The following is a 121,896-nucleotide window of genomic DNA, read 5'->3' on the forward strand; positions in this document are numbered from 1 at the left end:
CCTAAGTGATTTTTTTTCTTTATGTCATATATGATCTCTCCGATTAATTACACAATGATGAAGAATTCAAATTTAAATAGCAAAAACATCAAATACTAAACAGTGTGACAGTGCTTGATAATATAAAAATTATCGGTTGGTTTTATTTTTTTTATTTTTTTTTTTACAGATTGCATTTTGTAAATTCATAAATAGATACAAATGAGTTACAAATTATATAATTTCTAATAAAGAACCAAGGAGTCTATTTATTGTTGGGGTAAAAAGCTCCACAGATGTGTCCTCACTCGTCTTTGCTGCAGTCGTGACAAACAGCACCTCTTGGCACACCTGGTCCCATGATACTCTGCTGGCATGGGCGTCCATTTTGCACCCAAAATGCGTCTAAGTCGCTATGCGATGTGCCTGGATGCACCAGGAGACTGTGTTGATTAATTTAATATGCGACACTTGTATATCTGTGTGTGACAATCTCTGAATCAGCGTGCAAAGTGCTACAATGCAACAGCCACAGATATTTTTTCCATACCAGGTACAGTATCAGTTGCACACAGATATATTAGTGTCACATATCAAATTAATCAGCACAGTCTTCTGGTGTGTCCTAACTGTTGCATTGCATTGCGACTTAGAAGCATTTTCGGCAAAAAATATATGCCCAGTGCTAGCAGAGTTTTACGTGATCTGATGGCTCACTCACGCCCGGCATATCGCGCTGCATGGTGTATTGTGAGCAAGGACACATCTGTAAATATGGTGATAATGGGTGTATTGGCCAGAGATATGGCTTCTCCCTAATCAATCAGTCCACAGCCAGCTCCACATTGGGGCAGCCTATATTACAAGGACAGCAGCAGTGTAAGTACTACCAGCTCTTGTTCTATTACGAGCGCCATTCTACAATAGCAAAAGCAGAGAACCGCTACCAGGAAAAAATTTGTTGCAATTAAAATTAAAAGCCAAAAAGGAATATTAAAATCATTTTTCCACTTTTCTTTATATTTATTTACTGGTGTTGGTACTGGAAGCCCAAGCCAGGAAAGATCAGTCACCCTTGTGTAAAGGGGCTGGCTGGCAAAGTGGGTAGTGTCCTATTAATGTTCCATTCAGTATTGCCAGGCAACTGAGCAGTGAACTTTTATTGGTAAATTGCAGTGATATAAGATTTTTTATATAATTACAATAATCAGCTATAGAAAATTTTTATTATTGCAACATATTGATAAATAAAAGTCAAAAAGTATATTTTAGGATAACATACACACGGACATTCACAAAAGACAGAACATTAGAAAATATTATCCAAATTAAACAAATTCTTTCAGTGCTAACACATAACAGCACAAACACATTTGTCATGTTTCTGCAATATTTAATATTTGTAGTTTCTTTTCGGCTTCAATTATGTTACATTTTGCGGTCAATTGTATGTTTTGAAATGTTATTATCATTTTTATATATATTAATTCTGCAATTTATTTTTTTATTTTTAAATATATATATTTTTTAAGAAATAACACTCATTAAACTTCATAATTATTTATGGAAAATGTCCATTTGTTGGTCAGTCTTCTCAGATTTATTGGTAGACCCCATAATATAAATTAATATAATTATTTTTGAAAATGTGTTGCAAATTATGGTACTGTATAACTACCAACCAGTTATGTAAAATCATATTTATTTTATTACAATTACATTTCCAGACTAATAAAATCATTTAAAAAACACGATAGACTGTACTATTTAATTCATATATTGGTATACATTTTATGTAACCTGGGTGGAATGGTTGTATACTGTAACTATAGAAAACACACACAGTGACAACATACCAATGGTTATGTTTATGTTGTAAATTGTTAGGTAAGAAGTTTGTGAATGAGAGATGCCTGAAGCAACTGTTATCTAACTAACTGGTTTTAGTCTCTACCCATTAACATGGTGCTTTATAATGGGATAGCACTAAGGGGATGTATTTTGTAGTTGAGTAAAGCTATTCAGGGTGTTGAAGCTATTGAGTAAGACATTTACCATTTGTTATTTTAATGCTGTGATCTATTAGGTAAGAGGTTTGTAAATGAGATATGCCTGACACATACTGTTATATAACTAGCTGGTTTTAGGCTCCACCCTTTAACATGCTGCTATATAATGGGATATCAGTGCAGTATTGTATCTTATACTGAAGTGAGTTGTTCAGCTATTGGAGTTGAAGCTATTGGGTAAGTATTTTTTGTTGTGCTTGACCTGGTCTCTCTCTATGTAATAGTCATGCAATTTGGTCAAATTCAATTTCATCAAATTATTTTTAACAAAAAATGCAGATAATATTGTTTAAAAGTTACAGTATTAATGGAAGATTCATTATAATTTAATCGCTTTTAAATGTATGAAAATGTTTTAAAAAATATTTTATTTTATAGGGTGCTAGAAAAGTTTCAAAATCTAAATTTGTCCAAATCTTTTCTTAAACATCAAAACATTTCCTTGAATTTGACTGCACAGAGATAAAAATATGCCTAAAATACATAAAATCATATAATAAGCATATGCTATTAATATTACTATTTGTCTTCAGGTATGTAAAAATGACAAACACCAATATATACAGCTGTGTGTTACTGTTAAGTCTATATTGGCTTCAAGTTATGTCACAGGTAAGTAAATAATTTTTTTGACTTTTTAATTGGATGATAATTAAGACATAATTATATCTCTATGTTATATGGATGCAGTGTATTAACCATTGTTTATTGTTTTTTCATTTTCATCAATTCTATTTGTATTTTCTAACCAGAACAAATCAAGATGGACCAATAACAACAAAGCCTATGGCTATTATTTTCTTTGCTAGTATTTATTAAATATACTAAATAAAAGACATCTAACAGTTTAGTAGTAGCAAAATAATAGAAATCAATGTAAAATGATATAAATCAATGTAAAAAGGTATGATCAGTTTTAATCTGCATATAAAAATATGTTTATACTGGCTAGACAGATATGGTAGATGTGTAACTAGAATAATAATAATATATATCTGTTTTTCAATCGACAGACTCAGGGAAGACATAAGGCACTAGGTAATGTAAACAGTTTAATAATTATCTCTATTTATATATGTCTTTTAAATTTATCTTTAAATCTTTTTATCAATCTGTGCATCTATATTTCTGTTAATGTACATGAAGAAGGTGGAGCACACTTTAATTTTGAGTGGATAATTGTAGATGTTGTTGTATGAGATGACCAAATGAATACTGGGTGTTCGTGAAATTGCTTTGTGGTAAAACCATTGGATATAAAATAATTGTTTTTTAGGTTGTCTTGGATTATTAAAATTTGGATCTACAATAGGTAGTAGGCTTATTAAATATTGAGACTCAATAACATCCAGACCCTGAGGAAATTATGGTTTTACTGACAGTGGCTGAGATTTGAAGAGAGGTGGTATCTCTGCTAAGAGGGAAGATTAGCTCAGTTTTGGACATGTTGAGTTTTTGGTAACATTGGGACCTCCATGTAGAGATAGCAGAGAGATATGCAGTAGCTACGTACACAAGATTATAAAAAAAGGGGAGAAAGAGTAAGTTAGTCTGTATAGAGTTCCTACTAGAGACCAAGTGAATGAATGAGAAGATGTTGTACTAAGAAAAGCAGGAGGGCCAAGAACATAGGCTTGTGAGACTCCAATAGATAGTGGTAGTGAAGGAGAGGATGAGTCATGTGTAGAGACCCTAAAGTATTAGTTGTATAGGCTGGAAGTGAGCAGGAAACAACTGTGACATGGGAGACTAATGAAGCTAAGGTTGTGTAGGAGGGTGGTGAACCGTGTCCAAAGCAGCAGAGAGGTCCAGGAGGAGGATTATTTAATGATCTATCATTGCTATCAAAGCTATTCATCTCAGATGGTTTTATTTAAATCTAGCTGTGTTTAGCATGAATCTCCTTGAACAATTTTATTAGGAAGAATAGACTCAAATTCCAGTGTCTATGTACCAGAACTGATAGATACTGGCATAATGGACTATGAACAATAATTTTTGCTAAGGATGGTTCTACTAAGTAATAACGTGAACTTATTTTCTATTTCATTGTTTTTGACAAATGGTTGGAATATTTTATTTCAACATAAAGTACTCTGTGTTGTTTAGAGGGAATACAGTTCAATAACATTAATCATGGTTCCATGTTGTAACATAGCAAAATGTAAAAAGCTTAAGGTGGGGGGTAGCTTTTATAGCCACTGTATCTATTTCTTTAAAGATTTACATTTCGAGTGGTTGTCACTGTGACATTCTCAAATCTATCACTCTATGAAGCTATTATCTATGTATCAAACTATCTAATATCTATGTATCTATCTATGACTATATTTATTTATCTATAATTTAAATACACATGTATTTCCAAAACATATCGATAGATACAGCTATGACCCTGTACACGTCTAGAATAAAACCATACTGTTACCTTGTTCTGTAGGCTACGACTGTTCAGATATCTGGAAAAGAAACACAACCTCAACCAGCGGAATCTACACAATAAAACCAAAAGGATATAATGCCTCTTTTCAGGTCAGACAATCCGCAAAACCTGTGCGAGGACCATGACTGAGAAATACATGGACATTGTTACACTAAATGGTTAAAAATAATCTATGCATTTACACATATCTATAGGATCAACTTATTTTCTATCATTTGGAGCACCATGCCTAAATATATTCTATTGACATTTAAATGCTGTGCCTGTATTTTATTACACTGCCCCAAGAATCCCCCCTCATTTAGAAGTTCGGTGGTGGTCCTGTCATTGACATTACTTTCGTGTCTTTCACTGAGGGGGGCTATCTTAGCTTGGTAGCAGCTCCTGATGTGAAGTTATATCTCGGTGGACATGCTCCATTTTTTTCATCAAAGGGGTTATGGATGACTGTCATAATTAGAAAAATATTATCCTGAAAGGAAAAAAAAAAAAGCTTCTTCTGAAGGGGCTGGATTTAGGTTTTAAAGATTATTATTGAAGAATATCTTTCTCTGTTCATGACGTTGCGTTCTCATCTATGGTGCCTGACTGTACACTTAGTTCAGTACCTTGTTAAGACAATGTATTGGTGGTCTGTTCATAAGCATTGCAAAGTCATTGCATCATCCCATTGAGGATTATCACCATGTCTGTTCTTGGATCTAGAAATCTGTACCCTTTGGAGCCTTCACTGTAGCCAACAGGAATCCCTTCTATTGCCAGTTTTGTAATGTGCTATGATTTTATTCAGCAATATAATCAAATGCTGTGCACCCAATAACTGATGTTCTAAACTAATTTTCTTGCCAAGCCACGGTTCATATGGTGTTTTCTCCACTATTCTGGAGAATAATCAGTTTTGTAAGTAAGTAGCTGTATCTGTATGGCAGCTTCACTCCAGTAATATACAGGAATACATCTGAACATTTCAGTCTGGGTCCTATTTTTCCTTTCAGCTGCCTGGGTCACATATTCTATTGCAGAATATGCTTTTCTATTAATTTTTTAATATGCTAGAAAAACTGTGGGATAAAACGTGACCTGTTCCGATTACAGTAAAGCTTCTCTTCCACAATATTCCTTGTGTGTTAATGCTTGAGCAGAGAAGCCAATTCTGCAACAGTTTGTAGGACATTATCTATCTACCTATCTATCTGTGAATTAAAATAGAGGGAGTTGCAAAGAAAATAAAAAATATTCTGCTCCCCCTGCAGGTGTTTTGTGAAATGACAGCGACCGGTGGTTGGACTCTTATACAGAAACACAATGGAGAGGATGGGTTATCCTTCGACCAAATGTGGGCTGACTATGAAGTTGGATTTGGAAACCTGGGGGGTAAATGGCTTGTAACGTCACCTTTATATGACATTATTGCATTGGCTGTAACATGTTATCCATGCAACAACTTCTGATTGCCTTAGTGACACAAGAGTACAGAGTATTATACGTGACAGTTCAATCGATTTATGCACCTGAAGGATAGTTCTGATCATTGGTTAAAGGTGTTGACCTGTCAATAAGACTGTTATTTGCATCTGTAGAACAGCTTTCATATATTTTCTCCATAGTGTTTGATTGCACCCTTTATTTATTTATGTGTTGTTCCTGAAGGTGAACACTGGCTGGGACTCAAATACATTTATCGCCTGACACACCAGCAAAACAGACCCTGCACATTGCGCATTAACATTGGGGGTTTTGCAGACAAGGAAGCTTATGCAAAGTACAGTCCCTTCAGTGTTGGGGGTGCGAGGAACTTCTACCGGCTCTCAGCAGGAAAATACTCCGGCACAGCCGGTAAGTGGCCAGAAAGTAACTATAATTCCTGTTGCTACAATATAGCAATATGAGGGACAGTAGGATAATTCCCATAATAAATTAGGATTCACTCACAAATGTGATGTTATATTCCTCTCATTACAGGAGATGGTTTCCGTGGGAATATTGGGAATAAAGCGACCAATCAACACGGCAGCTATTTCAGCACTCAGGACCGTCCTCACGACAAATGCAATCCAATGTGCCATGTCGGTGACATCTTGTATCTGAGCTGCAGTCACCAGAAGAATTCCGGCTGGTGGTTTAATGCCTGTGGGTCAGCAAATCTGAATGGTGAATGGCGCAGTCCACCAAGGAACAAGTACTGGGCGTCTTCAGTGTCTTGGCCGACATGGAAGCCCAATGAGTCCCTGAAATTCAGCAAAATGTATCTCATTTACAATTAGGGGGAAGATGTATAGGTAAAATTATCACTATGCATATCATTATATATATACACCCTGATGACAAGACCGCACAGGTCTTGAAACGTTGGCAAATAAAGTCACTTTTCTTCATCAACAAAGTCCGTGGAGTGCCGCCTGTTGCTGTTTTTTAACAGACATCGCATTTCTATATATATATATATATATATATATATATATATATATATATATATATATATATATATATATATATATATATATATATATATATATATATATATAGATGTAAACTCTCATTTAATTTTAACTTGTGTTTTTTTGTGGATTAAAGTAACGGTTTTGGAAATACGCAATAAAGTCATTCTTTACAAAGCAGAGTTGTTTCTTCTTTTTAACAATACCATGATTATTGTATGGAAAGAAGTGTGTGGGGGGGGGGGGGAGGGTAAAGCGTAATAAATTAACTTAATATATGAATTGCTACTTGTTAAAATTAAGACTATTTATTTTCAATGTTATATCAGCTATATATATTTGTAAAGGTGCGTACACATGTAACGATTTTTTGAATGATTTAACTAGAACGACGTCGTTATCGTTCAAAAAAATCGTTCAGTTTCTGAGTTATAACAATGAACGAAAATCGTTCAAGCGCGCTCCCGTTTGTAATTCATTTCAGTCTGTACAACATAACGATTTCCATTGAGGGAAGGAACATTTTTCGTTCATCGTTGTAAAAATCTTTCATTACACTTCAAAAATCGTTCACTATTCAAGGAATAATTAACAGATAATCGTTGGTTACAAAATCGTTACATGTGTAGGCACCATTAGTTATACATGCGATTATTCTGCTCACAGTATACAATGATATCACAGAATAAATCCAAAGGCAAGAACCTAAATTAATAATCTGGGTTCTGCACAGAAAAGAGCCAGATAATTATTTTAGTAGTGCGAGTTTAGCCATTAATAACGATAAAGCAATAGTTTATGTAGGATTGAATACATTAGGGAAAGGTGTGTGGAATATAAATTGTAGACATGGAGCTATCGGTTATTCCCCACTTCTTCCTAAAGGCTCATACGCACTTAGCGATCTGCTCCATGAGCGATATAGTTAAGCGTTTCCCCTGCACTGCCGGGCTCAATGTCGCTAACGATATCATTCAGTGACAGCACCCTCCCACATCCCTGTCATTGCAGAACCTGACGATATCATCAGGTTGCCCTGCAAGTACGGGCGATGAAACACATCATTACCGATCCACTGGAGCGTGCATCGTTAACGATATCTTGCATACACACTGGACGATATTGAATGCGATGAACGATATCTTTCAATTTATCGTCCAGTGTGTACGCAGCTTAACATGATGGTGATCACGTTTCTGACTCCCACTTTTGATGTCTTTGGGAGGGAAAGTTTATGACAATTAGTAGGTCATACAGTGATCATATCACCCCCTATGCAGGGACAGATGGGGAATTTAAAGTGGTCCTGGGAAATACTCATGCTACAAAGTATACCTAATAGTTAGCAAAGTCCCACTCTATATGTAAAAGAAAATCAAACTATTATTGAATAAAAACACACATTAATTTAAACCCTACTGTATACACATACACTATACTACACATACACTATACTACACATTCACCAACAATTCAGAAAAAACGGTGATCACCTGATGTTGGTAAAATAAATTGTAAATTAACGTTCCCAATATTTTTGTGTGTTATACAAATCAAACCCCACGCTCCCCTCTCCTGATTAATCATACCGCAGATCCATTTAAAACTAAAATCCCAGATCAGAACCTACTTTAACAGTTCAAAATCAGAGCCAAGATTAGAGCCGCCTTAGGTTAGGCACCACTAGGGGGAGGTTAGGGCTAGGCAGCCCTCCCCAAAGGGTTAGCTTAGGGTGCAGGAAGGGGGTTTTAGGTTTAGGCACCCCCAGGGTGACTTAAGGTTAGGTACCACTAGGGGGATGTTAGGGCTAGGCACCCGCCAGGAGGGTTAGGTTTACGGTGCAGGAAGGGGAGGGTTAGGTTTAGGCACCACCCCGGTAGTTTTAGGGTTAGGCACCACCAAGGGAGGGTTAGAGGAGGGAGAGGGTTAGGATACTTACCAGCCCCAGTCGGGATCCCCTCCTGTCGGGCTTCCGCAATCTGGATTTGAATCGGCTGAAGAGCCGCCGGTATTTCAATCCCATTCCAGGTGCAAAGACCCAAATATGTACCAGGTCAGGGAAAATGCCACTCTGCCCCCCAGTCCAGCCCACCCTTGCCTTGCACAGTAGAGAAATTATCTACAATAAAGGAGCCATCAATACCGGTTTTTAGAGCCATGAGTGCAATATCATATTCTCATATACCTATATACAGGTAAGAGGTGTAAAAATACATTCTAAACTTATCCTATACGTTTCATTCATTTAAATCATGTAGACAGTAATGGGCATTTTTATTCCTATACATGGAATAAACAATATTTTATTAGTCTTAAGGGCCTATTCATCAAGGTGAATAGGTCCATTATACATCCAGAAACAGTAGTTTCCACATGTATTTAGTAACAGACCCATATGAATTGCTACAACGCAGGAGATATCACTGATTATGTTTTTATTATTTTGTATCGAATTAAAATTCTCCTAACCTGTAAGGATGGATGAAGAAAACAGACCTAACAAGCAGAAAAACAATGACACTTTTCACACAATATACTGTGCAATAAGTTTCCATAACATCTCCCCAAGTTCTGTGGAATCATTAGCACGGGCTCACCCCAATGGCAGGTGTATGAAGTTATAGCACATACACTAATAGGACCATCTTCTGTGGCAAATCACAGTATCAAAAGTTATGCACGATATATGAAGGAGACCCTGAAATGAACGACTGTTCTCCAGATATCTGGAGAGCAATGTAAAAAATAAAAACCTCTGCAAATAAATAAATAAATAAATGACTAAAATAAGTCTAAAGTAATATTAGTGTTTGATTTTAAATTATTTAAAAATAAAAGTAGTCTTTTACTTTCAACGTCCTTTAATCTAGAACTGAGCGGTTCAGATTCGGAGAAATCAGACGGAACCAAATTTGGGGTACCAAGTCATGGCTCGGATCCTCCCACCAAATGTGGGTCTCAAAACGGGACAATACATAATTTTCCTGGAAATGTTGGACCTTGTGTGCTTTGGATTGCATACAGTTTAACAGTCCCTCGGGATGTCAGCTGTCATTTTGCACAGGAGACTGTAGGGAGGGGGTCGTTGACTGTAGATGTGCTGTAATAGTGGTGACTGGACAGTTGTAGGGGGTTGAAGGTGAAAAAGAAGACATCTAAGTGTACTGAGGGTCAGACACTAGAGCAAGCCATCTGCAATATAAGCTCCTCCTGTGTATGTTTGAAAGAGTATCGATCTACAGTATATATTGTGTATGAGAGCAGAGACAGTATTATGACTAAGCTTAGCTGACCAAAGCTCTAGTTTGCTCAGTGTTGTGTCTCAGTGGACAAAAAGCAGAGACTTATAAACTGTACATGTCAAGGCGAGATAAAGGGACAATAGAGCTAGCAATCTGCACAGGCTCCTCCTGTTACATGCATTACTTACCATGTACACATTTGAAGGGTATGTCTTGTGCATTAGGGACACAGGGCCCGATTCAGCAAGGAACGCAATTGCTTATACGTATGTTGCAGGGGTGTGCATAAATTATCCACTTCGTTACCAGATGCCGCCTGAGGACTCAAAGCGTTCACAGAAGTTAGCAAATCCTGAGTAAGGTCTGGAATTGTCTAACTGTCCGATGTAACCGATTGTTTCACTATGTTGGTCAAGTATACGGATGTAAGGGGAAGTGGGCGTCCTTATGTCAGGATGCGTTCGCAATGCGAATGCAAATATTAAAATATCACCGCTGATATTAGCAACGCACTTGCGTGCATATAAGCAGAACAGCGATCCGTACTAATTCAGGCCCAGAGACAGTACTGTGATTGCAAGCTTAGATGACACCCCAAAATAATAAGAGCTGAAAGAAAACATTTTTTCTGGTTTAAAAAAAAAATCGGAATTCAAATGATATTTCAAGGGAAGATTGTGTTTGAGAGGCAGCATATATTACTGTACTTAGTGGGTAGTTGTGGCCCCTTCAGTACCCCAAAATAATTAAAGTTTACATTTTTGTAATAAGAGCTGAAAGATTAAAAAAAGTATTCCAATTTAAATACAATTTTCAAGTCTTTTAAATTCAAATTTAGATATTTCAAGGGAAGATTGTGTGTTTGAGAGGCAATGTATATCTGCCGGGAAAGGGTCAAATACTGTACATACTGGGTGTTGTGGATCCATCAGCCACAGCCAATATAATAAGAGCCGAAAGACATCTTTCTCTGATTAAAAAAAAACCCTAAACCTTTAATAAAAAACAGAATGATAAAAGGAAACAGTCCCTCATTTCCCTATCTCATTGTACATTGACTAGCTGTGGTGGTAGTTACAAGTACAGTAGCTTTAAGGTTCGTATCCACTAGCAGATATTACTGTGCGATTGCACAATTACGACATCATAATCATGCAGTCACTCAGTAATTGTGCACTTTTATGTCATAAACGACCAGCGATGCGCACTCCAGTTGGTCATTACCAACATCAATCATCTGCTGAACATGCTGGTCAATCTGTCGATAAAGACAGATTGACCATATTCAGAGATGATTGAGGGTGCCTGCACTGAATGACTGATCGTTCAGTGTAGGCACAGCAGACTGCGAAACGACTGCACGATTACAATGTCGTAATCGTGCAGTCGTTTTATAATCTGCTAGTGGATACGCGACATAACTTCTGTCGAGCTCATTCATAGGCAGGCTAATCTCTGTATCACTGGCATCACTAGGAATACCAGGGTCAATCTGTTAGAAAAACTCAGGGATGGGCTAGCAAAATGGCTTACCCCGCTAAGACTCTCCTCAGGATTTATTATCTCCGATAATGGAACATTGTATGAGCATTACAACTGGGTGAATTTCAACACATACCATGATTTGTGCACACAATAAACTTTGTGGTTCAGAATTTCTTAACAAATGACAGGTCTGTGCAGATGCTGGCTGTGGCCCGTAAAATTTCTGGGCATTTTTGGCATTCAGCAACCGCATGTAGAACATTGCAGCAGCTGCAAGAAAATTTAAATTTGCCATTCCACAAACTGGAACAAAAGTTAGTAAGATGAAATTACCACCCTTTATATGTTTCAGCAACTGGAGGAACAGCAATAAGCCATCAAGATCTACACATCAAGCCATGAGATAGGGAGAGGAGGGATGTTACCTTAGTACAACACACTGGAAAATGCTTTTTTATCCAAGCTACCGAAACCATTTAAAGTGAGTTCAGAAACTACTGGCCTGAGTCAGGTCATACATTTTATTAAGATACTGTAAAAGCAGCTAAAGCTGAAAGAGATGTACAGTAACTAAGCAATTCTGCTAAGTATGCTTGGACTTGTAGATTGTTCTTTATTCGCTTAAGCAGGACCAAAAGGTTTGCAACATCTTACAATTGGATGAATACATTTTGGCAACCATTCCAACGGACACAGATCTTAAGAGTTGGAAAGAGCTCCTTGTGAACAATTTGTCAGCTTAAGTGGCACATGATATGACAACTCCTGCCTCAGTTTCTCCTGCAAATGCTACCGCCAGGAAAAAAATGACCTTTTCCAAGAGACCCACTGATGAGTCAATTCAGCGTACCAGTGAAACATTATGACATCTGGAACAAAAGGGTGGGTGACAATTCCATCGTACACCACTTTTCATTATAGGCATTGCCCACCTTGCTGTATTGGTGTAAAGACTACTAGCATGTTAATCCATCTTCATTTACCTGTAATGGCCTGATTTTGCAGTATGTAGAAGCGTGTTGGTAATAAATTATGTCAAATCCAAAGTGGGAAGTGGATCCGGACTGGGTGCAGGTAATTCCTTGTGAGCAGTTTCCTGATATTGGAACGAGGCTGGACACAGGGGGTACTTGTTCATGAATGTCTCTGCCTTTGCTGGATGCGGAGGACGGAGATCACAGGGAAAAGGGAACTAAATCCCACCGGGTATGCAGAGCGCAGCACCGGAGACGCTGAGGCATGGGAATCTGGTACCGGTGCTGACTGGGAATGCTGGTGAAGGCTCTGTAATGTATCGCAGGTAGCAGCAGATTACCGGAGCAGAGCACTGGCACTATGAACTGGAGCTGGCAGCAAACAAATTCACCAACTGAGTACTACAACTGGGACACTGGAGATAAAAGAGACAAGGAGCACAGAGAACTAGCTGTGTAAGACATTGTACTGGCAACCTGAGAACTCCCAGGAAACCCTTAAGTACACGAGGCTGGAGCTGGATTGGCTGTTAGAGCCCATGTGAATCATTCAGACTGGATTGGCTCCTTCCTGACATGTGACCAAATCCAACATGGCGACGCCCAGCACCCGGCAGTGTTTGCACAGACTCCTAGCCACCGCAGCTACAACATGCCAGAGACCCAGTGCTGCTTCTCAGGGACCTGTCCGCACACTGCACTAACCGCCAGAGCGCCCGGACAGGTAAGTCCCGGACCCCTCAAGTTCCTCCAGGGCTGCCCTTGACATTATATTTTCTACTAGGTTTTTACTTTTAGACTATTAGTGCTTGATTAATGATAACATTCTATAACAGGCCTGGCCAGCTTGTGGCTCTCCAGCTGTTGTGAAACTACAAGTCCCAGCATACCCTCCCACTGATCAGCGTGTAAATCATGCTGGGACTTGTAGTTTCACAACATTTCGAGAGCCACAGGTTGGCCAGGCGTATTCTATAGGATATGATTTATTAAACTGCCATTCTGCCTGCCACTGTTTCATAGATGTGCTATATTCTTTTAAACTGTGTTTGTGCCGCTGCTGTTACTTAGTTTAGCCAGCCAGCCAGCTCGCTGCAGCCTTTGGCCAATATTGTTGAAAACAATATTGTGAGCTGGTCAAAATTGACTGGAAGTGAATATTATTGATCTTAATACCATAGGAACAAAAACAGGTCTAAAATAACAAGATTTTAGCTGGTTTTTGTATCACGTTTTAAAGAAAACCAAAACACGATGCTATAAGAACCAAAACACAGGGTGATCTCTAACCTACACAAGACCTTTGCCATAATTTGAAAATTCTGTGTGTACTCTTGTTTACACTTAGTTGACACTCAATGTGGCATCCCTTTGTAGCGTTAACTGGGTGGTCATTCATGACAGTGGTCATCCAATTTTCTTGTTAGTGGGTGTAGACTTACCTTGTCAGGCTGCCTGGTGTCTCAGTAGATGTTTGTCAGTAGATTTGTGTGGGATGAGTTGCAATTAGCAATGAAGAAAAACATGCATCAGTTATTCTTATGGGGGAAGATCCTATTTTTGTTTATAGAAGTGGTTCCCAAACTAGATCCCCAAGGCACCCCAAACAGTCCTGGCTTTGGGTGGTGGCAGACCCCTAGGATAGCCATCTGCCACTATTCAGCTGTGTTTGGGAAGGCGCCCTCTAATTTCCTTACTGGCCTTAAGGATATTCATGTTTGAGCACATGTTAAATTAAATTGAGGTACTAATTAACCACAGATATCCTTAAAACCTGGACTGTTCGGGTGCCTTGAAGATGGTGTTTAAAGTTTTTTTATTTTGATGGTTTACAGCTCTTTTGACACGAGTATCTTTGCTCTGTACTGTAGGTCTATAGCAGAGGATCCCAGACTTTGCCTTTACCGTCCAGGGTAGGGATATTATCAGCGTGTAGAAACGTTGGGTGCTGAAATGCAGTTTCTCAGTTTAAAAAAAAAAAGTGGTTGTGTCCGACTTTAGGGTCAGTTGGGTATTTTTTAAAGTAGTTGAATAGGTCGTTTTTCACCTACTTTTGTAGCAAAGACATATCAGGGCCATTCATTACATATAGTGCAAGAGATATCACTTACATGTTCTGCTTACCTGTACCCTCATTGAGTACAATTTCCCCATACACTATATGGGGACGTTTTATCATCAAACTCTGAAAGGGTTTTGGAGTTTTTGCTGTGGGAACCTTCTCCATCTTCAGGTTTCGTTGGATCTTTCAGCTTCCAGCTGGAGGGCTGACAAAGTGCATCTGTTTGAATGTTTTTATAAGGGATGTATATGCCTTACGTCTGGTTGTTGGTCTCCATTTATGGTACAGGTGAAACACAGCATTCTACCATGGCAATTTAAGGAAAATTTAGGGGGCAAATAAAATGAGGCCCTCAGATGGTCTAGTGACAGGAGGCCAAGTGCGATATATACTCAATGTGTTTCACCCTGGGGTGCGGTCAGCGAATATGTTATCGGCGGTGATTGTATGAGTTGTAATGTAAGGGGAGGAGGGCAGGGGTTGAGTTATGTGATATGACCATATAGTGAACTGCACAAGTATGGGAAACTGGACAGGATGGTATGGGTGTTAGAAGTGGGTAAGCGTGGAGTAATGTGGTGTATGAAGGGTAGCCTATAAATATATGGCACTGATTAAACATTTAATACAATCATGAAGTAAATATTTTATGTTTCATGTAATGTCAGTTGTGGTTAGGAAAGCTAGAATTGAACATAGCAATATCACTGGGGAGATTTTGGGGTGTCATTGTTAATGCCACTGGTGTGGGGGGGTTAGGATAGTTAGGGCCAAAGTTCGAGGGTTTAGTAAGTGGGATTAAAAGAGAAATGCAGTGGTGGGAGGCATGAGAAAATCACAGGAAGGTCCTAAAATCAACATCCTTGTTGCGATGTTTTGCAATGAGGGTGTTGAGATCTCTACATCTTGCTACTTTCTATTGATATTTGGGAGATTAAGTCCCACCCACTTCATGAGATCAATGAAAGTTCTCTCTAAAGGGTCGTGGATGGTCCTCAAGTGTTGTGAAAAGCTGTATATATACACTGCTTCTGATACGGTGTTCTGAAATTGTAGCTTTGGGATATCCAATAGTTTTTCCTCTGTTCTGCAAGACAGGAGCCCTGGATAAGGTATCTTGAGCCATAACATTCTTCCTTTGATTCTGTATGTGTGGTTTGCAGCGTTAGATATAAATTTCATGATGGATATTCTGGTGGTTTTCTTCTTTGCAGGTTACTGTTCCGATTTGTGGACTGAAGCTGGAAGTGAATGTTCCTCAGGTTTGGTACTGACTAGTAGGTGATTTGGGCTTTTTCAAGAATCGATAGTCACAATGCATTTCGCCGGTGGTAGGCTTCTTTGCAAAACACATTGTAACTACCTACCTCTACCTACTTACCTCCATCTAGGAAATGGGACTTTTTGGACTGAACTTTTGTTTCTTTTTTATTAAACGTACATACCACCCTACATCGATATCTTTTATTTATATGATGCTGCATGCAGACATCTGAGGAAGCAGAGACTTTCCTATTCATAAGTGACGACGTATTCTTTTCTGGGAAGAGTGCCATACCTGAAGTTAAACTCCTGCAGACACACTTTTGAACAAGTGTACATTTGGTACGCATATCAAATATTTGTCAACCATTTAATTATTACTGTGACATATTACACTATCGGGTTCTTGTTGTCTTTGATTCTAGAGACTCTGCCGACCCACCCATCGGGTTACTGAAGAACTGAGCTGCCACCCACCTAAACAAGTGGGAAAGTGTGACAGAACCCTCACAAATTCCTGGGGTTCTATACAAAAATATTTTTTTTATAAAATCACAGATAATAAACCGTTAATATAGGACAAGTATCACAAAATGTAAAATATCTGATTTGATAAAAATGTTTTATGTCATATAGTGCAGGAGTGGCCAACCCATGGCTCTCAAGCCGCAAGCGCCTGTTTTGTTTCTAAGAGGCGGCTCCCCCCACTGTAACTGGGAACGCTGGTCTCTGAAGCGATCAGACGAAAGAAGCCTCTGATCGCTTCAGAGGCCAGCATTCCCAGTGATGCAGTGCGCGGGTGACATCATGATGTCACCCAGGATGTGAGAAGCCTGCCCTAGTTAGATCCAGTCAGCATCAGCAGGAGACAGCGGGAGCCAGCGTGTTCAGGTAAGTACTGGGCTGGGGGCACTGCTTAAGGTGCACTACTTTAGGGAGGCACTGCCTAAGGGACTCTACTTTAGGGGCACAGTATAAGGGCCAAAACTACAGGGGGCACTGCATAAGGGCCACAAATACATTGGGCACAAATAGGTCATGCTCCTGCAAAAGTCATACTAAAGGCGTGCATACAAAAATGGGGCATGGCCTTGTGACAGCTAGGCCACGCCCCATTTTAGCCCAGGCGCCAAAGGTGCGCACATCCTGTCAGCTCTTGAGCTTAGATACAGGTATTTTTTGTCTCTTTGCCTATGACTGGCTGGCCACCCCTGATCTAGTGCATCACAAAATGTATGTTTTATAGTTCTTATGTCTTTCATGTAACTTTGCTGCCACCTTGTGGTCCTTTTTATTGTGGTGAAGGGAGATTTTCTTTCACGAGCAGCCACTGGGAGGCATGGGGGTGTCAGCAGCACACATCACCCTTTGGTGACGTCATGGCAACCCACCGGGTGGCACACGGAGGCTGCGTCCTCACACGCTGGGTGATGTCTATAAAAAGGAATGTTCGGGTGCCTTGAAGATCATGTTTGGACTCCACTGGTTTAAAGATTTTTTTTTTATGGTTTACAGCTCTTTTAACACGAGTTGCTTTGCTCTGTAGGTCTATAGCAGAGGATCCCAGAACTTTGTTATATTGCTTTATCCTGAAGAAAGTTGTTACACTATTTGGAACGCTGACAAGCAGCAGGGCATCCTGCGTTTTCAATAGACCTGTACAAGACCCTCTGAGTGCCGCAGCCATCTACACCAGTGTGTGTGTGTGTATATATATATATATATATATATATACACACACACACATATATGACCATATATATGTGTGTATCCTCGCCAATGAAGTGCCAAAAGTCATGGTAAAGGTGCCTAATATCGTGTAGGACCCCTCTAGCCCAGCATAGTGCAGCAAATCATTTGGCATCGGTTCCACAATTGGACGGTAGACCTCTGGAGAGCTGCTAACCCATGCCATCTGGATAGCTTCCCACAGCGCCCTGATATTTCTAAGTGTAGGCTCTTGGGTGAAAATTAACCTCTCCACCACATCCCATAATGCTTGATTGGGTTCATGTTGGACGGATGTGTTGACCGGAACTCTCCAAAATGCTCCTCAAACCAATTATGGACAACTTGGGAAGTACGACGCAGTGCATATTCATAGTGGAATATTTCATCATTGTGGGGGTACATGAAGGACTACAAATGGTCATCAGGCAATGCAATGTAGCAGTTATTGGTCAATGGCATGTTCAGGTGCACGATGCCTTGTGGACCTTCACGGGTCTGTGCCACACCCAAACTCTTCCGCCAGCCCGAAACAACTGGAACAGTGACTCATTGGACCACGCCACGTGTTGCCAGTTTTCCTGGGTCCAATTAGCTACATCACAAGTCAAGGTAAGGTGCTGTGTCCAGTGTCGTGTTAACAGGGACACTCTGGTGGGTCTTCTGCTCCCATGTCCCCTGGAAACTAAAGAATGCTGCACTACCCTGCTGGATATGCTTCTAGTACCTCCTGCATTGAATGTGGATGCAATTTGAGCCAGGGCTCCTTGTCTATTACCATGGACAATTTCTGTTCAGAAGCCGCTGGTCATGGTCATTAAGCATTCGTGGTTGGCCACTGCGCTGTCCACGGTGGGTGGCCATGTCTTCCGTGAGCAGACTAGTCAGTATTCATACTGCCTGACGAGATGTCAGATTACAACTGATGCAGGTCCTGCTATTTCCAAGACATCAGTTCGGTGACGCCACCTACCATTACATACTGCTATCCCATAACTTTTGCACTTCAGTGTAGTTGTGGTAAAACAAGTAGAAGTAGTGATATTAACCCATACTATGTAGTTTAGACGCACCAAACATCGCTACACAACCACCACAGCCTCATACCGTAATACCATCCACCAACCTGCAGTGTTCACCATACTATTTCCAACAGGTTTACCCAATACCCTAAATTACCCATTTCTTCCAAAGTCCAGCATAAATAGGAAGACGAATACCCTTATTATAATTTATAGAGTGACACCATATTAAGTAGCACCAATAATCATTCACGTCTCTACCCCCATGGAAGCGCAGTTAAAATTCTCTAGTATACCCACTACTCTAGGATCCATAGTTAGCAGCAACCAATGAACCTACCAGTTGGCTTTTGGACAGTGGGAGAAAACAGGGCTAACCAAGCGAACACAAGAACATACAAACCCCACAGATACAGTAGAACCCTGATTAATGCTAACTGCTGTGCCACCTTTGTAATACTGTATTTAGCATTGTTTTTTCTCATAATAAATCTACAAATAAAATCAATCCCACTACAGCGTACAGTAATGTGTATGTAATGGACAGCATTGTCTGGTGTTCTCACTCACACAAAGGGCATGGTTAGTTTGCCTCCTGATTGATGCAATTCCACGGGCATACTGACTTTGGTGAAAAGGATTTCGATCATTACCTCTCCCCGAGCCATCATTTATAACTCAGGCTGTTTTCCCCTCCTTTTAATTGCTGCTGGTCCTCTTACGGAGTGCTCTTTCCATTATTCATTGCAGTTTTCTGTGTCACTCCAACAGTTCCACCAACCATTCTTCTCAAGCTGAAGACCAAGATCCTGAAGGCCTCAAATATTATCTCATGCAAACCCACGGTGGGAGGGACGTCGCAGGACTGGCGCACATGTCAGCCGCGGGTGCCCCATGTGAATGCAACTGTTATAGCCCATACTGTATTCCTTAGCTCCTGTAAACCTCCAATAATTATTTTGCCCAAGAGAAAGGGATGAACAATAGCCTCTGTATTACTTTCTAGATGCAGTATTTCAAACCATCATTACAAGCTACTAATAATGACAGCTGTGCAATATTCAGAAACCTTTAAGTACAGGTGTGAGGGTGTAATAATTATTATTGTTACACCTTCTTTTAATGGGGCCTTCCTGTGGCAGGAGTAATGAAGGAGAGGGTGTTATTTTTATGTTGCTCTGCTTTACAATTTGGTAACTTTATAGGACATTTAAAAATAATCACCCAGTCCTATCAAGTTGCACTTTACATGTAGCGGGCAGTCAGCCATGTTGGCCTATGAAGGCACAGGCTTCTGTATGTGGTCGTCAGCTGGCAGGAATATTGTGCTTCTTGCAATCTGCTTGTTCACCCACTGATGGGCACAGGACAGTCTGAACACCCAGGTGATAACTCAGTACGTGTCCATGTATCCCAGCAAACGGTGTTTGCAATATTCTGCTGCACAGAGTTTGTATTCATATATTACCACCATTATTATATGAATCACACTGATTTTTTTTCCTTTATTTATCTTTTTTACACATATCACACTATAAATAAATAATTAATAATACATAAACATACAAATGATAAATTTGTAAAAATATGAAGATGTGAATATATCATTACAGTAACCCCAAATAGAAAAATAAATGTATTAACGCAAAAGTATTAATCAAGCTGCAGCGTCCCAATCGGAACATCGTATTTAGAATCCTGTGCAATATTGTTTTCATTTCTGCAATAAGCTCCTCTCTCACTATAACTGCAGCTGGTGTCCCACCATTGGTGTCAATCCCAAACATCATGAGGTGAGTTCCTGGGGATCCCAAAAAGTTTTGCCAGTTGTGGGCAAGAGAGTTTTCAATGCTGTTCTTCAAATCTCTTAAATCAGGGAAATGAAAACAGTGCAGCTATATTTACCCTCTCTCTATCACAGGTACAACCTAAGTTTGGATCTTCCATCTAAATAATTCTAAAGTATGAAATATACAAACACACAGTAGTGACAAGTGCTTATAGAGATAGCTCTCTCTCTCTCTCTCTCTCTCTCGATAGCTCGCTCTCTCTCTCGATAGCTCGCTCTCTCTCTCGATAGCTCGCTCTCTCTCTCGATAGCTCGCTCTCTCTCTCGATAGCTCGCTCTCTCTCTCGATAGCTCGCTCTCTCTCTCGATAGCTCGCTCTCTCTCTCGATAGCTCGCTCTCTCTCTCGATAGCTCGCTCTCTCTCTCGATAGCTCGCTCTCTCTCTCGATAGCTCGCTCTCTCTCTCGATAGCTCGCTCTCTCTCTCGATAGCTCGCTCTCTCTCTCGATAGCTCGCTCTCTCTCTCGATAGCTCGCTCTCTCTCTCGATAGCTCGCTCTCTCTCTCGATAGCTCGCTCTCTCTCTCGATAGCTCGCTCTCTCTCTCGATAGCTCGCTCTCTCTCTCGATAGCTCGCTCTCTCTCTCGATAGCTCGCTCTCTCTCTCGATAGCTCGCTCTCTCTCTCGATAGCTCGCTCTCTCTCTCGATAGCTCGCTCTCTCTCTCGATAGCTCGCTCTCTCTCTCGATAGCTCGCTCTCTCTCTCGATAGCTCGCTCTCTCTCTCGATAGCTCGCTCTCTCTCTCGATAGCTCGCTCTCTCTCTCGATAGCTCGCTCTCTCTCTCGATAGCTCGCTCTCTCTCTCGATAGCTCGCTCTCTCTCTCGATAGCTCGCTCTCTCTCTCGATAGCTCGCTCTCTCTCTCGATAGCTCGCTCTCTCTCTCGATAGCTCGCTCTCTCTCTCGATAGCTCGCTCTCTCTCTCGATAGCTCGCTCTCTCTCTCGATAGCTCGCTCTCTCTCTCGATAGCTCGCTCTCTCTCTCGATAGCTCGCTCTCTCTCTCGATAGCTCGCTCTCTCTCTCGATAGCTCGCTCTCTCTCTCGATAGCTCGCTCTCTCTCTCGATAGCTCGCTCTCTCTCTCGATAGCTCGCTCTCTCTCTCGATAGCTCGCTCTCTCTCTCGATAGCTCGCTCTCTCTCTCGATAGCTCGCTCTCTCTCTCGATAGCTCGCTCTCTCTCGATAGCTCGCTCTCTCTCGATAGCTCTCTCTCTCTCTCGATAGCTCTCTCTCGATAGCTCTCTCTCGATAGCTCTCTCTCGATAGCTCTCTCTCTCTCTCGATAGCTCTCTCTCTCTCTCGATAGCCCTCTCTCTCTCGATAGCTCGCTCTCTCTCTCGATAGCTCGCTCTCTCTCTCGATAGCTCGCTCTCTCTCGATAGCTCTCTCTCTCTCTCTCGATAGCTCTCTCTCTCGATAGCTCTCTCTCTCGATAGCTCTCTCTCTCTGAACAACAAGTGCTGCCATCTCACACACACGCACACTCTGAGAACAACAAGTGCTGCCATCACACACACACGCACACTCTGAGAACAACAAGTGCTGCCATCACACACACACACACTGAGAACAACAAGTGCTGCCATCACACACACACACACACACACTCTGAGAACAACAAGTGCTGCAATCTCTCACACACACACACTCTGAGAACAACAAGTGCTGCCATCACACACACACAGAGAATCAGACTGAACTCCCATCGGAATCTTCAGCTCAGCTTGGAATAATGAGAATTTGCGCAAGGTGGGCCCTTATTCATTTAGGTCTTTACGGTAGAGTTTATTATAGCCAATAGGTAAAGAGGGATAAATGCAGCATTTTTCTGACCCCCGGCTTCCTGTAAAGCTCCCTAGACAAAATAACTTTTCCACAGCATTTGACACCACCGTTATAGCAGAGAAGTTGCCATCTGCATGGAGACCTTTTGTCAGGCGTATTATTCATGTAGGATTGGAACATTGCGAGATACAGTTCAGCTGGAGCATTTATGGACACCGCTGCATTAGATATAATAATTAAAATGTATGCATCTATTCTATAATCTCCTATGGGGTCAGTCTAGGACGTGTGAATGCAGCATAAGGCACTGCTGCTCCATCTGCTGATGGCTCTCTTAAACCGGCGATAGTGAAGAACGAACACCGGAAAGGAAGGACCTCTCGAACCCCTCCGCCCCCGCCTTAATGCCGACTCAGGCTAGTCGGCAGCAGGTTCTGAATCCCTCTGTGTGAACACCGCTGCGGAAAGGCAGCTCCTACATTCTGGTTATACCATGTCTCCCATTCACTGGAAGCCATGCACACTCATTGTGTGTGTGTAATGGATCGTCATATAACCCCACACTTGCATAAGTCACCAATACCTCTACTTTAAAATACCATGGGAATGGCAGACTGCACAGGAAACCTGTTGGATCAGATAGAAGCAGTTGCAGGAGGAACATACACATGACCCAAAGCTACGAAGAATTACAACTATTTGTGTAGTACAGAAAAAATCTCCACGTTTTCTTCTCAAACAAAACCTTTCAGGCTGTTGCATTCAATCTGATGGCCGCGTCACATGTTCCTCCTATGGTCACGTGACGCACCCTGCATCTAGTATTTGAATGGAGGTATCGGCCTAAAAGAGAGAAAAATATAATGATACTATGTAAAACGGAACATTTGTAACGGCAACCATCTATGGAGAGAGATAAAGTGGATGGTGATAAAGTATCAGCCAATAAGCTCCTACTATGTCACAAGCAGTGTTTAAGTTAGGAGCAGATTGGTTGGTACTTTAGGGTCTATGTACTAAGCCTTGGATGGCGATAAAGTCCCAGACAATCAGCTCCTAACTGCCACGTCACAGGCTGTTTTTGAAAAATCTAAAAAAGTACTTTCTGCAAGAAACAGAGGAAAAGGAGAAATATGCCTTTGTAGGGGCACTCTTATGACAGAAAATTGTTTATATATGGATGATGATGGAATGATTAGTGTGAATAAAACTTAACGTTTAATATACACCTTTAAAAAGGAAGTTCTCCCCAGAGAGTGATGTGTAGATATAACATAGAAATCTACTAAGGACAAAAAAAGAACAATATAAATGTCCTTTGACGTGTAAATGAGTATTATTATTTATTATTGATAAAAATTAAATGAGTAATCGGTTGTTCCTGTTAAGGGTAATGAATATTCTAATTAACCCTAATTCAATCTACAGGGAGGCACATATGATTACTTCATACAGTACATATCTGGCGAACTATAGGAGTCTTTAATTAGATCTCTGTTGTGATCGACATATACATAAATGATAGTCGGTCAGAAATAATTATATACTGTAAGAAACCACACTATGATAACTAAGAAAGATGACTTATTAGGATAATCCAGCAGCTTTGAAATCTGTGTCCCCTGTAGATGAGTGAGGGATATATATTGTAATTAAATATCAGTACACATATATTGACATTGCTGATAGTTATATGGGGACACAGACGTTATCACTAAGAGGATTGTGCTTGGGAGGACTTTTATCCCAAGTATGTTAACTCATATTGGTTTTAGCAGATATGCTAGGTAAAGAATAGTACACCTTGGATAAATGCATATATTAAATTGCCATATAATATCAGCAGAGTTTGCACTATGAGAAACAAAGTGATATCCCAAACAGAAAATATATATGAAAAAGAAAAAAAATCCAAACAATAATGGTAAGTACACAATGACAGTGTTACATGTACTGAACAATGACACTGTCTTCAGTGCAATAAAGAAAAATAATAACAGAAAAAAATTATACTGAATATCAACCTAAACCATGGACATATGCAACATATTTGTGTACATATGTAATAAGGATGTGCCCTGAAAAAAACAGGGTTATGTGTCACAACACAAGGGTAAGTCAATGCATTTTTTGATAAATAACAGGTAGGAGCCGATTGGTTGGTACTTTATCTCTAGAGTTTAGTTTCTCCATAGTGAAGAACCCAGAGGGACGCTGGACTAGAATGACAGAACCGTTAACACACATTGTAGTAAACAGCCTTTTGCATAGATAACGCCCTCTTAGTACTGTAGGCTGTGTATATACACACTACAAACATTTATGATATGTGAGGAAAATGTAGAATGATGCCCAGTGCAGGAAATTATGTAAAATTCTGCCTGCCTCTACACATACATACACACACACACACACACACACACACACACACACACACACACACACACACACACACACACACACACACACACACACACACACACACACACACAAATAAATGAATAATCACATACATAAATAGCATAATGAAGGGTACAAGCAAAACAGGCAGAAGAGCTTATTTACTAAAAATTGAATTTAGATGCAAAAAGTGCGCTGTATGGTAGCAACAAATCAGACATTTGCTTTCATTATCTGACTTGCACTAGACAGATATAATCTAATTCGTGGTTGGTTTGCGGTTTTTCGGCAGAAATTTTGCACCTAATGTTAATGTTAGTAAATGATGCTCAATGGATGGAAATACGCACAGGACAATACAGAGTTACATATTAAGTCAGCTTCGCAGACAGATCCTGCTTGTCCTTTAGCACTGATCATGCTCTGTAGCCGAGCACATGCAGCTACGGGCAACTCTGACATGTATGCATCTCATTCTAATCTACAGCGCACAATGGGAGGAACTGGGTGGTGATGGGTCCAGTTTTAGTGAGGGCGCATCGGAGGCGTATAGACGGAATAGCGAGCTATGCCAAGCCGTGCTTATGCAGAGATCAGTCTGATTTTATAGGCATCTCTTGCGCTAAGGATATGGCTGGTGCAAGTGCGTGGGCAGGGGAGGTGCAGTCACATAGATGTGTAACAGCCGGCATAGGGAAGGACATTCGTTTCGTGCGTTTAATAGAAGTGTAACTGCACCTGACTTGCATCTAGCCCTGCACAGGCCCCATAAAGCACACGCTCACACTCAGTCACTTATGATCATTTCTGGAAATACACTGGTCAGTTATTATATATCCTCTGTGCACGATCATGTTCCCCATCAGGGTTGCCGGCAGCATTCCAAAAAGAGCTTATGGCCTATGAGGAACTGTACTGTATGTAGATTTTGTATGCTGTGCGTATGACAATGGCTTGTATGTGACACGTCTGACATCACAGAGCCGGTGCCTTCCCCTCTGCCTGAATGTGCACCGGGTCTCTCTCCTTACATTGTGGGAGCGTGCAGACACTGAACCACAATAACTACAAGGTGAAACATTTACAGATGTGTCCACATACATCTTACATCCTTGCGCGTTAAACTGGTCGTCTAGTTGTGCCAAGCTGTGGCGTGACTTGAAAAAGTTTCACGAAAAGAAGCTCGGCGCTTCCAAGTCACAAGGCGCTCGCGTGTTATGTTTAACGCGACTAGTAGCGCATGGAGGTAAGATGTATGTGGACACATCTGTACTTTTGTTCCAGCAGCGAATGTCCTTAATGAATGTGCATATAAATATACCCAGGACGTACTTTACATGGGCAGCCCAGGCCATAGGATAAGGGATAGAGGAATTCAATGAAAGAAGAAAATCTCACTTGCCTACAATCTTCTTATGGCTTGCCGTCCAAGTACTTAACCACACATGGCAGAAATTGATCTTTGGACTTTTATAAAACGCCCATTGGGAAAACATATTAAATATTGTGGCTGCAAATGTTTATGAATATACGTGTGAACGGTTCACTTTGAGGAGTGCTCGTTAATGCCCAAAAAACAATTAAAATTTGGACCAGCTCTGAGTTGGCGGAGTTCAGACCTCATCTTATACATCTAACGGGACATAATTTGTGTCTTCCCGTCCACGTTGATGGCAAAGGGCTTTTCTAGGTGCATTTTGCCAAAAGATAACAAAAATAATTTTTTTTTTCAAACACACAAAAACAGGTGACTGCTCACTCACACTCATGATTAATGTAACCCAGAAATGAGAGTAAACCAAGCAGTATTGTAGGAGAGAAATGTATACTAGTGCACAGAGTGGATGAATGAGGAGCTCCTAACTTGGGAAGATGAGTGTGCGCTCGCAGCCTGGTGTGTGCTGTGTGCGCCATTCCAATGGACTTATATAGAGCACATCTCCTAAAGGAGGTCCAGCGTTTACACAATTATACACCCCTTGTGTATTATATCATTATTATTACAGCTCAAGTGCACAACAAGATAAAAAAAAATTAAAAAAACACACTGAAATAAAAGAAAAAGAAAGTATTCACCTTGATATTGATACATACTGTACTTCAGTAACAGTACAGCCACCAACAAGACTGTCACCAACATAACCACCGGGAGAATTATATGGACTCTATTGCGGTCTGTAATAAGAGAATGAAGAACATATATGGTTACTAACAAACCAAGAGGGGAACATCAAGTAAAAATGACAAAGTATGTGTGAAAAAAATATATATCTCATCTCCATACCAAGTGTAATAAATATGTCACATGTGCCTTACAGTACACGAGGTCCATCTTGATTTGTGGTGGGAAGCCGCATCCAGCATGCAGTTCAAGCCGTCACCTGCTGTACCCCCACCTGTCTGCAATACTGTTAAGACTCACTATCTTTCTTGCTATAAAGCAGAGAATAAGTGAGCAGGAAGGAGCAGCCAGGTTCTGCGTCATGTGACCTCCTCTGCACAAGGCAGGGTGTTCACGCAAAAAATACAGCATTGTAAGGATATAAGCGCGGGCAGATTGCAATACTCCTACTTACATCAGAGATTTAGTCGTCCTTCCCCCCCTTAATCCTCTCTCAGGTGTTGCTTCCACCCAGAAACATAGATCCTATTCAAGTCACGAGTCCCGATTATCTCTCCAATGCTTTGTGAGCGCTCTGACAGATGATCATTTAGTCTGTGTGCGGTAGCAGTAACTGTTCAATGCTGAGTCAGCCCAGGATCCGCCAATACAAGGATGAGCATTCCCTCCAGCTACTGATCTCATACACACCTCTCAGAGCAGTCAGGCCTGCGCCTCCTCGCTGCAGGGGCACTAACAGGCCGGCGTAATTCTGGCTTTCTGCCTCACAGACAGCAATCTAAGAAATCTTAGGGTACCACACCCCATCTGTCGGGATGGCCCCTTGACGAGTTTCCTTCCCACACATTAAAGAATGGAGGATAGGATATAGAAAACAGTGAGACCTGGAATATCAGTAACACAATATAGCTCGCACCATTAGTAGAGGGTGGCTGTGTCTCTCCCCCTCAACAAGATTTCACTAGATTTACAGAAGATATACAGCAATCATTATGTAATGACTCCAGCCCCAGAATGACCTGTATGAGATTACAGATGTAACATGCTGCTCCATGCACTAAGCCGTCTGTTCCAATGCAGCCGATAAACATGGCAGCCTGCGTCTGAGTTGGAAGGTTTGGCGGCTTTTATCCTCAGAGCATGGGCTCAGGGGGAAATGCTGTGCAGGGATGGCTCCACCGCCTAGGGCTTGCATGAAGAGAGACCGCCGTTCCATACAGACCGCTCCCTGTGTCACCCTTCTGCACCAATAATGGGGGCTAACCTTTTGGAAGCTGCCGTTGGCCCCATCCCCTCTGGTCCATTTTCTTTGACTGAACTCGGGTTTCCATCAGAGATGGGAAACTACTAACCCATTACGTTGGTCTCCGAAGCATGGTAGGAGCTCTGCTGCCTGAGAGTGGGCGGAGCTCGGGGATCCAGGACATCTAACCAGCGACGGCTGTGGTGGGTCCCATGGTGGAGACAGACTTCCGTAGCTGGGCATGCCTAAGCAGCACCTTTACTGGCTCCCCATAGGAATGGATTCAAAAGAGAAAGAACATGAAAACAAAACAGAAAGAAAATCCAGTCAGGCTAGCCGCACTCTGAGACACAGCACCAGCTCCTTCAGGCACTTAGATAATGACTGAAGCTTCCAGGCAGCTGGGGTATAGAAGGAAAGGTCCCAATTTAACTGAAGCTTCCAGGCAGCTGGGGTATAGAAGGAAAGGTTCCAGGCAGCTGGGGTATAGAAGGGAAAGGTTCTAAGTTGAAATGGTTTCAGTTGTTCAGTGCCAGGCTCCCACCCCGCTAGCTATACCCCAGTGTACCCCATTGGATGGAGAAGCAAAAATGCATCATTACTTTCAAGTGCAGATTTTGTTGTGAAACCCTACATGTAGAATCCTGCTTGTAGTTGTCTTGGAAAGGTGGACTAATGCTGCAGGAAGTATTTTTCTTTGTGGCAATTTATTCTTTTAAAACCACATTTGTTTTTACTTTACTTTATTAAAATTTCAGTTAAAAAAAATAAAAATTTTTTTTTTGAAATTCTATTCAATGTGTTAGAATAAGGTGAGAGAGTAATAGTACTTCAATGTTTTCAATGTACTAACCCTGACACAGGTATGAATATTACCTCCGGGATAGCGCCCCTTTATATCCCTGTTTGGGAGGATTCCCCTGGGATACACTGGCTGCAGCCTGTATACGGTGTAACACTGGACACAGAATCAGTTATCCAGGAACCATATAAATTTAAACAAATTCGATCCCGCACCAGAGAACGTGGAATATTATGTGAGCTCTATCATATATTTTTAACAATCGTTCTTTATTATTTGACTACCCGCTCCCAAGAATTAACCAGTATACTCGCTTGTTGTTTATATTCAAACAATTGTAAATTCTTAAGCTGCATACACACACGATTTTTTTAATGAACGATTTTAGTAAACGATTTTTTCCCTTGAAAAAATTTACTAAAATCGTTTACTAAAGTTGTTCATTTACTAAATGTCATGAACGATTTTTATGAACTACAAACGATTTTTGCATATTCCCTTAGTGGAAATCGTTGAGTTGACAAGTCTGACTGAACTACAAACTACAAACGTGAACGCGCATGAACGATAAACGTTCATCGTTTGACTCAGAAAGTGAACGATTTTTGCAAACAATTATCGTTAAACGATATCGTTTAACGATAATCATTAAAAAAATCGTTGTGTGTGTATGCAGCTTAAGGATTCTTGTGCTTGGGTGGTGCGACCAATAACTCTATATGTTACATGAACTTACTAAACAGAAAAAGAAAGAAGAGATTTTCAATATGGTCACTCATATGTTCCACGGAATGTTATAATATATAGCTGTTAAAAGTAATGAAATCTTTATTTATATCATACTAAAACATATTTGATAGGGACACCAATAAGGCAAAATATCAATAAAAACAATAGAAAGATTCTTAAACAAGAATATAGACCATACTTATTATAATATACATTTATATTATAACATAAGACAGCGGAATTTGGAAAACATTTGTAATTCACTTCATTCTATTCTTTGATATCATTCACATTAGTATGGTCTATATTCTTGTTTAAGAATCTTTCGATTGTTTTTATTGATATTTAGCCGTATTGGTGTCCCTATCAAACATTTTAGAATGATATAAATAAACATTTCATTACTTTAAACCGTTAGATATTATAACATTATGTGGAACATATGAGTGACCATATTGAAAAACTCTTTTCTTTCTTTTTTCTGTTTGTAAGTTGGTGTAACACTTGTGCAGACACCTGGGTCATAGAGCTCAGCTATAATCACACTTACAGGTGAGAGTCACATCTGGTCCATTTATTGTACAGGACACACAGGAGGGTTCCAGACTACATCCCGTGCAGACACCTGGGTCATAGAGCTCAGCTATAATCACACTTACAGGTGAGAGTCACATCTGGTCCATTTATTGTACAGGACACACAGGAGGGTTCCAGACTACATCCCGTGCAGACACCTGGGTCATAGAGCTCAGCTATAATCACACTTACAGGTGAGAGTCACATCTGGTCCATTTATTGTACAGGACACACAGGAGGGTTCCAGACTACATCCCGTGCAGACACCTGGGTCATACAGCTCAGCTATAATCACACTTACAGGTGAGAGTCACATCTGGTCCATTTATTGTACAGGACACACAGGAGGGTTCCAGACTACATCCCGTGCAGACACCTGGGTCATACAGCTCAGCTATAATCACACTTACAGGTGAGAGTCACATCTGGTCCATTTATTGTACAGGACACACAGGAGGGTTCCAGACTACATCCCGTGCAGACACCTGGGTCATAGAGCTCAGCTATAATCACACTTACAGGTGAGAGTCACATCTGGTCCATTTATTGTACAGGACACACAGGAGGGTTCCAGACTACATCCCGTGCAGACACCTGGGTCATACAGCTCAGCTATAATCACACTTACAGGTGAGAGTCACATCTGGTCCATTTATTGTACAGGACACACAGGAGGGTTCCAGACTGAAGGCTTCATCATGAGTCGCATGTTTTTCATCTGGTGTCTTCTCTGCATAGAACAAAAGGAACATGAATAAAAGGGACCGCAATAAATCATTTGCCAAATACTGCAGCTGCCCACCCTAAGAGGAAACCTGAAGTGTACGCTCTTCTCCGGTGAGAGGAGAAATTGTTTGGAGAATTCGAGAACAGGTCACTTTGGGGAACTTATTTAAAACCAGTCAGTGCAGTTTGATTGATGTGGAGTAACCATTAGCCTAAATAGAACAGTTGGGGGTCTAGAATTGGAATACAAGTCCGGCGGTTCAAATCCCGGCAGCAGCAGGCCGACACGGCTGAAAATCCAGATCGTCTGCAGGTAAGTATGAAATAACCTAACCCCCCCTAACCGTAACCCTCCTTAGGGGTGCCTAACCCTAACCTTCCCCCCAGTGCCTAAACCTAACCCCGCTTCCCCGCTGCCTAAACCTAAGTACCCCGGGGGGGGGGGGTGCCTGACCCTAAGTGCCCCCCGGGGGTGCCTAACCCTCCCTTCCCCTAGCCTAACCCTAACCTCCCCACCGGGAGCCCTAAACCTAACCCCCCACCCCCCGCAGCAGCGCCCTGCATTACTTTGATCAGGATGCCGGGTGCCGGTCTCCTGGCGTCGGGAAAGTGAAAGGCGTCTAGAATTAGACGCCAGTCATTTAACCCTCGCCGGGATAAAGCAGTCGGGAAGCCGGCTGTCGGGCTTACGTGCGCCAGCTTCCCGATTGCATACCCTAGAATTCAGGGTAAATGGGGGGTTTTTTGGTCAGTTGTGAGAAGTGTCTCTTATCATAAGAGTGTAGCATATTTAGTGCTGCTTTGTGTAATGGACTTTGCATATATGTTCATAACATACTCAATGGTTTATAGTACAATTCAGGGGTCAACCGCAATCTAACTAGACATTAATTACACTAGTTAACAAAAGTTCTCGTACCTAGTTTTGTGAATTTAATAATAGCGTTCCCGCTAAGCTGTTTTAGCGGGGCGCGGCGCCCTGCCCTCCTTCTGGAGGGCAAAAAGCACCCTGCCCTCAAAGCCTGCGGGTGCCATCTTCACCCACGGGTCACAGTGTCCCACGGGCGGAGAAAAGTGCGGTGACCCGGTCACCGCCGGAGAATAGACGCCGGGCGCATACGCCCGGCATATATTCTCCCTATCTGCAGCGCTTGGGGGCTGCCCGGCGAGTCCGTAAGTGCCGGGCACGCCCCCAAATATCACGAAAAGGGGACGCGTCTTATAGACACCCCCCCTTTTCATGGCCACGCCCCCTTTTTGGGCGCACGCACAAAGTTGCCCTCTCTAGCTCCGGCGTCCTGCCTGCCGCCGGAGCTAGAGTGAACACTATAATAGTATTTCTGTGTTGAATTCAAAAATTTTATATCTCTGTCCTGTGAGGATTTTGAGTGACACCCAATTAAAGGTTACAATATTACGTTTATTAACAATACATTCATAGTAAATGAACTTAAAATGTAGAAGGATGGGATTTTCTGCTGTTTACTGCCCTCAGGAACATCCCGTTTAAAAGGTTCAACAACGGTCAGCAAGCATATGGAATTGGTATGATTTACCGCCAGACCCCTGGCCGGCGGTTCAAATCCCGAACAGGCTGAAAATCCAGATCATCCCCAGGTAAGTATTCACTAACCTATTCCCCCGCCCTAACCCTAACCTCCCCCCCCCCAGTGCCTAAACCTAAACCCCACTTCCCCGCCGCCTAAACCTAAATCCCCCAGGGGGGAAGATGCCTAACCCTAACCTCCCCCCCTGTGCCTACACCTAAATCCACCGGGGGGGGGTGCCTAACCCTCCCTCCCCCTAGCCTAAACCTAACCTCCCGAGGGGGGTGCCTAACCCTATGTGTCCCCTCTCGGGAGCCCTAAACCTAACCCTCCCCCCCCCCGTCGGCTGCCCGAAGCGGCGCCCGGTATCACTTCGATTGGGATGCCGGGCGCCGGTCTCCCGGCATCGGTAAAATGACAGGCGTCTAGATGTAGACGCCGGTCATTTAACCCTCGCCGGCATTAAGCAGCCGGGAAGCCGGCTGTCGGGACTAGGTCCGCCAGCTTCCCGACTGCATACCCAGCCTACTTTGTGCTCTACTTGCCCTGACGCCGCTTTTCCATTACGGAAATATCCTGGTGGAACAGTTAGCCAAGTTCATGGCTGACTGCTCCAAGATTGGCTGGGAAGAAATCCAGGTGCAAGTCCAAGAAATGGATTTTCAAAGACCTGTTACATCCCATGATTTTAAAAGATTGTCCACTATTTCTTCTTCGTCGTTTCCCCAAGAAGTTCCGGCAAATACTCTTGAAAGACTCCCATGCAGCTTGTCCAGTTTGATTCAACTGACCATCGAAGCTGCCATCTTCCATCACTTCTCTTATTTGAGGCTCTACAAAGATCCCCCTCTTTGATCTTTGCATCACTGATCCTCGGGAATTTGTTCTTTTAGTGTGCAAACCCAAGTCCACTTCAATCCATTGCTTTACTAAAGTTCTTCATAAGACCGAGCTTTATAAGGAGAGGAGGTAGAGGTACTTTTCCAGATCAGCACCTTTCTTTTCCTGGGGTTAGGGATGATCGCTTTGGCCGCTGCACTGAGCGTAAACGCCATATAAATGGATTATATGTCACAATGTATAGTCTTAAAGAAGGCTTTAAAACTGTGGGTGATAGAGATTCTAAGACCATTTTTGAAATCAGCGTAGAAAATACATATATAATTCCACTAGCGTTCCTGCTAGGCTGTTTTAGCGGGGTGCTGTGCCCTGCCCTCCTTCTGGAGGGCAAACAGCGCCCTGCCCTCACCGCCCCGCTAAGACAGCCTGCGGGTGTTTTCTTCACCCGCGGGTCGCAGTGTCCCGCGGGTGGGGAAATGTGCGGTGACCCGGTCACTGCCGGTGAATAGACGCTAAGCGCATGCGCCCGGCATCTATTCTACCTGTCAGCAGTGCTTGGGGGCTGCCCGGCGTGTCCTTCAGTGCTGAGCAACCCCGAAGAGTGAAGAAAAGGCGAGGGGACTTAGACACGCCCCCTATTCAATGGCTACGCCCCCTTTTCAGGAGTGCGCACTCTCCCCTCTAGCTCCGGCGCCCTGCCTGCCGACAGAGCTAGAGTGAACACTATACCACCTGAGGTGCCCTGTGACAAAACCTGTTTACTAGTGCTCTCATACTTTAATGGGCATACATCAATATTTTACGGTGTTCAAGGGTATAATGGTATTTGTTCGGCTATAAACAACTCACCTGAAATGAGGAGATGATACATTATACCATAAGGTTCCCCATGTAATAAGTCTATGCTCGCTCTGTAGGGTCCTTGGTCTTCCGCAGTTACGTAAATTATGATCAATGAAGCATCGTTAGCAGCGCAGAGTCTTCCTGTGTAATGATCATCTCGAATATCGACATTCCCATCTGGTGTTGTTGTAGCAAAGTGATTCCCACCGGCGGTGACCCAGGTGATATCAACGATACGTTGCGTTCCTCTGCGTGGCACAAGTAGCGTTGCATTTCCTCCCTCTGTAACAGGTACTTCTATTGTCTCTTCAGTGGATGTCGCAGATAATATACCTATCAATGCGATTAATGTCATTACTGAAACAGTAACTTCCCCTGCCTTGAGTTCTAGATACAATGCATCGTTAGAATATACAAGGTGGTCATAATTAAACTCCCTCTACAGCTCGATCGAGCAACTAGAATGTCTCCACATTTGGTAGAAAGACCGATGAGCAGGATTCCGCAAAAGAAAAAAAAATGTAGTGCAAAAAGTCGCCGATGGTGGGGGAATAGGACACTGTACAATGCGAGAACAGCGTGAAAAATGCACAAACGAATAACAAGACTAAACTAATGTGCGATTAACCTTTATTGTGTTACACTCACAATAACACAGCGATAAAACATTTGTCTGCCCATTTCTTTTTCTATTTTATATTTGGAGACAGGACGGCACTCCATGGTTTTCAATGATATAAATCGCTCAGCAATCACAGAGGCTTTCCAACATTTCAAATGTATTTACACATTCTGCTGTCAGTCTCCGTCTATTGCAAGAGCCGTTGTGAAATAAAATATATAATATTTTACATCAAGCAAGATTAAAAGGTCTTGGCTAGTCCCAAACAGGACACTGGTGAAGTCTATTAAGAAAACCAAAAGATAGGCACCACAAGAATATTTGGCTCAATAAATACACCTCTTCCAGCGATACTATGATGAAATCTGCCAAACACCACTGGTCCATTATCCCGGATGACCTACCTATAATGGCCCATTATCCCGGATGACCTACCTATAATGGCCCATTATCCCGGATGACCCACCTATAATGGCCCATTATTCCGGATGACCTACCTATAATGGCCCATTATCCCGGATGACCTACCTATAATGGCCCATTATCCCGGATGACCTACCTATAATGGCCCATTATCCCGGATGACCCACCTATAATGGCCCATTATTCCGGATGACCTACCTATAATGGCCCATTATTCCGGATGACCTACCTATAATGGCCCATTATCCCGGATGACCTACCTATAATGGCCCATTATTCCGGATGACCTACCTATAATGGCCCATTATCCCGGATGACCTACCTATAATGGCCCATTATTCCGGATGACCTACCTATAATGGCCCATTATTCCGGATGACCCACCTATCTTGCCTTCCAAGCATTCATCTCTAATGGCAAGTTACCAGCGAGGGAAAAACTATTCAGGATTATGGGCCTGATTCAGATCCGCTCGCTGTTAATCTTCAATGGGAATCTATGGACAAAGTGGTGGGTGGTAAAGCCATTGGAGTATCTATTACCAAATTGGGGGAGAAGATTAATTGCAACCGTAGGGGTAATCTTACAATGGCGACATATGGACTATGAGGGGGTGCTCTTTATATTTTTTTAATAAAAAGAAACATAACTTTTTTTTCTGATTTTTTTAATATATATAAAAACATAAGCAGTTAAACTGTGCACTGAAAAGACATACATTTTATGTGCTCATCCAACACTACACTGTCTTCAAGGCTATCAAGATTGATAAATATCATACCTAAAAAAGGTACGGTATATGTAGTGCTCCCGCTAGAAAACGAGGAGGGCAGGGCACAGATTCGTGGGGAGGGCATGTGGTGTGGCCAATCGGGGAGGGTTAATGATGATACAGTAATTCCCTGCACTAACCCACACACCAGCATACAGTACAGTGATTCTCTGCAGTATTATGTAACTCACACACCAGCATACAGTACAGTGATTCTGTGCAGTATTATGTAACTCACACACCAGCATACAGTACAGCGATTCTGTGCAGTATTATGTAACTCACACACCAGCATACAGTACAGCGATCCTGGTTCTGTGCAGTATTATGTAACTCACACACCAGCATACAGTACAGCGATTCTGGTTCTGTGCAGTATTATGTAACTCACACACCAGCATACAGTACAGCGATCCTGGTTCTGTGCAGTATTATGTAACTCACACACCAGCATACAGTACAGCGATTCTGGTTCTGTGCAGTATTATGTAACTCACACACCAGCATACAGTACAGCGATCCTGGTTCTGTGCAGTATTATGTAACTCACACACCAGCATACAGTACAGCGATCCTGGTTCTGTGCAGTATTATGTAACTCACACACCAGCATACAGTACAGCGATCCTGGCTCTGTGCAGTATTATGTAACTCACACACCAGCATACAGTACAGCGATCCTGGCTCTGTGCAGTATTATGTAACTCACACACCAGCATACAGTACAGCGATTCTGGTTCTGTGCAGTATTATGTAACTCACACACCAGCATACAGTACAGTGATTCTGTGCAGTATTATGTAACTCACACACCAGCATACAGTACAGTGATTCTCTGCAGTATTATGTAACTCACACACCAGCATACAGTACAGCGATCCTGGTTCTGTGCAGTATTATGTAACTCACACACCAGCATACAGTACAGTGATTCTGTGCAGTATTATGTAACTCACACACCAGCATACAGTACAGTGATTCTCTGCAGTATTATGTAACTCACACACCAGCATACAGTACAGCGATCCTGGTTCTGTGCAGTATTATGTAACTCACACACCAGCATACAGTACAGTGATTCTGTGCAGTATTATGTAACTCACACACCAGCATACAGTACAGTGATTCTCTGCAGTATTATGTAACTCACACACCAGCATACAGTACAGTGATTCTGTGCAGTATTATGTAACTCACACACCAGCATACAGTACAGCGATCCTGGTTCTGTGCAGTATTATGTAACTCACACACCAGCATACAGTACAGCGATCCTGGTTCTGTGCAGTATTATGTAACTCACACACCAGCATACAGTACAGCGATTCTGGTTCTGTGCAGTATTATTTAACTCACACACCAGCATACAGTACAGCGATCCTGGTTCTGTGCAGTATTATGTAACTCACACACCAGCATACAGTACAGCGATCCTGGTTCTGTGCAGTATTATGTAACTCACACACCAGCATACAGTACAGCGATCCTGGCTCTGTGCAGTATTATGTAACTCACACACCAGCATACAGTACAGCGATTCTGGTTCTGTGCAGTATTATGTAACTCACACACCAGCATACAGTACAGTGATTCTGTGCAGTATTATGTAACTCACACACCAGCATACAGTACAGTGATTCTCTGCAGTATTATGTAACTCACACACCAGCATACAGTACAGCGATCCTGGTTCTGTGCAGTATTATGTAACTCACACACCAGCATACAGTACAGTGATTCTGTGCAGTATTATGTAACTCACACACCAGCATACAGTACAGTGATTCTCTGCAGTATTATGTAACTCACACACCAGCATACAGTACAGCGATCCTGGTTCTGTGCAGTATTATGTAACTCACACACCAGCATACAGTACAGCGATCCTGGTTCTGTGCAGTATTATGTAACTCACACACCAGCATACAGTACAGCGATTCTGGTTCTGTGCAGTATTATGTAACTCACACACCAGCATACAGTACAGCGATCCTGGTTCTGTGCAGTATTATGTAACTCACACACCAGCATACAGTACAGCGATCCTGGTTCTGTGCAGTATTATGTAACTCACACACCAGCATACAGTACAGCGATCCTGGCTCTGTGCAGTATTATGTAACTCACACACCAGCATACAGTACAGCGATTCTGGTTCTGTGCAGTATTATGTAACTCACACACCAGCATACAGTACAGTGATTCTGTGCAGTATTATGTAACTCACACACCAGCATACAGTACAGTGATTCTCTGCAGTATTATGTAACTCACACACCAGCATACAGTACAGCGATCCTGGTTCTGTGCAGTATTATGTAACTCACACACCAGCATACAGTACAGTGATTCTGTGCAGTATTATGTAACTCACACACCAGCATACAGTACAGTGATTCTCTGCAGTATTATGTAACTCACACACCAGCATACAGTACAGCGATCCTGGTTCTGTGCAGTATTATGTAACTCACACACCAGCATACAGTACAGTGATTCTGTGCAGTATTATGTAACTCACACACCAGCATACAGTACAGTGATTCTCTGCAGTATTATGTAACTCACACACCAGCATACAGTACAGTGATTCTGTGCAGTATTATGTAACTCACACACCAGCATACAGTACAGTGATTCTCTGCAGTATTATGTAACTCACACACCAGCATACAGTACAGTGATTCTCTGCAGTATTATGTAACTCACACACCAGTATACAGTACAGCGATCCTGTGCAGTATTATGTAACTCACACACCAGCATACAGTACAGTGATTCTCTGCAGTATTATGTAACTCACACACCAGCATACAGTACAGCGATTCTGTGCAGTATTATGTAACTCACACACCAGCATACAGTACAGCGATTCTGTGCAGTATTATGTAACTCACACACCAGCATACAGTACAGCGATTCTGTGCAGTATTATGTAACTCACACACCAGCATACAGTACAGCGATCCTGGTTCTGTGCAGTATTATGTAACTCACACACCAGCATACAGTACAGCGATCCTGGTTCTGTGCAGTATTATGTAACTCACACACCAGCATACAGTACAGCGATCCTGGCTCTGTGCAGTATTATGTAACTCACACACCAGCATACAGTACAGCGATTCTGGTTCTGTGCAGTATTATGTAACTCACACACCAGCATACAGTACAGCGATCCTGGTTCTGTGCAGTATTATGTAACTCACACACCAGCATACAGTACAGCGATCCTGGTTCTGTGCAGTATTATGTAACTCACACACCAGCATACAGTACAGCGATCCTGGTTCTGTGCAGTATTATGTAACTCACTCACCAGCATACAGTACAGCGATCCTGGTTCTGTGCAGTATTATGTAACTCACACACCAGCATACAGTACAGCGATCCTGGTTCTGTGCAGTATTATGTAACTCACACACCAGCATACAGTACAGCGATCCTGGTTCTGTGCAGTATTATGTAACTCACACACCAGCATACAGTACAGCGATCCTGGTTCTGTGCAGTATTATGTAACTCACACACCAGCATACAGTACAGCGATCCTGGTTCTGTGCAGTATTATGTAACTCACACACCAGCATACAGTACAGCGATCCTGGTTCTGTGCAGTATTATGTAACTCACACACCAGCATACAGTACAGCGATTCTGGTTCTGTGCAGTATTATGTAACTCACACACCAGCATACAGTACAGCGATCCTGGTTCTGTGCAGTATTATGTAACTCACACACCAGCATACAGTACAGCGATCCTGGTTCTGTGCAGTATTATGTAACTCACACACCAGCATACAGTACAGCGATCCTGGTTCTGTGCAGTATTATGTAACTCACTCACCAGCATACAGTACAGCGATCCTGGTTCTGTGCAGTATTATGTAACTCACACACCAGCATACAGTACAGCGATCCTGGTTCTGTGCAGTATTATGTAACTCACACACCAGCATACAGTACAGCGATCCTGGTTCTGTGCAGTATTATGTAACTCACACACCAGCATACAGTACAGCGATTCTGTGCAGTATTATGTAACTCACTCACCAGCATACAGTACAGCGATCCTGGTTCTGTGCAGTATTATGTAACTCACACACCAGCATACAGTACAGCGATTCTGTGCAGTATTATGTAACTCACACACCAGCATACAGTACAGCGATCCTGGTTCTGTGCAGTATTATGTAACTCACACACCAGCATACAGTACAGCGATTCTGGTTCTGTGCAGTATTATGTAACTCACACACCAGCATACAGTACAGCGATCCTGGTTCTGTGCAGTATTATGTAACTCACACACCAGCATACAGTACAGCGATCCTGGTTCTGTGCAGTATTATGTAACTCACACACCAGCATACAGTACAGCGATTCTGTGCAGTATTATGTAACTCACACACCAGCATACAGTACAGTGATTCTGTGCAGTATTATGTAACTCACACACCAGCATACAGTACAGCGATTCTGTGCAGTATTATGTAACTCACACACCAGCATACAGTACAGCGATCCTGGTTCTGTGCAGTATTATGTAACTCACACACCAGCATACAGTACAGCGATTCTGTGCAGTATTATGTAACTCACACACCAGCATACAGTACAGCGATTCTGTGCAGTATTATGTAACTCACACACCAGCATACAGTACAGCGATTCTGTGCAGTATTATGTAACTCACACACCAGCATACAGTACAGCGATCCTGGTTCAGTGCAGTATTATGTAACTCACACACCAGCATACAGTACAGCGATTCTGTGCAGTATTATGTAACTCACTCACCAGCATACAGTACAGCGATCCTGGTTCTGTGCAGTATTATGTAACTCACACACCAGCATACAGTACAGCGATTCTGTGCAGTATTATGTAACTCACACACCAGCATACAGTACAGCGATTCTGTGCAGTATTATGTAACTCACACACCAGCATACAGTACAGCGATCCTGGTTCTGTGCAGTATTATGTAACTCACACACCAGCATACAGTACAGCGATCCTGGTTCTGTGCAGTATTATGTAACTCACACACCAGCATACAGTACAGCGATCCTGGTTCTGTGCAGTATTATGTAACTCACACACCAGCATACAGTACAGCGATCCTGGTTCTGTGCAGTATTATGTAACTCACACACCAGCATACAGTACAGCGATCCTGGTTCTGTGCAGTATTATGTAACTCACACACCAGCATACAGTACAGCGATCCTGGTTCTGTGCAGTATTATGTAACTCACACACCAGCATACAGTACAGCGATCCTGGTTCTGTGCAGTATTATGTAACTCACACACCAGCATACAGTACAGCGATTCTGTGCAGTATTATGTAACTCACACACCAGCATACAGTACAGTGATTCTGTGCAGTATTATGTAACTCACACACCAGCATACAGTACAGCGATTCTGTGCAGTATTATGTAACTCACACACCAGCATACAGTACAGCGATCCTGGTTCTGTGCAGTATTATGTAACTCACACACCAGCATACAGTACAGTGATTCTGTGCAGTATTATGTAACTCACACACCAGCATACAGTACAGCGATCCTGGTTCTGTGCAGTATTATGTAACTCACACACCAGCATACAGTACAGCGATCCTGGTTCTGTGCAGTATTATGTAACTCACGCACCAGCATACAGTACAGCGATCCTGGTTCTGTGCAGTATTATGTAACTCACACACCAGCATACAGTACAGCGATTCTGTGCAGTATTATGTAACTCACACACCAGCATACAGTACAGCGATCCTGGTTCTGTGCAGTATTATGTAACTCACACACCAGTATACAGTACAGCGATTCTGTGCAGTATTATGTAACTCACACACCAGCATACAGTACAGCGATTCTGTGCAGTATTATGTAACTCACACACCAGCATACAGTACAGTGATTCTCTGCAGTATTATGTAACTCACACACCAGCATACAGTACAGCGATCCTGGTTCTGTGCAGTATTATGTAACTCACACACCAGCATACAGTACAGCGATCCTGGTTCTGTGCAGTATTATGTAACTCACACACCAGCATACAGTACAGCGATTCTGTGCAGTATTATGTAACTCACACACCAGCATACAGTACAGCGATCCTGGCTCTGTGCAGTATTATGTAACTCACACACCAGCATACAGTACAGCGATCCTGGTTCTGTGCAGTATTATGTAACTCACACACCAGCATACAGTACAGCGATTCTGTGCAGTATTATGTAACTCACACACCAGCATACAGTACAGCGATTCTGTGCAGTATTATGTAACTCACACACCAGCATACAGTACAGCGATCCTGGTTCTGTGCAGTATTATGTAACTCACACACCAGCATACAGTACAGCGATTCTGTGCAGTATTATGTAACTCACACACCAGCATACAGTACAGCGATTCTGTGCAGTATTATGTAACTCACACACCAGCATACAGTACAGCGATTCTGTGCAGTATTATGTAACTCACACACCAGCATACAGTACAGCGATCCTGGTTCTGTGCAGTATTATGTAACTCACACACCAGCATACAGTACAGTGATTCTGTGCAGTATTATGTAACTCACACACCAGCATACAGTACAGCGATCCTGGTTCTGTGCAGTATTATGTAACTCACACACCAGCATACAGTACAGCGATCCTGGTTCTGTGCAGTATTATGTAACTCACGCACCAGCATACAGTACAGCGATCCTGGTTCTGTGCAGTATTATGTAACTCACACACCAGCATACAGTACAGCGATTCTGTGCAGTATTATGTAACTCACACACCAGCATACAGTACAGCGATCCTGGTTCTGTGCAGTATTATGTAACTCACACACCAGCATACAGTACAGCGATCCTGGTTCTGTGCAGTATTATGTAACTCACACACCAGCATACAGTACAGCGATCCTGGTTCTGTGCAGTATTATGTAACTCACACACCAGTATACAGTACAGCGATTCTGTGCAGTATTATGTAACTCACACACCAGCATACAGTACAGCGATTCTGTGCAGTATTATGTAACTCACACACCAGCATACAGTACAGTGATTCTCTGCAGTATTATGTAACTCACACACCAGCATACAGTACAGCGATCCTGGTTCTGTGCAGTATTATGTAACTCACACACCAGCATACAGTACAGCGATCCTGGTTCTGTGCAGTATTATGTAACTCACACACCAGCATACAGTACAGCGATTCTGTGCAGTATTATGTAACTCACACACCAGCATACAGTACAGCGATCCTGGCTCTGTGCAGTATTATGTAACTCACACACCAGCATACAGTACAGCGATCCTGGTTCTGTGCAGTATTATGTAACTCACGCACCAGCATACAGTACAGCGATCCTGGTTCTGTGCAGTATTATGTAACTCACACACCAGCATACAGTACAGCGATTCTGTGCAGTATTATGTAACTCACACACCAGCATACAGTACAGCGATCCTGGTTCTGTGCAGTATTATGTAACTCACACACCAGCATACAGTACAGCGATCCTGGTTCTGTGCAGTATTATGTAACTCACACACCAGCATACAGTACAGCGATCCTGGTTCTGTGCAGTATTATGTAACTCACACACCAGTATACAGTACAGCGATTCTGTGCAGTATTATGTAACTCACACACCAGCATACAGTACAGCGATTCTGTGCAGTATTATGTAACTCACACACCAGCATACAGTACAGTGATTCTCTGCAGTATTATGTAACTCACACACCAGCATACAGTACAGCGATCCTGGTTCTGTGCAGTATTATGTAACTCACACACCAGCATACAGTACAGCGATCCTGGTTCTGTGCAGTATTATGTAACTCACACACCAGCATACAGTACAGCGATTCTGTGCAGTATTATGTAACTCACACACCAGCATACAGTACAGCGATCCTGGCTCTGTGCAGTATTATGTAACTCACACACCAGCATACAGTACAGCGATCCTGGTTCTGTGCAGTATTATGTAACTCACACACCAGCATACAGTACAGCGATTCTGTGCAGTATTATGTAACTCACACACCAGCATACAGTACAGCGATTCTGTGCAGTATTATGTAACTCACACACCAGCATACAGTACAGCGATCCTGGTTCTGTGCAGTATTATGTAACTCACACACCAGCATACAGTACAGCGATTCTGTGCAGTATTATGTAACTCACACACCAGCATACAGTACAGCGATTCTGTGCAGTATTATGTAACTCACACACCAGCATACAGTACAGCGATTCTGTGCAGTATTATGTAACTCACACACCAGCATACAGTACAGCGATCCTGGTTCTGTGCAGTATTATGTAACTCACACACCAGCATACAGTACAGTGATTCTGTGCAGTATTATGTAACTCACACACCAGCATACAGTACAGCGATCCTGGTTCTGTGCAGTATTATGTAACTCACACACCAGCATACAGTACAGCGATCCTGGTTCTGTGCAGTATTATGTAACTCACGCACCAGCATACAGTACAGCGATCCTGGTTCTGTGCAGTATTATGTAACTCACACACCAGCATACAGTACAGCGATTCTGTGCAGTATTATGTAACTCACACACCAGCATACAGTACAGCGATCCTGGTTCTGTGCAGTATTATGTAACTCACACACCAGCATACAGTACAGCGATCCTGGTTCTGTGCAGTATTATGTAACTCACACACCAGCATACAGTACAGCGATCCTGGTTCTGTGCAGTATTATGTAACTCACACACCAGCATACAGTACAGCGATTCTGTGCAGTATTATGTAACTCACACACCAGCATACAGTACAGCGATTCTGTGCAGTATTATGTAACTCACACACCAGCATACAGTACAGTGATTCTCTGCAGTATTATGTAACTCACACACCAGCATACAGTACAGCGATCCTGGTTCTGTGCAGTATTATGTAACTCACACACCAGCATACAGTACAGCGATCCTGGTTCTGTGCAGTATTATGTAACTCACACACCAGCATACAGTACAGCGATTCTGTGCAGTATTATGTAACTCACACACCAGCATACAGTACAGCGATCCTGGCTCTGTGCAGTATTATGTAACTCACACACCAGCATACAGTACAGCGATCCTGGTTCTGTGCAGTATTATGTAACTCACACACCAGCATACAGTACAGCGATTCTGTGCAGTATTATGTAACTCACACACCAGCATACAGTACAGCGATTCTGTGCAGTATTATGTAACTCACACACCAGCATACAGTACAGCGATCCTGGTTCTGTGCAGTATTATGTAACTCACACACCAGCATACAGTACAGCGATTCTGTGCAGTATTATGTAACTCACACACCAGCATACAGTACAGCGATTCTGTGCAGTATTATGTAACTCACACACCAGCATACAGTACAGCGATTCTGTGCAGTATTATGTAACTCACACACCAGCATACAGTACAGCGATCCTGGTTCAGTGCAGTATTATGTAACTCACACACCAGCATACAGTACAGCGATTCTGTGCAGTATTATGTAACTCACTCACCAGCATACAGTACAGCGATCCTGGTTCTGTGCAGTATTATGTAACTCACACACCAGCATACAGTACAGCGATTCTGTGCAGTATTATGTAACTCACACACCAGCATACAGTACAGCGATTCTGTGCAGTATTATGTAACTCACACACCAGCATACAGTACAGCGATCCTGGTTCTGTGCAGTATTATGTAACTCACACACCAGCATACAGTACAGCGATTCTGTGCAGTATTATGTAACTCACACACCAGCATACAGTACAGCGATTCTGTGCAGTATTATGTAACTCACACACCAGCATACAGTACAGCGATTCTGTGCAGTATTATGTAACTCACACACCAGCATACAGTACAGCGATTCTGTGCAGTATTATGTAACTCACACACCAGCATACAGTACAGCGATCCTGGTTCAGTGCAGTATTATGTAACTCACACACCAGCATACAGTACAGCGATTCTGTGCAGTATTATGTAACTCACACACCAGCATACAGTACAGCGATCCTGGTTCTGTGCAGTATTATGTAACTCACTCACCAGCATACAGTACAGCGATCCTGGTTCTGTGCAGTATTATGTAACTCACACACCAGCATACAGTACAGCGATCCTGGTTCTGTGCAGTATTATGTAACTCACACACCAGCATACAGTACAGCGATTCTGTGCAGTATTATGTAACTCACACACCAGCATACAGTACAGCGATCCTGGTTCTGTGCAGTATTATGTAACTCACACACCAGCATACAGTACAGTGATTCTGGCTCTGTGCAGTATTATGTAACTCACACACCAGCATACAGTACAGCGATCCTGGCTCTGTGCAGTATTATGTAACTCACACACCAGCATACAGTACAGCGATCCTGGCTCTGTGCAGTATTATGTAACTCACACACCAGCATACAGTACAGCGATCCTGGTTCTGTGCAGTATTATGTAACTCACTCACCAGCATACAGTACAGCGATCCTGGTTCTGTGCAGTATTATGTAACTCACACACCAGCATACAGTACAGCGATCCTGGTTCTGTGCAGTATTATGTAACTCACTCACCAGCATACAGTACAGCGATTCTGGCTCTGTGCAGTATTATGTAACTCACACACCAGCATACAGTACAGTGATTCTGGCTCTGTGCAGTATTATGTAACTCACACACCAGCATACAGTACAGTGATTCTGGCTCTGTGCAGTATTATGTAACTCACACACCAGCATACAGTACAGTGATCCTGGTTCTGTGCAGTATTATGTAACTCACTCACCAGCATACAGTACAGCGATTCTGGCTCTGTGCAGTATTATGTAACTCACACACCAGCATACAGTACAGCGATCCTGGTTCTGTGCAGTATTATGTAACTCACACACCAGCATACAGTACAGCGATTCTGGTTCTGTGCAGTATTATGTAACTCACTCACCAGCATACAGTACAGCGATTCTGTGCAGTATTATGTAACTCACACACCAGCATACAGTACAGCGATTCTGTTCAGTATTATGTAACTCACACACCAGCATACAGTACAGCGATTCTGGTTCTGTGCAGTATTATGTAACTCACACACCAGCATACAGTACAGCGATCCTGGTTCTGTGCAGTATTATGTAACTCACACACCAGCATACAGTACAGCGATCCTGGTTCTGTGCAGTATTATGTAACTCACACACCAGCATACAGTACAGCGATTCTGTGCAGTATTATGTAACTCACACACCAGCATACAGTACAGCGATCCTGGTTCTGTGCAGTATTATGTAACCCACACACCAGCATACAGTACAGCGATCCTGGTTCTGTGCAGTATTATGTAACTCACACACCAGCATACAGTACAGCGATCCTGGTTCTGTGCAGTATTATGTAACTCACACACCAGCATACAGTACAGCGATTCTGTGCAGTATTATGTAACTCACACACCAGCATACAGTACAGCGATCCTGGCTCTGTGCAGTATTATGTAACTCACACACCAGCATACAGTACAGCGATCCTGGCTCTGTGCAGTATTATGTAACTCACACACCAGCATACAGTACAGTGATTCTGGCTCTGTGCAGTATTATGTAACTCACACACCAGCATACAGTACACCGATCCTGGTTCTGTGCAGTATTATGTAACTCACACACCAGCATACAGTACAGCGATCCTGGCTCTGTGCAGTATTATGTAACTCACACACCAGCATACAGTACAGCTATTCTGGCTCTGTGCAGTATTATGTAACTCACACACCAGCATACAGTACAGCGATCCTGGTTCTGTGCAGTATTATGTAACTCACACACCAGCATACAGTACAGCGATCCTGGTTCTGTGCAGTATTATGTACCTCACACACCAGCATACAGTACAGCGATTCTGTGCAGTATTATGTAACTCACACACCAGCATACAGTACAGCGATCCTGGTTCTGTGCAGTATTATGTAACTCACACACCAGCATACAGTGTACAGCGATCCTGGTTCTGTGCAGTATTATGTAACTCACACACCAGCATACAGTACAGCGATCCTGGTTCTGTGCAGTATTATGTAACTCACACACCAGCATACAGTACAGCGATTCTGTGCAGTATTATGTAACTCACACACCAGCATACAGTACAGTGATTCTCTGCAGTATTATGTAACTCACACACCAGCATACAGTACAGCGATCCTGGTTCTGTGCAGTATTATGTAACTCACACACCAGCATACAGTACAGCGATTCTGTGCAGTATTATGTAACTCACACACCAGCATACAGTACAGCGATCCTGGTTCAGTGCAGTATTATGTAACTCACGCACCAGCATACAGTACAGCGATCCTGGTTCTGTGCAGTATTATGTAACTCACGCACCAGCTTCTGTGCAGTATTATGTAACTCACGCACCAGCATACAGTACAGAGATTCTGGTTCTGTGCAGTATTATGTAACTCACACACCAGCATACAGTACAGCGATTCTGTGCAGTATTATGTAACTCACACACCAGCATACAGTACAGCTATTCCGGCTCTGTGCAGTATTATGTAACTCACGCACCAGCATACAGTACAGCGATCCTGGTTCTGTGCAGTATTATGTAACTCACAGACCAGCATACAGTACAGCTATTCTGGCTCTGTGCAGTATTATGCAACTCACGCACCAGCATACAGTACAGTGATTCTGGCTCTGTGCAGTATTATGTAACTCACACACCAGCATACAGTACAGTGATTCTGGCTCTGTGCAGTATTATGTAACTCACACACCAGCATACAGTACAGCGATCCTGGTTCTGTGCAGTATTATGTAACTCACACACCAGCATACAGTACAGCGATTCTGGTTCTGTGCAGTATTATGTAACTCACGCACCAGCATACAGTACAGCTATTCCGGCTCTGTGCAGTATTATGTAACTCACGCACCAGCATACAGTACAGCGATCCTGGTTCTGTGCAGTATTATGTAACTCACAGACCAGCATACAGTACAGCTATTCTGGCTCTGTGCAGTATTATGCAACTCACGCACCAGCATACAGTACAGTGATTCTGGCTCTGTGCAGTATTATGTAACTCACACACCAGCATACAGTACAGTGATTCTGGCTCTGTGCAGTATTATGTAACTCACACACCAGCATACAGTACAGCGATCCTGGTTCTGTGCAGTATTATGTAACTCACACACCAGCATACAGTACAGCGATTCTGGTTCTGTGCAGTATTATGTAACTCACGCACCAGCATACAGTACAGCGATTCTGGTTCTGTGCAGTATTATGTAACTCACGCACCAGCATACAGTACAGCGATTCTGGTTCTGTGCAGTCTTATGTAACTCACACACCAGCATACAGTACAGCGATCCTGGCTCTGTGCAGTATTATGTAACTCACACACCAGCATACAGTACAGCTATTCTGGCTCTGTGCAGTATTATGTAACTCACACACCAGCATACAGTACAGCGATTCTGGTTCTGTGCAGTATTATGTAACTCACACACCAGCATACAGTACAGTGATTCTGGCTCTGTGCAGTATTATGTAACTCACACACCAGCATACAGTACAGCGATCCTGTGCAGTATTATGTAACTCACACACCAGCATACAGTACAGCGATCCTGGTTCTGTGCAGTATTATGTACCTCACACACCAGCATACAGTACAGCGATTCTGTGCAGTATTATGTAACTCACACACCAGCATACAGTACAGCGATCCTGGTTCTGTGCAGTATTATGTAACTCACGCACCAGCATACAGTACAGCGATCCTGGTTCTGTGCAGTATTATGTAACTCACGCACCAGCATACAGTACAGCGATCCTGGTTCTGTGCAGTATTATGTAACTCACGCACCAGCATACAGTACAGCGATCCTGGTTCTGTGCAGTATTATGTAACTCACGCACCAGCATACAGTACAGCGATCCTGGTTCTGTGCAGTATTATGTAACTCACACACCAGCATACAGTACAGAGATTCTGGTTCTGTGCAGTATTATGTAACTCACACACCAGCATACAGTACAGCTATTCTGGCTCTGTGCAGTATTATGTAACTCACACACCAGCATACAGTACAGCGATCCTGGTTCTGTGCAGTATTATGTAACTCACGCACCAGCATACAGTACAGCTATTCTGTGCAGTATTATGTAACTCACACACCAGCATACAGTACAGCGATCCTGGTTCTGTGCAGTATTATGTAACTCACACACCAGCATACAGTACAGCGATCCTGGCTCTGTGCAGTATTATGTAACTCACACACCAGCATACAGTACAGCGATCCTGGTTCTGTGCAGTATTATGTAACGCACACACCAGCATACAGTACAGCGATCCTGGTTCTGTGCAGTATTATGTAACTCACGCACCAGCATACAGTACAGCGATTCTGGTTCTGTGCAGTATTATGTAACTCACGCACCAGCATACAGTACAGAGATTCTGGTTCTGTGCAGTATTATGTAACTCACACACCAGCATACAGTACAGCTATTCTGTGCAGTATTATGTAACTCACACACCAGCATACAGTACAGCTATTCTGGCTCTGTGCAGTATTATGTAACTCACACACCAGCATACAGTACAGCGATCCTGGTTCTGTGCAGTATTATGTAACTCACGCACCAGCATACAGTACAGCTATTCTGGCTCTGTGCAGTATTATGTAACTCACGCACCAGCATACAGTACAGCTATTCTGGCTCTGTGCAGTATTATGTAACTCACACACCAGCATACAGTACAGCGATCCTGGTTCTGTGCAGTATTATGTAACTCACACACCAGCATACAGTACAGCGATCCTGGTTCTGTGCAGTATTATGTAACTCACACACCAGCATACAGTACAGCGATTCTGTGCAGTATTATGTAACTCACGCACCAGCATACAGTACAGCGATTCTGGCTCTGTGCAGTATTATGTAACTCACACACCAGCATACAGTACAGCGATTCTGTGCAGTATTATGTAACTCACACACCAGCACACAGTACAGCGATCCTGGTTCTGTGCAGTATTATGTAACTCACACACCAGCATACAGTACAGCGATCCTGGCTCTGTGCAGTATTATGTAACTCACACACCAGCATACAGTACAGCGATCCTGGTTCTGTGCAGTATTATGTAACTCACACACCAGCATACAGTACAGCGATTCTGGCTCTGTGCAGTATTATGTAACTCACGGCTTTGGATAAAAAGTACTGGGATGAAGTAGTAAGTACTCATGTCCGGCAGAAAACAGCATCCGTGTCCCTCCAGCATCTGCATCAGCTGACTGAAAGACAAAACACAAAGAGGGATAGATTAGATATAGATATATACGGAAACAGAAGTAGGTTAATAACATGTTGTTATATAAGCACAAAGGCGGGTACAAAGTGTGTGTAATGTCACTGCACCTTTATTAGTCAATAACATCGCAGTACTCACACTGAGGGGGAGATGTATCAAACCTTGGAGAGTGATAAAGTGGGGAGAGATAAAGTACCAACCAATCAGCTCCTAACTGCCATGTTACAGGCTCTGTTTGAAAAATGATAATTAGGACAGTTAGACAGGAGGCCGGCCCCACGTGTATAATGGCGGCCGCGGCACTGAAGGGGTTAACCCCCGTGCTGTCATTTTTAAAAGGACAAAAGGCGCCAGGCGCCCATTGTAAATGTGTACTCTGCGCTAGGCGCTGAGCGTTAATACGTGCGCTTTTAATGTTTTATATGCCGTGGCCTGGACCCGCTGCACTGGGGGAGTGTAGGTAGAGTGTGGCTGCACTGGGGGAGTGTAGGTAGAGTGTGTCTGCACTGGGGGAGTGTGGGTAGAGTGTGGCTGCACTGGGGGAGTGTGGGTAGAGTGTGTCTGCACGCTGGGGGAGTGTGGGTAGAGTGTGTCTGCACGCTGGGGGAGTGTGGGTAGAGTGTGTCTGCACGCTGGGGGAGTGTGGGTAGAGTGTGTCTGCACGCTGGGGGAGTGTGGGTAGAGTGTGTCTGCACGCTGGGGGAGTGTGGGTAGAGTGTGTCTGCACGCTGGGGGAGTGTGGGTAGAGTGTGGCTGCACTGGGGGAGTATGGGTAGAGTGTGGCTGCACTGGAGGACAGGGAGACCAATCTCCCACTGCGACCAGCACTGAAGCAGTTAAAGTGGACACAGTATAAAAGCACACTGCACATGGTTCATAGTAATACTGCACATGGTTTGTTTACTGTATTAATATACACATATTTTGCGGTAGAGCACTGCATCTGCAATGAATTGGTGTATAAAGCAGAGTAGTGTAGTCTTTGACATGTTTGAATATATTTGTATGTAATATGGGTTTAAATGCACTTTTTGTATATGACCTGACCAGCCTCTGGGGCTGCAGGAAACTAGATGCTGATTGTCATCTCCTAGCAGGAGGTCTGATGAATAGAAAGACCTGGCTGGAAGTTCTCTGTGTGAAGGTGTGATAGTGTCATATGGCCAAACCCTTCGTTTACAGCACGTCCTCTGAACAGGCAATAACCAGCAAGGATGGGAAAAACAATTTGTCTATAAGAAGCCCCTTTTGGATGTCACTTTCTAAAACCTGAACGTGGTAAGGTCCCCTTACACCATTATGGCACCCCACAGCCTCTCACCTCGCCCCACTGGCCCCTACAGCAGGTGTGGATTTGAAGCTGCACGCCTGCCCGCCCGGCAGCCAGCCACCTGCAGCCCTTCCTTGAGAGACAGACAGCGCCCACCTCCGTCATTCTAATGCGGAGTTCGCGTACGGGCAGCCGCTGCCGATTGGCTCGCGACCGGTGCCACATTATAATGACAGTGGAGGGCGCAGTGTCTCTCTCAAGGGCTGCGGGTGGCTGGGTGCGGGTATGCGGCTTCAAATCCACACCTGCTGCCTCCAAGCCCCCCTTAATCTCTGCATCCGGGGCACACACCCCCCTTACCTAGTTTTGACTCTGCTTTCTCTCTCTCTCTCTCCGATGTTAGATATATCTCCCCCATAGTATCATAGTAAATGAAGGGTTATACTAGTGTTTACTCTAGCTCCGGCGGCAGGCAGGGCGCCGGAGCTAGAGAAGGCAGCACCCGAAGAGGGGGCGTGGCCATTGAATAGGGGGCGTGTCTATAAGACACGTCACCCTTTTCGTCACTCTTGGGGGCGTGCCCGGCACTTACGGACACGCCGGGCAGCCCCCAAGCGCTGCTGGCAGGGAGAATGGATGCCAGGCGCATGCGCCCGGCGTCTATTCACCGGCGGTGACTGGGTCACCGCACATTTCCCCACCCGCGGGACACTGCGACCCGCGGGTGAAGACAGCACTCACAGGCTGTGAGGGCAGGGTGCTTTGTGCCCTCCAGAAGGAGGGCAGGGTACCGCGCCCCGCTAAAACAGCCTAGCGGGAAGACTATTATACGTTACAGAACTATTTCTCTGCTCACTAAAGGTCTGTTTCCGAGTCAAACGCAGCCAACATTGGCCAAAAGAGGCCGTGCATCTCCATCGCAGCTGACGCACGCGCAGAAGAAAAAGGACATGCGCCACTGCGTCCAACATCGCAGCGCATGTGACTCTGAATCCAGCCCTGAGCTTGCGGTTATACATTGGGACAGGGAACACCTTGCTTTTGCTCTAATTGGATCACACTCACATTCTGCCCAAGAATTAAATACTTTTACTTTCACAAATCAACAGTAAAGATCTATAATAGAAAAAAAAAAAGGGACAAGCAACGCGATTGTCAGCTCTGGACGCGAGTAGGCAGCGTTCGGACCCCATGTTCGGGTTTTTAAAGCGCAAGGTCACAGGACAAATCTAATGGAGTCTCTCCCCTCCCTCCCATCCTCCCCTGTAGGGTAATTATTCCCGGATCACACCGCTCGAATACACAGGAAACAGCCGCCATTATCCTGCTGACCAAGTTTGCCTGAGAAACGCTGACTCTCCTACACAGAAGACAAACCGATAATGGCAATCTAACCCCTACTGAGATCCTACTCTAGTAGATCGGGAAGCAGGGGGAGATTTCCCGAGACCTGCTACCTATACACACACGAGCTGATTCCCGAGTCGCACGGCTCAACGTGGCCAGATCTGCCCTTGTGGAAATAGGGCGGCGACAAAGTAACCGCCATGACTTGTGGGAGTGTTATGGCAGCGTTGTGGGCGTGTATCAAAAGCTCAGTGTGATTCCGATTTCCACATACGGGGGATGGAAGCCTGTGTCTAACGGATTTCCAGCATCTAGAGCATGGCGCGTGCAAGTGCCGATACGAAAGATGACTGTTGCGGCAACTGTCGTGAACATCAGCGGGCTGCGCTAGGTTCCGCTTGAACATTCGTGAACCCCCCACATTCACTGTATGAATACTGGCATTAGCAGCATTAAAGAGAAAATCTCAGATCTTCTACAGTATAATAAAGTTAATCTCGGCGTCATTGGTATATCTAAACTAATAGTATAATAACGTCATGTTTAATGTTAGCGCAAAAACTACTGAACTGATTTTCCTGAAAACTGCAACATTTTGTAGTGGAAACTCCTAGAAATAACTTGTACTTGTTTCATCTCCAACCATCAAGTTAGAGGGGAGCAATAACAAAATGTATTGACATCAATGAGATGGGTGTGGGCACCATGCCAGTAAAAGGTGGGGGGAGAGGTGCTTTGTGCCTGCAGTCACTTGAATAGGAGAGGTTACATAGCTGTCTGTGCACAGGGCACACAGTGACATAGGTGTGAGTGGTGGGTGAATAGGAGAGGTTACATAGCAGTCTGTGCACAGGGCACACAGTGACATAGGTGTGAGTGGTGGGTGAACAGGAGAGGTTACATAGCATTCTGTGCACAGGGCACACAGTGACATTGGTGTAAGTGGTGGGTGAATAGGAGAGGTTACATAGCATTCTGTGCACAGGGCACACAGTGACATAGGTGTGAGGTGGGTGAATAGGAGAGGTTACATAGCAGTCTGTGCACAGGGCACACAGTGACATTGGTGGGTGAATAGGAGAGGTTACATAGCAGTCTGTGCACAGGGCACACAGTGACATTGGTGTGAGAGGTGGGTGAATAGGATAGGTTACATAGCAGTCTGTGCACAGGGCACACAGTGACATTGGTGTGAGAGGTGGGTGAATAGGATAGGTTACATAGCAGTCTGTGCACAGGGCACACAGTGACATTGGTGTGAGAGGTGGGTGAATAGGATAGGTTACATAGCAGTCTGTGCACAGGACACACAGTGACATTGGTGTGAGTGGTGGGTGAATAGGAGAGGTTACATAGCAGTCTGTGCACAGGACACACAGTGACATTGGTGTGAGTGGTGGGTGAGTAGGATAGGCTACATAGCAGTCTGTGCACAGGGCACACAGTGACATAGGTGTGAGAGGTGGGTGAATAGGATAGGCTACATAGCAGTCTGTGCACAGGGCACACAGGGACATAGGTGTGAGTGGTGGGTGAGTAGGAGAGGTTACATAGCAGTCTGTGCACAGGACAAACAGTGACATTGGTGTGAGAGGAGGGTGAATAGGAGAGGTTACATAGCAGTCTGTGCACAGGGCACACAGTGACATTGGTGTGAGAGGTGGGTGAATAGGATAGGTTACATAGCAGTCTGTGCACAGGGCACACAGTGACATTGGTGTGAGAGGTGGGTGAATAGGTTAGGTTACATAGCAGTCTGTGCACAGGGCACACAGTGACATTGGTGTGAGAGGTGGGTGAATAGGAGAGGTTACATAGTCTGTGCACAGGGCACACAGGGACATTGGTGTGAGAGGTGGGTGAATAGGATAGGTTACATAGCAGTCTGTGCACAGGGCACACAGTGACATTGGTGTGAGAGGTGGGTGAATAGGAGAGGTTACATAGCAGTCTGTGCACAGGGCACACAGTGACATTGGTGTGAGTGGTGGGTGAATAGGAGAGGTTACATAGCAGTCTGTGCACAGGGCACACAGTGACATTGGTGTGAGAGGTGGGTGAATAGGAGAGGTTACATAGCAGTCTGTGCACAGGGCACACAGTGACATTGGTGTGAGTGGTGGGTGAGTAGGAGAGGTTACATAGCAGTCTGTGCACAGGGCACACAGTGACATAGGTGTGAGAGGTGGGTGAATAGGATAGGCTACATAGCAGTCTGTGCACAGGGCACACAGTGACATAGGTGTGAGTGGTGGTTGAGTAGGAGAGGTTACATAGCGGTCTGTGCACAGGACACACAGTGACATTGGTGTGAGAGGTGGGTGAATAGGAGAGGTTACATAGCGGTCTGTGCACAGGGCACACAGTAACATTGGTGTGAGAGGTGGGTGAATAGGATAGGTTACATAGCGGTCTGTGCACAGGGCACACAGTGACATTGGTGTGAGAGGTGGGTGAATAGGAGAGGTTACATAGCAGTCTGTGCACAGGGCACACAGTGACATTGGTGTGAGAGGTGGGTGAATAGGAGAGGTTACATAGCGGTCTGTGCACAGGGCACACAGTGACATTGGTGTGAGAGGTGGGTGAATAGGATAGGTTACATAGCGGTCTGTGCACAGGGCACACAGTGACATTGGTGTGAGTGGTGGGTGAAGAGGATAGGTTACATAGCAGTCTGTGCACAGAGCACACAGTGACATTGGTGTGAGTGGTGGGTGAATAGGAGAGGTTACATAGCAGTCTGTGCACAGGGCACACAGTGACAGGTGTGAGTGGTGGGTGAGTAGGATAGGTTACATAGCAGTATGTGCACAGGGCACACAGTGACACAGGTGTGAGTGGTGGGTGAAGAGGAGAGGTTACATAGCAGTCTGTGCACAGGGCACACAGTGACATAGGTGTGAGAGGTGGGTGAATAGGAGAGGTTACATAGCAGTATGTGCACAGGGGACACAGTGACATAGGTGTGAGAGGTGGGTGAATAGGATAGGCTACATAACAGTCTGTGCACAGGGCACACAGTGACATAGGTGTGAGTGGTGGGTGAGTAGGAGAGGTTACATAGCGGTCTGTGCACAGGGCACACAGTGACTTTGGTGTGAGAGGTGGGTGAATAGGAGAGGTTACACAGCGGTCTGTGCACAGGACACACAGTGACATTGGTGTGAGAGGTGGGTGAATAGGAGAGGTTACCAAGCGGTCTGTGCACAGGGCACACAGTGACTTTGGTGTGAGAGGTGGGTTAATAGGAGAGGTTACATAGCGGTCTGTGCACAGGGCACACAGTGACATAGGTGTGAGTGGTGGGTGAATAGGATAGGTTACATAGCGGTCTGTGCACAGGGCATACAGTGACATTGGTGTGAGTGGTGGGTGAATAGGAGGTTACATAGCGGTCTGTGCACAGGGCATACAGTGACATTGGTGTGAGAGGTGGGTGAGGGTTACATAACAGTCTGTGCACAGGGCACACAGTGACATTGGTGTGAGTGGTGGGTGAATAGGAGAGGTTACATAGCAGCCTGTGCACAGGGCACACAGTGACATTGGTGTGAGTGGTGGGTGAGTAGGATAGGTTACATAGCAGTATGTGCACAGGGCACACAGTGACACAGGTGTGAGTGGTGGGTGAAGAGGAGAGGTTACATAGCAGTCTGTGCACAGGGCACACAGTGACATTGCTGTGAGTGGTGGGTGAATAGGAGGTTACATAGCGGTCTGTGCACAGGGCATACAGTGACATTGCTGTGAGTGGTGGGTGAATAGGAGGTTACATAGCGGTCTGTGCACAGGGCATACAGTGACATTGGTGTGAGTGGTGGGTGACAGCGCTGCTGGTCACATGGGCCAATCCCGCCACAGGGCCCCTATGCAAAGCAATACAATTAGATAACCTCAAATAAAAAAACAGAGAAGCGATTTCATTGTGGGTGAAGAATCCCCCGTTTAGGGGTCTGCCTGTTCGTTCGAGCTAATCTCTTGATCGACTGGACAGATTTTAATCTGGTTTACACTATTCTACACCGCATTGGTCGAGGAAGGTTTAGGTGTATAAACCATTCTTCTGTGACAAAAGGGACCTGAGCAGTCACGATTTTAATGAAGGAAGTCACAGAAAGAAAATCTGAAACTGCAGAAACATCAAGAGAGCATGCGACAATGAGCCAGAGATCGCAATCTGCCCTGTTGCTTAGCAGCAGCCTAGAGGGTGCAAGGAGAAATCCAACTAAGGTGCAGGCCCACAAGGCTTTTTCCCCGCTTAACGTGGCACTAACAGCCTCGCGCCCAGCACATTAGTTGGAGAATACCAGTTCTCTCGACTAAACACCCAGTTTAACTCGCGACAACCGGCATTCTGACTTAACTGGCAACAGTCGGACTAAACAGCGAGAGGCATTGAATACCTCTGGATCCAACCTCCCGTCACTATTCAACTGGCACTGAATTGAATCGTCCCCAGAGAGTGAGAGACAGCCTCACCCTGATGCAGACACAGGAGCCAGGAAGAAGTCATAGCTATCAGGACTTTAATTAAAAAAAATAAAACAAAACACACCATCGGAGCACCGTAAAATAAAACAAAACACACCATCGGAGCACCGTAAAATGTATTCCTTATGATGGTGGCAGACATCGGACCACCACCGGAAGAAAAACATTGATGTCATTAACCATCGTATTCTTATGTACATCTATAAGCTGAACCAGCAGGCAGACTCAGGCCACCAATCCTCCACCATGAAGTGCTCCCCTCTCCAGCCTGATGTTCCCGCTCAGCCGCACGCCCTCGGTGAATAGGAGGCACATCCCATGGAAGTCAGCGCTGTTCTCGGACACTGCACAATGTACCCTGTATTTCCTGAGCTTCCTGTTGAGCTTCCTTGCAAAGAGGACATGGCTCATCGGGGAGGGGTGCGCATGGAGGCTGCGGAAATATGCAGAGGTGCCCCAGCCCTGGATCATGCTTACAGTAGCTGCAATACAAATCTCTCATACATGATCCTCCTGCCCTTCCCAGCACATCTCAGGAGCCGGGCCCCAGCCAGCAGCAGGAGCTGTGGGGACACTGGTGAAATGCAGGAGGCAGGAGACACAGTGGCCTGTGGTAAGAACCAGGGGCAGGAGTGAGAAGCAAGGGCGTGTGGTAAAATATAGGATGCAGGGGGCTGCGGTGAGATGCAGGGGGGCTGTGGCAATATAAAATTGCTCCCGTGCGAAGCCGGGGCAGGTCGTTAGTATACATACTGTATGTACATACTGCAGTTTAATCAAGGTATGAAATGAAGCAACTGAATTCTTACCTGACTCTAAAATGAAACACACAACCTTCATGAAAGCATGAGCAGGAGAGTGAGGCTCAACTACACCTCCAGGTAACCATAGTGACTGACCAGACAATGACTGTAACGAGACACCGGCGTCTTCTAGAGACACAAACACAATCAATGACACGAGACTAGTAAACCCGAAGCTGCAAGGACTGCAGTGCGAGCCTGGCTGCAAAGATGGATTTAGTTTTACTTTTCCATCTGGCTTCAGCAGTAGATCCTGCGGTGATCCATCCTGGGCGTGATGGTGGGGTGTGTTCTGTGATCTCATCTCTCAAAGAGGGCAAGCCAAAGGAACTTTCCAGCCCGGCTCTATGCCTGCGTACCAATGCTGGTTTCCTAGCCTTGCACCTCACATTTGCAGGCAGTACATCTGCTTTCATAGCAGAGCTCTGTTTTTGCATGTGCCCAGATGTTTCTTTTTTTACATCTTCTTGTCCTGCATGCCCATGTCCACTTAGTTCTGCTACTCCATCTTTTCGGAAGTGATTGAGGCAGCCCTTGCAGCTCTGACTTACGCGGCATCTAAGCACAGCAACGCCTGATCATTTTGTTAGGATGGGATTTTTGTCTATGTTACACATGACATTATATTTGTATCCGCTGAGAATTGCGCGCAGGAACAGTGCTCTATCTCCACAAGCGCTGCCTGGTTACTATGGTTAAATGGTCACCAGGAAGTCTCTTTTGGCCTTGCTCTCCTATGGTGGTTGGACGTTTCATCTATTGTAATATATATTACACATATCTATTTTATAAACACAAACACACACACACACTAACATTGTTTATATAGCACCAATTTCTACAGCACTCTGCAGGGGGTAAGGGACGATCTCAGAGATAAGGCACAATGTCCATGTTTTTGCAAATGGACAATATGTTATCTACCGCACTGAGCATGTGCCGCAATAGAACTGCGATGGCGGTCGCAGTGATGATTTATCTGCAACGCTATTTGTGGGCAGCAACGGGGATGGCGACTTAAATGCAGGCGTATTGCGAGTGTTTCAGGAGCATGTCACAATTTGAGATCCCATAAACATTCAAAAAGGCTTCTGCGCCTTAGTTCTGTCTGCCATTCTGCGCGACCAATGGGTTATTCAAAAGACTGATGATAGGCTGATGGTTATGTCTTTGTGCACAAGCGGCAGATCTGCAATGCCGTCGGTGGACATCTCAATACAAATTCCGGCATACAACGGACGGATGCTCTAAACAGAAACATATAGCGCAGCAACACCAACTTACAGTGTAATGGTGCCCATCGACTACTAGATCCCGGGACGATGGCACAATTAGGACATCATAATCGTGCCGTCGACTCCCTAGGGATGCAGTGCCTACACTGAACGACTGATCGTTCAGTGTAGGCACATCAATAATCCCCGAACATGGGCAGCCTGACAATGTCGTCAGGTTGTCCAGCATGTTCGGGCGATGATAGACATCGGAAACGACCAGCGGGAGCGCGCATTGCTGGTCGTTTCCGACATTTGGATGCCCGATTTGTGCACGATTTTTGAGCGATTGCATGATTACGATCGTAATCGTCTAGTGCAGTGGTGTCAATCTCGGGCCCTACAGCTGCAGTGGAACTATACATCCCAGCATGCAGTGCTATTAGGGCATACTAAAACTGTAGCAGGGCATGCTGGGATATGTAGTCCCACAAAAGCTGAAGTGCCAAAGTTTGACACCACTGATCTAGTGGATGGGCACCATTAGAATAGCAGCACGCCACATAATTTAAGATTGCAGAAATTGTGTCTGTCCACTAGATGGAGCCATTTGGCTAAGTAGTGAGACTACTTAATAGGAACAAATATATTCAACAGTTGCTAGTAACCTATACCCACTTTGACCAGAGATTGAGTACATAGATATTGAATCATATCTGCCTTCTTTTTCTACACCTAAACCCGCCACTTAGTAAATCTGGGGTTTCTACCCTTGTAATGGGGAAGCTTCCATATTCTAAAGTCTGGATTCTCTGTAGGCGTCTGGCCTTTAGTAAATTAGCATGATGCAATACCATTGGTAAACCACAGAATATGCAAAACCTAAATGGATAAGACTAATGAGATACTGCAAAGTAAATAATGGCATTAAAGTGATCCTTTACTATGAAATCACATTGGTACTGTGTGTCATTTAGTATATCAATATTTCTTAACCCAACTATAAACAGGACATAAGAAACAAAAGCAAATAAAATGAAATAAAAATAACCCCAGAAAACATAGCTCATTATAGTACTACTCTTAAGCTGCCCATCCACTAAGCGATTAAACCTAGCGATGGAGCGATAACGACGGTAGTTATCGCTCCATCGCTTGGTAATCGACCGCAAATCGGGCAGTAAAATGTTAAAAACTACCAGCGATGCGCCCGCTGGTCGTTTTTAACAACAATCATCACCCGAACATGACGGTCAACCTGACGACCGCCGTCAGGTTGCCATGTTCGGGGATGATTGATCTGCATACACTGGACGTCTGAACGTTCAGTGTACGCACTTCACCCAACGGGAGACGATGGCCTAGTGTATGGGCAGCATTAGATAATATATATTGTGTTACTTTATACAAAAAAAAAATTAAAACAAATATACAATCTTGATAAATACTTTTATTTCATAACAATGTGTAATATTTGATATTCACTATCAAGGTTTCCCAAACCCAGTCTTTACGGCACTCAAACAGTCCAGGTTTTAAGGATATCCATGCTTGAGCCCAGAGTGTTAACTCAAACTGACTGATGTACTAATGAAGTCACCTGTGCAGGGACAGCCTTAATGCCTGGACTGTTCGGCTGCCTCGAGGAAAAACAAACGCACTAAAATGGTTCATCTATAAGGAATTGTTATACTGTACTGAGGATCAGGCAGGAAAAGGGTTAATAAAATACATATACGTCACTGACTCCAATCTCTCCACCCACATAAGAACGGAAATGACATCCCACAGACAGCAGTTCTCAGGCTTGAGAGAAAAGATCGAACCGCACAAAGCCGAGAGGAACCGCTCTCCGAGTGAGACTTATTCCATGGATCTGAATCAACGCACGCCGACACAATGAGATAGATCCTACCGGCAGCAGCTGGGAGCGATCAACAGAAACAGGCCAGATTACATTTCACGATTGCACGGGGATCTGATAATATTGCTGGAGGACAAGATCTCCCTATTATTCTGGAATTATCACATACGACGGACCCAAGTTATTTAGCCACCGGAGAGGGACCTTTCTAACATAAGAAACTTGGGTTATTTTCTTTGCATTTGGAAATTGTTAATTCCACAATTGTTCAAATATACACATATATGGTGTAACCAGTAACTAACTGTACATTGTAACCAGGAGTACAGTGTAACCAGGAGTACGGTGTATGGTATAACCAGTAACTGTACGGTGTAACCAGGAGTACGGTGTATGGTATAACCAGTAACTATACATTGTAACCAAGAGTACGGTGTAACCAGTAGGTGAATGGTATAACCAGTAACTGTACAGTGTAACCAGGAGTATGGTGTAACCAGTAGGTGTACTGTATAACCAGTAACTGTACATTGTAACCAAGAGTACGGTGTAACCAGTAGGTGTATGGTATAACCAGTAACTGTAGTGTAACCAGGAGTACGGTGTAACCAGTAGGTGTATGTTTATAACCAGTAACTGTACATTGTAACCAGGAGTACGGTGTAACCAGTAACTGTACATTGTAACCAGGAGTACGGTGTACAGTGTAACCAGGAGTACGGTGTAACCAGTAACTGTGTAACCAGGAGTACGGTGTAACCAGTAGGTGAATGGTATAACCAGTAACTTTACCTTGTAACCAGGAGTACGGTGTAACCAGTAACTGTACAGTGTAACCAGGAGTACGGTGTAACCAGTAACTGTGTAACCAGGAGTACGGTGTAACTAGTAGGTGAATGGTATAACCAGTAACTGTACATTGTAACCAGGAGTACGGTGTAACCAGTAAGTAACCAGCATGGGTACAATGTAACCAGTAGGTGTATGGTATAACCATTAAGTGTTCAGTATAACCCGTAGGTGTACAGTATATAACCAGTGAGAGTACAGTATAACCAGTAGGTGCACAGTATATAACCAGTAAGAGTACAGTATAACCAGTAGGTGTACAGTATATAACCAGTAAGAGTACAGTATAACCAGTAGGTGCACAGTATATAACCAGTGAGAGTACAGTATAACCAGTAGGTGCACAGTATATAACCAGTAAGAGTACAGTATAACCAGTAGGTGCACAGTATATAACCAGTAAGAGTACAGTATAACCAGTAGGTGCACAGTATATAACCAGTAAGAGTACAGTATAACCAGTAGGTGTACAGTATATAACCAGTAAGAGTACAGTATAACCAGTAGGTGCACAGTAAATAACCAGTAAGAGTACAGTATAACCAGTAGGTGCACAGTATATAACCAGTAAGAGTACAGTATATAACCAGTAAGAGTACAGTATAACCAGTAGGTGCACAGTAAATAACCAGTAAGAGTACAGTATAACCAGTAGGTGTACAGTATATAACCAGTAAGAGTACAGTATAACCAGTAAGAGTACAGTATAACCAGTAGGTGCACAGTATATAACCAGTAAGAGTACAGTATATAACCAGTAAGAGTACAGTATAACCAGTAGGTGCACAGTAAATAACCAGTAAGAGTACAGTATAACCAGTAGGTGTACAGTATATAACCAGTAAGAGTACAGTATAACCAGTAAGAGTACAGTATAACCAGTAGGTGCACAGTATATAACCAGTAAGAGTACAGTATAACCAGTAAGAGTACAGTATAACCAGTAAGAGTACAGTATAACCAGTAGGTGCACAGTATATAACCAGTAAGAGTACAGTATAACCAGTAAGAGTACAGTATAACCAGTAGGTGTACAGTATATAACCAGTAAGAGTACAGTATAACCAGTAAGAGTACAGTATAACCAGTAGGTGTACAGTATATAACCAGTAAGAGTACAGTATAACCAGTAGGTGCACAGTATATAACCAGTAAGAGTACAGTATAACCAGTAGGTGCACAGTATATAACCAGTAAGAGTACAGTATAACCAGTAAGAGTACAGTATAACCAGTAAGAGTACAGTATAACCAGTAAGAGTACAGTATATAACCAGTAAGAGTACAGTATAACCAGTAAGAGTACAGTATAACCAGTAAGAGTACAGTATATAACCAGTAAGAGTACAGTATAACCAGTAGGTGCACAGTATATAACCAGTAAGAGTACAGTATAACCAGTAGGTGCACAGTATATAACCAGTAAGAGTACAGTATAACCAGTAAGAGTACAGTATAACCAGTAGGTGCACAGTATATAACCAGTAAGAGTACAGTATAACCAGTAGGTGCACAGTATATAACCAGTAAGAGTACAGTATAACCAGTAAGAGTACAGTATAACCAGTAGGTGTACAGTATATAACCAGTAAGAGTACAGTATAACCAGTAAGAGTACAGTATATAACCAGTAAGAGTACAGTATAACCAGTAAGAGTACAGTATAACCAGTAAGAGTACAGTATATAACCAGTAAGAGTACAGTATAACCAGTAGGTGCACAGTATATAACCAGTAAGAGTACAGTATAACCAGTAGGTGCACAGTATATAACCAGTAAGAGTACAGTATAACCAGTAAGAGTACAGTATAACCAGTAGGTGCACAGTATATAACCAGTAAGAGTACAGTATAACCAGTAGGTGCACAGTATATAACCAGTAAGAGTACAGTATAACCAGTAAGAGTACAGTATAACCAGTAGGTGTACAGTATATAACCAGTAAGAGTACAGTATAACCAGTAAGAGTATGCTGTGCACTGTGGGTGCAGGAGGACATGTGCTCAGTACCTGGGCTGCAGGAAATGGGAACATACAACATGTATGACCCAGCCACACTCACCTGCAGGACTGGACCTGAATTTACCCCGAACCCTGTTCTCGTAGTTCTCCAGATAGTTTCCCGGGTAAATGTATTATCTCCCGCCATGTGGGGACCCGCCTCCATCCCACAGTGTAATAATAATGTGTCATACATGTACCCATGTCCCCATATAACGTGCCATGTGTGCCAGCTCCGAGTCCCCACTCAGCAGCAGGGGGAGCCGGGCAACTGGCAGCACTCATGGGGTTACTAGCCGCCCCCTGGTGTTCATGTGGTGGGAATGCAGCGTGTCGGACATATCCGGGGAAGGAGGCAGCTGCTGCCAGAAGACGTGTAACCATTATACGGTTATACCTATCTCCACCGCTGAGGGGTAGTAACTGTATGACCAGCAGGGGGCGGGCGCGGCTCATTGCACATAAAGGGGGCGTCACCTGAGCGCTGCGCCAGCCTGTGCCCTGAGGTGTGTGACGCAGTGAATGGCCGCGTATAGCGGCACACCCGCCGCGCCTGTCCTGGCTCCGCCTCCTGCCGCACTGCCCTGGCTCCGCCTCCTGCCGCACTGCCCTGGCTCCGCCTCCTGCCGCACTGTGCGGCCGCTCGGCTCAGCGTCACTTATAGTCACACAATGTCAGCGGTCTGCTCCCAGCCAGTGCGTCTCAGGAAAGTCTCTCCTGCTATTGGCTGCCCGCCCATCAGTTGGTGGTGATGTCACAGGCAGGCGTGGCTATTTACTCACACTACAAGGCTGAGCCTTAGCTTAGGGGCTGGGGGTAATGGGGCAACATGGGGTATCATCATGCCTGTGGTCACATTGCAGTGTAAGGTGGAATGGTTCTGAATATTGACCTTCAGAATATCAGCATGCTCATAGGGCGGAATTCTTTTGTTTCTACTCCCCCTCGCGGCCAACGGAGCTATTCAATTGTTGCTCCTGACGGACGCGATCATCTGCCAGCACTCCATTTCAGCTCGCAGCCCCAGCGGGGTACTGAAATGTGCGAAAAGTGACCTGTTTGGGCGCCCAAACATCACTTTTCGCAGTCGCGCCCAGCACCTTGGTTGGGGGTAGCTGCTTTACGCGGCTAAACCCGACCACTTTGGGCGCAATCAGCGCGAAAAACGGCAGCAATTGAATAGCTACCCGCGATCTCGTCACTTTAGACGGGAGATCCGGACCACGTAAACAACTGAATTCCGCCCATAATGACGACATGTGGACAGTAAATCTATACCACACTTGCCCACCTTTGGGCTGCTCCCTTCCTGGTTGGGGCAACCGGGTCGACACTGCAGGATAGGGGGGGAGGGGAAGGAGAGAGAGTATGTCATGGGCAAGTTGGCAACATGGAGAGACAGACAAGATGGCACGAGTGCCTCGTGGCTCTACTACTCCCCACTATTATATTGTGAGGTAGTGGGCGGAGCTACAATGACAAAATTCTTGAGTGTTATGGACGGCCAAAGACAGCGGGCGGCCTACAGGGGACTTTCCCACACCTCACAAAAATCGGGTGGCGCTCCCGGATGATCCGGGAGAGCAGGCAAGTATGGCACGGTGAATGTCGGCCTCATATACCACGGACTGCACTGGGGCTAGGCTACATCCTGCACAACAATACATCACCATGCTTATTGCTACTGTAACATCGGCACTGGGGGAGCATTACTGACGTACCCAGACACACTGCATTAAAGGGACTGGATTATTTCTAAATGCAGGAGGAAGGGCACACAGTCATAATGTCCAATGTTATGATGCTGGCAATGTCGACATGTCTGTCAACGCTTGCACCATGTCGACATAATGAATGTAGACTTCGTTTACCAATCCCGGAGGAAGGGGATCTTGGAAAGGGGCCATACTGCAGGAGAGGCTTCCGTAGTAGCAGCACTTCTGAGGGTCTGTGCAGCCCCTCTGGTCGGATATATGGGGGGTTACTAGGTACAGAAGGTCGCGTTTACTGTTGCTGCTCCGCTATGCAGAACGGCAGCAGGGAACAGGACGTACCTCTCAACTGTCGGGGCAGCGGTGCCAGTGGCCGGGACAGCAGAACCGAGCCCTCATATCGGGGCAGTTATGAGATATGCCTATAAATAATATCACCAAGGAGGAGCTCCCCTCTCACCATTGCAGTGTTGGAGGGACAATAGGTAGAAAGTTATACATTTTAATTAAAACATATTATTGAATGGCTGAGTGGAGGGTAAGTAATCCTCAGCGGAGTCTAATGACGTATCTCACAGTGATTGAGCAGATGGGAATGGTGCTTAGCAAGTGTAAAATAAGCACTGTATTTCTCTTTTTCATGTGATAATTAAATTCCATGGATATAGAGTAGCCCCCTCCCTCCCCCTCCTCCTTTTCTCCTCTTATTGTACAGTGCCATGTGTCTGCTGGCAATGTGCAGGATATAAGCAGACTACATGCTTGCATGCCCATGGAAGGAAGTCAGGTAATAGTTAAATAGGGGAGGAGCTCAGCTAATATATGAAACATACGCCAGCAGCAGCATAGTGACAGCACCACCCATGTTATGCAAGCTGTGAGCTGCGGCCTTCAGCCATTTCCCGGCCCCAGCTGAGGCAGAAGATAAAATGGCTGTCCGTGGTGTATGAGCACAAATGTAGCGCTGTAGCTGTCGCTGGACGCAAGAAAATGCCCAAAATAAATTTTCTTGCTGAATGCAGCTCAAAATGAATCTTGTGTTTCTCTCCCTGTTGTACAACTACAAGTCCCAGTATGCCTTGTGTGTCCTATAAGTGATTCATCAGTGCATTGTCTAATTATTCTCCAACATATTCCCATGGTCTCAACATAGTAATTTCCTCAAAGCAAAGGAGATTGAAAACAGATCTGGAAAACTGGGGCTTCCAGCAGCTGATATTAAACCATGTAGCAGAGCAGCTGGTCTCTCCTTTCTAAATGTGCTGTAGGTGCTCAGGGCCTGATTCAGAGCCGGACGCTCTGACAGAGCGCTCGCTCTGAATCAGGGCCGTCCCTCTGTTGTTTTTGAGCGGCCTCCTGGCCGCTCGCATAGCTGTGGGTGACCACCCACAGCTATAGCGAGCGGCCAAAAGGATGGTCGCAATGGTAAGACCATCGCGACCATCGGGCTTGCGACGAGACCCTTGTGGTAGGGTCTCGTTGCTGCAAGCCCTGGAGTGCTTTCGGCTCTATCAGAGACGAGAGCACTCCCACTGACATCACTTGTGATGTCAGTGGGGCCGGCCCCAGACGGTAGGCGTTCCCATGGGAACGCCTCTGTCTGGGCAGCCACACCCCCGGCACGCCCACCAAAGGGGGCGTGCTGTCACTCACCATCGACAGCACGCCCCCTTTGTAGCGAAACCTGGAGCGACGACTTGGCCGGCGCTATCCGGGTCTCGTGCATGCGCACGACGGAGCCGGCTCCCTCGTGCGCATGCGCACTGGGCCAACATCGACCCACTTGCGAGCGCTCGCGAGCGGGTCTGAATCGGGCCCTCAGTTAGGGATGGCCATCGACCATCAATGGCAGCGATGGATTTCAAAGGCTAATAGTAGTTAATGCTAAATCAGGCTTGTTTAGCATTAATAACTAATGCCCTTTGAAATCCGTCTGTCAAAGCTGACGATCATTGGTGGCTTGAAAAATCACAGCATATTAAATCTGCCCTCAGTCTGTGGTAGGGATGGCCAAAGACTATCGATGGTTATCAACCATTGATGGTTTTGCCATTGATGTTGGTGTTCTGATGGTTCTCCACTATGGATGGCATTTTTTCTTCCCCTCGGCGCATAGAAACTGAGCTTAGGCCCTGATTCAGACCCACTCGCGAGCGGCTGTCCGCTCGCAAGTGGGTCGATGTTTTGCACTGAGCATGCGCACGACGGAGGGAGCTCCGTTGTGCGCATGCGCCAGACGCGACGAGCGAAGGAAAGTCCTTCGCTCGTTGTGTCTGATCAAAGGGGGCGTGCTGTCGATGTTGATTGACAGCACGACCCCTTTGGTGGGAGTGCCGGGGCTTGCCTCCCTGACGGGGGCGTTCCCACGGGAACGCCTCCCGTCAGAAGCCGGCCCACTGACATCACTAGTGATGTCAGTGGGAGTGATTTTGGCTCTGATAGAGCCAAAATCACTCCGGGGCTTGCGGTTGAAAACCTCAACCGCAGGCTCCGGCTCGCAGTTTCGATGGTCGCGATGGTCACGACCATCGCGGCCATCAAACTGCACGCTCGTATAGGCTGTGGGTGGTGACCCACAGCTATACGAGCGTCCAGGAGGACGCTCCATTTTTATGGAGGGCGGCCCTCATTCAGAGCGTGCGCTCTGCTCAGAGCATACGGCTCTGAATGAGGGCCTTAGTCCCGGCCCTCAGTGATTGGCCCACTTCCTGCCAGCCCCCTCTTCAGGGATGTTTTCCCATGCTTTCATGTCATCGATGTTAATTACAAATGGCACCATCGACGGCCATTCCTAGTCTGTGGCTTCCTGCTGCCTCCATTCCCCTCCTCACATCATGTCACTGCCCCTGTCACATGCAGCCCTGTCCACACTGGCCCATCCCACATCTCCTGATATACTCTGTGCTGCTGGGGGACCCTGCTCCTTCCACTATATAGCTCTCAGTCTGTGGCTTCCTGCTGCCTCCATTCCTCTCCTCACATCATGTCACTGCCCCTGTCACATGCAGCCCTGTCCTCACTAACACATCACTCATCTCCTGATATACTCTGTGCTGCTAGGGACCCTGCTCCTCCCACTATATAACTCTCAGTCTGGGGCTACCTGCTGCCTCCATTCCCCTCCTCACATCATGTCACTGCCCCTGTCACATGCAGCCCTGTCCTCACTGACACATCATTCGTCCTGATATACTCTGTGCTGCTGGGGACCCTGCTCCTCCCACTATATAACTCTCAGTCTGTGGCTTCCTTCTGACTCCATTCCCCTCCTCACATCATGTCATATACAGCCCTGTTCTCACACATCACTCATCTCCTGATATACTCTGTACTGCTGGGGACTCACTGCTGGGACCTCCCACTGTATAACACTCAGGGGTATATTTACTAAATTGAGAGTTTTTAGAAGTGGAGATGTTGCCCATAGCAAAAAAAAACAGATTCTAGCAATTATGTTCTAGAAGGTGCTAGATGAATGTATATAGAATCTGATTGGTTGCTATGGGCAACATCTCTACTTCTTAAACCTGCACTTTAGAATATATATACCCCTGGGTCTGTGATTTCCTGTTGCCACCATCATGTTTCTGCCCCTGTCACAAATGTCACACCCCGTAAGGCTGCAGATGGATTTATAGTATCATATCTCTCACATCGCTACATACCTAAGACCTCAGGGCATCAGTAAGCTTGCATGGAAATGGAATGCAGAGATTCTGTCTTGTGTAAGGGACTTCCTCAAATTACACCCCTTCATTAACCCCCTGAATCTAACTGTGGGGGCTGTGACTTGCTTCCAGCCAAGACTGTCAGAGAAGTGACTTTGCAGCAATTACGAGAGTGGGTGTCAGTAAAGCTTTGTATGATGCAATGAGGATGGTTTATTAGGACAACTCGCAAAGATAAAGGGCCTGATTCAGACCTGCTCACTAGGCTGCGTTCGCACGCTGCTATCCGATTTTTCGCTGTCTGCGCATGCATATGCATAACAGTGCGCGAGCCAGTCATTGAGATCAGGAAGCGATCGCCCACAACACACAGACTGCTCACTACTTTGACTGACAGAATGTGCATTTGTGGGTTGTGACAGGAAGGTCCTTGAAAATGGGGGAGTGGTGTTGCGGACGCAGGCGTGTCTGAGCGTCAAAAAGCCGCTTATAAGGCGTGCATGACTAAAAGGCAGCGTCATTGTACACGTCACCTGGCTGTTTGAAGCACAGAAGCACTCGCAATGCTTGCGGTAGGGTAGGGTCAACCACAAGCACTGCGTATGCCTCTGACGGTTCTCGATGTTACCGATTGTTATATACACTTCCTGGAGATAACGTGTGCTGCGAAGGGAAAGGGTGCGTCATTAGACTGGCTTGCGATCACACTGCCACCGCACGCTAAGATATAGTGGACGTAATAATGTCTTAGCGCGTGATTGCAGCTTCTGCATATATTAGCAGCTGATGGCTGCGTGCGAACGCTTCCAGCGAGCAGGTCTGAATCGGGCGCAAAGGGCCTGATTCAGAGACGCTCGTAAGCAGCCGCTCGTTCACTCTTAACTATGTTCGCACAACTGCGCATGCGTATGGGTCGTAATGTGCATGCGCCAACCACTCATTGCGGTCGGAAATCGTGCGCTCGTAAAACAGCGAGGGGCTGCTAATTTGAGTGACAGAATGTACCGTTTGTGGGTGGTAACGGGGGAAGGTGCTTGAAAACGGGGAGTGGAGATCTGAACGCAGGCGCGCCTAACGGTCAAAAGGGCGTTTAATGGGAGTGCATAATTAGTAAAGGAGCGTCATCGGCCACGTCACTTGGTTGTCTTTTAGCCTGAACTGCTCGCAGTGATAGCGGTAAGAAAATCCTACCACAAGCACTGCGAGCAGGTCAGACGCCTTTCGATGTTCCCAATTAATCAAATAAATAGCGGAGATGACGTATGATGCGAGCGGCCAGGGGGCGTCTTTACAAAATAGCAAGCGCATTTTTCGGACGCTCGCTCAGACATGGAGGCGTCAACAGACCACAAAGAGCGAGCGCTCAATTTAAATACCCGGCCCCGTTTTTAGAACGAGCGTCCGCAAATAGCGTCCGGGTCTGAATCAGGCCCAAAGTTCAATGATTCAAGATAAATTGTAGATTTATACTTCCAAAAGTATGGTACGATGTGTCAAAATATTCATAATGTACATATGTTTTGCTTTCCTGGTGGTTTAGTGGGATTCGGGGACACTGGGCTGTTAGTGATTCTGGGTTGCACCCCTGGGATACTGCCAAACCTGGAGATTTAATCGTCTCGGAGGACACCAGAGCCTGGGGAAATTAGCCTATCTACAGAATCTGCTCGAATATCGCTGGGCAGACTCGGCCTCTTGACTAAAAGTAAAGTGACCATGCTGGCCGTTGTGCCCTGATAATTGGGCCAGCATGGATTGGGTAAAGGGGCTGGTTTGCAATAAGTGTAAACACTGTATACAAGAGGGTTAATATCCCACATAAAGTTGTAAGCATCTCTACCTTCCTGATATTTGTACATGTTCTTGACTCAATGACCCTCAGAGACAATAAGCATGACTACTTACAGATAAGATCACACACTTTTTTCAGTCCCCAGCACCAGTGCGGCCATTAACAACCATGTGGCTCACAGCCAATCAGCTAGAGCAGTCTCTGATTGGCTGGCGTCCAGCAAGTGATAGAACCCACGAGGTTCCCGTCATTTGCCAGGGAAGAGATGTATGTGAAAACACATCTCTTCACTCTCCGTGGTTCAGGTAAGTCAGTTTGATTTTTTTGTATGGCCGACACTCTACTGGAGAAGAGGACCGACCTGCGCCAGGAGGTAGGTGAGTATTTTTTATTTATTTTTGTGGGGATAATTTGGGATTTCTACTGGAGAAGGGGAGTATATTATGTGTGTTTGTGTGTAATAAATGTATACTTTCTACAGTGTGTGTACTGTTGTTTTTTTTCACTTTTTTTTTTACAGTGGGTGTACTGATGCCAGCCGCCTGCTGGCACTTGTAGTACCACAAGTGCCAAAGGGCAGGCACGCTGGCACCTGTAGTCCCACTGTAAAAAACAATAGAATACATTTATGATTATCGCTACTACCCCTGCACCAACCGGCCAAGGGTGCAGGGAAGAGCTCCAGGCTTTAGCCTAAGCCTGTGGTGCTCAGGAGAGGGGGGACTCCTTTATTGGGGGGTGGTCCCTACCTCCCCTGAGATGCCCAGCCTGGGCTGACTATCTTGGGATGTTAATGCTTTGGCTGGGGTGACCCAGTGAAAGGGTCACCTGGCTGAGGCGTTACGCCCCAGTCTGGTGCTGGTTTTAAAAATACAGGGAACCTCACTTTTTTCCCCGTATTTTTAAAACCAGGACATCTCACAGACCCCAGTGCTGGTCCATAAAATACTTGGGACCCTACACATTTTGTCCCCTGTATTTTTAGAACCAGGACTGGCTCCCAGAGCCTGGGGCTGGATATCCTTTTGGAGGGGGAACCCCACGTAATTTTTTTTACAAAAATTTTACTTTTTTTTTGTTAATTACAAGCAGAAATATACACAGATCACACTGTTCTGCCAAACACCTAGCTTAGGAGGCAATCTATTTAAAACTTCTATCTTGGACCAAGTTTGCTAAAATGACACCCTTCATTATAATCACAATTCTTAGTAAATTCCTGTGTTGTATTCTTGGCTATAGAAAGTACCCGTGAGTTTGGTCAAATTAGATAACGGAGTTGTGGACAGTGACCCAACATGGGGCACTTCCTGGCTTGTAAGCGGTTGCACAGATTTTCCCGGCACACTCTGGACCTTCCATCTGCAGGAAGGAACATTTGTAGGTACCGAACTTTTTGACCAATGTGATAAAAACTGTGACCACGCTAAAAGTGACGCTTGTAATAAATACATTTCTGATGTCCCTTCATTCTCACAATATTTGAAGACATGGAATATTTAAAATTGAATAGTAGATAAGGAAAAAGTCATAAGGACGTGGTCCTACAGTGTTCATAGGATGCATTGTTTTTCTTGAGATGTATATAAGTAACTATATGTGGGGTACACTGCGTTGATTATATGTACTTGCATATAAATGGGGACTTGGGAGGGGTGTGGACTGTACAAAGGGCCTGAGATAGATGCTGATGCCGCCTCTGTGTGCGCAGTGGATTACGCAAATATGCGAATGTCACAGACGCCTAGATTTGTATTGAGACTCTCACCGGCTGCTTCGCAAATCCAAGTGCAAAGACGCAGCATCGATCCCAGATCCTTCCATAATTGGTTTTCTGAGTAAACCTATGGTCGCTTCCAATGGTCGCAATTACGGTGGCACCAGAGCCACGTTTTCTAAGTACGGGATCGCAGTCACAGTCTCTGTCGCCCCATAAATGGTAGTGACACGCCTGCGTTTTTGCTGAAACTCCCCAGTCCCTTCCCCCAAACGCTCCGACCGTTCTCAGTAATGTAACAACTCTGACACACAATCAGACCTCCGATAATCCCTCATCTTGCATCCTTATACGCCACCATCGGTCGCACCATTGAAACTTGCACCAGCCCTATGACAGCCAGTGTCTCCGGCTGACCGCGGTTTCCGATGCCTGAGGCAGCAGTACATGTCATTCTGTGACACAGTGATGCAGAATTAACTACAGCTGTCATTTATTACCCAGACTCCAACCTTGTGATGTTTCCTGATGTCCAGCGCAAACATGGCCTCCTGCTAAGTTCTAGCTTGCCCAGGTGTAAGGCTTCTATCCAATCATGGCGTTCCTTACTGCATCACGTGCGCACGGAGAGGAGGGCCCACGCCTGCACAATACATTGCTGCTGTTGTTTCTGTATTGAGCGCAAGCTTAACTTTCATCCGTCAGGAATCGCGCATCCGCAGTGCTACTATTGCAGGGGATCATGGACAGACAAGCAAAGTGTTCTGCCATGCCATTATTATTCTTCATAGTGCAATAAGAACAGTTTATCGCAGAATGATAAAGTAACACTTCTGTACATTGCGGTCCCCATACCTGGTATAGGAATGCGATGTTGTGCGAAATTACAGGGACCGCAGGTGGAATCAATGGTGTCTCTGTCTTGCTGCTGAATTGTGAAAACGCCTGAAAAAGAGATAATTACCGCATGATAAATGAACCTTTAAATTCTGGTAACACCTTTCCCCGTCCTTCCACATAAATAAGGGCTGTTGGCAGAACTAGCTAACTTTGCAGCTTAAAATAACAAAAAACTTTAGCACAGTAGTTTCACATCCCCCCTCTCCCCGCTCGTCTTAGCACCCTGACCACTCCAGGCCTCACCAGTGTCAGAGGACAGTAAGGAAAGAGTGAGAGGCGCATTATCAGTAATGTTCTGGCCACGATCGGACATGCAAGAACATCTCAACGACTACACAGCGTAACATGGAGAATCTACCGCTATGTGGCCTGTTATTGCTTTATCTTCAGAACAGTGAGTAATGCCATACACCCCTGTGCTCTGACAGGTGCAGTGTGTCTCTTCATTCACATCATGAACCTAGCCGTGTGCTTATCTGGTGTTCTGCATCTAGCACAGGTGACCTAGTTTTTGCCTGGGGCGGAAGGTGGTGTTATTAGTGTCCAGAGGCAGTGGGGGTGCGGTGCCATGAGTGGTACTTGTCACACAGATATACAGATTCTATTAGCAGAGACTGCGGTGACAGCAGGTGATCATGTAAAGTGTCACAGTGATGTGCAAGCGGAATGTGCTGGGGATTAGATGTATAGCGCAGTGGTTGGTGCTGGTGGCGGTTAGTACACATGTGGTGCAGCTTAACCAGGTCTTCAATTTATTGTATATCAGGTAGAACAACAGGTAGCAGGTGACACAGGGGATGGTGTAACAGCAATAGGTGTAATACACTGTTTTATAGTCTGAAGTTCAGGGTATTGCTGGATGTTATAGTGCACCAGGCGTGACGGCGATTCTGACACCAGCGGATAGTAGCACTGGTGGTCTCGTGTGCAACAATCATGTATAGTGCACATGCGGGCATACAGTATATCAGGGCACTGTAGAGCTCTATGGTGGTGAGAGTCTCCTGGTCCGACCTGTCATGGACGCTGGGGAGTAAAGTGCAGTAGCACATGTCAGAAGTCAGACGTCTCTAGCTGAGTCCTGGTGGGTCCTAGTGACCGCCGGCTTTGTCCTACCTGTACAGTGCTGGAAGGAAAAAGCGCAGGAGCACACTCCCGACAGATTTCCGAATGATGTATGAAGCAGTGAAAAAAGTGGGACCAGTGAAAAAGTTACCCATAGCAACCAATCCCTTGCATGGGTGTAACTACCATAGGTGTAAGGGGTGCAGCTGCTATGGGGCCCAGAGCTGAGGGGGACCCATCTTCCTTGTCAAAGTTTCACCATTGGGTGGTACATAGGGGCCCTTACACACTTTTGCTATGAGGCCTACAAATACCTACAGTAGTTATGCCCCTGGGCTTGATGTAAACATGTTGTACTTTTCTTTGCTGTGCATCATTCTGGCTGTAATGGTCATTTTATATATATATAACACATCAGTTGGCTACATGCAGTTTATTAGGTTACATGAAGTTGGTAGATCTGATTCCATATCTGGTTCTGTTTCTGCATCAGGTGTTTTCGGTAGAGCATCCTGCGGAGAGAGAAGAAACGTATCCGGCACAGAGGGAGGAGATGTGACGCTGTCTGTGGGTCTGACTGGGATCAGAGACATCTCCTGGATGACTGGCATGCAACAATTTGTTATAACAGAGCCGGGTAAACCTTTGGGTAGACATAAACTGTATAAAGGACGACTGAATGTCACATCTGATGGATCCTTAATTATAACTAATCTATCCAAAGACGACCAAGGGATCTATACAGCTAATATACGGAGACAGACATCAGGACAATGTCCACAGATATATGATCTCAGAGTATACGGTAAGTTACTGTCACTCACTGATCTATGTGTTCTGATTATGTATTGTACAATATTTCCTCATGGGGTGTTTCAAACTAACAAAACCAGGAAGTAATAAAAAAAACAAAAGCTATAAAAACGAGCTTCCAGCTCGTATGCGAATATGCGTCCAGTCAGATTATAAGCTCTCTAAAGATAATTCTTTAAACTCCGTAATTTTAACCATGTCAGTTACCTGTAACTAAAATGGTGATGTATTTCAGAAAAAAGGGAATTGGACTGATTTGTGTTTATGTCTAAGGGTGGGATGTACTAAAAGCTAAAATGCGGTCAAAACACTGAAGGCCCTCATTTTCGGACATTCTGTGCATGCGCAGGACACCAGAGGGAATTCTGGGTCATAAACCCATTAGTCCCACTATTGTAAAGGACAGTTCTTATCAGGAGAGCTGTCCTTTGTGATTTTAATTGCGTTTCTAGGTACATACCGGCGAATGCGATGCTTAGGTCATCCCGCCCTCAATCAATAAGATTTTTTTTTTTAAAAGAGCGACAAATGCAGAAGTATACCGGTATTATTTGGCGCACATTATTATTGCTGTTCTAGACTAATGGCGTTAATGGATAACTGAACGTTTCTGCATTTATGAGCAACATTGAAGCGCACATTGGGCCTGATTCAGACCCGGTTGCAATGAGCGTACGCTCGCATGATGCGTATGCAAATATTTGAAAGTGACGTGGCGGGGAGTGATCGCTCGCCAAGGCATAAGCACGCCCATCGTACCTGTACGAGCGTTCGCTTTATGTATGCAGACTCCCCTTAGCGAATGCAGAGACGCCCACTGCCCCGCGTCATCTCCTGGAAGTTTGTGAAAACATTGGTACATCGACCACTATCGGATGTGAATGCAGTGCTTGTGGTAGCTTTTTTCTACCGCAAGCATTGCGAGGAAAACACAGGAAAAAAATGGCTGGTGACGTGTACTATGACGCTGCCTGTTAATTATGCACAACTCTAAAACGCCGTTGAAACACTCGGGCACACCTGCGTTCGCATCTCCAACCCCCTGTTTTTACTGGACTGCCCCTGTCACCACCCACAAACGGCCTCACCTGTCACTCACTCTGCTGGGCCGGCTTTGCTGTGCGAGCGAGGGATCTGCGATCGCACAGTGTAGTTCGCGCATGCGCAGATTAGCAACCATCGGCAATTGTGAACGGACTGCAGATACCGTCCGGGTCGGAATCAGGCCCATTGGCTCCCGTTATAAGTATCAGATGAGACCTTAAGACTGGCAGCTCTGCGCTGGGAGTGAAGGTTCTGTGCCAGTTCTCGCGCCCCTCCCAAGGAACCTGCTCACTCCACCCAGATCTTCCCCTCCACCCCGGCAAACTTCTGCTTATTTCCACAAATAATAAAGAAACACAGACATTACAGCACTTTAACACCATGAAAATGTGGGTTTTGTTATTTTACCAACCAATACAACAGATATAAGAGCAGTGTTTTTACCTTTCGGTCTGTGCCTTAATACTAAATACTAGAATCAGCCCTTCCCCTGGTGTGCAGCCGTGCGTCTGAGTGTGCAAGGCCTGGAACGACCACTTTGTGCATCTATAGACGCCACCAACGGCCGCACCATGGAAACTCGCACCTGCCCCATACTAGGTGCATAGTGTACGGCCTCCGATGTAAGTGAGTAAGCATCTGAGTGCGCAGCCGGTTATACGACATTCCCGTGACACTCCCATAACCTCATAAGATGTGCGTTGGAGTAGTCACCTCCCAGTCACCGCCCAGGATATTTCCAGAACATTTTTGAGATTGTGACTCAGTGGGACGTATTCGCGCTTTGCAACTTGTAATACATACGCTGTTGAAAACATTGACCAATTGCGCGATTATACCATTGCCTCCAACCCAAAATAATCTGGCCCCGTGTATACCTTATTCATAGAGAATAAGCACCGCATATTAGTATACAGAGGACGAGTTTGATTGTATCGTATAAATTAAAACCTAAGCGTTAATGAAGAAATATATCGCACATATATCTGTGAACGACATCTGTCACAGCTATATCAGGTGTACACACCGGTCGATGCCAGGACGATATCCGCTGTATGAACGATATATCCATCAGTGTGTACGCAGCATAACTCAGCTGAATAACTGTACTGCACATCAATAATGATGAATAGGATTTATAGTATATAATAAATCCCATATGCTTGTAATAAACCAGAAAGTATCTGCTGACAAGAATTAGCCCTGACTCAAACTTGTTGCAGTATAATGACAACATCCGCAGAGGATATCAATATACCGAGAACATTTATATTATACAGTAACTTAAAATAACTGTGTAATAATGTTATATAATAACCATACAAGGAGGCAATAACTCGATCTGAGTGTTTTTTGATTCCAGAGGGTAGTACTTAGAAGGGGGTTTCAATCCTGATTTTGATACTTCCTTGTAATTCTTCAAAATGCCTGATTCTTTTTTAATATAATGCCTTTTCAGGGTCAAATTCCTTGTAAATTTATTTAGGTCGATGAACATCTGAAATTTGTTAATTTTAGTGGTGGGAGCAAAACAAAAACCCTTTTCAGCAATGATGCATCCACTCTGGATAATTGATACTTAAAAAGATTATAAATGCCTTGTTTTTGAAGGGTATCATTGGACACTATTTTAGGTTCCTTCTTTTTTGGTTTCTTTCTTCCTCCTCTTTTCCCTCTTCTTCATGATATTTCCTTTTTAAGGGGGATGCTTTTGTAGACTATTGTTTGATCAGATACTTGGTGTACCGCTCCCAAGGGTGTGAATTGAAAGGGGGTGTTTGACAATCACTTTCTTCCTCTGATTCTATTCTATTTAACATAGAGAATCTATTGCTTTGTGGAAGGTGTGTAGGTCTCCATGTAGCAACATAAATCGGTTTGGAATATCTAGGTTTCTGTGGTACATTGACCCATTCATTGGTATAAAAATTTTTATTGTGATTTTTATAAAAATTACTATGACTTTTAGAATTATCAAAATGCCTATTGGACATTCGTTGTCCATTTTTACTTCAGTCTTGGATTCTATTCTGAGTATAGTCTGCCTTATCTCCTAGGAATTTCCTCTCTTTGATCTGTGTGACCTCTGCCTCTACTCTGGCTAATTTTTTATACAGAACTACTAAATTGGATTTAAAGTTTTCGTCATTCTTTTTAGGTTCTAAAATCAATTCCTTATTTTTAATCTCTCTCTCTATGGTTTCCAAGTCATTTCTTTTTTTTTTATAATAAGTTTTCATGAGCTTTAGCGAGCTCTCGTGTGATATCTTATCCCACTCCTTCTGGAAAATGTCATTGTTATGACCAAATGTTGGTCTTTTAACTAGTCTAAGGCCTCTTGGTATACATCCCACTGTAACATACTGCTCAAGGATTGCTATGTACCACCATATGTCAACCGATGTGCCCCTTACACCTCTCCTAACATCTATTGCCATGGAAAAATGCAGTCCCAGGCAGGATAGAGGTCCTAAAATCGGGACTGTCTAGTATAAATGAGGACGCGTACTATCCACGCACTCAATGTTTTGTGGAATGTCAATTGAAGCATTGGAGAACAATGGGTGGGGGTGTAAACAGCATTATCGTTGTAAATGGAGATTTTAGCTGGAACACATATTGTGTTGCTCGTGTCCTTCAACGTTGTTCCACCCATTGCTTTTGGCATTCCTTTAATCCAACGCAATGTAAATATGTTTCATTTTAGATGGGGAGTTCAAAAGCACAGACACCGTACAAAGCAGTCCCGTCAGTAACCACAGATCCAGCTGGAGGGTTACAGGTGAGGAGACCACCGACCTTTATCTTACGTGTCAGCTCAGTTGGGTTTCAAACTGCATTGTAAGTGGACATCTTACCACGACGTAACATAAACATATGTCCTCATGGTCTCTTGTGCCAGAAACACTGTACTGTCTTTTTCATCTATCCCTTGTAGCCATCATAGCATATATTGGGGGAGATATGTCAAGCCTTGGAGACATAAAGTGGAGAAGTTGCCCATAGCAACCCATCATCGTCTGTGCTAGATAAATGACAGAAGCTGATTGGCTGCAACTTCTCCACTTTACCGTTCTCCAAGGCTTGAGACATCTCCTCCATTCTCCCGGCATGCTCCAAACTCCCTCAATAGGAATTTGGCAGTCTGACAGCTCCTGGGTCCCGTGCATCAGTTGGGAACCATTAGAGGTGTTCTATACAGAACATTCTGCATGTGATGCACGTCATCCTCTCCTTACTCTGGACATTTTCTCATTACCCCTCATATACTGTACATGGTAATGCTAAAGGAGACTAATTACACTCAAGGCATCCCGCTCCTGAGCGGGGGTGGGTTTTTAGTCTACAGCCTGATATCTGCACATGCTAAGAGCTGAAGACCATTGGGGTCTGGCATTACTTTCAGTAGAATTAATTTGCGCTCAACAAGCACAATTTATTTGGGAAAGCACATTTATAGGCTCAAATTGATGCATACTTCCCTATTTACCCGGAATGTCTGGTAGACTCCCAAATTTCAGATGGCTCTCCAGGACACCCAGGAAAGGAGGCAAATCTCCTTGACATCCACGGCCATCCACTTCATGAGTACAGTGACTGCTCCAGTTGGTCATTGGCAGAAGAGGGGTGGGTACATCGAGAGAGCAGCAATAAGGGTATGTGCAGGATGGGTCCTACTAAACATCATGACACACTAGACCCAAGTACTGAAGGCACTGTAAACTGATGAAATGTCAATGTAATTTGAAAGTTGACAAAGTCCCTGGTGGTCTAGTATGGTGACTTGCCTGGTATGGTGAGTCCGGCAGCTCTAGAAGTGTCTTCCTGGTCCAGCGATGATGACCTTCAAAGGATTTAGGGGCACATCCTGCACTCAATATTTCTCTAATCCTAACACTCCCCCCAGTGCCTAACCCTCCTTTCCTGTAGTGTAACCCTAACCCTCTCCTAGTGCCTAACCTTCCTTTCCTGTAGTGTAACCCTAACCCTCCCCCTAGTGCCTAACCCTCCTTTCCTGTAGTGTAACCCTAACTCTCCCCCTAGTGTCTAACCCTCCTTTCCTGTAGTGTAACCCTAACCCTCCCCTAGTGCCTAACCCTCCTGTAGTATAACCCTAACCCTCCTGTAGTATAACCCTAACCCTCCCCCTAGTGCCTAACCCTCCTTTCCTGTAGTGTAACCCTAACTCTCCCCCTAGTGCCTAACCCTCCTTTCCTGTAGTGTAACCCTAACCCTCCCCCTAGTGCCTAACCCTCCTTTCCTGTAGTGTAACCCTAACCCTCCCCTAGTGCCTAACCCTCCTGTAGTATAACCCTAACCCTCCCCCTAGTGCCTAACCCTCCTGTAGTGTAACCCTAACCCTCCCCTAGTGCCTAACCCTCCTGTAGTATAACCCTAACCCTCCCCCTAGTGCCTAACCCTCCTGTAGTGTAACCCTAACCCTCCCCTAGTGCCTAACCCTCCTTTCCTGTAGTGTAACCCTAACTCTCCCCCTAGTGCCTAACCCTCCTTTCCTGTAGTGTAACCCTAACCCTCCCCCTAGTGCCTAACCCTCCTTTCCTGTAGTATAACCCTAACCCTCCCCCTAGTGCCTAACCCTCCTGTAGTGTAACCCTAACCCTCCCCTAGCGCCTAACCCTCCTTTCCTGTAGTGTAACCCTAACCCTCCCCCTAGTGCCTAACCCTCCTTTCCTGTAGTGTAACCCTAACCCTCCCCCTAGTGCCTAACCCTCCTTTCCTGTAGTGTAACCCTAACCTTCCCCCTAGTGCCTAACCCTCCTGTAGTGTAACCCTAACCCTCCCCCTAGTGCATAACCCTCCTGTAGTGTAACCTAACCTTCCCCTAGTGCCTAACCCTCCTTTCCCGTAATGTAACCCTAACCCTCCCCCTAGTGCCTAACCTTCCTTTCCTGTAGTGTAACCCTAACCCTCCCCCTAGTGCCTAACCCTCCTGTAGTGTAACCCTAACCCTCCCCTAGTGCCTAACCCTCCCCCTAGTACCTAACCCTCCTGTAGTGTAACCTTAACCCTCCCCTAGTGCCTAACCCTCCTTTCCTGTAGTTTAACCATAACCATCCTTCGCCGGCCTGTGCAGAATGTCAACATTTCACATGTCGACACTTCATATGTCGACATTCTGCACATACCGACATGTTCAATGTCCACATTATGACTACATGCCCAATTTAGGATGGAATTATCCCTTTATAGATAAATGATTAGATGCATTTAATCACTGAAATAGTGCTGTCTCCTTTTACAGAAATGACTTTACCCCTAATGGGTACAGTGGTCTCTGTCGCCCTTCTGCTGGTAGTTTTCATTGTTGTCCTGTTGTTCAAGTACCGTAAAAAACCATCTCGGCCACCTGTCACCTCTCCATCACAGGATGTCCCTGCAGCAGGTAAGTGTATCCTGTCCTATACGTACGTCAGTTTGTCACTAGAGATGAGCGATGCTGGGGCAGAAACATTAACATTTTGTGGCAGTTTGGCAGAGGTGCCGAGTCCTGGTAATCTAATCTTGTGAGTAACGCTGATGCTTTGTCATTCTGCAAGTGTCCCCCTATGTGCCTGGCAGGGGGTGGTGATGCATGTCTCTATTACACCTACCTCTGCAGTACTGTTGGCTCCACCACCCCGCCAAGGTTCAGTCTCTTTCCCATCAGTAGGTGACCAGCAAACAGGTGACCCTGCACATGAAGGCTTACTACTGTAGCAGCAAAGTGTGTAGAGTGTAGATGCAGCGAGTGTCGCTTTGTACAGTTACGGGTGTTGAAATGATTGAGTTTCCATACTCACTTGGTATAAGAAGGGACGGTCTTGTGTGTGTTGCTCAGTCTCTCTCACTCCTCGGCACAGCTGCATCAGACTCCCATTACCCCAGGGACGGGCAGCCTTCAACCGACAGGGCAACATTCAGAGCAAGCACCCATGCTTACACTCCTCTGCTCACATGCAGGACCAATCAGAGGCCTCCTGACCTGACGGTACACTGGGCCTTCACATTCCCTACCCATCTCAGCAACACACCAGTAGTGAATGTAGGATGGTACAGCATACCATTAGGCTATTAGTAGCCGGTACGCCGTACCTGCTCCTACCACCTTACTGCCGGCAATTATTGCATGGATGATGTTTTAGTTGTTGCTCAACAAACCTGGCTTTGCCTTTTAAATGATTGCCCCTTAAAAACATTGGGTAGACTCGCCGGGAACTCGTCGATGCCTGCAAGTTGCAAGCTATTCCATTTACCCCAAAGCCTTTCAAATATGCCCAGCACTCTTCATAGTGAGTTACTCAGAAAGTAAAGGAGAACAGTCTGTATATATAAACAGTGCTCTGGGGTTCACCAGCAGAGCTTCTCATAGAAGCTCTGCACTCAGGAGGAATCAGGAACACAGGTAGGTTATATAAGGTCACAGGGGAAATTACATGTCTTTTAGCATTTAGTTAGTGTCAGACTGGGGCATAAAGGGTCCATCAGGGAATGCAGTGGGAGGGACACAAACTTAAGGGGTGTGGCCAGACAGAGGAGGTGTGGTCATCTACAACAGAAGGACTTGACCATTAAGCTGCATACACACACAACGATTTTGTTACCAACGATTTTCTGAACAATTTTATGAACGATTTTCTGTCAGATTTTTTAAAGTGTAATGAACGATTATTTTGAACTACAAACGATTTTTGCATATTCCCTTAATGAAAATCGTTGAGTTGGTAAGTCTGACTGAACTACAAACGTGAACGTGCATGAACGATAATCGTTTTAACTCAGAAAGTGAACGATTCTTACGATTGAACGATAAACATATCGTTAACGATAATCGTTCAAAAAATCATTGTGTGTGTATGCAGCTTTAGAGAGGACATACAAAGAACATAACTCCTTTATAATGGAGGGGACAGGCTTGTGTCAGGACCGCTCACTTTGAAGCAGGAAGCCTAATCTTGATGCTGATTTAATAGAGACAATCCAGTTTAGCCATGATCCTGCTCCACCAAGTTACTTACCTTAGAGGAGGGGGTGGGGCCTCCAGGCAGTGGGGCCTACTGGGGATTTCCCCTGTACACCTGTGGGCCAGTCCAACCCTGTGTAGCAGTCCCTGCCTGTCGAGTGTAGGGCGTCTGGCTAGCGGCTTACTGGCTTGGTGTGTGAATACTACACGTAGAGATATATGTATGAGCTAACCTGACACGCTGTTCTGTCTAGTTCCAGAGAATAGCAGCAGAGAGGCGGTGTGGAAAGAAAATGTGGTGTATTCTTCATACATGGATATCAGACAGAAAGGTCAGTCCTGTTACTTACAGTCATGTATGTTACGTGTATATACCTGCACCTGTCTCTATTATCCAGGAGAGACCTATGTAAAGTAACATTTTCGTAGAGTGATCCTTCTTTGTATAAACTATTATTTCCAAACATTTACAAGAGTACACGGAGCCAATCACTGTATACTGTATATTGCAGTGAGACCACTCTTATAACTGCAGGTGTTTACAGTCTCATTATTAGTTTATACCAGGCAACATCATCCTTTCACAGCCAAATAGAGAAGAATTAACTCCTTACCAGAGCCGGATTAGGGGCTTTGGGGAGCCCTATGGTCTAATATTAAGCGCATAGTAATAACTCACAAGATAAAGATAGTGAGAGAGTTAAGGTCCCCATACACGGTGCAAGGCAATAGGGGATCCGTCGTCCCACATATCGGGCGGTCCGCACACACGGTGCGATCGGGTGGCCGACCGCCCGATTTGCCGGCTCCCCCCTCTCTCACCCGCATAGCATCCCCTGATCTTATGGTCCTGCAGAGAGATCAGGGGGTGCGATGTATGACCCCACGGGAGCGCGCTCGGTCCGACATCAGAGCCATACACTGTGCGATATAGAAGGCAAATCGCACCAATCAGTCGGATCGCCTGCTTTATCACCCCATGTATGGGGGCCTTTACTATTCCCTACCCTCAGGCATTCTGGGTAAAGATATGCAAATTGCTCCCTACTTGTCTGATTGAGCAATGCAGTGCCCAGAGCTGGCGGCTTACCGGCATGGGCACAGCCAGAGATGAGGACCCATCAATGCAGATACAGCAGACAGCCTGCTTCTAGCTTACTAGCTCTCATCAGTGTAGGATATGGATTGATGTAATACATATAATAAATATGCCATTGTATTAGTATATACAGTATATTGCAATAAATAATTATGACCTTTTTTCTTTTATTCCAGTCTCTCCATCACCTACCACAGAATAGGTCGTGGTTTCACCACTGAGGAGACAACATGAATACAGCTGTTTGTGAAGGGAATAAACCATATACTGTAGATGACGTGCTCATTACTCGCTATATAATCTATAATAAGGGGCGGATTCTGAGTTCCATGGAATTCTATGTCACGGCTGGATCATGTGATTTTTATGCCGTGTGTGTGCCCTGTGCCGGCATGCCCCCTAAATATATGATGTCATGATGCCACGCCCAGGGGGTGGGGCAGCTGGCTCTAGGAAGTAATGTCGCAGTCTCCTAAGAACGCTCCAGGCGGTGCTGCAGGCTGCCTGCCCGGTGTGTCCATAGGATGCTCAGGGCGGCATTTCAGTAGCGCTACTGGCTGGAGGGCGCCATTCCAGGCAGCCTGCAAGCCACATGCAGATGCCATGGGACAGCAGTGGCGCTGCCCCCGGCGCCCTGTGCTACGTCGCTATTTGCACACCCCTAGTTACAGCCCTGGTTGTAAGCATGTACCACTTGTGGCTGAGCGGGTGTAACTTGGCAGTAACGGGGTGTTTGCACATAGGCTACATGCTCCCAGGGCATGTTGTGGATGTGTAGTCGGAATTGCGTATGCAGAGTCCTTCTGATTCAATGCGGACGCATCTGGCGCGTGACTCCAAACCAGCTACTACATGTGCTAATGGGCTTCTCCAATTAATCTGCTACAACTGATATCATATGTATAACTGTGCTTTGTGTACTGCCTTCTATACCCCAGTGTTCTCTGCAAGCTTTTGGCACTGTATATATATATATAAATAAATAACTTTGTGACAGGCGTCATTTGCTTCCGGAAGTGGGTCGTGAGAATAGACGGAGCCAAACGGTTGAGAAAAAAAATCATCAAATTGCTGTTAATTACTCAGAAGTTAGAAAAACACTAATGATCTATGTAATAAGTCAGGAGCCAAGAGGCAGCCAACACAATGACAGCAGTATTACTATATTATTGTGTGTCTTTAATGGATTAAAAGAACAATAGTAACCAATTATGTGTTGTTGTTGTTGTTGTTGTTGTTGTTGTTGTTGTTATTATGTGAGTGCTTAATTATTATTACTTAAATGAACATAAAAAGGTCCGACCGATATTTTCTAAAACAGACAGTGCAACTATCTATGTACGGCGGCTCTTTCTGGTCACTTACATCCGGTGCCATCTCCTGGCAGCAGAATCTGAGACAATATATAGATACTGTATATATGTAGAGATATATATTGCTTGTGCTGTGCTTGTACTGTGCTTGTGCTGTGCTGTGCTTGTGCTGTGCTTGTGCTGTGCTGTGCTTGTGCTTGTACTGTGCTGTGCTGTGCTGTGCTTGTGCTGTGCTTGTACTGTGCTGTGCTTGTACTGTGCTGTGATGTGCTTGTACTGTGCTGTGCTTGTGCTGTGCTGTGCTTGTACTGTGCTGTGCTGTGCTTGTGCTGTGCTGTGCTTGTGCTGTGCTTGTACTGTGCTCTGCTTGTACTGTGCTGTGCTGTGCTTGTGCTGTGCTTGTGCTTGTACTGTGCTGTGTTGTGCTTGTGCTGTGCTTGTACTGTGATGTGCTTGTGCTTGTACTGTGCTGTGATGTGCTTGTACTGTGCTGTGCTTGTGCTGTGCTGTGCTTGTACTGTGCTGTGCTGTGCTTGTGCTGTGCTGTGCTTGTGCTGTGCTTGTACTGTGCTCTGCTTGTACTGTGCTGTGCTGTGCTTGTGCTGTGCTTGTGCTTGTACTGTGCTGTGCTGTGTTGTGCTTGTGCTTGTACTGTGCTGGGGAGCAAAGACGCTATACTCAATATGTGCAACACTCGCTCAGATTACAGTTACACATTCTGACATTGTTGCGAGATTGCCATAAACTGCTGTTGTTTAAAGTAGGAGGAATCAATGACAGCAAAACTATCACACCAATGTATCAAGTACTAATCCACCGTGATCTGTAATCGATTTATTATTCCTAGACTGCTTTTTGCTATAATCAAACAAATACCATTAAGAAATCATGCGGATTTAATTGAACACCTTATGATAAAAGGATTCAGTTCTATCAACTGAATAGGGCTTAGTACAACCCTTTACACACTTAATTCAATTATATACTGTAAGCCCATTAATTATTGTGATTATATATCCTATCTGTGGTAATAAGACCAGTGAATACCGGACATTGGCCATGATTCAGCAGCTGACTTACACAGATTGGGCGATTATTTGCCATTGCACATGTGTATAAATCTAACTGCGCACGTGTCACTAGCGCTTTGTGATTAAGTACACAGGAATCATTTGCAAAGTGAATGTCGTACCATGAGTGTGCATAAATTAGTCATTGCGATTGCATTGGCAGCGCGAGACCTGTGTGTGCGGAGAGCTGCAGTGTTTGCGGCTGGTCAGACTTGCCGTACACTTCATGCGGTGCGTCGATGGTACCGATGTTTATGCGGGAGTGCGGCATCGGACGGATATGAGAAGGCAGCAGTGGGCGTCTTTATGCCGGCTGAGCTTTGGCAAACAGCATATTTCCGCAACTGCGTTCTGTGCGAAATCACGGCTGCTATCGCAATAGCGTCCGCCACTGAATCTGTCCCATTATTCGAGAGTCACCAGTATTAGTGGATATTTAAGGAGTATAACAAATGCCAGGGGGTTCTTGAATCCTTAATAGGCTGATTGAGGGTTAAGATTTTAACCCCAATTTATCTTCAAATATCTAACATCTTATCGGCTATAATATCTGGACAAGAATCCACAGCTAATATATTGAATTATAACTATAATTTACGATACCAGGAGATATATGTGACAGAGGTTATAATAATAATAATTCCTAATTATTCCAGTATCTAATACCCCTTTTCCACCTAAATTCCGGGTCTGACCTGGAGTTGGAACAAAGTTCCTATCCGGATCAGACCCGAAATTTTGCCGGCGCTGACTCGGGATATTCCCGAGTCAGCGCAGCTCACACCGCAGTCGGGTCTGCATAGACCCGGCTTTTGCGGAGTGAAAGTGGACGCTTGGAGATGATGTCATCTCCAAGCGCCACTGAAGCCGGACCAATCGGCCGGCTAGCAGCGCACTCCAGGTCATCGTGACCCGGAGTGCGCTGTTCCCATAGCAGGGTTTCACGGGCTACGCCCGTATTAAACCCTGCTAGTTACCTGGGTTGGATTGCCGGGTCACTCGACCCGGCGATCCAACCCTCTGCCCTTTTACACCAGGGAGCTGCCCGGGTTAACCCTTCAAAAACCCGGGTTTTAGCTCCAGTGTAAAAGGGGTATAAGTGAACTTCACCGTGGACTTATATTACCTATTATACCCAGATAATATTCTATCGCTAATATATTAAAGTACAACTATAACACATGATACTAGAAGTCATCTCTCAATAGGGGTTTAATTAATCCTAAATACTCCACTAACATACTGACTTTTATTGAAGGTTTATACTTGTCCTTAGCTATTAGCAATGGTAATTCTATTATAATAACAGATCATTTGTGGTTGATTGACCTAGGAAATATACATATACAAAATACATACAGATTGTTGCAGTTTATTTTCATTTGTGGACATACTGTATAGGAACATACATATAATACAATATACCAGTAAATACAGCCCACATTTTAATATTCACGCCATACAATCATATGGTACATTTAAAAGTGGCATTATATTAGTCACATATGTAAGCCACTGTTTAATGTAAACACTATTTCCAGCTTATTGTAAGTTATTTTATTTAATATTTTGACATTTTAAGGTTTTTGTTTGAAGGGATGTAACAATTTTATATATTTATTAAATTTGTGTCCTCATATATCATTGCTGCAGTTGCGCAAAACAGCCCCTCTCGGCGTGCCAGGCTTCGTGCTGCTCTGCCAACGCCGGGCGTCTTCTTTGCCGGAAATGCATCTTAGTCGCAATGTGATGCAAGGATGCACCAGGAAATTGTGCTAATTAATGTCATATGTGACACATCTATATCTATACTCTTAAACTGGGTACACACTAGACGACATGTTGCCCGATCCAGCGGATTGAGCCGACATATCGTCCATGTCGGCAAGTGTGTATGCACTATGACGACCATGCGCGCTCCTCTGGGATCACTCAACGCATCGACAGATCGAGCCTACATGCTGCTCAATCTGTCATTTGTGTGGTCGTTCACCAGATCGTCCAGTGTTAAATGACCGAACCATATGTCATTCATCGCATCATGCGTCGGCCGGTTAGACACATCGTCTAGTGCAGCGATTTTCAACCGCTGTGCCGTGAGCAGTTCCCAAGTGTGCCGCGAGAGAAGCACCGACCAAAGACGCCCCCTGCAGCTTAACCTTTAGCTCTGTGCCCAGGTAGTGCTGAGCTCTCCTGGGTGGCTCCGCCGCTGGTTCTTTCGGCATGAAAATTTCCCATCGCACAGGTCCGTTGGCCCCCTCGTTCACTGGATTTGAAAGCAATAGAACATGTGTGTGATGCAGGTCAATGTGCCATCATTGGCAAGGTTCCACCACCGGCAAATATTAGGGGATAGTGGACCATAATTCATGGGGCATCATGTACACTATCTACAGAGGGTCTCACAGAGCTTGTGGTGGCCATGTGCCATGCTGCTGCTGTAATCCCATCGAAAGGAGGACCTATGTGTTACTAGGCAGGTGTCTCCCTATGTGTTACTAGGCAGGTGTCTCCCTATGTGTTACTAGGCAGGTGTCTCCCTATGTGTTACTAGGCAGGTGTCTCCCTATGTGTTACTAGGCAGGTGTCACCCTATGTGTTACTAGGCAGGTGTCACCCTATGTGTTACTAGGCAGGTGTCACCCTATGTGTTACTAGGCAGGTGTCTCCCTATGTGTTACTAGGCAGGTGTCTCCCTATGTGTTACTAGGCAGGTGTCACCCTATGTGTTACTAGGCAGGTGTCTCCCTATGTGTTACTAGGCAGGTGTCTCCCTATGTGTTACTAGGCAGGTGTCTCCCTATGTGTTACTAGGCAGGTGTCACCCTATGTGTTACTAGGCAGGTGTCACCCTATGTGTTACTAGGCAGGTGTCACCCTATGTGTTACTAGGCAGGTGTCTCCCTATGTGTTACTAGGCAGGTGTCTCCCTATGTGTTACTAGGCAGGTGTCTCCCTATGTGTTACTAGGCAGGTGTCTCCCTATGTGTTACTAGGCAGGTGTCACCCTATGTGTTACTAGGCAGGTGTCTCCCTATGTGTTACTAGGCAGGTGTCTCCCTATGTGTTACTGGGCAGGTGTCTCCCTATGTGTTACTGGGCAGGTGTCACCCTATGTGTTACTGGGCAGGTGTCACCCTATGTGTTACTGGGCAGGTGTCACCCTATGTGTTACTAGGCAGGTGTCTCCCTATGTGTTACTAGGCAGGTGTCTCCCTATGTGTTACTAGGCAGGTGTCACCCTATGTGTTACTAGGCAGGTGTCACCCTATGTGTTACTAGGCAGGTGTCACCCTATGTGTTACTAGGCAGGTGTCTCCCTATGTGTTACTAGGCAGGTGTCACCCTATGTGTTACTAGGCAGGTGTCTCCCTATGTGTTACTAGGCAGGTGTCTCCCTATGTGTTACTAGGCAGGTGTCTCCCTATGTGTTACTAGGCAGGTGTCACCCTATGTGTTACTAGGCAGGTGTCACCCTATGTGTTACTAGGCAGGTGTCACCCTATGTGTTACTAGGCAGGTGTCACCCTATGTGTTACTAGGCAGGTGTCTCCCTATGTGTTACTAGGCAGGTGTCTCCCTATGTGTTACTAGGCAGGTGTCTCCCTATGTGTTACTAGGCAGGTGTCTCCCTATGTGTTACTAGGCAGGTGTCACCCTATGTGTTACTAGGCAGGTGTCTCCCTATGTGTTACTAGGCAGGTGTCTCCCTATGTGTTACTGGGCAGGTGTCTCCCTATGTGTTACTGGGCAGGTGTCACCCTATGTGTTACTGGGCAGGTGTCACCCTATGTGTTACTGGGCAGGTGTCACCCTATGTGTTACTGGGCAGGTGTCTCCCTATGTGTTACTAGGCAGGTGTCTCCCTATGTGTTACTAGGCAGGTGTCACCCTATGTGTTACTAGGCAGGTGTCTCCCTATGTGTTACTAGGCAGGTGTCTCCCTATGTGTTACTAGGCAGGTGTCTCCCTATGTGTTACTAGGCAGGTGTCTCCCTATGTGTTACTAGGCAGGTGTCTCCCTATGTGTTACTAGGCAGGCGTCTCCCTATGTGTTACTAGGCAGGTGTCTCCCTATGTGTTACTAGGCAGGTGTCACCCTATGTGTTACTAGGCAGGTGTCTCCCTATGTGTTACTAGGCAGGTGTCTCCCTATGTGTTACTAGGCAGGTGTCACCCTATGTGTTACTAGGCAGGTGTCTCTGTGTTTCTGGCACACGTGTGCACAGATGGTTACCTTGCCCAGTTAGTAATTGGCTGCAGATTTCTCGGAAGGAATACAATGGATTAGTTATGGTTCTCTGAACCTTTTTGCTTGCTCCCCGATATATATTGAACGTCAGGCAGGTGGATGGTATAATCTTTTGTTAGTTATGCACCGTAGGACGTTGGTGTGATAACTGTCCAATGCCTGTTGACATCCTTTAAAGGGTGAGTTTATATACTTTTCCGCCCTCTGTTTTTCACACCATAGTGTACACTATTGTTTCATTTGTTTTCTCCTCCACAAATTCCCTGATTCACCACTCAAACTATTTATCGACGATTAAAAAGCGCCAGATTCACTCGCTCCATTCCATTGCAAAATAACCGTGTTGACAATGACGGCATCGGCTTGCCTATGCGATTATCGCCCTGCAGGAATTTCGTGCTCCTTGCACAGACTACTGACGTTATCTTAATGACAGAGAACTTTTTTTTATTTATCTTAATGGGTTTATCGAAACATATATAAACAAAATAAATAAATATACAATTAATGATATTGTAAAAAATGTTTTGGTAATATGTCAAAGAAAAAAAGTATATCAGTAGTATTTTCCAAACAACAAACTAAAGCAAAATTCTTTAGATGGAAGATGAAAACGTGGTACAGAGAGAGTAAATACTGTATAGCTGCTCTGCTAAATCCTCCCTCACCCCAACTGGCAAAACATCACGGGTACAACCTAAGCTTTTCCATCTAAAGAATTATAAAGCATTACACACCCAAACACGCAGAAGACACAAGCGTCTCTTATAGTAGGGATGTAGTTATCAGACCAGCAGATGGCATGCCATCGGTCTGAGTCCCGACGCTGAAACTCCGACACAGGACGTAATATAGACGTTGAAATACCGACACCTATCTTAATCCTGACGCCTGAACACAGACAAACGCCAGCCTGAACCAGGTAAGTCCGGGGCGTCTTAGCTTTTAGCTGCGGGAGGGGAGGGTTAAGTTTAGAAACCATAGCGGGGTTAGCATTAGGTTTTAGAGGGGGGAAGGGGGTTAGAGTTAGGCACGAAGGGGGTAGACTTAGGTTAAGGCAGTAACGGGGAGGGTTACGGTGTGGGGTGGGGAGGGTTAGGGTTAGGCTACAAGAAGGGTGGGTTAGGGGGAGAAGGAGGGAGGGTAAGTAGACTTACCCGACCCCTGTTGAAATACCAATCATCGGGATGCCGCTGTCGGTATTCTGACCAGCGACATCCCGACTGCAGGGTTCCCATACCCAAGCCATTTGCAATACAGTTTATTATATCCAATATGTAAATAGATATATGCATCTACGCTATAGTCTCCTCTGGAGTAACAGTCAGGGCATGCGCAGTGCGGCACAGAGCACTAGCGCCATCTGCTGACAGCTCTCCTGAACTGGCAATAACGAGGAAGGAACACCGGAAAAGAAGGACCCATCCCGAACCCCTCTGTCCCCGTCTTACTGCCGTCTCATAGTCTAGATGTCAGCAGTTTCTGGGCCTGATTATTCAGCTTTGGGAACAGAGGGGCAGATGTTTTATAGCGGCACTTATTGTACCGCTACATCTCATCGTCTGGAGCGGGGGAGTGAAAACGCCCCCCTCCGGCGATCCCCGCTAGAGACCACAGCGCGCATCTGCCTAGTACTGATGCCCTGTGTCTCAGTCCTGGCCGGCTCTACTGAGCATGCGCGGGATCTCGCAAGTATCGCAAGATCCCGCGTGCAGCCGGCAGCCCACGCAGCAGGAACAGCGCTGTCCCTTCTGTGGGGATAGGGCATCGCCAGGCTGTAGCTGATGATGGCGACAACTGCAGCGGGCGGAACGGTCATGCCAACTGACCGTTCATACATAGCCCAGGCTATTGGCGCTGATATCTTGTAGACAGCAGCACCAATAATGACAGGGGCATTATGCATTATGATGCATCCCTGTCATTTACATCCCAAGCCCCCGATCATACATTGGGGAGATGACGCTTCATACATCTCCCCCAGAGTAAGATATAACAAGTAACTGTGCACCTGGGCAATCAATGCATGGTATTACCCAGGTGCACAGTTATTTTCTATATCTTTTTCTATACTCAAATCGGAGTCAGGTCCTTTCTGTGTGAATGCCCGCTGAGGCGGGCTAGCTTCTGCATTTCGGTTATGACATGTCTCCCATACACTGGAAGCCATGTATTCTGGTTATACCATGTCTCCCATACACTGGAAGCCATGCATACTCACATGTGTGTGATGGATTATCCCATAATCCCCCACAACAATAACTCTTCTGCTGCTATAGCGCGTATTTTACCTAAAAATTAGCACCGGGGACTCACTTTTGCAGAATGGGTGGGTCCCCGGGGACGCGCTCCGCCTCGGACAATCCCTGGGCTCCTGATTCACTGGCCCAGCTAGGGAGGACTATGAAAAGTGGAGATGGAGCCAGCCCTTTAGTGCCTTTGCTGGATGCTTCGGTACCCGGCACTACAGGGACAGGCAGTCCCGGCACCTAGCGTGAGGACGGCCCCGGACCATATTGTGAAAGCGGACCAGGCAACCGACTCTTATTACACACCCGCACTACAGGAGGAGCTGTAAAGAGAAGACAGTGGCCCTGATTCAGAGCCGGACACTCTGATAGAGCGCTCGCTCTGAATCAGGGCCGTCCTTCTTAATTTTTAGAGCGGCCTCCTGGCCGCTCATATAGCTGTGGGTGACCACCCACAGCTATAGTGAGCGGCCAGGAAGATGGTCGCAATGGTCAAGAACATCGCGACCATCGGGCTTACGACGAGACCCTTGCGGTAGGGTCTCGTCTGCCGCAAGCCTGTAGTGCTTTTGGCTCTATTAGAGCCGAGAGCACTCCCACTGACATCACTAGTGATGTCAGTGGGGCCGGACCCAGACGGTAGGCGTTCCCATGGGAATGCCTCCGTCTGACCAGCCACGCCCACCAAAGGGGGCATTTTCTTCTCAAACTGAACCCGTCCCTTTCAGTTTGGTAGCTACACAAATATACTTCAGGGCCGTATCCAATTAGATGCGAAAACGTTTTTTGCACGTGCAAACTTTTCGCACCTTCACCCTGTTACAAAGACACAACACAGTATTCACCCTAAAAAAATAAGGTGAAAAGTGCACCTGAAAATGGGGACATGTGCCTGTGCCCCCCCAAAAAAGTAACAGTTTGGAGTTTTTAAATTGTGTCAAATGGCTATTATATGCATTTTTCTTTAACAGTGGAAAACTTATAGACAGTAGTGTGTTTGGACAAAATAAATGCTGCAGTTACATTAGGGGTACATAAAACTGGGTGCAAGTATAGTTTTGAGTCATTTTAGGGTACTTTTAAAAATGACGTTAAATTAAATTATTAGGGGGAATTAAGTAAATAAAAAAATTATTTTTGCATAATCAGTCATTAGATGGGGTGCGGAACCAAGAGCCTGATTCACAACGGATCGCAATACTGCGTACGCACGCAGTACATCTGCGATAGCAAGCTAATCCACTGCGATCACTATGCAAACCTGGCACTACATAAGGACGCTCACTTTACCATACGCACATCCGTAATACTTAGCAGAATAGCGAAACCATCGGTACAATAGAGCACCATCGGACCCATACACACACTTGCACAATCCCTGACCTTACTCAGAAATTGCTAACAGCTACGCACGCTATGAGTCCTCACAATGCGCAAGGCCACACAGTGGATAATTTTTGCACGTCCCTGAAACGGCGTGCGAACGCACTGGCACGCCTGCGTTGGGCCGAGCCCCCCCCGTCACCCCACACAAATGGCACTTCCTGTCAATCACTCTGCGATGAGCCTGCGTAGCCTCTGCGATCGTAGTGGCCGGTTCGCGCACTGCAATGCATACGCAGAACGCAACAATCGGCAGACTGCGTGCGTCTTAGCAACTGCGATCCAAGCTGAATCAGGCCCACAGTCCCCACATTTTTAGCCCAAAATAGGGGTTATGCAATGTTTTTCACCTGCTCTGATATGGAGAAAACTATCTGCCGCTTTTAGCTTCGCAAAAGTCGTATGTGCGAAAAGCTGCGGCTAATAAAGTAGCAAGATACGCGTATTTCAGCGAAAGTTCTTACAAGTGTAAACCGCGGCTTCTCTAAGCTAATTGGATACGGCCCTATGTAGCTGTATTATGTTACAATTTATCGGCTGTTAGTTGGTACTAAAAAAAAAAAAAAAACACGAGGGGTAAATTTACTAAGATTCGATTTGGGCCCGATTTGTCCCATTTTTCAACTTGGATAGGATCGATCACAAACGGACGTTTTTTTCACTTAAAAAAAAAATCAGCTCTCCCGGTTTTGACAACATTGTTTTGATTGATGGTGTATTTGGCCGATCCTGTCCGTTTTGAACTCCCGATTTCACTGCCCGAATTACTCTCCGGAACAAGCAGGCTGCACATATCAGTGAAATATGCGTAGACTGCTTGTTTATTTTTTTATGTAAAAAAATTGATGTGGGGTCCCCCCCCCCCCTTCCTCCCCCACCTTCCCCCTCCCCCCCTCTTCCCCTTCCCCCCTTCCTCCCCCACCTTCCCCCTCTTCCCCTCCCCCACTCTTCCCCTTCCACCCTTCCTCCACCCCCTTCCCCTCCCCCTCTTCCCTTCCCCTCCCCCCCTCTTCCCCCTCCCCTCCTCCCCCCTTCCCCACCCCTCCTTCCCCCACCCCCAAAAGGCTAACCAGCCTTGGACTGGTCAGCCAGTCCTAGTTCCTAAAATTACGGAGAACAAAACGAGTAGGGTTCCACCGTAATTTAAGAACCAGCACCTGGCTGCAGGGCCAGTGCTGATATTAAATATAGGGGGGAAAAAACTTAACCCTTACAACACAGTAGCCATTCATAGACATACACAAATCTCACTGATTTGTGTATGATGGAATGCAACTCGCAGCTCTGGAGTTGGTGCATTTAAAACTTCTTTTGAGTCCCCGATTTGAGTGTAAAATGGCCGAATTGAGCAAAACGAATAATGGTAAATTCCCGATTTAGGCACAAAAGAGTGAAAAGTATTTCCGAATAGAGGCGATAGTGATATCATTTCAATTGCAAAAAACAGATGAATTAGAGGCATTAAACCACCCGATTTTCAACAGCAAAACTAACACAAATCACCCAACTTTACTGATAGTAAATTCACAATTTGCAAAAAAGTGATGTTTTCACCCAAGAATGCAAATCGGGACCAAATCGAATCTTAGTAAATTTAACCCCATGATTCTATTCTATTGTATGCCATATTGGGAATTTAGTACTGCAGTAGTAGCAGAGATTGTGTAACTTCTTCCTCAGGAGTGCACATCCCATGTCACAGTGGTACATTTTTACATTTAGCTGTAGGAAGTATCATGCGGTGAAGGAGGTTTCATCCTAAAAGAAATTAAATATAGACGTAATGCAAAACAAAATGTAATATTATGAACTATAAACATTAGTGATCTTACTTATAGAGGAGCGATAAACATCGCCATCTAGGGGCACATTTACAGACTGACAGGTTTTCAAAGTGGACTATGATAGACGGCATTTTATCCAACAGGGAGATTTATACAGCCCCCAGGCGATGGCAAGTAAGGACGGTCAGCAGAGTTCCCAATAATACTCCAAAAATGTGTATGTAATTATACTACGGGGGGGGGTTTGTCTTTTTTAGAGGAGTAAATGGGAAAAAGAATGATTAGACGGAAAACCGACCCAACAGGGAGCACCTACCCTATCTTATTATACTGTAACAAGCTGATACTATCTATGGGTTGTGTGTCCTACAATACAATAAATATCCAGGGCGCTTAAGAACTTTAATGTGCACCTTTCTTAGAGTTGGAAAGATGGAGTTTTCCTATAAACCAAGACATCCTGGTTTCCTCTGCACTGCTGTTGTTCCTCTACATCAGGGGTCAGGGAACTTTTTTACCTTTTATCCCTAAATATATTTAGATACGCCGACGTTACCCACTTGATTTGAAAAGAAGGAAATCATATAGTAGTGCCCCCATAGTTATGCCTCTGTAGTAGTGCCCCCATATAATGCCCCTGTAGTAGTGCCCCTATACAATGCCCCTGTAGTAGTGCCCCTATACAATGCCCCTGTAGTAGTGCCCCCATATAATGCCCCTGTAGTAGTGCCCCCATATAATGCCCCTGTAGTGCCGCTTGTACAAAAAAACCCACTTACCTTAATCCCCGCTCCTGCATCCGCCACCGTCCTGTCCGCCCGGCTGCTCCTCGGAACTATGGGAGAGACGTCATGAGTGCGCATGGAGAGAGGCGGAAGCTGGAGGTCAGAAGAGAACTCCAGCCTCCGGCTAACGCGGCGCTGCAGGGAAGGAGCCGGGTGCCCGCTGGTAATAACATCTCAGCAGGCGTCCGGCTTAGAGCCTCCCTGCGGCACAGCCGTGCATGCATATGAATCATTCTATATTATACTATATGATTCATATGCATGCCTGGCTGTCCGTCCATTACCCCCAGGAATTTCAATTTTACCCCATGTGGGGTAATTTAGCCGTTCCCCAACCACTGTTCTACATTGTACACGGCATGTGTGAGACATTATGGGCAGAGGCGGCCATAGGATGAGCTTCTTAGTGGAATTAGGGAAGTTGCTGTAATTACAGAAGACAAATCTCACTTACCCCCATTTACATGCTGCAGTGGCTCAGACTCCAGCTAAACTTGCGCTAGATCAGGCTTTCCCGACTCTACCGGCTGCTGTGAGGATAATTGCTGGGACAGCTTCATTTTTTCACTATTATCTCCCTATAGCAGGACACATCACGTATGAAATATATTAGCTTCAAGCATTTTTTAAATGTATTTGTAGATGTAAAAAAAAAAGTAGGATTTTTTTTTTTAAACCACCAACATCACTCTAATAAAAAATATTTGCTTTTCCTCAGTTATTTGTGCAGACCGTTACCTAGGGGACCTGCAGGAGTGATCGTTACCTAGGGGACCTGCAGGAGTGACTGTTACCTAGGGGACCTGCAGGAGTGATCGTTACCTAGGGGACCTGCAGGAGTGACCATTACCTAGGGGACCCGCAGGAGTGACTGTTACCTAGGGGACCTGCAGGAGTGACCGTTACCTAGGGGACCTGCAGGAGTGACCGTTACCACACACTGGGCTGGAAATTTTTTGATACAGAACAACAATGTATTTTTCTCTGCGCGTGCATCTGAGTCACATCGCACATGCTTGCCAATTATACGCGTACAGAGTCACAGTAGAAATGTAGACGCACGGCAGCAGAAATGTAAGGGGCGTTCCTGTGCCGTGACTGGGAGGTAATGGGGGGAGCTAAAGAGACGCATGAAGATGTTGTGTCCTACGGGAGTGTTGCAGGCGTAACACTGAAAGTGGTTGCGTACAAAGATGCAGAACTGCGCACATAGGAGGCCATACTCAGACAGAGAAATTGCACCAATGGTGGCGTCTACGTACTGTATGCTGACAGTGGGTGTTTCAGCCCTTGCACATCCGGACCTTGTACACCAGGGAAGGGCTTAGTAGTGGCATCAGCATAAAGGAGCAGACGTAACCATTGTTGGATTGGGGCATTAAGGGCTCCCCAGTATAATGCCGCTGAACTTCCCGGCTCTCTAGCTCAGTCACTCACAGCTCCTCCCCATCCATTCCCACTAGCACCCAGGAACTCAGTCACTCACAGCTCCTCCCCATCCATTCCCACTAGCACCCAGGACCTCGTCACTCACAGCTCCTCAATGTCCATTCCCACTAGCACCCAGGACCTCGTCACTCACAGCTCCTCAATGTCCATTCCCACTAGCACCCAGGAACTCAGTCACTCACAGCTCCTCCCCATCCATTCCCACTAGCACCCAGGACCTCGTCACTCACAGCTCCTCAATGTCCATTCCCACTAGCACCCAGGAACTCAGTCACTCACAGCTCCTCCCCATCCATTCCCACTAGCATCCAGGAACTCGTCACTCACAGCTCCTCAATGTCCATTCCCACTAGCACCCAGGAACTCAGTCACTCACAGCTCCTCCACGTCCATTCCCACTAGCACCCAGGAACTCAGTCACTCACAGCTCCTCCCCATCCATTCCCACTAGCACCCAGGACCTCGTCACTCACAGCTCCTCAATGTCCATTCCCACTAGCACCCAGGAACTCAGTCACTCAGAGCTCCTCCACGTCCATTCCCACTAGCACCCAGGAACTCAGTCACTCACAGCTCCTCCACGTCCATTCCCACTAGCACCCAGGAACTCAGTCACTCACAGCTCCTCCACGTCCATTCCCACTAGCACCCAGAAACTCAGTCACTCACAGCTCCTCCACGTCCATTCCCACTAGGACCGAGGAACTCAGTCACTCACAGCTCCTCCACGTCCATTCCCACTAGCACCCAGGAACTCCGTTTCGGGCCTATCACCATCTCATCCCCGCTACGCTCTGTACACTTAACTGTTTGCTTGTATGTACTTCTCAGCTTTCTGTCTCTTGTACTGACCCCTCTTTCCCAGTGCCTACTGGGAAATGTAGTCACATTCCATGTGGGTCTCCTGTAATATGCCATCAGTTGAAGTGGTACCTTGCGTTAGCCAGGGTATCACACATGGGCCCTGGGGCTAGTTGGGAAATTTTGGGTGGGGGCAAGCACACCATAGTGGCCCATCTTGTAAAGTGGTTTTAAGTACCAAGTATATGAGGACAGTCTGTCTTTAACTGTATTCCGTGGATGGCTCAGCTGTATACCAGTGCACCTACGGATCTTTAGCTATTTTGGAACTAGAAATGCCAGCTTGCCCTCCGGTAGGACATTCTGTGTTTTGTAGTTCCACAATACTGTAGAGCCATAGGGGCTGATAAATGTAGAGTGTCACTGACTGAGAGCCTCCTTACCTTGCAGCTTGTATTCTGGCCTTGCCGCTTCTCCTTCGTAGGTTCTTCAAAGTAGCACAGGGCAGCGACACCCATCCCCATGTACCGCTTGTTATGCTACATAAAGGAAATAAGTACATTATGTATTAGAGAATGTACTTTTTCAGCCCTTTGTGTAAAACCTTTGTCGATTACAGTTAGATTACATTATATATCACATGTGAATATTTAAAAGTGCACCACCCGTTTTTTCCGAGTGACCTACTAATTCCTTCCATCTATCCCCTGTGTGTGCATCAGTGGCTGTATCTCCTTTCTTGCACACAAATAGCAAGTTTTAGCATATCGCGCATGCGCGGAAGCGAGTTTATGTATTGCTGCATATCACAGGTGTGTCCTCGCACATCTTTGCTGCAGTCACGCCAAACAGCCCCTCTCGGCGAGCCTGGTCCCATGAGACTCTGCTAGCACTGGATGTCTTTTGTGCGGCGAAAATGTGTCTATGACTATGCTAATTAATTTGATATGTGACACTTGTATATCTGTGTGCGACTTAAGGGTATATTTACTAAAGTGAGAGTTAGTAAGCTGGCTGCGGCGGCTGTACGGAACGGTGGCTGCGGGTGCATCAGACTCAGAGCCAGGTGCTCAGACTTCTGCACAGTGACCCCTTCCGCTCCCTCACCTGTCTGCACACCTAGGGGCTCTTACAGTCTGTGGAGGTGTCAGTATGCCCCATGTTGGGTGCCAAATCAAGTGCTTATATCTGCACAGTGCGTGCATTAATTATATCTGGTCCAGCGTTATTATCCACATGTATAATACATCACTTGTGCATTATATAATGGTTTTATCTCATGCTCACAGAGATAAAAAGCACTGACACTAATATAAATAGAGAGACATTGGAAATAACAGTGATAACATAATACGTACCCTGTGATGTTTGCGATACAGCACCATCACCATCACTATCACCAGCAGTATACCTATCACCAGCACAAGTACCACAGGAGATATCCAGTCTATATTACCACCTGATATAAGAGAATGCAGAACACAGACATTTGCAATGAACAACAGCCCAGCAGAGGAATGTAAAATAAAAAAAACACAGATACAAACATAAACGTATCTACCTCTCAGGCACACCACATACAGGTACAGCCGGACCAACCGAAATACTCCACCGGTCTCCCTACATAAGCCATAATAACCAAAGTGTCTCCTGTGCTGCAAATGTTCCACAATGTAGTCCCCACAAATTTGTTAATTAAAGAGGGTGATTTCACTCCAATCGGCAGATGTGTCCTCATACTGTACATCTAAACTCAATACGTCACGCAGCGCGACTCGCCTGGCGTGAGTGAGCCGCAACGGTCTGTGCAACTCTACTAGCGTCGGGTGTCTATCTTCACTGAAAATGCATTAATCAGTGCAGCCTCCTATATACAGACACAGGAGCACACAGATATACAGGTGTCACATATCACATTACTCAGCACAGTCTCCCATATACAGACTCAGGAGCACACAGATATACAGGTGTCACATATCACATTACTCAGCGCAGTCTCCCATATACAGACTCAGGAGCACACAGATATACAGGTGTCACATATCACATTACTCAGCGCAGTCTCCTATATACAGACTCAGGAGCACACAGATATACAGGTGTCACATATCACATTACTCAGCGCAGTCTCCTATATACAGACTCAGGAGCACACAGATATACAGGTGTCACATATCACATTACTCAGCAGTCTCCTATATACAGACTCAGGAGCACACAGATATACAGGTGTCACATCCCATTACTCAGCGCAGTCTCCTATATACAGACTCAGGAGCACACAGATATACAGGTGTCACCTATCACATTACTCAGCGCAGTCTCCCATATACAGACTCAGGAGCACACAGATATACAGGTGTCACACATCACATTACTCAGCGCAGTCTCCATATACAGACTCAGGAGCACACAGATATACAGGTGTCACATATCACATTACTCAGTGTAGTCTCCCATATACAGACTCAGGAGCACACAGATATACAGGTGTCACACATCACATTACTCAGCGCAGTCTCCCATATACAGACTCAGGAGCACACAGATATACAGGTGTCATATCACATTACTCAGCACAGTCTCCCATATACAGACTCAGGAGCACACAGATATACAGGTGTCACATATCACAATACTCAGCACAGTCTCCCATATACAGACTCAGGAGCACACAGATATACAGGTGTCACCTATCACATTACTCAGCGCAGTCTCCTATATACAGACTCAGGAGCACACAGGTATACAGGTGTCACATCCCATTACTCAGCACAGTCTCCCATATACAGACTCAGGAGCACACAGATATACAGGTGTCACATATCACATTACTCAGCGCAGTCTCCTATATACAGACTCAGGAGCACACAGATATACAGGTGTCAAATTACTCAGCGCAGTCTCCTATATACAGACTCAGGAGCACACAGATATACAGGTGTCACATATCACATTACTCAGCACAGTCTCCTATATACAGACTCAGGAGCACACAGATCTACAGGTGTCACATATCACATTACTCAGCACAGTCTCCCATATACAGACTCAGGAGCACACAGATATACAGGTGTCACATATCACATTACTCAGCACAGTCTCCCATATACAGACTCAGGAGCACACAGATATACAGGTATCACATATCACATTACTCAGCACAGTCTCCTATATACAGACTCAGGAGCACACAGATATACAGGTGTCACATATCACATTACTCAGCACAGTCTCCATATACAGACTCAGGAGCACACAGATATACAGGTGTCACATATCCCATTACTCAGCGCAGTCTCCATATACAGACTCAGGAGCACACAGATATACAGGTGTCACATATCACATTACTCAGCGCAGTCTCCCATATACAGACTCAGGAGCACACAGGTATACAGGTGTCACATCCCATTACTCAGCGCAGTCTCCCATATACAGACTCAGGAGCACACAGGTATACAGGTGTCACATCCCATTACTCAGCGCAGTCTCCATATACAGACTCAGGAGCACACAGATATACAGGTGTCACATATCACATTACTCAGCACAGTCTCCTATATACAGACTCAGGAGCACACATATATACAGGTGTCACATATCACATTACTCAGCGCAGTCTCCATATACAGACTCAGGAGCACACAGATATACAGGTGTCACATATCACATTACTCAGCGCAGTCTCCTATATACAGACTCAGGAGCACACAGATATACAGGTGTCACATATCACATTACTCAGCGCAGTCTCCCATATACAGACTCAGGAGCACACAGATATACAGGTGTCACATATCACATTACTCAGCGCAGTCTCCTATATACAGACTCAGGAGCACACAGGTATACAGGTGTCACATCCCATTACTCAGCACAGTCTCCCATATACAGACTCAGGAGCACACAGATATACAGGTGTCACATATCACATTACTCAGCGCAGTCTCCTATATACAGACTCAGGAGCACACAGATATACAGGTGTCACATATCACATTACTCAGCGCAGTCTCCCATATACAGACTCAGGAGCACACAGATATACAGGTGTCACATCCCATTACTCAGCGCAGTCTCCATATACAGACTCAGGAGCACACAGATATACAGGTGTCACATATCACATTACTCAGCACAGTCTCCTATATACAGACTCAGGAGCACACAGATATACAGGTGTCACATTACTCAGCACAGTCTCCCATATACAGACTCAGGAGCACACAGATATACAGGTGTCACATATCCCATTACTCAGCGCAGTCTCCATATACAGACTCAGGAGCACACAGATATACAGGTGTCACATATCACATTACGCAGTCTCCATATACAGACTCAGGAGCACACAGATATACAGGTGTCACATATCCCATTACTCAGCGCAGTCTCCATATACAGACTCAGGAGCACACAGATATACAGGTGTCACATATCACATTACTCAGCACAGTCTCCTATATACAGACTCAGGAGCACACATATATACAGGTGTCACATATCACATTACTCAGCGCAGTCTCCATATACAGACTCAGGAGCACACAGATATACAGGGGTCACATATCACATTACTCAGCGCAGTCTCCTATATACAGACTCAGGAGCACACAGATATACAGGTGTCACACATCACATTACTCAGCACAGTCTCCCATATACAGACTCAGGAGCACACAGATATACAGGTGTCATATCACATTACTCAGCGCAGTCTACCATATACAGACTCAGGAGCACACAGATATACAGGTGTCACATATCACATTACTCAGCACAGTCTCCCATACACAGACTCAGGAGCACACAGATATACAGGTGTCACATATCACATTACTCAGCGCAGTCTCCATATACAGACTCAGGAGCACACAGATATACAGGTGTCACATATCACATTACTCAGCACAGTCTCCCATATACAGACTCAGGAGCACACATATATACAGGTGTCACATTACTAAGCACAGTCTCCCATATACAGACTCAGGAGCACACAGGTATACAGGTGTCACATATCATATTACTCAGCGCAGTCTCCCATATACAGACTCAGGTGCACACAGATATACAGGTATCACATATCACATTACTCAGCGCAGTCTCCCATATACAGACTCAGGAGCACACAGATATACAGGTGTCACACATCACATTACTCAGCGCAGTCTCCTATATACAGACTCAGGAGCACACAGATATACAGGTGTCACATATCACATTACTCAGCACAGTCTCCCATATACAGACTCAGGAGCACACAGATATACAGGTGTCACATATCACATTACTCAGCGCAGTCTCCTATATACAGACTCAGGAGCACACAGATATACAGATGTCACATATCCCATTACTCAGCGCAGTCTCCATATACAGACTCAGGAGCACACAGATATACAGGTGTCACATATCACATTACTCAGCGCAGTCTGCTTTATACAGACTCAGGTGTACACAGATATACAGGTGTCACATATCACATTACTCAGCGCAGTCTCCCATATACAGACTCAGGAGCACACAGATATACAGGTGTCACATATCACATTACTCAGCACAGTCTCCTATATACAGACTCAGGAGCACACAGATATACAGGTGTCACATATCACATTACTCAGCACAGTCTCCCATATACAGACTCAGGAGCACACAGATATACAGGTGTCACATATCACATTACTCAGCGCAGTCTCCATATACAGACTCAGGAGCACACAGATATACAGGTGTCACATATCACATTACTCAGCACAGTCTCCCATATACAGCCTCAGGAGCACACAGATATACAGATGTCACCTATCACATTACTCAGCACAGTCTCCTATATACAGACACAGGAGCACACAGATATACAGGTGTCACATATCACATTACTCAGCACAGTCTCCCATATACAGACTCAGGAGCACACAGCTATACAGGGGTCACATATCACATTACTCAGCACAGTCTCCCATATACAGACAGTGGAAGGTGCTTGTGAACGGGGGAGTGGTGTTGCAAACGCAGGCGTGTCAGGCCGTCATAACGGAGTTTTGTGGGTGTGCATAATTAGCCAAGGTGCGTCACTGTACACGTCACTTGGTTGTATTTTACACTGAACTGCTCGCAGTGCTTGCGGTAGGGTAGAGTCTAACACAAGCGCTGCGATCGCTTCCGATGGTCCACAATGTACCAATGTTAACAGACACTTCCTGGAGATGACGTGCGCTAGTGGGCATCTCAAGACACTCTAAATGGATTCTACATACCTAGCTCGCCAAGACATAGCGGGCATGATTATGCCTTCCTGAGCGAATGCCTGCCATGCTGTCACTTAGCCGAATTTGCATACGCTGGGGGCGAGCAATCGCATCTAGCGAGCGGCTCTGAATCAGGTCCTAAATCTCAATTTATTTTATTATTAGTAAATTGAAGAGTGCTGCCCAGTTGATTGCCTGACATTTTATATAATAATGATATGTGGTCTGTGGACCCTAAGGTTCATCTGTTTATGTACCAAGGAAAAGGATCTGTGCTGGAAATTATTTTAAAACTACTACTTTGAACACATCATTCAACGGGTCGCTAGGTATTGTGCAGGGGGATGTGGCGGGTTCCATCCAAACCTTTCATACCTCCCTCCACCATGTTGTCCTCCCTATTGTGCAGGGGTTGTGGGATTTTATTTTCTCATTCTGTCTTCTAGGACCCCTCCTCTCTGCCCTGCCACCTTGTCTCTTCTCCTCTCTCCTGGGCCCCCTCCTCTCTCCCCTACCACCTTGTCTCCTCTCTCCTGGGACCCCTCCTCTCTGCCCTGCCACCTTGACTCCTCTCTCCCGGGACCCCTCCTCTCTGCCCTGCCACCTTGACTCTTCTCCTCTCTCCTGGGACCCCTCCTCTCTGCCCTGCCACCTTGTCTCTTCTCCTCTCTCCTGGGACCTCTCCTCTCTGCCCTGCCACCTTGTCTCTTCTCCTCTCTCCTGGATCCCCTCCTCTCTACGCTGCCACCTTGTCTCTTCTCCTCTCTCCTGGGCCCCCTCCTCTCTGCCCTGCCACCTTGTCTCCTCTCTTCTCTCCTGGGCCCCCTCCTCTCTGCCCTGCCACCTTGTCTCTTCTCCTCTCTCCTTGGACCCCTCCTCTCTGCCCTGCCACCTTGTCTCTTCTCCCCTCTCCTGGGCCCCCTCCTCTCTGCCCTGCCACCTTGTCTCTTCTCCTCTCTCCTGGGCCCCCTCCTCTCTGCCCTGCCACCTTGTCTCTTCTCCTCTCTCCTGGGCCCCCTCCTCTCTACCCTGCCACCATGTCTCCTCTCTTCTCTCCTGGGAACCCTCCTCTCTGACCTGCCACCTTGTCTCCTCTCTCCTGGGACCCCTCCTCTCTGCCCTGCCACCTGGTCTGCTCTCCTCTCACCTGGGACCCCTCCTCTCTGCCCTGCCACCTTGTCTCTTCTCCTCTCTCCTGGGACCCCTCCTCTCTACGCTGCCACCTTGTCTCTTCTCCTCTCTCCTGGGCCCCCTCCTCTCTGCCCTGCCACCTGGTCTACTCTCCTCTCTCCTAGGACCCCTCCTCTCTGCCCTGACACCTTGTCTCCTCTCCTCTCTCCTAGGACCCCTCCTTCTGCCCTGCCACCTTGTCTCCTCTCTCCTAGGACCCCTCCTTCTGCCCTAACACCTTGTCTCCTCTCCTCTCTCCTAGGACCCCTCCTTCTGCCCTGACACCTTGTCTCTTCTCCTCTCCTTGGACCCCTCCTTCCTGCCCTGCCACCTTGTCTCTTCTCTCTCCTAGGACCCCTCCTCTCTACCCTGCCACCTTGTCTCCTCTCTCTCTCCTAGGACCCCTCCTCTCGTCTCCTCTCTCCTGGGACCCCTCCTCTCTTCCGACACCTTGTCTCTTCTCCTCTCTTTCGTGGAACACAGATGTTTCCTTTCTCCAGGACATCTCCTCATTATTACCTGTCCTGCAGGATTCCCCCAGGACACAGTGGCTGCAGTTTGCATCCGGTGTAACACAGGTGCAGAAGTCTGGGTCATACAGCTCAGTTATAGTGTGAGTGCTGGCTATGCCGCAGGTGAGAGTCACATCTGATCCATCTATAATACAGGACACACTGCAGGGATCCTGAGTGTAGTGCTCATTACGACCTACAATGTTAATAACAGAAATTTTATCTGCATGACAAAAGGGAAACACAGCACATATTAATAATCCCATTCACTGCTAATCAAATCATCAATCACTTTCCAAGTAGCTGTTCACCAAAGCTGGTCTCCATGCAATGGATGAGAGAAACTGCTGAGAATGTTTTATTACTGTGGAGTAAAGTAACTAGTAAATGATTAATTACCATGAAAAACGCAGAAGGTAATATACATATTGGTGGCGTGCTGTATATTTTGTCAGCATTCATCATGTCAACACTGATGAAATGTTGACATGATTAGAATGAAGACAAAATGCCCTGGTGGTCTAGCGGTGACTTACCTGGTACGTCAGCTCCAGTGGTGTATTCCAAGTCCACAGTGACGTCCTGAAGACTTCAAGCAGATCCTGCTGCAGTTCCTGCGTTAAGTACGGCTAACGTCTCACCCTGACCATCCCCTCACACAGCCTAACCCAACCATCTCGTAGCCTAACCCTTCCCATAGTGCCTAACCCTCCCCTCTTATAGCGTAACTCTCCCCTCAAGAAGCCTAACCCTAACCCTTCCCATAGTGTCTAAACCTAACCCTCCCCTCCAGTAGCCCAACCCTAACCCTCCCTCTACTGCCTAACTCTAAACCATAATCCTCCCTAGTGCCAAACCCTAACCTTCCCTCCCACTGCTAAACCCTAACCCTCCCCCTAGTGTCTAACCCAGGGGTTCCCAACCACGGTCCTCAAGGCACACTAACAGTCCAGGTTTTAAGGATAGCCATACTTGAGCACAGGTGACTTAATTAGTACCTCAGTTATTTTGATTTAACCATCTGTGCTTAAGCAGGGGTATCACTAAAACCAGGACTGTTGGTGTGCCTTGAGGACCGAGGTTGGGAATCACTGGCCTAACCTTAACATCCTTTCCCGCAGCCTAACCCTCCCCCTAGTGCCTAACCTTAACCTCCCCTCCTGTAGTCTAACTCTTCCCCTAGTAACTAACCCTAACCTACCATCCCACAGCCTAACCCTCCCCATAGTGCCTAACCCCTTTCTCATAGCCTAACCTTCCACCTAATGCCTAACCCTAACCTACCCACCCGTAGTCTGACCCACCCCTTAGTACCAAGCCCTTTCCTCCCTTCCCATAGCCTAACCCTAACCATCCGCTGCTGGTCATTTCACATGTTGACATTCTACAGATGCTGACATGCTCAATGTCAACATTTCAACAATGCTGACATTATAACTTTGTGGTGTCAACATTATGATTGTCAGCACTGTAAATGCTGACATAATGACTGCATCATTATTGGTTTTGGGTGGAATAACCTAAGTGGATTCTGGTGTTTGGGCGATCCTTGATGTTTTCTCCCTTCCCCCCACTGCTCTATACTCCGCTCCTGCGCACTCCCACTGTAGGAGCATCAACAGAAGCGAGGAGCCTTACTCTTACTGCTCAGGGCTACTCCAACATGCTGCAGATTGGACATGACCAGTGGTGGATGCCCTGAATGCCAGACCCAGGTAAGTAACAAATCAGCACCTGGTTTTAATGAGGATGATCCACAGGTAACTGAATTACAGTAGTCTGTGACTGGTTGGATTTACTCCATTACCTGGTACAGATTTTGGGGAAGTTACTCTATTCATGACCAAGCTGATTGGGCTTATCTTGTCACTTCTGGGTAAAAAAAAACACCTGTTACTGACTCTTTCGACTGCTTTATGGGCAAGAAACTCATTGCCACCACCGCTCCACCGGCACCTGGAACTGCTGGTTCCAACAGGCTCACATACTGACACCTGGAATTGCCTATTTCACCAGTATCCTACAACGGTAACTGGAACTGCTGATTTATGGGTCGGTGTGAGCTCGATGCTACAACAACTCCTGGCTGGTGTTGGCCAATTTCCCCCTGGCCACTTACTAAGTGCTGTGCTTGGTAGCAGGCAGAGGGCTTGAGATTGGAGACACAGGGTTAAACCGCAGGACATCCAGAGAACAATCAAGTGTTTTGTGCTTAACTGTTAGTCCAGGACACAAGCAGATGTAAGTATTAAAGCAAGGCGATGTTTATTAGCTCCAATCTTTAAAAAGGCAGAATAATCCTAATTGAGGGTACTGGGACTATGATCTTAAAAAAACCAGATGATACACACGACACAATGTTGAAGATGGTATATACATTTTAGAGTCCCATCAGCCATTTTTATCCAGTTTTAATACACACGTGTTGGTAAACCAGCTCTCGGCCTCTTTACACCAATTACAGATTAGTTCACACATGTTGTACCTATATGCACTTTTAAAATGTAGAAAATTATGCCTTTCAAAACTGGATCAAACAAGAGCACTCTGTCAATTGTGTTAATTTCTGGAATATTTACAATTTATCCATAGCAACCAACCAGCTTACAGATATCATTTATCTAGTACATTCCATAAAATCATAGAAGCTGATTGGTTGCTATGGATAACTGTCCTCTTTAGTCAGTTTGATGCATCTTATATCCCTTTCGATGCTGCAGCGCTGGGCAAAAAGTCTTATATATATATATTATATCTCATGAACACATTTCCCAACATTTTAGTTATTTTAAAATTATCTTTCTCCAGTCTTATCAGTTACAAAACACTTTTCCGGTGCCACAGCTAAATGCAACAGGTATTATAAAAGGACGCATTACATCATGACATTCAGTCCACATTAAGTGCATGGCGCCGTCATTTCTCCATAACGGCACCTAGCGTGAAAGTTTAAGCAGTAGTGGACATTTTAGCTGGATGGTTCGGGTCCTTGGCTTGTTTTGAACACAATTCTCTAAGTGAAGTAAGTGTAATACATACATAAAAAAAAAGCAAACAGCTATATAAATCTATACCAAAAGGGCGTGCAAGTCCAATAACAAAATAAATATAGGGGCTTAATAACACCGTAGAGTGGGGCTGATTCCTGATGGTTGAATGCCACCGGTCTGCGATCCCACACGCGGTCAGTGATTGACAGTCTGCTGCTGTTTCTGGGCGACGACAGCCTCATTTTCTTAAAACCCCAAAATGGGCATTACTGGGTGGTGGACACGGGTACAATGCAGTAAGTAACAAATGTGGACACATTCTTGGGTCGACATTATGCTGTCGCAATTTTGACTGTCAGGGGAAGGCTCGACATATCATACCACATCCAGGGAAACTCCTTTATTAATATTCATGGATGTTGTGGAATCGGATCAAACTATCTCATAGACAGGGATCCCCTGTATGACATGAGAGAGAGCTCAGCGTCTGTGTTGGTTATTACTGTTAATTAGTTTTCATCCATATTCAATCTGCACCTGTCACAGGATACGTTCTGATGGTGACAGACGCACCAGGCGGTATTACAGCGTGATTGGACGCTGAAAGTGGGCGTCTCAGTCCTTGCACATTACACCAGTAGAGGGCATTGTAGCAGCATCGCAATAAAGCCGCAGACATGCGACTGCAAACAGACACAGCTGTGGCCACGTCTACATGTGATCGGGCCCTAGATGTCGCCTTCTCCCTATGTCATAGGAGCTGGACACAACTCTCAGACATGCTTTCTACATCCCTCTTACACAGTACTTAGTGGATTGTGTGTGCAGGGAAAATGGGGATGTAGATATGATCGCGGCGGCCGGGATACTGGCGCGCAGAATAGCACCACCGGAATCCCACCAGTCAGAATCCGGATGAAGAACGTGTTACTTTATACCCCTTTGGGCAGTGGATGTACAGTAATCCTACTCTGCACCTCATTGCATGTGTGAGTGCATAAGTGTTTGTACAGTATCACTCCTTCATAGATCTGTGTACACAAAATAATTTGGGTGTGTATTATCAATAACCCCTCGCACCGGGCGGGTCATCAAGCACGATGTATTATTCCATATGAATATAGGGCCTGATTCAGAGCCGTTCGCTATTTGCGGTCGTTCGTTCAAAAACAAGGGGTGGCTATTCAAATGATTCCTTCGCAAATTGCAGTCTGTTCACACCTCTAAGTCTGAACGAGCGAGCAAAACATACGCTCGTTTATTTGTTCAAAACGCCCCCTGGCCGCTAGCACCATACGTCATGTCCGCTATTTATTAGATTAATCGAGTACATCGTACAGCGTATGAACTGCTCGCTATTCTTGTGGTTGGTTTTTGCTACCACAATTTTGCGAGCAGTTCTGGCTATAAAATAACCCAGTGACGTGGTCAATGACGCTGCTGTATTAATTATGCACACCCATAATACGCCCGTTTTGACCTTTAAGCACGCCTGCGTTCTGATCTCCACTCCCCGTTTTCAAGCACCTTCCCCTGTTACCACCCACATACGCCTCATTCTGTCACTCAAAATAGCAGGCATTCGCTATTTAGCGTACAAACGATTTTCGGCCGCACTGACTGGTTCGTGCATGCGTATAACGATCCGTACGCATGCGCAGATGTGCGAACATCGCTCGGAACGAGCGTACTGCCGCTAGCGAGTGGCTCTGAATGAGGGCCATAATTATTTCCTACAAACCAACATGAATACATAATTCCGGCTATGTTTAAATACATTGATGTCAATGTATGAATACACAAGACTGTGACTGTTGTTAAGATTATCTCACATTAATATGAGCGTGTTGTGTCCTCACGCAGGGTCCAATTATTGTATAAAATATACTGAGTGTTCCATTCATGTAGAATTTATTTTGAATATTGATTATAATAAGTCACCTGAAATGCTGAGATTGTACATTACACCATAGGGTTCCCCATCTGATGGGAGTACGCTCGCTCTGTAGAGTCCTTGGTCTTCCGGTGTTACATTAGATATGATTAGTGACCCATCAGTAGAACCGCGCAGTCTTCCTGTATAACGATCATCCCGAATATCAACCTCTCCATCTGGTGTTGTTGTAACAAAGTGATTCCCTCCAGGTCTGATCCACCAGATTTCATATTTCCCTTGTCCTTTGTATAATACAGGTAGGGTTACACTCTCCCCCTCGGTAGCACTTACCTGTATGATGTCATCAGACGATGAATACGATACCATACCTGTCAATGTAAATATATCATTACTGATACAAAGTCACATTGAAACATGGAGGTTTGCTCATATAGCCCATAATACAATCTGTAGGGTCAATTAAATTAACCGCAAAGGGAGCGAGTTGTCTTTGCACACGGTATTTCCATGCCGCTGCAGGCACTGCAAATCGCATCCTTTGGAGACCGGACTTGCCCATTTTAGAAGAAAGCCCTTAAGGACTGCAAACCAGATTCTGCGAGACTGAAGGTACCATAAATGCAGCATACTGTATGACCTCACAGAGGCCCTGATTCAGAGCCGGACGCTCTGGCAGAGCGCTCGCTCTGAATCAGGGCCGGGCTATTTTTTCTTTAGAACGGCCTCCTAGCCACTCGCATAGCTGTGGGTGACCACCCACAGCTATAGCGAGCGGCCAGGAAGATGGTTGCGATGGTCAAGACCATCGCGACCATCGGGCTTGCGACGAGACACCTCTGTTTGGGCAGCCTCTCCCCCGGCCCACCCACCAAACGGGGCGTGCTGTCACTCAACATCGACAGCACGCTCCTTCGGTACGAGACCAGGAGAGACGGTTTGGCCATCGCTATCCGGGTCTCGCGCATGCGCAGAACGGAGCCGGCTCCGTCGTGCGCATGCGCACTGGGCCACCATCGACCCGCTTGCGAGCGCATAGCGCTCGCGAGCGGGTCTGAATCAGGCCCAGAGTCCTCTTTCAACTGACATGTACAGTGTATAGGTTACAGGTAAGATGATAAATCCAATATATATATATATATATATATATATATTTAATAACAACCATTCTCTTTAACCTGTTGTTGGTGTCATTTCCAAACCGGAAGTATGTGCAGAAGCGGGGAAATTTATCTTTGACAAATGTAAATATTTCTTCACTTATGGAACCGCTATGCACATATATAGCAGCTCCTGTTTCGCTTTGATGTTAGCAGTACCGTAACGGGGCTCAACTGCACCGTGTGCCGCCCCTGCCCCAAGCGCCTGACGTCATTACATCACACAGAGAGGGCAGAGCCACCAGCACCGGTAAGTGCAGCACCCGCACCCACACCTGCCAATGTGAGAAGTACTCATGGGGTGAGGACTGATAGAGACATGTCTGTGACAGGCAGCCGGGCGGCCAATCATATCACCTGTCATTGCAGGGAAGTAGCTGGTAAAATAATTAACATTTCCCACTCACTTCCCTAGTTGTGAGCCACTGCTTCTATACCAGGTAGTGCGCACGCACGCACGCACACGCACACTATTTAAACAGCGATGTCTTGGATATAATATGTAGGTAGAACAGATATATAATAATATCCATTACTAAATCCACAAGAACAGATAGATGTAGATCAGTACAGCGATATGACGTGGCATAGAGTTACTCACAAGTCTGAAGACAAGCGATGATGATGATGCCGCAGTACAGATTATTCATCTTCTCCTACTGTTTGCACCAGCTGACTGGAAAAGAAAGATTCTTGGTTAGTTCAGAAAAACAATTTTATTTACTTATTTTGGTACAAGACCAGTTTCACTTCCCTTATGGTATTCGTTTATGATGCCGGCGGTCACAATGCCGACCGCCGGCGTCCTGACTACAGAATCCCGGCAAGGGTTAACTAACCTACGCAGGGAGACCGGCGCCCGGCATGCATCCCAATCGAAGGGATGCCGGGAGCCGAGGTTTAGGGGACTTAGGGTTAGGCATCCCCCCGGGAGGTTAGAGTTAGGCTAGGGGGAGGGAGGGTTAGGGTTAGGCACCCCCCTTAGGTTTTAGGTTTAGGCGGCGGGAAAAGGGGGGGTTAGGTTTAGGCACTTAGAGGGGGGATTAGGGTTAGGCACTGGGGGGGGGGGGGGAGGTTAGAGATAGCCACCCTAAAGCAGGGTTAGGGGGTAGAGTTAGGTTAGTAAGTACTTACCTTCTAGACGATCGGGATTTCCTTCCATGTTGGGCTAGCGCTGCCGGGATTTGAACCATGCGGCCGGTGGTGTATCATACCGAATCCTTCCCTTTTATATGTTTTATCTCACAGTGGTGATATTATTATATTGCACTAGGAGGCGCCCTTGCTTTATTATTTTCATATACATACATGCATCACATATGCATTCACAACCTGCGGCCGTTCTCGATGTTAAACAGTTGTATTTTAACATCGGATGACTATTGCTACCATACAACGGCAGCTGCCACATCAAATGGTGAAACCACTACCAGCAGAAGATAAAAATCGATGGCGTAGAAAATTGAATATTGATGTCTATCCCTACCTAGCGATAGCCATAGAAGGCTGTACTATCGATGGTTGATGTATTCATCACTGATAGAAAAGATTCAATGGTTTGGCTGGGGATGGCTAAGTGCTGCACATGCTTGAACCTCAACTATTGGACTGGGGGGGGAGGGCGCAGATGTTCATAAAAATTGTCCCTCTGCCATCGATGGCGGACAGCTACCCATTGGTCACTGATGGTCAACTCTATCCCTACTCAAGCGTAGGGATGGACATCTGAAGCCCAGCATTGAATGGTCGCCGGGTTTCCAACTTCACCTGCTATCGCACTGCAACTATTCAACGGTTTCGAGACTGTGAGAGCCAATCAGTGTGTAGCCCTGGCCCTGTAGCAGCAGTAGGGATGGCCATCAGGTTGGTTACCATCGATGACTAAATAGAACGTTGCCATCGATGGTAACCAACTATGAAATGGATGACCATCAATGGCTTCACCAACCGATAGTCATCCCAGTTCTATGACTGACTGGCCCATGGGCCAATCAGAACTGGGGGACGTGGCTTCACGGGTATCAGGGGCGGAGCTATACTCCAAGTCCCGGCACCTTGTAAAAAAAAATAAAAAAATATTCAGTTATGTTCTTCCATTGATGGAGGGAAAGCATCTGGTTCTCCCCATCGATGGGGAAAACATTCAACATCGGCCATAAACAATCGATGATCACAAATCGTCGATGGCCATCCCTAAGCAGCAGTCACTCACAGACACACAGACAGCTGCTGGTGCTGTAATGCCGTGTATCCACTTCTTGGCGTTCAATCGCTCATTAATCGTGCACAAATCAGGCAGTTTAATTTTGGAAACAACCAGCGATGCGCGCTCCCGCTGGTCATTTTCGACATCAATCATCGTCTGAACATGCCGGTAATGACAGATTGGCCATGTTCGGGGATGAGGGAGGGTGCCTGCACTGAGTGACATATCGTTCAGTGTAGGCACTACAGGGGATGGGGAGCGACGGTATGATTACAATGTTGTAATCGTATTGTCGTTCCTCTATCTGCTAGTGGATACGCACCTTAAGAGGTTTATTTTCATGTTTATCCAATTTCTCCTTCATGATCCTACATTCGCCCTTCCTTCACCTATCACAAATCTACCTTCTTTTTGTCCTCATGACCCACATCTGAGGACTAAGCGGCCTGGCTGGTAGTGACCCCTCTAATACCTTCTCTAGCCAAGTGATTCTTCCCTGGGAATAACCAGCACCATGACACCTTGAGGGTTATTCAATATGAAGCGTTAACCTCGCCGTCGATAATTTCACCGCACATCAGAGCTTTTGCCGGCGAAAAGTATCGCGCGCGCCCCCGCTTATCCCCGTATTCAATATGAAATCGGCGAAAACGGCAGCCGGCGATACTTGGATTGGCGAAAAAAAAAAGGGAATTTTTTGGAAATAATTATAGGACCCCCTAAAGATGTCCAGACCTCGGGGATCACTATGGGTACCACGTTTTTGTCTGCAGAAGAAAGTCAGGGTTTCTAAATAGCCGCGGCAGGTGTTTTTTCCCGACATTGAAGACGTGATGCAGAAGAGCACTTCGCTTTTTTTTTTCGTTTTTAAAAGTATTCACATAAAATTTGGGGTACTTGAAAATGGGTACTAGCATATTTTTAAGTCCCTAAAGGTAATTTTATAAATTCAGCAAAAATACACCTGCCGCTACTCTGCGCAACAAAAAAAAAAACACCTGCCACATACTTGGGGACCCAACCAGTATTAATTTCGGGGTTTTTTTGTCACCCCAAAATTATTATTTTTTTGTTTTGTGGTGTCCCGATTTTTTTTTTTTTGGAACATTTCGTTTTAAGGGGACATTCACAAAAGTACAGGCTATTTTTTATAAGCCTGCAACCCTAAACCCCAAATCTAAACTTTAGTTCACTTGCTATAGTTAATTTAAAAATTATCCCTGTTTTTTAAAATGACCCTTGACCCCATTTAGGAAAAAAAATGGAATTTTCGGGAAATATGCCTGGGATGTCCAGACATGGGGGATCACCATGGGTACCCCTGTTTTTGCCTGCAAAAGAAAGTGGGGTTTTTAAATAGCTTTTTTTCTGCTGCGGCTATTAGAAATCCCGACTTCCTTCAGTAGTTAAAAATGGGGGTACCCATAGTGATCCCCCATGTCTACACATCTGTAGGGGGGTCCCTAGAATATTTCCCGAAAATTCCCATTTTTTGTAACCTGTTAAAAAAAGTTGTAAAAATGAAAAAAAAAAAAATTACATAAGGTCCCCCCCCCCCCAAAAGCCAAACCAGCCCCAGGCTTGCTAGCCAGTGGTGGTTTCTAAAAATACAGGGCCCAAAATGTGTAGGGTTCCACTGTATTTTAGAAATCAACACCAGGCTGCAGGGACTAGTGCTGGTTTTAAATATAGGGGGCAAAAAAGACTTGAGGTACCCCCTATATTTAAGACCAGCACCAGACCCAACCGACCGGGGTGTAATGCCACATCCTGAAGACCCAATCACCGGGGCTCCAGGTCCAAAGCATTACACCCCAAGTTGGTCAGCGCAAGCCGGTGATCTCGGGGGAGTTGGGGACCCCCAAAAAAAGGGTCCCCACTCTCCCGAGCACCACAGGCTTACGCTGAAGCCTGGGGCACATCCCCATACCCCTGGAGCGGTGGGTATGGGGTTAATAGGGGGGCCAAATAATGTAACACTATTGTACTTTACAGTGGAACTACAAGTGCCAGCATGCCTGCCATTTTGCATTTGTGGAACTACAAGTGCCAGAAGACATGCGGCACTTTAATTTCACTGTAAAATAAATAGTTAAAAAAGACAAAACACACACACCGTGACAGTATAACTTTATTACACACACCTACCCATTGACACATACTTACGGTACCTATGCCAGATGAATCTGTCCCCTTCTCCAGTAGGATTTCCCAAAAATATGGCTCTGCAAATATAAAAATCATACTCACCTATATCCTGGCGCTGGTCTCCGCAGTAATCCACGTAGGCAGGTGCTTAAATGCAGCTTTGAATGAGGTGCTTTTAGAAGTTTTTTTTTGGCAAAACAACTATGGGCATCAAATTTGGGGTACTTGAAAATGGGGTTCAGCATATTTTAAAGTTGCTAAAGTGTCTTAAAAAAATCTTGAAAAACCCACCTGCCGCAAACTCCTGCAAAAAAACACTTGGGGTATACTTGGGGACCCCCCCAGAGTAAAGTTCGCTATTGTTTAAGTTTGTAGCCCACCTTTTTTTCTTTTGCCCCCTTTTTCAAAGTAAATTTTTGGGGTGCCCTTCATTTTTCTTTTTTTTTCTTTTTTTGACACAGTTTATCTTTGGGGACTGTCTGAAGGTTGCAGGGTGGTTTCCGAAATGTTGCACCCAAAAACCCCAATTCAGCACCGGCGAAAAGTTTCCAAATTGAATACAGTGTAAAAGTAAAAACAGCGAAAATGACGTCATCCAAGCGAAAACATCGCAGAAACGGAGTTTTCGCTCCATATTGAATACCCCAATTTGTGTTTTATTAAGTATATTTTATACATGTCATCCAATCTAGTGGACACAGAGTTAGATTGGGATGTAAACGGCACTGGGCCCGATTCAGACCCGGTCGCTAGGCTGCGTTCGTTCGTAGCCGGACGATTTTACCTTTCTGCGCATGCATTGCAGTGTGCGTGCGCGAGCCAGTCATAGCGATCGGGAAGCGATCGTTCGAAGCACACAGACTGGCCGCTTCTTTGAGTGACAGAAAGTGCCGTTTGTGGGTGGTGACAGGGGCTGGTGTTTGAAAACGGGGGAGTGGATGTGCGAACGCAGGCATGTCAGTGTGTTCTAACGGCACACGTCACCTGGTTGTATTTCAGCCTGCAGCGATCGCCGTGCTTGCGGAAGGGTAGGGTCTGCTTCAAGGGCTGCGAGCAGCTCCGATGGCTCTCGATGTTACTGATAAAGCATACACTTCCTGGAGATGACGTGTGCTGTGAAGGGAAAGGTGGGGTCTTTAGACCGGCGTGTGATCGCTCTGCTGTCGTGTCGTGCGCATGCGCGAGACCCGGCTAGCGACGGGCGCTCCGTCGCTAGGGGTCTCGTAGCAGACGGGGCGAGCTGTCGACGTTGAGCGACAGCTCGCCCCGTTTGCTGGGCAGGCCCGGCCAAACGGAGGCGTTCCAGTCGGAACGCCTGCCGTTTGGGGGCGGCCCCACTGACTTCATTGATGATGTCATTGGGGAACTTCCTGCTCAAACAGAGCAGGAAGTTCCCTGGGGCTTACGAGAGCCCAGACCCAACCTTAGGGAATGGTCGTAAGCCCCGATGGTCGCGATGGTGATGACCATCGCGACCATCACCCTGGTCGGTCGCTAGAGCTGTGGGTGGTAACCCACAGCCTAGCGATCGACCAGGAGACGGCACTTAAAAAATTAAGCGGTCGCCCTCATTCAGAGCGATCGCTTGCAGCAAGCGATCGACTCTGAACGAGGTCCTAAGTCTTGGAGAGAGATAAAGTACCAAACAATCGGCTCCTGTCATTTTTCAAACACAGCCTGTAACATGACAGTTAGGAGCTGATACTTTACCTCTCTCCAAGCTTTGATACATGATTTCCCCCACTGTCCCTGGGGGGTTACAGAGGCGCTGACTCAGTCCCCACACACCGATTATTATTAGCAGCCTCATGCAATCGTCCCCAACACTGCCAGAGGATCAGTTCCTAGCCCTGAAGGGGAAGTATACCAGGGTGGCAGTGCCAGAGGATCAGTTCCTAGCCCTGAAGGGGAAGTATACCAGGGTGGCAGTGCCAGAGGATCAGTTCCTAGCCCTGAAGGGGAAGTATACCAGGGTGGCAGTGCCAGAGGATCAGTTCCTAGCCCTGAAGGGGAAGTATACCAGGGTGGCAGTGCCAGCAAGGGCGCAGGCAGTTATTAGGGTGTGCGCCGCCGGGGGAGTTACACACAGCCAGCGACTGTCCGGAGTTCGCTCCTTATACTATAGAGTGGGGGAAGGGGGGGTAACACTCACCTTTATTAGTCTGTTCTGTCCTTCTGTCTGTCCTGTCCGGGAGTAATTAGGGGGCGGAAGCCTTGATGACAGCATTCATATATTTAGTTTCGGTTTTATCTTAGTGCATTGCTCAGGGCGGAGCGCAGAGCACAAGGGAGGGATATATAGTAATATGTACGGAAGTACCCTCCTGTGTTTGCAACAACAAAGTAATCAGGGACCCCCATGAGAACTTCCTCCCATGTATTACAGATTATACACACTCCATAGACAATTCTAGTCACTGCCAACATATTACTCCCACAACTCCCACACTTCAGCAAAAGCAAATGAT

The 121,896-nt window shown here is 45.3% G+C and overlaps 4 protein-coding genes across 6 annotated transcripts; 2 read left to right on the forward strand and 2 right to left on the reverse strand.

Moving 5' to 3' along the window:
• The first annotated feature begins 2,591 nt into the window (after positions 1–2,591).
• On the forward strand, positions 2,592–6,755 carry LOC148532537 (angiopoietin-related protein 5-like). The gene is made up of 6 exons (XM_088467708.1): positions 2,592–2,664; positions 2,801–2,819; positions 4,487–4,580; positions 5,745–5,865; positions 6,142–6,327; positions 6,454–6,755. Exons 1-6 carry the CDS (start codon positions 2,592–2,594, stop codon positions 6,753–6,755), a joined length of 795 nt encoding a protein of 264 aa, XP_088323834.1.
• Positions 6,756–21,695: 14,940 nt separating this feature from the next.
• On the reverse strand, positions 21,696–65,886 carry LOC148532538 (uncharacterized). The gene is made up of 8 exons (XM_088467514.1): positions 65,712–65,886; positions 51,284–51,375; positions 34,177–34,503; positions 30,828–30,944; positions 30,621–30,717; positions 30,189–30,292; positions 26,819–26,917; positions 21,696–23,185 (listed from the first exon to the last, which is right to left on the reverse strand). The coding sequence occupies exons 2-8, from the start codon at positions 51,366–51,368 to the stop codon at positions 23,091–23,093; spliced, it is 924 nt and encodes a 307-aa protein (XP_088323640.1). The 5' UTR covers positions 51,369–51,375; positions 65,712–65,886; the 3' UTR covers positions 21,696–23,090.
• Positions 65,887–75,352: 9,466 nt separating this feature from the next.
• LOC148532539 (uncharacterized) lies at positions 75,353–87,142 on the forward strand. Its single transcript, XM_088467711.1, has 6 exons — positions 75,353–75,417; positions 76,582–76,893; positions 80,653–80,727; positions 83,209–83,349; positions 85,161–85,238; positions 86,182–87,142. Exons 1-6 carry the CDS (start codon positions 75,369–75,371, stop codon positions 86,205–86,207), a joined length of 681 nt encoding a protein of 226 aa, XP_088323837.1. The 5' UTR covers positions 75,353–75,368; the 3' UTR covers positions 86,208–87,142.
• A 10,230-nt stretch (positions 87,143–97,372) lies between these two features.
• On the reverse strand, positions 97,373–121,684 carry LOC148532540 (uncharacterized). Of its 3 annotated transcripts, XR_015877712.1 has the most exons (9): positions 121,581–121,684; positions 115,676–115,750; positions 113,962–114,285; positions 109,038–109,226; positions 102,450–102,550; positions 101,535–101,630; positions 99,296–99,419; positions 98,836–98,891; positions 97,373–98,030 (listed from the first exon to the last, which is right to left on the reverse strand). XR_015877712.1 is itself a non-coding variant. In XM_088467710.1 (8 exons), the coding sequence occupies exons 2-7, from the start codon at positions 115,722–115,724 to the stop codon at positions 99,330–99,332; spliced, it is 849 nt and encodes a 282-aa protein (XP_088323836.1). In that variant the 5' UTR covers positions 115,725–115,746; positions 121,581–121,684; the 3' UTR covers positions 97,373–98,030; positions 99,296–99,329. The 3 variants fall into 3 exon arrangements, 2 of the variants coding, with proteins under 2 accessions (XP_088323836.1, XP_088323835.1); XM_088467710.1 differs by lacking the exon at positions 98,836–98,891 and having other exon boundaries at positions 115,676–115,746; XM_088467709.1 differs by lacking the exon at positions 98,836–98,891.
• Positions 121,685–121,896: the final 212 nt, after the last annotated feature.

Source organism: Taudactylus pleione, unplaced genomic scaffold (assembly GCF_031769625.1).
Source record: "Taudactylus pleione unplaced genomic scaffold, aTauple2 ptg000073l, whole genome shotgun sequence".
Taxonomy (NCBI): Eukaryota; Metazoa; Chordata; class Amphibia; order Anura; family Myobatrachidae; genus Taudactylus; species Taudactylus pleione.

What these genes read in the sequence shown, in the direction of transcription:
- LOC148532537 (XM_088467708.1), top strand. Translation starts at nt 2,592, where the DNA reads ATGACAAACACCAATATATACAGCTGTGTGTTACTGTTAAGTCTATAT. An exon ending in GATATAATGCCTCTTTTCAG is followed by an intron (nt 4,581 to 5,744) that starts GTCAGACAATCC and finishes CTCCCCCTGCAG; the next exon opens with GTGTTTTGTGAAATGACAGC. An exon ending in AAAATACTCCGGCACAGCCG is followed by an intron (nt 6,328 to 6,453) that starts GTAAGTGGCCAG and finishes CTCTCATTACAG; the next exon opens with GAGATGGTTTCCGTGGGAAT.
- LOC148532540 (XM_088467710.1), bottom strand. Translation starts at nt 115,724, where the DNA reads ATGAATAATCTGTACTGCGGCATCATCATCATCGCTTGTCTTCAGACT. An exon ending in CATCGCTTGTCTTCAGACTT is followed by an intron (nt 114,286 to 115,675) that starts GTGAGTAACTCT and finishes TTACATTGACAG; the next exon opens with GTATGGTATCGTATTCATCG. An exon ending in GGGGGAATCCTGCAGGACAG is followed by an intron (nt 102,551 to 109,037) that starts GTAATAATGAGG and finishes CTCTTATATCAG; the next exon opens with GTGGTAATATAGACTGGATA.
- LOC148532538 (XM_088467514.1), bottom strand. Translation starts at nt 51,368, where the DNA reads ATGCAGATGCTGGAGGGACACGGATGCTGTTTTCTGCCGGACATGAGT. An exon ending in CACCTGTAAGTGTGATTATA is followed by an intron (nt 30,718 to 30,827) that starts GCTGAGCTGTAT and finishes GTGTGATTATAG; the next exon opens with CTGAGCTCTATGACCCAGGT. An exon ending in ACCAGATGTGACTCTCACCT is followed by an intron (nt 26,918 to 30,188) that starts GTAAGTGTGATT and finishes CTCTTATTACAG; the next exon opens with ACCGCAATAGAGTCCATATA.
- LOC148532539 (XM_088467711.1), top strand. Translation starts at nt 75,369, where the DNA reads ATGGAGAATCTACCGCTATGTGGCCTGTTATTGCTTTATCTTCAGAAC. An exon ending in ATATGATCTCAGAGTATACG is followed by an intron (nt 76,894 to 80,652) that starts GTAAGTTACTGT and finishes GTTTCATTTTAG; the next exon opens with ATGGGGAGTTCAAAAGCACA. An exon ending in ATCCAGCTGGAGGGTTACAG is followed by an intron (nt 80,728 to 83,208) that starts GTGAGGAGACCA and finishes CTCCTTTTACAG; the next exon opens with AAATGACTTTACCCCTAATG.